Source organism: Myotis nattereri (assembly GCF_964212035.1).
Source record: "Myotis nattereri genome assembly, chromosome: 2".
Taxonomy (NCBI): domain Eukaryota; kingdom Metazoa; phylum Chordata; class Mammalia; order Chiroptera; family Vespertilionidae; genus Myotis; species Myotis nattereri.
Window position 1 is genome coordinate 178437896 of NC_138076.1, and position 144179 is coordinate 178582074.

General features: G+C 40.1%; 3 protein-coding genes and 1 long non-coding RNA gene across 7 annotated transcripts; 2 read left to right on the top strand and 2 right to left on the bottom strand.

Annotated features, from left to right (window-relative positions):
- The first annotated feature begins 9457 nt into the window (after positions 1-9457).
- On the top strand, positions 9458-47519 carry ERGIC2 (ERGIC and golgi 2). 3 transcript variants are annotated; one of them, XM_081083701.1, is made up of 14 exons: positions 9458-9578; positions 17092-17231; positions 19559-19667; positions 21529-21575; positions 23361-23431; positions 26734-26774; positions 28280-28378; positions 30441-30536; positions 33491-33546; positions 34399-34497; positions 39519-39616; positions 44872-45034; positions 46053-46135; positions 46300-47519. In XM_081083701.1, the coding sequence occupies exons 2-14, from the start codon at positions 17126-17128 to the stop codon at positions 46360-46362; spliced, it is 1131 nt and encodes a 376-aa protein (XP_080939827.1). In that variant the 5' UTR covers positions 9458-9578; positions 17092-17125; the 3' UTR covers positions 46363-47519. The 3 variants fall into 3 exon arrangements, with proteins under 3 accessions (XP_080939827.1, XP_080939829.1, XP_080939828.1); XM_081083703.1 differs by lacking the exon at positions 9458-9578 and adding an exon at positions 9645-10436; XM_081083702.1 differs by lacking the exon at positions 9458-9578 and adding an exon at positions 14671-15267.
- Positions 47520-51574: 4055 nt separating this feature from the next.
- On the top strand, positions 51575-65017 carry LOC308513570. 2 transcript variants are annotated; one of them, XR_013995558.1, is made up of 6 exons: positions 51575-51976; positions 54048-54169; positions 55879-56096; positions 62640-62694; positions 64371-64412; positions 64841-65016. It is a non-coding gene; the product is annotated as an uncharacterized lncRNA (long non-coding RNA). The 2 variants fall into 2 exon arrangements; XR_013995559.1 differs by lacking the exon at positions 51575-51976 and having other exon boundaries at positions 52207-54169; positions 64841-65017.
- FAR2 (fatty acyl-CoA reductase 2) lies at positions 51833-102071 on the bottom strand (the record flags this gene model as incomplete). The annotated part of the gene is made up of 11 exons (XM_081083704.1): positions 101846-102071; positions 83280-83455; positions 80346-80525; positions 66727-66904; positions 65201-65245; positions 63279-63397; positions 61828-61895; positions 59359-59530; positions 55815-55944; positions 52835-52962; positions 51833-51995 (listed from the first exon to the last, which is right to left on the bottom strand). Exons 1-11 carry the CDS (start codon positions 102032-102034, stop codon positions 51833-51835), a joined length of 1548 nt encoding a protein of 515 aa, XP_080939830.1. The 5' UTR covers positions 102035-102071.
- Positions 102072-131985: 29914 nt separating this feature from the next.
- On the bottom strand, positions 131986-133551 carry LOC308513952 (F-box only protein 31-like; the record flags this gene model as incomplete). The annotated part of the gene is made up of 1 exon (XM_081084003.1): positions 131986-133551. Exon 1 carries the CDS (start codon positions 133471-133473, stop codon positions 131986-131988), a length of 1488 nt encoding a protein of 495 aa, XP_080940129.1. The 5' UTR covers positions 133474-133551.
- Between the last annotated feature and the right edge of the window lie 10628 nt (positions 133552-144179).

A 144179-nucleotide genomic window follows, 5' to 3' on the forward strand; every position in this document is an offset into this window, starting at 1 on the left:
AAGGCCAACTGACAGCGGCACACTGTGCCTTTAGCTGTGTGCCTGTGTGGTGCAGGGGTGCTGGAGCTCTTGGAGGCCCTGCCGTGGGTGTACCTGCTCTCTTCCTGTCACAAGGAACTTTAAGCATCAAGTTCCCTCTTGCCAATGAATGGACATACTGTATAAGGCTGATGACTCTTTCTGGGCTTCCCTAATACATTTAGTACTAATAGCTTTTAATTTTAAAAGTCGGTTCCTGCTTCTAGGTCTAATTTAGTTAATAAACAACTAACAACACTTTCTTCTCTTTCCTCTATAAAATGGAGATAAGGATGTCTTAATATTTTCTCATCAGTCTTTTAAGCCCATACCGAGAGGATAAGGGTTGCACAAATGTGGATTTCTTTTTTTCAAGCTCTCTTGTTCAAAGTTGTCTGATCATTATACCCACTCCCCAAATAAATATCTAAAGTTTCAAAGAATTTTTTAAATGCCTTCTTTTTTTTCAGGTTTTAAACTAAAAAATAAATAAATAAAAGGCTTACCCATTTTTGCAACCTCAATCCTTGCCTCTGGCACCCACCAATCTGTTCTCTGTATCTGTTAAGTTTTTTGTTTTTGTTATATAATGTGTGTGTGTGTGTGTGTGTATTAGATTCTACATATAAGAAAGATTACTTGGTATTTGTTTTTCCCTGTCTGACTTATTTCACTTAGCATAATGTCCTCGAGGTCTATCCATGTTGTCACAAATGGCAAGATTTCATTCTTTGTTATGGCTGAATAATATTCTATTTTATATATACCATATTTTCTTTGTTCACTCATCTATTGACACTCAGGTTATTTCCTTATCTTGGCCGTTGTGCATACTGCAGTAAACATGGGGATGCAGATATTTTTTGGAATTAATGTTGTCTTTTTCCTGTGGATAATTACCCAGGGTCGGATTGCTGGATCATATGCTAGTTCCATTATTATTTAAAGAATGTCCTTTAAAAGAAACAGCCTTTTACTTTTATCTGAATCTTGGTCTCAGTGTGATGTGGAAATAGCTACAGACTTCTTCCTCAGAACTGTTAGCTTGATGCTTTTCATATGGTCTCCCAGAAGTGTTGATAGGTGACACCATCACAGTGTCCTATAGCTAAGTGAGTAGATGTAATGTCTTCTGTGTCTCTAAAATAGGCTTTATAATAAAAGTATCTGCTCAGATAACTTGAAGAGCAGGAACCTTCAACAAATCAAAAACTCATTTTCTTTACCACCCCCAACTCTTGCACTTAAGTCATAAGAAGGCATCCTTATTAAGGCAGATTTCAGACTTCCATCTGCTCAAAATTACCTGGGGAGTTTGCTATAAATGGAGTCTTAGAATCTTAATGCTGAATTTTTATTTCATGAGTTATGTCTGGGATTCTGCATTTTTTAAAAAATATATTTTTATTGGTTTCAGAGAGGAAAGGAGAGGGAGAAAGAGATAGGAATATCAATGATGAGAGAGAATCATTGATTGGCTGTCTCCTACATGCCCTGCACTGGGGATTGAGCCCACAACCCAGGCATGTGGCTTGACCAGGAATTGAATAATGACTTCTTGGTTCATAGGTTGATTCTCAACTACAGAGCCATGCAGGCTGGAATGGGATTCTGCATTTTAAATGCACATGCCATGGAAGGGCATTATGGTAGGTAATAAGACAGAAAAATACAAATATCATATGATTTCACTTATATGTGGAATCTAAAGAGCAAAATAAATGAACAAAGACAATAGAAACAGACTCAGGTACAGAGAAGAGACTGATGGTTTGCCAGAGGGAAGGGTATTGGGCGTTGGGTGAAAAAATTGAAGGGATTAAGAAGTACAGATTGGTAGTTACAAAATAGTCACAAGAATGTAAAAAACAGCATAGAAATTATAGTCAATAATATTGTAATACCTGCATGCAGTGCCAGATGGGTGATTGCAATAGTATATGATTATTTAACCATACAGTGAGGCCTTGACTTACGAGTTTAATTGGTTCCAAGACGGAGCTCGTTAAGGAGCTCATTAAGGATCTCGTTAACTCAAATTACTCTGTCAACTCAATGCAAAAAATCCCCCGAGAGACAGCTCATAAGTCAAGGCCCCACTGTATACTGTATACCTGAAACTAACAGAAAATGATATTGAATGTAAACTGTACGTGAAAAAAAACATTTTTAAAAAGAGGAATTGAGGGATAGAGGGTAAAGATAGTGGTAAAATGAGATAAAAGAACAGGGAAAATTTATAACAGCAAAGGCTTACAGGATCTTTAGGGTTTGTAGGAGTATTGGTATCTGGACACTATAGAAACTATGCTAGAAAGGATTATCTAGGTGGATATTAAAGTCACCAAGAATTATGACAGGAGTAATGAAGGAAATGGTGATAGTGAACCAGGAGCTAAACTCTCAGGGCCTGAGGACTGCATGTGGAGGGGTGGATGGTATGAAACTCAAAGCACAGGAGCAAGGAGAACCATCCCACCAGCAGACCTAGTTTTATGGGCTGCACTTACATTAACTTGTCTTTTCTGTAACTTATTAGTTCCCTAATCTAAATTCTGAAAATGTCTTTAGAAGGGTAAGGAAAATAACAGCAACTTTTATTTTATAAAAATTTAGTTGATGCTTCTGTGAAGTTTTATTGATAAAAAGAAACTGACTTTAACCTATCACTTTTTAGCTTTATATTCAACAGTATAGCCAACTGAGTTATACCTCAAAACTTTTAACATGTTATGGAAAGAAAACTGTGCTATATGTTCTCTTTTTATAATTTATATATGACTAGAGGCCCAGTGCACAAATTCGTGCCTGGGTGGGGTCCCTCAGGGTGGCCTGCGGGGATCGGGCCCCAGCTGGTGCCCCCAGCCTCACAGCCCCACAACCCCACCTGGCACTCCTCTGTGGCCTGGCACCTCCCCCTCACCTGCTCCACCATCCCACCTGCGGGGTGACCTAACACCCCCCTCCCCCCCCACCTGGCTCCCTCAGTGCCTGGGAGCTGAGCAGCGGCCCCACCCCCCACTGCTGCTGCTGGTCACTGTCTACAAGGCGATCAGTGGGGCAATTGGGGCCCCACTCGCACCTGCCTTGGCCTGGCATCATCCACTCTCTTGTTCCTCCATCCTGCTGTGGTCCCGCTCTCATTGGGGCCCATCAGTGCCGGCAGCGCCTCCATTGCTGACCATTGCCAGTGCCATGTCACTTATGCCCGCCATGTTCCACGCTGCCCCCTGGTGTTAGCACACATCATAGCGAGCGGTCGAACTCCTGGTTGAACTCCCAGTGGAACAATTTGCATATTAGGCTTTTATTATGTAGGATTGTTTATTTTGTGTTGGCATACACTACCAGAGATCATTTTTGTGTACTTACTGTGAACCTAATAAATTATTTGCCTAGTAAAGAGAAAAATAATGAATAAATAAATAATGTACATGCCAGATTAAATACATGTAGTCCTCAGATATTTCTTTAAGAAACATTGTACTAGGTAGTAGAGTAACTATAGCTTTCAGAATAGCTTTCTGTGACCATTAGATAGACATATAATATAATGTATAATATTATGATTATAATAATATGTAGAATTATTACCTTAAGGCATCATAAATCTTGATTGTCAAAGAAATACTACATCAAAGGCAAGAAAGTAGGTACTTAAATTTTTCTCTCAAGGATTTAATGAGAAATCCCTACTTTCTAAGAATTCAAGATAATAAAGATTTTAATGTAATTGGAAATTGCCTGGGGGAGAGTGCAGGTGGAGGAGGGTGTGGAGGGATAAATTGTGATGGACAGAGACTTTAATTGTGGTGGTGAACACACAATAGAGTGTACAGATGATGTGTTGTACAGCTGTGCACCTGAAACCAGTATACTTTTGTTAACCAGTGTCACCCCAATAAATTCATGAAAAAGGAAAAAAGGAGAAATGTTGAAGAATTTATTTTTAGTAATTTTGAAAAATTATGGCATCATTAAAGGTGGTATCTATTCTCCCACTCCTTTTCTTATGACAAGCACTGTCATGGACAACCTAATATTAGGAAGAAGTTACCTCTCAAACGTAGGAAATAGTGATTTGGTGCCAGTGAAAGCTGTATATACTCACTCTGGCTTCTCACAATTTCCTCCTAATGATGACCTATCCTTGTTGCGTCCGGAAAAGCCTCTTGAACTAGGTCAGTATGATTAATTCTTTCCCATATTTTAAAGTTTGCCATATAGTTTATGTCCTTCATCTTGTTTAAAAGTTCTGTATGTACTTCTGAAGTTAAATAATTTCAGAACTTTTTAATATTCAAATATATTTTTCTGTAGAAGCTGAAATGCCTACCTAAAACTTTTTTCTTTTATGCATTTTTAATTAATGGAAGTCTAGAGAAGATGTCAAAGCTATACATTTTTACTTTATTCTATTTAATCTTCTGAGACTGTTGTATATACTATGAGGTTAACCCAAAAACTGAGAACAGGAATTTGAACCATTAGATGTTCAATTTTCTGTCCCTTCATGACTTGCTAACATTTTGTCCTTTTAAAATGTTTATTTAAACCAAAGCTACCATAAAAGTGTTAACCTGGCCCTATGACCTAGTAGTCAGGCAGCCTTGGGCAGGTGATGTAATTGTTCTGAACCATGGCTTTATCATTCATAGAAAGGGAACAACAGTAAACCACAACATGGGCAACAAACCAGGAGCACTGCATTTGGTGTTCTGTGTATGTAGTGTATAACCACAGAGACACACATACAAATGCACAATATTTATGTGTACCCAAATTTCGTAAGAAAAAGAGGGAATGTTTAAACGTATAATGTATAAATATAGTTTGTAGCATGCCTTTATTAAATATAAAATTAAATATAACTACTTAACTATATATATAAAAGCCTAAGTGACCAGCTGACTGGCCGACCCTTCAACTGTCTGACCAGTAGCTATGACGTGCACTGACCAACAGGGGACAGATGCTCAACGTAGGAGCTGCTGAGCTGCGGTGACTTGGTAGCTGTGGTTCTCGGGTGTCAAGCCCGATTCCAGGGTGCATCACTGGAAAACCACCCACTCGTAATCTGGGACCCCTCGAGGAATATGGGAGAGCTGGTTTGGGCCCGATCCCCACAGGCCAGGCTGAGGGACCCCACCGGTGCATTAATCCGTGCACCAGGCCTTTAGTTAGCTATAAGATGCATAAAAGGTTTAAATGGCGACAAGTGTGGTTTTCCCCACTCCTGTTATATATTTGAAAAAAGAAGACAATTATATTCTCCTCCACTATCATCTCAAATTCAATCAGGTGATGTCCTGGAAGTACGTGGACAAAAAGGCAGGCAGATTTTTAAAAACTGTTGTGGATGAGAAACCAGGAGCCCCACATTCCAGTGTGGGGCATGTGTTTGTAGTGTCCGGGGAGGATGTGGAACTACCTGGAGCAAAGGAGTAACATGTCAACTGGGATGATGCCTTCTAGGTAATTAATAGATATCTTCTGGGAGGCTTATTAAATTACAGAGTTAAAAAGGGTACTGCAGATCAGAGTAGATATTTCTAGAATCATCACTGAAAAGCAAACAATGTTAACATCAATCCTATGGACTAAATGATATTTGCCTCTTTCTCATCTTTTTGATTAGGAGAGTTTGTTTCTCCAATCTGTTTGCCAGGAAAAGACAATAAAATAAATGTACTTTCCAAATGTGTGACTGCTGGATGGGGACTAACTGAACCACATTGTGAGTATATTCACCACCTCTTCCAACATTAGAATCCAAACAAATATATGCATAGTCTGAGTATATTGTCTATTCATTTTCAATTTTTCTGTATTTTTAATAAAAATGGTAGTAGAAAAAAGTCTTTTTCATAATGGATCTAAAGGTGACTGATTAGGTTTTAGGCCATCATATTTATTGATGTTAGTTCACTGATACTAGTTCATTGATACTTGTAAAAACTTGTGGTGGAGAATTTCTAGTGGTTTTATTACTTAATAAATATTTGTGTGTCTAATTTATATATAATTACTCTCTAATTGCACTGTGAACACACGCACTTACACACAGAATTGTTTTCATAACGATATACTACTACAATGCAACGCCATACTTGGAAAATACGAGCCTATTTCCAAAGATGTGAGACATTTTTCTGAAATGATAGTCTGATAAAATGGTAAATGGGTATAAAGATTATGTGACAATAACTAACCTGTGTAAAGATCAAACCCATAACTCTGGTCTCATTTCCACTGTATTCTGCAACTGAATTAACAAGTTACAAGTAAATATACGATGAACTAAAGACAAAGTCACAATGCAATTTAACTTGTCAGCTTCCAGATAGTCAGCACTTAAACATATTGTCCGTTAAACAAAATTCAGGTCAAAAGAATGAGAGAACCCTGAAAGCAATGGAAGAAAGTATGGATTTAACTTGAAAATATGAATTTTGTATTGTTTGTATTGTCAACAACTGATTTGGGTGTAAACTTTGTCTTTTTCCTTTTATAAAATGATATTTGTTTTCCTATCTTCTTAGGACTGTACTAAAGGCAAAAGACCCACATAAAATTTTTTGTTGTTATTTCTGTTGTAAAAGCCACTGTGGAGTAATAATATCAGTTTGCTTCTGTGTGTGTGTGTGTGTGTGTGTGTGTGTGTGTGTGTGTTTAAACAAATTATCTAACAGTATCATTACATTGCTGAAAGGAAAGAATAAGGGTCCTTAACCTTTGAAATATATATGGGCTATTTTTATTTATCACTTAAAAGCATTTATCTAGGTTGTTATATATGTTTTTATTCCTTTTCTACTAGAAGATGAATTTTCTAAAATTGTGCAGCTGACAGAGGTGCCATTGATCAGTAGTACATTTTATCGAAGCTACTGGGGACTGAACATTAAAAACACCAATATCTGTGGTGGGGCTGCAGGATCATCCTCATGGGTGGTAATTCAAGGATTGCATTGATGAGTGTAGGAGTTTTCTTCAGTGTATCTCATGAATGGGTGTTTGCTGACAATAAAGAGGTATAAAGTTATGGTAATTTTAAAATGAAAAGTGAAAAGAATAAGTACATTGCTAAATTGATGTGCTGTGATTATTAATTTAATACTTGAAGTTAATTCAATTCTCAGAAGGAATTATTCATTTGCTTAGTTGAACTATGTGAAGTTGGTAATATCCAACTGTTTTGAACCTTAAAAAAATAATAATTTCTTATGGTTTGATTTCATAGCTGAATTAGGTAGCTCAAAGTGCCTACTTCAAGTAGCACTAAAGATATAAAGAGGTTTTCATGTAATTCAAAACTATTATTTAGCCATTGTATTTAGTAGATGCTTGAAGTTTTCTGCACTGCACACTTTATTGTCAGTATTGAATTAATTTATACTCACTGTATCTTTTAGCCTCTCCTTGAAAATATGGATTTTGATATGATTCAGATATCTGTAACATCTGCCAACTACCCGAGTGGCTTTGGTTTTCTACGCTGTTGTGGGTAGAAATAAGAGATGCAAGAGTGATTTATGCCTTGTCTGATCATCCTGTGCATTCGGGATTAGCCTCAAGTATAGATCATGCAGCCAGGAGAACTTCTGTCTTTGCTGGTTGCAGGGAGAGTTTGGAGGACCACTGCAATGCGCCCAGGATGGGCAGTGCAAGCTCATCGGTACTGTGAGCTGGGGAAGTAGTAATTACCATCCTACTCCATCAAAGGTCTTCACCAGAATTTCTGCCTCCAGGGACTGGATCACATCTGTCACTGGAGGAGAAGCATGATCGCTGAGACAGCAGCGAGGTGGAACTGTATTATAACAGTATACTTGGAAAATAAGTCTCTTGTCGGTACTAAAAAACTCACCGTCACTTCTCCCAACCCTTATATTGAGGAACTTGGATTTGGTGTGTTTCATACATTCAGTAATAAACATCAGTCGCAGAAATTTAATGTTACTTCATGCCTCCTGAGAATTTAGTAGTATCTGCAATGTCATGAAGTTCTTATCTAGTGGATCATGTATATACCATAGTTGAATACTATAATATACACTTTTACTATTTTTTTCTAGTTTGGTAAATATTGGAAATGTTATTAAGCCCATAAAATTATTAATTTTATTCACACAGAACAATACCCTGCGCACAGTCAGATAGGAAAGGTCCCTGTAAGTTTCACAATTTCAATGAGGAATGGACATTGAAGAAATTATTTATCAGGCTTATCACTTGATTTTTAAATTTTTAGTTAAAATTTTAGGACATTTCAATTATTTACAAAACATTTAATTTACCTGTACCTCTTTCTCTAAGTTGTAGCCAAGAACTAGGGAGCAAGTAACTAAGTCTACGGTGTTAACCAGTACACTATGCTGCTTCTTAAAAAATGTGAGGGAAGTAGAAATAAAGCAACTTAAGGTTGATTTAACATTTTTGGACTAATCCTGACAGGAAAGTCTAGAAATGAAATGGCATCAGTGGAAACTATTTGTCCTTATATTCTAGGATAGTAAAATTTAGTATTTTAATAAATGTTAATTCACCAAATAAAAGGGTAGTCTAGTGTTGTGGTCATTATGTCCCTGCCTCTCCTAATTATCTGACTTTGGGTAAATCACTTAATGGCCACTTGAATCAATTTCCTGATTTATGAAACAGCTAAATAATAGTATAACCTTACACCGTTAAATGAAGATAAGTCAAGTAAAGCAACCAAGGCAGAACTCACTGGGAAAACAATGCTTAAGTATTAGTTGTCAATATGCCTTTGTAAGACTTTTCTGGTCAATCAATCAGAAAATTAAAACCTCAATATTTGATTGGAAAATATAACAGATGTGCTTACTCTCAAATAGTCCCCATTTAACCTTTCTTTCCAAAGTCCCTTCTATTACCTCTTCTACTGTGAAGTGTTAGGAAAAGATGAAGTACTTTCTCAAGAAATATTTGACTGCAAAATACGTATTGGCAACAAAAGGGTGAGAAAGATGTGCTTTCTTAAGGAGCATACTATCCGGAAGACAAAAACACTGAGCAAATAATTAAAAGCGTTACCTAAGCCTGGACAAGGAAGCTTAACTATTCCCAATGAGGGGAAATGAGGAGGCAAAGACAGGGAGCGTGGTGCAGAGATTGAGAAGTAATATGCATTAATTAGGATTGCAAATGATAAATCCTGCGCCCAAGCCTTTCATCAGAAATGCAGTACAGTAGCAGGAGCTGCGAGAGATTCTTTCTGTGGCCTCCAAGGGTCAGTCAGAAGGTAAACCTGCACCCTTCCTGGAGAAGCGGATTCCTTCTGGCCACGTGCTTACACCTAAAATAAGTTGCAACCTCCTTTCGGTTTAGTCACGCCCCTCTCATCCTGACCACGCCTCTCGATTCACAACACACTTCGTCAGCAAAGGACTTCTCGCGAGAACTCCACATTGTCTCCCTTCGCTGTTTCCAGCGGTGGGCGTCTCCTTGGCTCTCGCGATATTTCCGGGCAAACGGGAACCCAAGCGACCCGGGCTTCTGTGAAACATGGCGGTCGGCTGGGACCGACATACAAGGTAAAACGCCGAAACCCTGCCTGGTGCTGTTCTCGCGGTTGTTCCCGAGCGGTTCCGGGCGTGAATGTAGTTGAGGGGGTTGAGCGGCGGCCATGGAGTTGGCTTCCTGCCTTCCTCGCTCTCCTCTGGAGAGCGGGCCGGTCCGGGGAGCCGCTGCACTTCCCCCGGGGGCGTTACTGGCAGGACCCTGGGCAGCGCTACCCGGGCGCTCCCCTCTCCCCGGCTCGGTTTCCCTGCGCTGCCTTGCAACGGGAAGGAGTTCGGGTGCTGCCCCGATCGCGGCTGACGCGCACCCATTGCTTCGCGCGGTGCCCGGTGCTCCGGGGCACCTCCCGTCCGCGGGCGCGGAGGGTCCCGCCCGGTGAAGACCGTCGGGTCCTGCCCTGATCCCCTCGGCGGTCGGGCTCCCACCACGGTTCAGACAAATACCAGATGCTCGGCAGCAGGTTGCTCGCTCTTTTTAAGAAGCACTGCGGTCGCGGCCTCGCCTGGAAGGGGACTTTCGCACCTCGTGGGGGAGATGAGGAAGGGGCAGGGCCGGTGAGATGTCACAGGAGAGACAGGTCCCTGGTCCCTGCTTTTCTCAAACCCTTCTCGGATCGAGAAGCCCGTGGAAAGCAACTCGCCAGCTCGTGGTAGCGAATAAAGAGCCTTGGGTCAAAGGTGGTGCATAGAGTTGAAAGATCATCATTGGAGAAAATATCTTTTAAGTTAAAATATGTAGGACTTGGTGCCCTGGGGACTACGCAGAGTTACATATCTGTGAAAATGTTGCAAGACTGGCTTTCAGAAACCTTTAAAATACGGTTAAAAGCAGGATTTGTTGATGCGTTTGAAGTTGTACTTGAAGTACTCCAGGTGATTGCTTAGCCTGATACTTTGAACTCCAGCCATTATACAGCCATTATAAAGATAGAAATCACAAGCTCGGTCACTTCTTGAGGAATTCGGGATATATATGGGCTTACTGAACTTGTTTATTGAAATCTTTAAGTTGACGCAATTATTCCAGCTCTCTTAGAGGAAATACGAGAAAAAGAAATTCCATGATTTGGGGTTTAGGGGTGGGGTGGGGGGTGGGTAAGGAGTTTCTTTTAGAGAATAAAGTTTACTGAGTATTGGTAATGGCTGGAGGGTACAGATCATAAAATATATCAAGCTTGAAAGATCTCTCGAAGGAAAGCAGGCCTCCTCTGGAACAACAACAACAAAAGAATTAGGGGGAAAAACGAATTTATTTTCTTTGGGGGTTAGTGATTTAATTGGAAGAAATAGTGGTTTTATTTCTAATAGAGTTACTTTTAGGCAGTCTCTTCCTGCTACTAATCCTAGCTAACAGTTTTTCAGTGTTGTTATTGTCTCTTAAATGTCATGATAGGCAAAGTAAACTCTTTGTGCCTTAGTTTCCTTATCTGCAAAATGGGAATAAGTAATAACTCATGTGGTGATTGATGAGGATTAAATGAGTTAAAACATTCAAAGCACTTAGAACAGTGCCTGGCATACAGTAAACATAAAGTATTAGCTCTTGTTATTTTTAAATTTTTGTTTTCTAACTTCTGTGGTTACTCACAAAATGTTGCTTTGGTATTTAGTCAAAATACAGACTGAAGAAGACCTTTTTTTTAAAAAAAAAATTTTTTTTCTTAAATTTCTTACAGACCCCTAAATTGCTGAAGCACTCTTCATTTTATTTTTAAAATAGAAGTTAACTCATAAAATGTGTCTGACTACCTGGATGGAGAGACAAATAGAGTGGGAAGGGGAGCAATAGAACTGGATAACAGAGGAGTCCAAGAGATTGAAAACACAGGGAAAATGAAGACCAGATTCTGTCCTAGTCAGGCATTAAGGAGCTGGAAGGATAATTGGTTAGGCTTAGAGAGGAAAGTTAGTCTCTTGGATTTTAGAGGTAGAGCAGTTTAAAAATTAAGAGTAGCCAAAACATGGCCCTGCTTGTGTGAGGCTTTGAGTAGAATTAAGATGGGGGTTGCTGGAGGTTTGCATGGTAAAAGGGTTATAATTGTGAGCGACTACCGTAGGATGAGGGCCATCAGGTTGTGAGTTCCAAAGGATGGTGATGGAATGGGGAAGAAGAGAAGCAAATCAAGAGATCCAGATGCTGAAGTCATTAAGGAAATTTTTGTCTTTTTAAAAAAGTTTTTTTACTTTGAATATTGAATGTATTGGTTGACATTGGTTAATAACATTATATGTGTTTCAGGTGTGCAGCTCTATAATACATCATCTGTATATTTTATTATGTGTTCGCTACTCCAAGTCAAGTCTCCTTCTATCAACCTGCATCCCCCCTGAAAATTATAAATATATCCAGATGGAGAAAACAATAATAAGTATTAAAGTGAGAGTGTACACTATGTTTTGGAGCGTGAACTCTGGAGTCAGGCTGCTTGGGATCAAATCTAGGTTATTCCACCTGTTGAGTGGCCTTACAAAAATTACTTGACTTTTCTGTGCCTCAGTATCCTTATATATAAATGAGATAAAAGTAGTATCTACTTCATAGAGCCACTTAGAGGATTAAATTAATATATAAAGTCCTCATAATATCTAGCACATAATATGAAAATTAGGCCATAATTCTATGTAGTATATGAGTTTATTACTAGAAGATAGACTTGAAAAGGGAAGAGGCGGTTGAGAAATCATGATGAGACATGCTAATATTTTACCCTTTGAGACTCAGAAATAAAGTAAGGATTTAAAGGAATTACCACCAGTTGATTGATAAGTTTTCATATTGAGAGATGGTAGAAGGATTATTTTTAGTAAAATTAGGAGTTACGGATAACTTGTTCAGATCAGAAGAGTGGTGCCCTACCAGTGTGGTTCTGTGGTTGAGTGTCAACTCACGGTTTTTGCAGGGTCTATTCCCAGTAGGGGTGTGCAGGAGACAATGGATGATTCTCTCTTATCATTGATGTCTCTCTCTCTCCTCCTTCCTTTCTGAAATCAATTAAAAAAAAAAAAAAAAAGAACAGTGGCTCTGTAGAGTAGTGACAAGTACTGGAAATGCAGTGAGTTTCTTGGATGTAGGTTGGTGCTGAGTTAACAGGAATGGGGCAGGAGTAGCAGTAGAGTGACAAGGTACTCCATTCTAGAATAGTAATCATGGAAAATAGGAATGGAAGAAGCTAAAGACTGAGAAGCAGCCAATGGGATAGACTAGCTAGACTTTTAAGGGAGGAGAGCTGAATAGGCCATATGAATTGTTAGAGGCTTTGTAAAACTAACTTTTACATATCTTTGTATTACCTGTAATTTAAAGAAAGCATCTTTAAAGCTTGTAAAAGTATAGACAATTTAGGAACTAATATTTACAGTTTTATTTATTTGCCCAATAATGCTACCTGCTGTGTGCCAATCATTGTTCTAGGTACTTGTGATATACGGTAGTGAATAAAACAGAAAAGTCCTTCTCTTTGTGGATCATATGCACTGAGTGGCCAGATTATTATGACCACCCCATCAGTACTTCATTGACACTTACAAAAATACTGAATATTGAAAACTTCCTAAGCAAATACTCTCAAGGTTTTATTATTATTTGCATAACTAATTCACTTCATTGTACTGATGGGGTGATCATAATAATCTGGCTGGTCATAATAATCTGGCCACTGTGTGTGTGTATATATTTATCTTAAAATGATAACTTGTTTCTATTGGAAAGCTGTACAATCATGGGTGTTTCTGGGGGAATTTCCCACCTTCCTTATTTTTTCCCTTCTACAAATGTTTATCAAACACTTACTGTGCCAGGTATTGGAGATACAAAGATAGGTTGACATGATTCCTGCTGTAATATTATAATGGCAAAAACAGAAAATTAAACAGGCAATTAGAAACAGTGCTCTTGGAGTACTTACTATAACTAGTACTATGTATGAGGTCATAGGTTTCTTTCCCCTTCAAAAGAGAGATGTCTAGACTGAGACTTAAAGATAAGTGGGAGTTAGCCAAATATAGAGGTTTGGTAGAGGGAGAAAGGCTATGGCTGGCAGAAAGAACATGTTAAAGGACTAGAAAGTGATTTGGTTTGGCTAGAATTTAGACATTGATGGATTGGGTTTGAAGAGATAAGCAGGACCTGTTTTTTTTGTTGTTGTTTGTTTTAATATGTTTTTATTGATTTTAGAAAGAGGAAGGGAGAGGAGAGACATCTAAGTATCAATGAGAGAAACATCAGATGGAACTGCTGCCTCCTGCAGGCCTCCTGGTGGGGATGAGCCTGCAACCAGGGCATGTTCCCTGACCAGGAATTAAACTGGTGACCTCCTGTTGCATGGGTCAATACTCAACTACTGAGCCATACTGGCTGGGCAGGACCTGGTTTTTGAGGGCTTTTTAAACTTTGTTAGGATAGAATCCAAACTTTTCAAATGTAATAGGTATGAACCTCTACAAAGATTTTAAAAGAAAATGCATATACTCACTTTTATGTTTTAAAAAGATTATTGGTTGTAGTATGGAGAGTGAACTGAAAGATTGATGAGTAAACGTTTTTGAAGCAATGCAGCGATAGATTGTGGCCATTGGGACCAAGGTCCTAATAAGGAACTTCTCAGTGAGCCTGGAAAAGAGAAAACAGATTTGAAAGAAATTTAGGAAGAACTTAAGTTTAAGGATGTAACTCATGTTTCTACCTTGTGTTATTGCCTTGTGTTTTTGGGTACATGGTGTCATCATTAATTATGGTAGGGACACAGGAGAAACAAGTTTGGTAAAGTGAAGTTTTCATTTTTGGACTTCTTGAGTCTGAAATGTATTTGGAATGCCCCCATGAAAATGTAATAGAGGCAACAAGATAATGCATGTCTGCAGAGAGCTTTGGACTGGGACTAAAGATTTGAGAGGAATCATGTAGATGGGAAATGAAGGGATGGGAGATCACTTGGGGAAAGTGTGGAGGTTGGGAGGAAGGCCTAGTGTAGAATTGTGAGGCAGAAGAATCTGCAAAGTAAGCCAAAGAAGTCTTAGAGGTAGAATGAAAATCAGGAGTATACTATCACTTATGCCAAGGGAAGAGTGTTTCTAGAAGAAAAAGGAACGGTTGTGTATTTTCTTCTCATAGGCAAAATTAGGTAAAGACTGAACCTGTCCACTGGATTTAGTACGAAGGAAGTTGTTAGTGACCTTGCTGAGAGAAATTTACTTAAATGAACCTGTGCTGAGAAGTAGTCACAGTGGATGAATGGGGACAATTTACTCTCTTGTTTTGTTAATACTCTCCCAGGATATTTTTCCATTGATTTTTAGAGAGAGTGGGAGAGGGAAAGACAGAGAGAAATATCCATGTGAGAGAAACACATTGATTGGTTGCCTCCTGCACCCGCCCCAACTATCCCCAAACCAGGGAGGAGCCAGCAACCAAGGTACTTGTCCTTGACCGTAATTGAACCCTGGACCCTTTCGCCCACAGGTGGATACCCTATCCACTGAGCCAAATACTCTGTCTACTGAGCCAAACCGGCTAGGGTGACAACTTACTCTTTTAAGTTTGCCTATAGGTATGCAGACAGAGATCAGGAGCTGGACTTGAGCTTTAGTGGAGAGTTTTAAAGATAAGAAGATTGAACATATTTAATATGTAACTCCAGTAGGAGACAATGAATAGGAATTGAAAGATTGAAGGAAGATCGATTTTGGTGCAGTTACTACTAAGCAGGTACAGAAAATAAATTTGATTATTTTCTCAGTTGAACCATTTTAGGGAGCAGGAGTCTGCTTAATGCCTAACAAACACTCAGAAGCTTAATTTACAAATGAAAATACCAGTTTTATGACTTTCCTGGGAATTAGAAAATGTCATCTATTTTGTCTACATGTTCTTTTTTTCTTAGAAAAACCATATACATGAGAATCATAATTATAACCCGAAGGCCACTTTGTGAGCATGGAATCTGCGAGGGGAGTTAGTTGGATGTTTCCAATGGCAAATGAAATCAACCTATGCTAGTACATTCATCCAGCTTCACTCTAGGGCAGTAGCGCCCTCCTGGACCAATTAGTAGTGTCCCTAGTTAGGCCTGCTCTCGTTTGGACAATATTCATGATTGCTGCCACTTTTTATTTCTCTGACTCTCCTTTTCCTCTAAGAATGCCCTTTCTATGGCTTATTCTTTCTATATTAACCCCACCCATTAGATTTTAGACAAATCTTTCTGCTTTTTTTTCTAGAGACATTCTTTTCCTTTTAATGGCTTCTGCAACCATTTATTTATTCTCAGTTAAGTGTTTATTGTATTAATATAGCTCTGATTTCTGGTAGTGCTTTATAGTATCACCTATATTATTTCTATAAGTCAGTCATAAAAATTACATAAATATTTGAGAATTCAGTTATTTTATGGCTTTGTAACATACTGTATGTAGTTGGCATACTGATAAAAAGAATAGCAATCAATTTTCAAATATTTGGTAAGTCCAACATTTTGTAAATAAAATAATTAAAATCCTCCCATGATCTACTTTTAACATTTTGGTGTATACATATATTGGATACCACAAGTTTGTTTCTATCTTCAATATGAGAAATATCCCTATGACCCAAGTTTTGTGCATAACTCAGATTGTTGCCTTAAGATAAGTTTCTAAAAACGGAATTAGTCAAAAGGGGAATGGTATGTAGTTATAGTCTCATTAGCAATGTATGAGCATGCCTATTTTACTTCATTGTCATTTACTAGTGAGAATGTATTATTTTTTCTACACAGGACGTCCCCCCAAAATGTATACTCACTTTGAATGATTATAAAGCCAGTGTTTATTAACATACAGTTCATTTTCAAAATGTAAAGGAATTCACAAAATTGAATTTTTTTTTGTTTATTAATGCCTGTTTTCAAGCTGATGATTGCTCTGGTCCGGGCACTGCTGATAACTCGAAGCAATGGAATCACAATCATCTAGAATCATTTATTTCAGTATTTGTGTGCCCTCAATTTGGCCACTGTTGCCGGTTTTATGCCGTAAACTTTATCTTTTATGTATCACCATAAAAAAAAGTCTAGTGGCACTTTACGATAAATTTTCTTTGTTCAAAGACTAGTCTGGCTTCATCCCTTTTTTCAAATCAGTTGAACTTGGAAAGGAATGAAAATTAAAAAGGAATGAAAATTAAGTCAGTTATCAGCTGTTAAAGTGTGTATACATATTTTGGGGATAGCCTATATTTGTAAATTTAATAGAAATATGTATTTTGATTTGTATATTTAAATATTACAAATATGATTGACTACTTTTCAGACTACTTTTCACTATCCTTTTTTTTTTTTGCCCTACTTTATGTGTTTGTGTGTAGAAATTACCTTTCATTAGTATTTTTTGTCAGGGTGGGAATGGAAAAAAGGAAAGATGTGAATAAATGTTAAGTTTTTCTCAAGGAGGTTTGAAAATATTAAGTTCTTCCAAAGACATTTATCAGTTTTTTTAAAAAAGTAAACCTTTTTATCTTTTTCGAGGATACATTTATTCATTGTTTATTCCTTAGCATGACTATATGAAAGGAGAAGGTTTTCCTGAAGATGAGGCGGCTGAATCGAAAAAAAACCTTAAGTTTGGTGAAAGAGTTGGATGCCTTTCCAAAGGTTCCTGAGAGCTATGTAGAGACTTCAGCTAGTGGGGGGACAGGTGAGTATCAATTCAAATTAAAACTCCTACACTAAATGCAATTTCTGAGTGATCCAATTAACAACATACAGAAATAGAGTCATGAGGAAGAACTCATCAACATATAGTAACTTTGTAACTGGTCTGTCCTTATGTGATACTGTTTTGCTATAATTTTATTATACATATTAGAGGCCTGGTGCATGAAATTCGAGCACGGGGTGTGGAGGATGGGTCCCTCGGCCCGGCCTGCACCCTCTCGCAGTCCAGGACCCCTCAGGGGATGTCCGTATGCCAGTTTAGGCCCGATCCTGTAGGGATCCCTAAATCAGCAGTCAGACATCCCTCTTGCAATCCAGGACCACTGGCTCCTAACTGCTGGCCGGCCTGCCTGATCGCCCCTAACCACTCTGCTGCCTGCCTGATAGCCCCTAACCACTGACCTGCCTGCCTGATCACCCATAACCACTCTGCCTGCCTGTTTGTCCCTAACCACTCCCCTGCCTGCCTGATCGCCCCTAATCACTCTGCCTGCCTGCCTGATAGCCCGTAACCACTGGCCTGCCTGCCTGATCGCCCCTAACCACTCTGCATCCACCCCTCCACTGCCGCTTCGTCCTGAAGGATGTCCGGAAGGTCGTTTAGTTGTCCTGTCTAATTAGCATAATACGCTTTTATTATTATAGATATTCTCTTTGGCAACTAACTCAGTGTAGTCTGAGCATTTAGCAGTATTCATTAAAACATTATGGAATAAGTTAATCCAATTTTACTGCTTTATTGCTGGTGAGTTATGTATAATATTAATAGGATGATTATATACAAATATAATTTAACTTCAAAGAAGTTATTTAATGATGTGAAACTGCCTCAGTGCCTTTTTGGTTAAGAATAAATCAATTTATATGTGATAATAAAAATTCTTAAATTTCACTTTACTGGAGAGAGGCAGCATAGGGTAATAGTTAAGAGCTTAGACTTTAGAACCAGATTGTATAGATTTAAATCCCACTTCTTCCCTTTCCTAACTAAATGACTTTGAGGAAGTTAATCAAATGCCTCTGCTTTAGTTTCTTCATCCATGAAATGGGGATGATATCAGTATTTACGTAGTAGGGTTGCTGTAATGATTAAATAAGTTAATATTTATAAAATGCTTAGAATAGTACCTGGTACAGATAGAAGTATTTGTTAAGTAAAATAAATAAATAATGGAATATATAAGAAAAATATGGAACTATAGCAGTATTTACTATTATTTCTTTTCCTTTGAAGAGCTAATAAGATAATATGTTTCACATAAGATTGACATTTCATTTGGTAAATGTGTACTAAGTTGCTTGCTATTTCTAATCTTTTGTGATTAACTTTTGTTAACAAAAAATAGTGCAAGTTCTTGTGGCACAATAAATTTTAAATATGTTTTGTCATAGTATATGATAGTTCTTTCCTTTTTCTCACCTTTGAGTTGCTTTTATAAATGAAGTGGTTTGTTTAGGAGATTCCAAAGTACATGAGAGTGTTATGAGAGATTTGAGATATATGTTGTTTTTTTTAATTGGGCTGCAGGCATGGATCCATTTTTAATTATGAGGGGATTATTTTCAAATTTGTATTCTAAAATATTTGTTCATTATGTCTATGACTAGAGGCCTGGTGCACAAATTCGTGCACCGGTGGGGTCCCTTGGCCTGGCCTGTGGGGATCAGGCCAAAACCGGCTCTCTGACATCCCCTGAGGGATCCCAGAATGCGAGAGTGCACAGGTCAGGCTGAGGGACCCCACTGGTGCATGATGGGCCCGGGGAGGTACCGTGGGAGGGCTCCAGGGTGGGTCTGGCCCATTTCGCCCAGTCCTGATCGGCCAGACCCCAGCAGCCAGCTAACCTACCAGTCGGAACATCTGCCCCCTGGGTGTCAGTGCGTGTCGTTACAACTGGTCAAATGGTCGAAAGAATGGTCAGACACTTAGCATATTTGGCTTTTATTAATTAGGATGACACAAGAAAGTAAAAGTTTGATGTCTTGTAATATTGAAGCAATAAAACGCTTTCTCAATAATACAAATATTTGAATTAATTTTTGTGTTAAATATTTTTTGAGCTGTTTTAGAAAAAAAATCTATACTGGACATTGTAAGAAAAACTTTTTATTGTAATAATTCACATGACATGCAGTAAGGCATTCTGTGATATATTTAATTTCACTTAAAATAAAATTGTTTATTATTTTGTAATAAAATTAAAATTTTTATTAAAACATTTATTAAAATTTTGTAATAAATTAAAACAAAATTGTTTTACAAAACTGTTTTAATTCTCTTATTCTTTTTTTTGTTTGATTTCTCAGTTTCTCTAATAGCATTTACCACTATGGCTTTATTAACCATAATGGAATTTTCAGTATATCAGGATACATGGATGAAGTATGAATATGAAGTAGACAAGGATTTTTCTAGGTAACTTTTTTTTTCTTGAAATACCTTTAGATTCAAATTGTTTTAAAGATAACATACCTTTTTAAAAAATGCCTAACTTCTGTATTTGGCTTATTTTAGTTCTGAAGAAATAGTTCTGATAAATTCTCATAACTAATGCTTTAGAATCATTTTAGAATAATTTGAATACTGGATAAAGTGTAAAAGGGAGGTTCTCTGATTTAGTATGCACTGTATAAAAAGATTAGGAGAATATAATATGTTTTTATTTTAATGTGTTGAACTGGTAGCAATTATTTAATGTTTTAAAATTGTTTACTCTTTACAATTTAAAATAGATACTGATCTGTGTAATTTGGGAAATATATTGTTTAAATATACGTTATTTATGCTTGTAACTTGATTTTTATACATTACATCTAAATTAAACTTTAATGTAAATAACATCACTTAAAACTTTGAAAATATAGCACCTTAGTAAGGAGACAAAGTATACCTTATTTTATTTGTAGTGTTTGGATTTTAATTGATTGAAGATAACAGATTTATATTATTAAGATTGTACTAGGTAGGAGAGCCATTTACTTTTCAATTTCAATCCCAGCTCTGTATTTACTAGCTATGGAAGTTACTAAATCTGTATATGCATGTGCTTGAGTTTCTTTTTCTATTAAATGGGGATAATAATTATAGTACCTTCCTCATGACACTAGTGAGAAGTAGATTAACATTTATAAATTGCTGTGTAACCTTGGGTAAGTCACACAATTGACTTCTTTTGGGCCTCAGTTTCTTTATCTATATCTTGTGTATTATTCTTCATAACATAGGTTTTTAAGGGATTTGTTATTTTTCTTTGTTTGTTTTTAGCACCAATGAAGCACTTTATTTTTTCCAAGTGGAGTCTTATATAGCTCACCACAGAAGTGTAGTGGGTATGCCCAGAAGCTTTTCTAATTGGTCCTCTCCTCTGGTTCCTACAGTATCTCTTGTGCCTAAACCCCAGGGTTACTGGAGCACAGCTTGAATCTAGACAACTTGAAGACTGTGAAGCTCTAAAAATGTATTGAAAAATCTTTTGAAGCCCTAAAAATTTCTATTGAAACCAGATGCAAATTATTAGAGTAAAGAAAGTTTTGATAGCCCAGGGAAAATTGATATTGATGGTACTCATTCTGTTATTCATGGTGCTTAATTGATTCTAATATTTAAAAATTAATTCAATTTGAATTCATCATTTGGAAATAAAGCATTAGTTGAACCTTTTAGGAAGACCGTGCAAAACTTGAAGCATGAGAGGCTTTCTCTGGCAATTTGGTTGCATTTATCAAGTCACACAGACCTAGTTTTTGATATGCCATTTCAGTGGGTGTGTAATTTTAAGCCAGGCATTTGTACTGCCCTGAACACCATTGTCTTACCTACAGAACTGTGAAGCTACCCAATTTACATGTCCATGATAAAGAATAAAGGAGATAATACTTATAAGGATTCAGGCATAATGCCTGATGTATAGTATTTATTGGATAAATAGAGGAGAAAGACTTGCAATTCCTAACTCTTGATTTTAAAAGTTTTAAAGGAATATTCTACATAAGGTTTATGTAAACAAAGTTTAAAACTTATTTTTCTGAGTTTCTTGGAGTTATTTAATTGAGTAAAATTAAATTGCAGGGTACTATATTAAAAACGTGTGAAATCAGAAAGTCTTTTGGAATAATTGCAAAATAGAAACTTTTAAAGCAACTTTGCTTTGGCCATAAAAAATACCATCCAGGTTCTAATCGACATTTTTGAAATCCAAGTTTTTCATAAAATTGATTTATATTTCATGTTTTGTTGATTACTTGGTAGGTACTAATGTTTCCTTTTTGTTTTTTAGCAAATTGAGAATCAATATAGATATTACTGTTGCCATGAAGTGTCAGTGTAAGTATACCTTGAACTTGATGAATCCTTATATAGTTGTGGCTTAAACAATTGCTAGTAAAAAGTGAAAACCACTCATTGTGTTTTAACTTTATTTTTCTTTTATGATATCTTAACATGCTGTTGCAGTGCTATTTAATAATGTGTGTTGTTTTTCTCCCCAAATTATATTCTTTAAATTTCTTATCCAGAAAGAGAAGAGATTTAACTTTCACATTCATATAATTAAAAGAAATAGGTGGAAATTTTTGTGAATCCAAGTTTTAAAATATGTGTGTGTGTTTTTTTAATTAAGTTCAGAACAAGGAAGGGAGTGGGAGAGAGAGATCTGTCTGAATCAGAGTTTTAGTTTAGGTACATCCTTTATTTATTTTTTGTGTGGACTACCAGTTTTTATATGTTCCTCAAGAATATCCTGTTTCACTCTTTTTTTTAAAAAAAATATATTTTTATTGATTTTTTGCAGAGAGGAAGGGACAGGGATAGAGAGTTAGAAACATCGATGAGAGAGGAACATCGATCAGCTGCCTCCTGCACACCTCCTATTGGGGATGTGCCCACAACCAAGGTACATGCCCTTGACCAGAATTGAACCTGGGACCTTTCAGTCCGCAGGCCGACGCTCTATCCACTGAGCCAAACTGGTTAGGGCCTGTTTTACTCTTTTAACTTGCCACCCTTTACTTTTACTCTTGCATATTAAAATACAGATCCAAGTACTTTAAGTTAATAGTGATTTCTTTTCTGTTTTCTTCAGACTTTACTTGATTATACTGGTAGAAGTTAAAAAAAAAAAAGTTAATATGTATTTTAGATAATGTTTGAATCAGTAGTGCTCTTAAAAAATGAGGATGCTTTTGAATGAAAGTTGACTTTTAAATTACCACTTGAAAAGTAGAGACAAGAATTCAGTAGTTCAGATAAAATTTTTTAAAGTGTTAAATAGTATTACCCAATTAAGGAAATTAATTTTAGGGAGATTTTATCTCAGAACAGCCTTAAATTTCTTTTCCTTTCCCATTTATTTTTCCTTACATTGTGGTTTTAAGAGAAAAAGTTTGTATCCAAATTTTGAGCTAGTATTAATGCTGAATATATCATTTTACCTTATTTTAGGTATTTGAATACCATTAGAATTTTAGCCTTTTCAAGATAAACTTTCTATTGATATTTAAAAAGTCATCAGTAGCTTTGCCTTAAGATTTCTTTTAATTGTTAAAAATAATCCTTGTAATTAATAGTTTGTATAGCAGCCATTTAGTACTTATAATTAGGTTGCCAATTTTTGCAAAGCTCTTCAATAAAGTTTATATGTTCATATATATATATATATATATATGATTATTGATTTTTCACAGAGAGGAAAGGAGAGGGATAGAGAGTTAGAAACATCAATGAGAGAGAAACATTGATCAGCTTTTTCCTGCACACCTCCTACTGGGGATGTGCCCGCAACCAAGGTACATGCCCTTAGCTGGAATCGAATCTGGGACCTTTCAGTCCGCAGGCCGACGCTCTATCCACTGAGCCAAACCAGTTAGGGCAAATTTATATGTTTTACCATGAGATGCTGAGTCATTTTCTTTTTTTTTACTGTGTAAAAAGTAGAAAAAGCATTATTTTTTAAATTTCTATCAAATCTATATAATGCACTGTTTTAACTTTTAAATAAGCAGTATAGGAAAGTGAGTTTTCTGGTAGTCATCTTAATTTGTTTACTTTATATCAGATACAGTTTGACTCTTAGCATAGAATGTAAAACTTTTAATTTTTTTTTAAATGCAGATATTGGAGCAGATGTATTGGATTTAGCAGAAACAATGGTTGCATCTGCAGATGGTCTAGTTTATGAACCAGTAAGTTTGATTCATATATTTTTTAAAATAATATGCTTTTAGAAATTGCCAGTTAAAAATGGTTTTAATATTTTCTTTTGGTTTTGTTTCAGCTAGTTTTTAAAATATGTTTTCTTAATGCAAAAAGTAATCCATATTCTTTGTAAAAATTTAGGGGTGGAACGTTTTATCTAATACTAAAATCTTGAGATAACCATTGTTAGCATTTTTAATAAGCCTTTAATGTCTGTTTTATAACTTTATTCTTATTTTATATTTTTGTTAATGCTTTCTAATAGTTTTCTTTTCTCTTTTCTTAGAGTTCCTATGCTTTTTTTCCCTTTTACTTTTGAAATCAAATATTTATCCTTTATATCCAAGTGTGTATCTCCTTTAGTTTTTGTTTGTTTTGCTTGGAGATCTTAATTTTTAAGTGTTTTTGCTTGTTTGCTTTAATGATATTCAGAGCAATGCTTTTACCTCTGTTTCAAATGATCATATGATGTTGAATTTTGTGGAGTGGTTCTCAGTATCTTTATTAATTCTCACATTAAATACATATTTTGAACTTTGCCTCTGAGTTCTGGGAGATTATCTTGATCCAAAAGGACCAATCTTCTTTTCAGTGCCCTCATTATGTTTTAAAATTTAGTGATTATATTTTCTACCTTTAAGATTTTGCAGATCACTCCATTTTTTTCTGTCCCTACTCTAATTCACAAGGTAACTGGGGAGAAGTTGCATGGTGATTTTCAGATATTAGCATTATCCTTATGTGCAATGATGTGAAAAGAGTTGGGAATCATGCTGCAGACAAGTTCAGCAAGAGGAGAAATCAGAATAAATTTATTGAAATCAGAAAGATGGGACAATTTAACTTGGCGTACATGATTTATAGAGTTTAGAAAGAAATAAGGGTCAAAATTACAGAAGGATGTTCCAGGTTGGTATAATTAAATAACCAAAGGCACAGAAGCAGAACTGTTTGATAGAATGAGGGATTGTTCTACTTGTATTAAAAAGCAACTATTTGTAAAGAGAGAATAGTAGATTAGGGCCTGATTATGGAGGGGATAACTAATAATGTTAATAAATTAAAAAGTAGAATTAATATGCTTTATTATCAATTACCTTTATGAAAATCAAAAGTGGACTTTTTGTTGCAAATTAAATTGTAGATATTGTATTAAATCATGAGAAGCTTGCATATTTTACTCTATTTAAGTAGCCAAGTCTGATTTTGAATTGATGAAGGTAATGCCTGAATAAAATTTCTTGAATTATTCTTTAATGATTAACGCATTTAAGAATTAGAGTGCTCTTTTTTAGCTCATTTAAAAAAATGTTGATTTCATCATGGTATTATCCCAGCAAGAATATTGGCTTTGGAAGATTGAATATTACACTTAAGCTGTATGATTTTATTATGTTTTTCCTATTTAAATACTTAAAGTTTTATACTGGCATTATTTAAATGATTAATAACATTTCTTTACACTATTTTTAAATGAAAATTATTTAAATTTTTTAGGTTGACTTATAGAAGATTCAATATAAACATGAATACTTCTTTACAACACAATAAATTTGTTTCCTGTTCAAAGAACATTTTAAAAAATCTATACTAATAAAAGCCTATGTGGTCTTCACACCCTCACACCGTAACAATCCATCACCAGGAGGCAATCCATCAAGGAGCCCTGGATGGGTGGGTGGGGCCTACCTCTTTGGGGAGATAGATAGCGGGGCTCCCACGCTGTGAGAGGGCACAGGCCAGGCTGGGGAATCCCATCCCCCCAAATGTATGAATTTTGTGCACCTGGCTTCTAGTCTTATCTAATAAAAGAGAAACATGGTAATTGGCGTACGACCACTACCCTTCCCGTTGGCTATTCAGGGCAATATGCAATTTAACTGCCAGCCAAGATGGCGGCCGGCAGCCAGGCAGCTTGAAACTAACATGAGGCTTGCTTGCTTCAGTGACGGAGGACTCCAACGTTCCCTGCCTGCTGCTGCAGGCCTCTGAGCTGCAACTCTAAGCAACTATGTAACAAATATAGAAGGTAAACAAAACCCCAGGTCCCCCAGCAGGATCGCAACATTGTAAGCAAAGGCCAGAAACCTACTTTCAGCAGCGGAGGCCTAAGAGCTGGAGCCAAGCCTCAAAGCTAAAGCTGGCCCAGAATAAAAAAAAGAAAAAAGAAAAAAAGGAGCGGTTGGGAGCTTCAGTCACCCCCAGCCTGAAAACAGCCCTCAGCCCCTCACCCAGACTGGCCAGGCACCACAGTGAGGACCCCCATCCTGAAGGGTGTGTGACCAGCTGCAAACAGCCATCATCCCCTCACCCAGGCTGGCCAGGCACCCCAGTGGGGACCCCCACCCTGATCCAGGACACCCTTCAGGGCAAACCAGCCGGCACCCACCCGTGCACCAGGCCTCTACCCTATATAGTAAAAGGGTAATATGCCTCCCAGCACCGGGATCAGCGGAGCCGCGAGGCCTCCTGGCACTGGGATCAGCATGACAAGGGGCAGCACCCAAACCCCCTGATCGCCCTGGGGCTCTGTGTGTGACAGGGGGCGGGGCCACAACCTCCCTATCCACCCTGCTCTGTTCGTGACAGGGGAAGGTGCCCCAACCCCCTGATCAGCCCTGCTCTGTGCCTGATAGGGGGGAGCTCCCCAACCCCCTGATGGCCCTGCGGCTCTGTGTGTGACAGGGTGCGGCGCCCCACCCTCCCTGCCCCCACGGGTCCTGCTCTGTGTGTGACGGGGTAGAGCCATAACCTCCCCATCGGCCCTGCCCTGAGTGTGACAGTTGCAGCGCCCCAGCCCCTTAATGGGCCTTGCTCTGTGTGACAGGGTACGGAGCTCCAACCCCCCTGATGGGCCCTGCTCTGTGAGTGACAGGGGGCAGTGCCCTAACCCCCTGATTGGCCCTGCTCTGTGCGTGACAGGGTGGCGCCGCAACCTCCCCATCGACCCTGCCTTGAGTGTGACAGGGGACGGTGCCCCAACCCCCCAATCGGCCCTACCCTGAGCGTGACTGAGGGTGGCATCACAACCTCCCGATCGCCCTGCTCTGAGCCCGACCAGGGGTTGCACCTAGGGATTGGGCCTGCCCTCTGCCACCCAGGAGCAGGCCTAAGCCAGCAGGTAGTTATCTCCCGAGGGATCCCAGACTGCGAGAGGGCACAGGCCAGGCTGAGGGACCCCCCCCCCTTCCCCCCGAGTGCACAAATTTTTGTGCACCGGGCTTCTAGTTATTATATAAAAGCCAAGAGAAATTGACAATGTTGGTGATTATGTTTTTCTTTATTTTAGGTAATGTTTGATCTTTCTCCACAGCAAAAAGAGTGGCAGAGGTAATAAGTAAACAAAGTATTGTGGTCCAAAGAAATCTAGATCCCATTTTGTCTATTTTGTTTATTGTGACTTCATAGATTGGCATATTTGTCTAGGCATTTCTCTGGATGAAATATTAGCAGAATATAGTATATAATGTAATCTTTACACTTTCAAAAATTTTACCAGATCTTAAAGTCATGTTAATCCTATTTCTAATGTACTTTGGATCATAATATACTGTAGGTTTCATTTAAAATTTTATTAACTATTTAAAAATTTTTAAAAGCGATATTTGATCATTGTTTAACATTCACTTTGGACAGAAAAGATATAAAGTAAAAGTAAAAGCCTCCTCAGCATTCCATAAACCTAGTACTAATGACTAGCAGTAATAACCAGACTTCTTGTGTAGCCTTCTAGAAATTTTCTCTTCATATATAATGTTCTATATGTTTGCATATGTATGTTATTCATATAGGATCATTTCATGTCTGTTCATTAACTTGCTTTTTTTCATCAGTGGTATTTTGTACAACTTCCTATTTAAGTACATATAGTAGACTGTTTTATAAATAAACTATACCTATTCGGATCATTATTGATGGATAGATTGCTTGCAAGATTCTAATATTGAAACAGTGCTTAGTGAAAATTAAAGAAGGTAAAATAACTTTGAAGATACAAAGTTATTGCTGAAAATGGTAGGAGATAATATGGCCCAAAGGTAGAAATATTAGAGGAAAACTTTAATTTTTGGTTTTGTTGTTTGGAATAATTTCATAAGTTAGTGTGAACATACAAATTTTGTTCAAAAAATCTTTAAGCAACCAATTTATTCTTGGTGGCTAGATATATTTAAAAAGAAAATCTGCTCATGGGTTCTTGAATGTAACTTTGTTTTTTATAATCCACTGCCTTATATGTTGATATTCTTTGTAAAAGTTATAGGTAGAATATAATACTTTCCTTTGAATGGTCTTGGAATAGAATAAAGTTCAGGTTTCTTCAGAAAAGGAGATACCAGGTGATATTAAATGGCACAATGGCCTGGATTGAAATGAGAAATTGATACTTGTGTCTGGTTTATACTCCCACTTTAAGTATATCAGATCTATTGTGTGGCCTCTTATTTGTCTAATTTCTTTTGTATTTATAACAATTTATTTAATGCCTGACAAAAAGTAAGAATTTTGTAATTGCATGCATGCATGAATTGAGATATTCAGATGAGCAAAAACTACTTATTGGTGACTGAGACTGCATGTCCATTATTGATGAAATCAGACAGTTTTATTGTGGAGCCCAGTTATAAGACCTATAGCCACCCTACCTCACTCTTCCTGCTTTCAAGGAAAATGATCAAAGAAAACTTGGTACTTTATATTAGAATAAAGTCTTATAATAATAAATGTATGGCTTAGCTAAGTCATCTAATTATTATGATTATTTAAAAAGGGTTGGCTTCCTTTGTTCCTTTGTGTACCTTACTGTATTTATAAGCTATTGTTTGTGTTATATTTAGGATGCTGCAGCTAATTCAGAGTAGACTACAAGAAGAACATTCACTTCAAGATGTGCTATTTAAAAGTGCTATTAAAAGTCCAATTCCCCTTCCATCAAGGTGAGTTGTATACTCTCCAGGTCCACCCTATGATGTTACAAAAGGTCAGATTTCTTTTTTTTTTACCGCTGAGTAATTGGGTAGATGTAACACAGCTTTTTTATCCACTCATCTACTGATGGGCATTTGGGCTGCTTCCAAATGTTGGCTATTGTAAATAATGCTGCAGTATGTAGGGGTGCATATATTCTTTTGAATTAATGTTTTGGGGTTTTTTCAGATATATTCCCAGAAGTGGAATTGCTAGGTCATAAGGCAGTTCCATTTTTAATTTTTTGAGGTAACTCCTTTCTGCTTTCCACAATACCTGCACCAATTTGCATTCCCACCAACAGTACACTAAGGTTTCCTTTTCTCTACATCCTCACCAATACTCGTTAGTTGATTTATTGATTATAGCCATTCTGACAGGTGTGAGGTGATACCTCATTGTAGTTAATTTGCATCTCCCTGATGATTAGTGACATTGAGCATCCTTTCATATGTCTATTGGTCATCTGTATGTCTGTCCTCTTTGGAGAAGTGTCTATTCATGTTCTTTGCCCATTTCTCAATTGGATTGTGTTTTTGTTGTTATTGTTGAGTTTTATAAGTTCCTTATACATTTTGGATATTAAGCCCTTATCAGATGTATTGGTGAATATGTTCTTCCATTCAGTGGGTTGTCTTCATTTTGTTGATGCTTTTAATAGTTCAACAGCACTCCCACTAAGGTGAGGTGTATATTTTAAATGTGCAACTATTTATTAATGTACTTACTTTGACATCATTTTAGTATTGATTTAGTTCTCTGGATCTCATATTTCTCAGAGAAAATGTAATCATTCTGTATGATTAAGGTGTCCTTTTACTCTTAAAGTTATAGTCTGTGATACTGATCAGGATTATCACAAATATAGTTGATCCTTGAACTACATTGGTTTGAACTGCTCAGGTCCACTTACATACAAATTTATTTCAATAACTTACCTGTACTGTTTTCCATCCGTGGTTGGGACCCCACAGGTGTGGAGGGCCAACTGTATGCTTTGCCATTTTATACATGGGATTTGAGCTTTCCCGAATTTTGGTACCCTCGAGTCCTAGAACCAATGCCCTACAGATACTAAAGGACAACTGTGTTAAGTTTTGGTGGAATCAAAAGTTATATGTGAATTTCAGTAATCCTAACACTTGCGTTTTTAAGTGTTCACTGTATTTTAGTTTATTTAGTTTTTCTCTTTTATGTGTGTATGGTATACCTCTATATAAAATTGTTATGTTTTAAGAACAAATTAATTGTATTTCCTATTATGAGGATGTATGAATTTTGATTAGGAATTTTGTGTTTTTACTTTACTTACTTTTTTTTAGATTAGAATAACTGATAGTTGAAAATGTTATAATCATGAAATGATCATTTAAATCTAAAACTATTGAAGAGGTTTTACATTTGCTTAGAAAGAAAATGTCATTGTCTATTTGAACTTAGATGGCATGCCTTTCTCTTACCTCATTTATAGTCCCATCCTCCCCTATCCTCTTAAGCAGGGGTCCTCAAACTACGGCCCGCGGGCCACATGCAAATACAAATATTGTATTTGTTCCTGTTTTGTTTTTTTACTTCAAAATAAGATATGTGCAGTGTGCATAGGAATTTGTTCATAGTATTTTTTAAAACTATAGTCTGGCCCTCCAATGGTCTGAGGGACAGTGAACTGGCCCCCTGTTTAAAAAGTTTGAGGACCCCTGCTCTTAAGTAACAAAAATAGATGATGAAAGTATGTCTTTGTTGGGCTGATTCTTTACTTTTAATCTTTCTTCTATCATGGAACTTAATCCTTTGGTTAGATTTGAAGAACCATGGAATTTTAGATTTGTGTAAGTGTAATATGTAAATAATAATTATGTAATTTTTTTCTATTTCATAGCTATATGCTTTTTTATAAATGTTCAGACTTCCAAAAACTGCTTTTCTACTTTTGACATTTAGAACATTACCTGAAAATTGATCCTTACAGATCAGTATTGGTGATAATATTGTATGTGCTGTAAGTAATCCTAGCATGTCTTGTTATAATAGGGAAGATGATTTATCACAGCCTCCCGATGCTTGCAGAATTCATGGTCATCTATATGTCAATAAAGTAGCGGGGAATTTTCACATAACTGTGGGCAAGTATGTTCTTTTCACCTACTGAAAATACTTTAGACAAATTGCCAGTTTGTTAAAAATAAATTCTTTGCTAAAATAACAATATATGATTAACTACTAAAAGACAGCTTAAAATGTTTTGTATCTGTATTTGATGACTTGAGATTTGTCCGGGCTTTAATTTCAGGATAGAGAAGACTACTAACTTTAATACTACTTCAAAATAAAGTTAAACAGTCATGTCATATTTTATATGTTAAAGTAAATGAGCTGTAGGTACAATATGAATTAAAACCTACTTACCAAGTTTTAGTAGCCTGGAAGTTCTTACGTAGACATTTCATTAATTTGCTCATTTTGTTGGATGGTGTTGTTGTTTTCCTGTTTGGTGATTATCACCAAAATGTAAATCCTAACTAATTTGAGACAGGTATTTTGATATAGTTAGAAATTAGTAGTGTCTGGGGAAAAGTTAAATTAGATAACAGTTAAGGAAAAATATTAGCTCATCAGCCTTCATAAGCAGCACCCTGCACAGAAACTGTTATGCAATGAATAGTTGGTAAATTTCTGAATGGATTCTCTGATCCTCTCTCCCTTCCTTCCTCTCTTCATCGTGAGTTGCAGAACTGAACAATTCTTCATTGTAAAAGACATTTTTTGAGTACTTGTTATATGCAAAGTAACATGCTAGATACTAAGAATGAAACAGTGAAAAAAGGGAGTTTTTATCCTTTTGGTACTGACTGAGAGAATCCAAACTTTAAACAGTTAATTGAACTAATAACTATATAATTATAGTTGCATTGAACCTAAAAAGGAGAAGTATGATTGATAAGAAACTATATAACAAGGTTACCTGACTTACTTTGCTTGTCAGCAGAGGCTTTATTGAGGATAACTATAACTGTTCAAACTAGTGGATGATTAGCAGTTTTATAGATAAAGGAGAGAAAGGCATCTATGCTCAGGGAAAGGTTACAAAGCAGGAAAGAGAGTAGCAGAAGATTGTATATATATTGAGAGACAGCATGAGAATTTTATGCAAAATTATTTCAGTATTTATATAGTGATCAGATCAAACATTACTTTGTCTTTGTTGTCCAATTCTTTTTAACATTCTTTTTTAAAATATGTATTGATTTCATAGAGTAAGGGAGAAGAGAGATAGAAATATCTATGGTGAAAGAGAATCATTGATTAACTGCCTCCTGCACGCCCCCTCCTGGGGACCGAGGGCAACCCAGGCATGTGCCCTGACCTGCAATTGAACTGTGACCTCCTGGTTCACAGGTTGACACTCAACTACTGAGCCACATGGGCCAGGCTATATTTTTTGTTGTTTTATTACTGTTGTCACCACTCATTCTCTTCATTCCCAACCTATAGCTGGGAATCTTAGAATTTCTTGGTGTCGTACAGGCAAATACTAGTTGGCTCAGAGAAATATAGAAGGTTTTATTATATTTTTGGAAACAAACAATATCCTACTTCAAACCTAACAAACAGTATCCTGCTCCAGAGCTAACTGTGAAAGGGCAAAACTCTGTTAACAAATACTGTATGGGCATCCATAATTATAGTCTTCGTTCCTAGTTTCACCTATCTCTTCATGTGAAAACTTATTCCAGCAATAAGAGAGGCCAAATTGAAAAGCATCTGGTTTGCATCTTATCCTTATCATCTCTGAAGTATCCTATAAACCACTCCTAATTTTTTGATAATAGGTTTGTCAAATTCAATATTGATTTTTTTTTTTTTAAGAGCTCACATTACCTCTCAGGCACAGTATCATTTTCAACTGTATTATAAAGGAGAACTATTTCAATATGCAGATTGTTGAGCATGACTACATTAGATAAGGCAGTGAAGTAGGCAGATGTTTGCCACTTATATGTCTCATTACAACAGCTGCAAATGCAAACAGATGTGTTGGCCACTCAAATATCATGAATGGTATTTCTTTTCTTTTTTTAATATATTTTATTGATTTTTTACAGAGAGGAAGGGAGAGGGATAGAGAGTTAGAAACATCAATGAGAGAGAAACATTGATCAGCTGCCTCCTGCACACCCCCTACTGGGGGTGTGCCCGCAACCAAGGTACATGCCCTTGACCGGAATCGAACCTGGGACCCTTCAGTCCGCAGGCCGACGCTCCATCCACTGAGCCAAACCGGTTAGGGCATCATGAGTGGTATTTCTATTGTTGAACTGATACTCTGAAATAGTGAACAGCTTTTGTAATACTATGAACAAAACAAAAATAACATTATATCTGTTTCCTGGGAAATTTAGTATATATTGAAACTACAACAAAGTACTTTTTTTAGATAAATGGAGTTAAGTTCTAGACTCAGGTCATTATACATAGGTTTTTCACCTATGTAAATGCCTTTTAGAGTGTCATGCAAGATGTGGGACAGTTTTGCATGATGTGGGACAATTTTATTTTGTGTGAGACTGTCATTGCCTTGCAGGATGCCTTGCTTCCTTGGCCTCTGTCCACTAAATGCCAATAGAGCTTCTCCCCAATGACTGTGACAACTGAAAATGCCTCCCCCCAGTGCCCTCTGATTTTCAATAACCTTTCCTTCATGGAAATTTACATGGTAATATATCATAGCACATGAAAAACATATAAAATTCAAATTTCAGTATGCAAAAATAAAGTTTTACTGTAAAACGTTAGTCATGCTCATTTGAAGTTGAAAGTTTATTTATGTACCTAACTATATAATATCTTCAATTTTGTATCTTGGTCCACAAAGCTTAAAATATTTACTATCTGAATCTTTACAGAAAAAGTTTGCCAACCCTCAGTTTATTAAATTGTTGAGATGAGTAGACTAACAAATCATAGGCCAATGTTAAGAAAATTATATAACTTAGAAAAGATAAGATCCCTCTTCAGGTTTTAATTTAGTTATGTATTTAACTAATTATTTTAGTTTCTTTAATCTTTTTTCCTCCTTTCAGGGCAATTCCACATCCCCGAGGTCATGCACATTTGGCAGCACTAGTCAACCATGACTGTAAGCAGTTTCTGAAATACTTTTCCATGAAGAGGTCCTTGAAAGAAAAGTGTTTTATTTGTTTAGTTTAGTGCGGGTGCAAGATAGGGCTTTGAAAGTGGACTGTTTTGAAAACATATTTATAGGAGAAAATAAATGATTAAATTTACCGACTCTAATCCATATTCTTCTGTCCTTAAGCGCCTGTCTTCTGTTTAGTCATGGCTCAGAAGTTGCCCAGGTTAGGGAGGACAGCCTAGTGTGCTTTATATTACTTTGTGCACATTTCTGCTAATTTCTATAGATAATGAAGGAAACATATTTCAAGTTTATTTTAATATCTAAATATGGACATATATAGTATTCAAGTTAGTTCCTTGTAATGATTGTCATAAAACTTAGTTTTTAAAGTCTGCTTTAGAGAACAAAAGTAATAAAGTCCATAAAATCTGTTTGGTCCTATATAGCAGGGTATTAAAAATATACCTGACCAGTTAATTATTTGGATTCGTGGACATCATCCTAGTGGTTTCAACAACATAATCCTATTACTAGGTGGTGATTGGACCAGGAAAGACTTATTTTGGGGGTTATCAGGCTTAGATGTAATATTATTTCTCAGACATTGATTTATATATAATCATGAAATTTGAGATACAGCATTTTATCAGAATTTACTTACCTTTATGCATTTAATTCCCAGATATGTATATGCGTTTTTCTCAAAGTTAATATGGTTTTAAATACTATTTTATTACACCTGCATATTTTAGATGTTTTCATCTGAAAGTAGATAAAAATGTGAAGCCACCTGTAATATGTGTTTTGAATAATAATAATTCTCCACTTAATTGGTTTTATTTTTTGCCTTAGCATACAACTTTTCTCACAGAATAGATCATTTGTCTTTTGGAGAGCTTGTTCCAGGAATTATTAATCCTTTAGATGGAACGGAAAAAATTGCTATAGATTGTAAGTACTTAATACTTATTGTTGGAATTTGCATGTAGGCAATTTTTTTATATCTTTAATATTAATACATTTTTAATAATCCTCTTAACCCCCTTGTAACAGATAAGCATATAAATCTTTAAGTAGTTTAAGTGGTTAATAAACTTTAAGTGGAGATGTGTGTGGAAAGACTTTGTCCTACCAGGGGATAATATTTAAAATGTTAAAAAAACGAACCAGAGAGCAGAGTAAAAAATTAGAATTTAATGTAGGCTGGAGGAGTAGAACTTAAAAACTCTCTAAATGTATGAAAGATTAATGTGTTAATAGGGCATAACTGCTTCCCTATAGTCACTAAAAAAAGAATGAGAACAGAAGGAAGTTTCAACATTCTAAGAAGAATTTTCTTTTTGGTATAGGTTCATAGTTCTAAAATGCATATTTACCACTATGGAAACCTCTGCAGAATTTTGCAGACATCAGAAACCTACAGTTATTCTAGAATGGTTTGGTTATCAACACAGATAGAATTTGTACATCAAGCATATCAAATTGAAAAGCTAATATGAGCCAAATAAACAAGATTTAAGTTTATGTGGGTCGCAAAAAAACAAATGCTTCAATTTTCATAGAAACGTAGGTTTATTTCAATAGAGACATGCTGAATACAAAGGGCTGAAATGAATGAGTAATCGTTAACATAAAATAATAGACCATTTTAATAAAAATGTTTTTTCTTGAACATTAATTTACCAGACACTGAATAACTGCACAAATTAATAAGTGTAATGCAAATAAGCCTATTTTTCTTGCTCTCTGAAAGCGAAATATTTCCTGTTGCGCTCACCAAACAAGTTAGTCCAAGACTAATGACGTGGCAATTGGCTGCTAAAATATTTGCTGCTAGTTTTAGTGGAGAGAAATGGTGTATCTGCATGTAAGGCGCGTAAGGGAAATGAATGCAACATGTTTATAGTAATTATTAGCAAACATAGTTCATTATTAATAGTATAACAGGATCTTGTAAAAATTAAGTTACGAAATTTTTATTAAAACATTTCTTACATACCATTATATAGGCTGGGCCGCCTGTGGGCCGCAAGTTTGACATGCTTGTTGTACATTATAACACAGATACCTTTTGTTTCTGTTTTAACCTTCTATTCCACTTAAAATTTAAGTTTATTTAGATATGGGTGGATTATTACTATGTTTTTAACTCTTGTAGCAAGTAATCTCTTGAGCTTCCTGATGGTTTTGGTTCCCTTTCCTCTTCTTAAATAGTCATATTGTATGACATGTCCCACTTTTAGGACCTTTTAAGGACATCTAAAGCTTCCTATACTAGCGGGGATTCAAATCTTTACAAAACTGAAATTAAGGATTTCATTTTTTAATTAAAAGAGCTTTATTAATATTGTTTTCAGTATCTTATTCTTTTAGTATCCTAATATATAAAAAGCCAGGGGCCATCATGACCAAAACAACTGGACAGACGACCGAACAGCAGGTTGCATGGGGCGACAAGGCTGGCAGGGGTGTTAGTGAGGGGTGACCAAACGACTGAACAGCAGGCCGCGTGGGGTGACCAGGCCAGCAGGGGTGTTAGTGAGGGACGACCAATCGACTGAACAGCAGGCTGCATGGGGTGAACAGGCCGGCAGGGGGGGGAAATTGGGGGCGACCAGGCCGGTGGGGGGGCAATTGGGGGCAACCAGATCAGCAAGGGGGCAGTTGGGGGCAACCAGGCCAGCGGGGGAGTAGTTGGGGGTGACCAGGTCAGCAGGGGGGGCAGTTGGGGGCGACCAGGCCAGCAGAGGGGCAGTTGGGGGCGACTAGGCCAGCATGGGGGGCAGTGAGGGGCAACCAGGCCAGCATTGGGGGGCAGTTATGGGTGACCAGGCCAGCAGAGGGGGGGAAGTAAGGGGCGACCAGGCCAGCGGCGGGGGGTGGGGGTAGTTAGGGCAATCAGGCAGGCAGGCAGTCAGGTGAGCAGTTAGGAGCCAACGGTCCCAGATAGTGAGAGGGATTTCCCGGATTGGAGAGGATGCAGTCTGGGCTGAGGGGACCCCCTCCCCCTGTGCACAAATTTCATGCACTGGGCCTCTAGTATAGTGTTATAATCAGATACATTAAAGATGTTTTACTTAAAATACTGTCTTACCTTCAGACTATTTTGTGTTTGTATGAGAATGTTTTCACTTAAGGACACTTGAGTGTACTGAATTTAGAAATGTCTGAGTAGAAATTATAAATTCTTATAATCTAATTTTTAATCTAAGTATATGTTCATTGTATACCAAAATGCATTAAATATTACTTTAGAAATGTTCATTTGAAAACAAGTTGGCTAATACTATGTTTCATGATGCTAAAATGAACTATTAATTTCTGTACAGAAGTGGTTCTAAATATAAATATTAATTTTCAAAAGGCTTTTTAAAAGTCTACTTGTTCCTAAATTCAAAAGACTAGTAGGTATTTAGAGTTACGTTATAAAATGCCACTAGATGAATGTCAGTAAGTTATTCAAAGCTTTAAAGCAGATACACTCCTCTCCTCCTAACATACGTTCTCTTGGGCCTCTTTTCAAAAAGGATAAAAAGTTAGCATTAGAAATCTACTGTGTTCAGGTAACCACCTTCTCCTTAATGTTCTCCAGAAATTTTGAGGGGATTACTTAACAGACACACCTTTAAAACTATGCAGATTTGAACGTATCTAAAACCTTTGGAACAATTTGTAGCTTGCAGCAACATTTCATTCACCTGCACCCCATCTGCCTCCCACCCCCCAGACTGGCAATTAAGTTATTTAACAAACATGTAGCCCTTTCTTGAATTAACATTAGACAAATAGATCTTCAGTAGTTGGCTGGACACAGGTTAAAAGGATTCTAGTTTTTCCTGTCATATTTCTTTGACCATGATTTGTTATTTATTACATTGAAACTTCACTCCAGCTTGTGGAGAGATTCCTTTTGTCCTTCATTTTTACCCACAAGTCTAATTATCTCACCTATATGTGAGTGAGATATTTGGTTATTGCCTCACCACTCTCAGTTTCAACTTTTGTCTTAAATACTTAAAGCCTAAACACCTTTTCTCCTATCACTTTCAGCTTGCTCTCTCTATGACATGATAGAGCAGTGATGGCGAACCTATGAACTCATTTTTTTGGTCGATTTTTCTTTGTTAAATGGCATTTAAATATATAAAATAAATATCAAAAATATAAATCTTTGTTTTACTATGGTTGCACATATCAAAAAATTTCTATATGTGACACAGCACCAGAGTTAAGTTAGGGTTTTTCAAAATGCTCACATGCTGAGCTCAAAAGGTTCGCCATCACTGTGATAGAGTTTATTTGTAAAACACCTAAATCTAAGCACAGAATGAGCAACTCACCTTACATCAAAGAACAAGCTAAGGGATGAAACTGAAGACCACCCACAATTGATATGCTATGTACTGGTGGTAGACAAAGTTGACACCCTTTCACCCTAATATTGTCTATGATAATATTTAGGATATTAAGTTGAAATTAATAATGGGAGAATTGGTAAAAAACTTTATTTTTTAAAGTTAGTGTGGTACAAGTAGTAAGAGAAATAAGTGATGATATTGAAACAAGCTTTGATTTATTATGTTAGAAACTTGTTTAATGCTATTGTGTGAAGAAACCATTATACATACCTCTCTGCCTCATGTCTACAGTTTCACCCTTCCTTCCCTATTCAAAACCCTTCCCTCTCCTATTCAGAATTAGACTGAGATAGGAGACAGACATTGGATTGGTAGAAATAAAAATTCATTTATGCTAAGCAAAGAAAACAACTAGACACACAAAAGTATATACTGTTTACTTCCATTTATATGAAATTCTAGAATAGGCAAAACTAATCCATGAATTTCATAAAATACTAGAGGCTTGATGCACGAAACTCGTGCAAGAGTAGGCCTTCCTTCCCTTGGCTGCCGGCACCAGCTTCCCTCTGGCACCTGGGACCCAAGCTTCCCTCCAGCAGGCACCCAGTACCTGGGCTGGCTTCCCTCTGGCTGCTGGCAGGGACCCGGGACCCGGGACCTGGGCTTCCCTCGTATCCCTGGCTTTGTCCGGAAGGTCATTCGGCTGTCTGGTCTAATTAGCATATTACGCTTTTATTATATAGGATAGACCTAGAGAATTAATGTTTTGTATTATGTAAACTGTTAATTATTCAGAATCAAAAATTAGTAATATAATGGTATTTATGACTTGTTCTAAACCTAGACATGCCTAATTTTTATATATAAAAGCCTGAATAACCGAACGACTGGTCACTATGATGCACGCTGACCACCAGGGCACAGATGCTTAACACAGGAGCTGCCCCCTGGTGGTCATTGTGCTCCCACAGCCAACCTCCCAGGGCCCCTCCCCCTGGCTGGCCAACCTCCCGCAGCCCAATCGCCAGCCAGGCCGAGGGACCCCACCCGTGGACAAATTCGTGCACTGAGCCTCTAGTGACTATAAATATGATCCTTTTGATTACACAATAACCCAAGCCATCATTGAATAGTTTCTTTAGTTAGTTTCTGCTGTGGTATCAATTTCCTTACATTTAACCAAAGGGTGGCTAATTCAGTGTTGGTTTACTTACATATTTTAAGATATTAGTAGAAACTGAAAATATGTCCTGTGATGGTTAGAGTATTGTAACTTTTCTCTTATTAGTTTTTGTACTGTAAAGGAATGCTACTTTTATTTTCCATATTTGATATAAGGATGGTAATGATTACAAAGATATCTAAGTGACTAGTTCATCCTTTTAAATATCTTATAAAAGATACGTATATAACTATTTGAAATATGCTTACTGAGAAATTATTTTATCAAGTATTATATTGATTTCATTTAGTCTTTTAAAATTACTTTTTGTTAGATGTTTAGTCACAAGCATTACATTTCTATTAGTGTATTTAATAGAAGGAGGATATGTTTGGCAGTAGTTTTGTTGCTATTGGATTGATGGAAAACACAATTTGTTTTTATTCTAGACAACCAGATGTTCCAATATTTTATTACAGTTGTGCCAACAAAACTGCATACATACAAAATTTCAGCAGACACCCATCAGTTTTCTGTGACAGAAAGGGTAAGTTAAATCCAATTAATAAAATGATTTTTTTTAGCATTTTATATTCCTCCTGCAACACAATAAGGGTGTATTTTCAGTTGGTGCCCTCCCCCATTTAATTTGTTGAAAAATTGAAATGCATTAATATTTTAAGACAATAAAATACCAGAAATGGGTCTTAATATGTTCTAGTGAAAGAAAAGAAGTAGAGAAATGGGTGTTAATATGTTCTAGTGAAAGAAAAGAAGTAGTATATATGTATATTTTTTTTAATCTGGAAGGTTTTGTATTCAATTAACTCAAAGTTATTAAATTGATGGCATTAATTATTTTAGTCTTAATATCTTAATTTTGTAATGTTTTCTCCTGTATTGGTATAAACAGTTTTCTTATTTGCTGGCAGATTCTCTGATTGCTATGTTACTTCTTATTTAATTAACTAGGGGCCCGGTGCACGAAATTCATGCACTGTGTGTGGGGGGGGGGGGGGAGTGTCCCTCAGCCCAGCCTGCCACCTCTCACATACTGGGAGCCCTCAGGCATTGACCCCCATCACCCTCCGATCGCCTGATCGGCCCCTTGCCCAGGCCTGACGCCTCCGCCAGAGGTGTCAGGCTTGGACAGGGGACTCCCATCTCCCCCTGATCACTGGCTCTGGCCCCCGCCTAGGCCTGAGGCCTCTGGCCCAGAAATCATGCCTGGGCAGGGGACCCCCATCTCCCTCTGATCGCTTGCTCCACCCCCCGCCCAAGCCTGACGCCTCTGACCCAGGCTTCAGGCCTGGGCAAGGGGACCATCATATCCCCCCAATCCGCGGCTCCGCCCCCCGCCCAGGCCTGATGCCTCAGCCAGAGGAGTTGACCCTCATCACCCACCGATCACCAATCACCGGATCGGCCCCTTGACCAGGCCTGAGGCCTCCGGCAGAGGTGTCAGGCCTGGGCAGGGGACCCCCAGCTCCCCGCGGTTGCAGGCTCCGCCCCTTCCCAGGCCTAACGCCTCTGGCCTGGGCGTCCTGCCCGGGCAGCGGGGACCTGCAGCTGCAGCGGCCCTGCGATCGTGGGCTCCGCTTTAGGCCCAGGCAAGGGACCCCTAGCTTCCGGGACTGCCAGCTTCGACCGTGCCCAGCTCCCATCGCTGGCTCCACCCCTACTTCCTGCTATCACTGGCCAGAGCAGCAAAGGTGCCTGATTCTCCGATCATGGCTGGGGGGCAGGGCAAAGGCGGCCCCAGGGCCGCCTTTGCCCTGCCCCCCAGCTCTTAGCTCCCCCCTGGGTTTCTGATCACTGTCAGTGGCAGGGGGCTTCTTCCTGCTGTCCCTTTCGCCTCCCTGCGTTGTGCCTACATATGCAAATTAACCGCCATCTTGTTGGCAGTTAACTGCCAATCTTAGTTGGCAGTTAATTTGCATATAGCCCTGATTAGCCAATGAAAAGGGTATCGTCGTACGCCAATTACCATTTTTCTCTTTTATTAGTGTAGATGTATCTAACCTTGGTCATGCATGCTTATTGTGGCTCAGATAACAGATTTTGAGGGTTTGTCTTCTGACTTGTGCTTTGTCTACTTAAGAGGACAAGTGTTTTGCAACCTTAGGGTGCATTGGCCTTATAAATAAATACTAGAGGCCCGGTGCACAAAAATTTGTGCACTCGGGGGGGGAGGGAGGGTCCCTCAGCCCGGCCTGTGCCCTCTCACAGTCTGGGACCCCTCGGGAGATAACAACCTGCTGGCTTAGGCCTGCTCCCGGGTGGCAGAGGGCAGGCCCAATCCCTAGGTGCAGCCCCTGGTTGGGCTCAGAGCAGGGCCAATTGGGGAGTTGGGGCACCACCCCGTCATGCACAGAGCAGGGCAGATTGGGAGGTTGTGATGCCACCCTCAGTCACGCTCAGGGTAGGGCCAATTGGGGGGTTGGGGCACCGTCCCCTGTCACACTCAAGGCAGGGTCGATGGGGAGGTTGCGGCGGCACTCCCTGTCATGCACAGAGCAGGGCCAATCAGGGGGTTGGGGTGCTGCCCCGTCACACACAGAGCAGGGCCCATCAGGGGGTTGGGGCACCGCCCTCTATCACCCACAGAGCAGGGCCGATCAGGGGGTTGGGGCGCCACCACTCTCACACTCAGGGCAGGGCCGATGGGGAGGTTATGGCTCTACCCCATCACACACAGAGCAGGGCCCATTGGGGGGGGGTTGGGGAGCTCCCCCCCCTATCAGGCACAGAGCAGGGCTGCTCAGGGGGTTGGGGCCCCGCCCCCTGTCACACACAGAGCCACAGGGCGATCAGGGGGTTTGGGCGCTGCCCCCTGTCACACTGATCCCGGTGCCGGGAGGCATATTACCCTTTTACTGTATAGGTTAGAGGTCTGGTGCATGGGTGGGGCCGGCTGGTTTGCCCTGAAGGGTGTCCTGGATCAGGGTGGGGGTCCCCACTGGGGTGCCTGGCCAGTCTGGGTGAGGGGCTGAGGGCTGTTTTCAGGCTGGGAGTGACTGAAGTTCCCAACCGCTCCTTTTTTTCTTTTTTTTTTTATTCTGGGCCAGCTTTACCTTGAGGCTTGGCTCCAGCTCTTAGGCCTCCGCGGCTGAAAGTAGGTTTCTGGCCTTTGCTTACAATGTTGCGAATCTGCTGGCTGAAGTCCGGTGGTATTTGTTACAATGTTTCTTAAACTGCCCGCTCAGAGGCCTGCAGTCGCAGGCGGGGAACGTTGGCTTCCTCCAAGGATCCTCCGTCACTGAGGCAAGCAAGCCTCATGTTAGTTTCAAGCTGCCTGGCTGCCGGCCGCCATCTTGGCTGACAGTTAATTTGCATATCTCGCTGATTAGCCAATGAAAAGGGTAGCGGTCGTACGCTAATTACCATGTTTCTCTTTTATTAGTGTAGATGACAGGATCAGAATGCTGGAATTGGACAGTTTAATATTTCTCATCTATTCTGGGTTCATGTTTTCTTACTGTGTTTAAGAATGGTAAATATTCAAATAGTAGTGTTCAGAAGAATTCTAAGGCAAATTTAAGTATTTAAAAATTTGCTTGAGATGGAGTTTTCTTTTAATAGTCTTATACTTTGTGATGGCTTTGTCCTTAATGCCTATAGAATTTTCCTTATTCTTAGATTAAATACTAAATATTTTAGGGGTGAAGTGTCATGTGTTTAAAACTTTTCACATGGCTCAGCAGGGGAATCAAGTATACTGGTATAATAACTCTGTGTGTGTGTGTGTATCTAGGTAAAGTGTACACACGTATATATGGTGCTTTTCTGCATTTCTGTATGGGTAGGGAGACACCATTTCTCACTAAGATTGGCACCACCTGATGTCGGTCTACATAGTGGCCAAGCTTTGGGGAAAACAGGCACACATCATTGCTATGGCAATGCAAAACAGCATAGTCTCAAAGGAAGGGAATCTAGCAGTATCTATACAATGACTCAGTAATCCCAGTTCTAGGAGTTGAATACAAGGATAAAAGTAGAGAAAATATCACAGTGATGTGTGTATGAGGGTATTCTTTGTGTTATTTATAGAATACTAGAAACAACTTAAGTGGTACATCCACAATTGAGGAACATGCAACTTCAAAAAAAAGAGAGAAAATATATAACTGTATACCAATATGAAATTATCTTCATGATATATCCTATATAATAAAACCCTAATATGCAAATCAACCAAATGGCACAACGACTGGTCGCTATGACATGCACTGACCACCAGGGGTCAGACGCTCAATGCAGGAGCTGCCCCCGGTGGTCAGTGCGTTCCCATAGGGGGAGTGCCGCTCAAGCAGAAGCTGGGCTCATGGCTGGAGAGCGCAGGGCAGTGGCAGGAGCCTCTCCCACCTCTTCTGCAGGCGGGCGGTAAGGAGTGAGCTGTCCTGGACTGCAAAAGGGATGTCCACCTACCGGCTTAGGCCCACTTAAGCCGGCAGGCAGATATCCCCCAAGGAGTCTTGGACTGCGAGCGGGCACAGGCCGGGCAGAGGGACACACACACACACACACACACACACACACACACACACACACCAGTGCATGAAATTTTGTGCACCAGGCCTCTATTTTAAAGAATTAAATAAAATAAAAAATAGAATCCCAGAGCATTTGACCATTGCAGAGTATTTTGTGCCAATAAGGTGACTAAAACAGTTGTGTTTCACTTAAGAAACAAAAAACACAAAAGGAGTACCTGGAGTTGGTAAAGTGGAAGATGAGGGGGATAGAAATTGGGAGGACTGGCCTTCATTGGTCCTGCAACCCAAAGGGGATCATTATTAGTCTTTTGTTCCATGGATATTCTGATTGATCCCTGAAATATCTTTCATCCATAGAGGTGGTGAGAGCATATTTTGGCATGGCTGAACTTATCAGGGCTTTAAGATGAAGTCACTTTATTGGAAACTTGAACAATGGCTTTATAAGGCTCTATTGTGTTAATAGGGGGATGGGTTTTATAATGTCCAAATAAAATTGTTTTAACTTACCTTGTTATTTGTATTCTAAAGCTTGCAGTTCAGTTGTAGCTGAGTCAAAATAGGTAGGGCCTGACAATAGAAGTCACAACAAAGCATTGTGATAGTATAGTTGTTTTGAGCTATAATAGAAATGTTTTAGAAAGTTTGCAAACTTGATTTTGAAGTGTAAACAGAAGGAATGAAGTAGAATATTTTCTTAGTGTGCAGTGTGGTAGGTTTATAATTTTAGTTTCATTTCTTTCAAGAAAACAAATTTTTAAACACTGAACCAGTTTAAACCAAATATTGATATCTTTAAAATTAATGCACTATTTTTTTCCTGTACTATATCTCATGTTTAAAATGAACAGCAGAGAGTGAAATTGTTTGTTTTTAAATCTGATCATTTAAATAACAGGAAGTAAATGATTAATTTGTAAGTGCTTAGCAAAGAAATATAAAAAATATGTCAAAATAAGAATTTAGTTTTCATTGATTTGGTCAATGAAGAATGTCCCACATAGTTAGTTATAAGCTCTTGAGCTCAATAGGAAATGTGTATGTTAAGTGACCTTTAAGAGAAAATCAGAAAGAATAATTTTCTCCTTTAGATTGCTTCTAAAGCTAACCACTCAAAGAACACAGAACAATTTGATTGTCTCTTAAGACCCTAGACTAGTGGGGCAATTCGTGCAGAGGTTTGGATGTCCCTCTCCCACAGTAAGGGTGTAGGGCTTCATAGTGACTGTATGTAAGTAACCAGCTGACATAAGTCCTGTTTTGCTTCTCCTCCTCTCTCTCCCCTTCCTCTGCCTTCCTTTAGGAACGTGTCATTAACCATGCTGCAGGCAGCCATGGATTCTCTGGGATATTTATGAAATATGATCTCAGTTCTCTTATGGTGACAGTTACTGAAGAACATATGCCATTCTGGCAGTTTTTTGTAAGACTCTGTGGTATCATTGGAGGAATCTTTTCAACAACAGGTTAAGATTCATTCCTTTTTTGTCTAATTTCTAAAACTGTTGCTGACACTGAAATTAAGATGTTTGTACTTAAAAGGGGCAAAAAATATACACACTTTTTCATGTTTTGATATTTAAAGAACTTTTTCTTTTAAGACTTCATTCCAAATCTCCAAAATTAATGGATTAAGCATACCTAAACTCACTGCATTCAGTGATTTAAGGGAGATTACTTAGTGAGCTAGACAGATCCTGGAAGTGAATCCAAGTTCTCCCATTTACATAGTGATAGCTTTGTATAAATCGCCTACCTTTTCTGAAATTGTTTTCTCATCTATAAAAAAGGGAATAATGGTTCCTAACTTGCAAGTGTGTTGTAGAATTAGATGAGAAAATGCCTAGAAATATTATACACTTGAATGTAAATTTTCTATTTGTTTTAAAGTATTTTTAATTGTATGATATGTAAAATAATATCTAATGGTACTTGGAACTATGTGATAGTTCAGTCAGTGTTTTTATGATTTTGACCTTTTTGCCCTGATATTATGGGGTTCTCTCAAAGATAATTACTTTCAGAATTGTAAGAGTTAACTAAGTACAATAAATAGAGAAAGGAAATAGTTCGTTCTTTATCCCCAACCCATATTGAGTATTACATGGATTGAGTAGTTTATATACTTTGAATTATATTTTTTAGATAAATGACTAGCTTTTCTTATAAAAGTCTTTGTCATTGTTTCATTTAAATGCATTTAAATTTGTGGTGCTGGTATTTATTTTTTAAAATTATGTGGGTGGAAGATGTATTAAGCACTCTTGAAAAGATTACTTTGTCAAGTTCAGGAATCATTGGATCTTATGATTTTGAAAATAAATTCATTTGTTTTAAAATTTAACTGTCATTACTTTTAACTGTGGGGGTAAAGCTGACTGTTTTCTTTCCTTCCTTAATCTATACCATTATAGTTCAGTTTTATATTATTTAGGAAATAATTACATTATAGCATAATTTAATTAAAACATTTTTTTATTACAGGCATGTTACATGGAATTGGAAAATTTATAGTTGAAATAATTTGCTGTCGTTTCAGACTTGGATCCTATAAACCCGTCAATTCTGTAAGTGGTATAGTATAAATGGTACTGATCTCTAACTCGTAGTACTATTGTTAAATCTAAACAGTATCTTTTGGTGCCCAGAAAAAAATTGTCCCAATAAAGCCTTGTGTTTAGAGGAACTAGTGTAATGAGTAAAACTGATGCTCTGGTCTTTTTCTCCCTAGGTTCCCTTTGCGGATGGCCACACAGACAACCACTTACCTCTTTTAGAAAATAGTACACATTAGCACCTCCTAGGTGAAGGAGAAAAACTTTTTGCCTGAGACATCAAACCTTTTTTAATAATAAAATATTGTGCAATATATTCAAAAGAACAAAAAAACATGAATGGAAAGCAGGAATCATACCTAGAAAAAAAAGAAAAAACCCAAACTGAAATCCTATATATGTTGTGTCTGTTACAAATGTCTTAGAAGAAATTATGCAGCTAATCAGTGAATAAGTCCAACTGGAATATTGCTTCGAAGATGACCCCTTCTGATATTTTCACAGCAAATGGGCAGTGTCGAAATCGGACCTTGAAGAGGCTGAAGGAAAGAGGTCAAACCACATCTAAAGAAAAAGGCATTAATAGTGCTAATGTCTGCGTCCTTTTGTTTTTAAAATATGATGTCAGAATAAAATATGGAAAACTAGTCTAAACTTTAAAAAGTTGTGATCAGGTCACCTTGTTAATAAAGGTAAACAGGGATGGGTTCACATGCCATAGCCATATTAATGTTAAGCCATAATGAAAAGACCATTTATCCCATAGTTTGGTCTTTTGAAGGTAACTGCTTTTCTTTAACCTCTGGCTATTGACTTTGTTAACTATTGAAGGCAGGTGAATTCAAAGACTAAGGTGAATTCTTACAGGGGCAGATACATAGGTGCTATAATATGTAACAGGAATCATTCACAAATTGGATGGTGGGCACTTATACAGGGAAAAGAAAGCACATGTTTTTAAAAGATGCTAAATTTTCTAATCTGATCATATTGTTGGTATACTGTGGGAGCAGGGGGTGAGTAATAAAAAGATACACTACTGATAATGAAAATTATCAGTTTGTAAAATATTAAGAAAAGTAGAATATTTTATACACGCTGTGGTGAGTAGGCGACAGGGTAACTTTAAATAAAATAAAAGTGAGGCAGCTATTTAAGTAAAACAAGATGTCATATCTGAGAGGTTATCATTAAATGATTTCCGTTAAACTATCAAACTGGATGAAAGAGGTATTTGCATTCAGAATGTTCTGAATGTGGTTGATTCTGTATTAGATTGTGATGTTCTTCTTACTATTTAAGACTTGATTTAAAATTTTCAGACTATAAAAAGATTAAAAATGAGAGGGAGATATCATTCAGGTACCATTAAAAACTTATTTGGAATATGTGTGCTAACATCAGTTTCCTTTTGTAATACTTAATGTTAGTAGAAGAATCTTCAACCAGTCCCCATGGTGTAAATCACTTAGGGAAATAGGGAAACAAAAATTCCGGGTAAGTACCAAGGCCAAGGCTAAAAAGCTAGATTTAAAAATCATGGTTTTTAGAGGATAGGCTGTCACAAGTTGTAGTTTTTCAAATGGATTTTTTTAAAAAGTAAAATGGTTTCTTGAAAACAGTTTGGACAGTAATGTAATGGAGAGGAGAAATACTGAAAAAACTTTGCAGTAAAGCTTATGTTGAATGGTATTTTGCAGAAAATAACAAGCATCAATGTTTAAAATGCATTTTATCATTAAAAGCCACAAAGTTAACTGATTAATACAGGTGACATAACAGGCTTTGAAACATATTTGAATCCAGAAAATTCCAAATAATGAATATGTTTTTTATTTCTTCAGATATTTCCAATGAAAGACTAGAAACTAATAGAAACTAAACTATTCCATCTCTCAAAAGGAATTTTAACTGGAGAGAATTAGAATTTTAGCTATTTTTATTAGACTGTTGGTTCTATGAGTCTGCTTGTCAGAGAATTCCATCAAATTTCAGGGGTTTTGTTTTTTAATGGGAGGAAAGACAATAACCATTTAGAATTATTTTCTTTCTTATAGGATTATAGCAGTTAACTATCTCTTAAAATTTTTAAATCTTCATTGTTGGAAGTATTACACATGTTCCCTTTTCTCCCCCAATAACCCCTTCTAGCCTGCCCCTCTGCACCAGGCCTTCACCACCCTATTGTCTGTGACCATGGGTTATACATCTATATATGCATATAAGTTTTTGGATGATCACTTCCCACCCATCCACCTTCCCCTGCCTTCCCTCTGAGGTTCTGCAGTCTGTTCTATGCTTCTATGTACCTGGATCTATTTGTTCATCAGTTTATTTTGTTCATTAGATTCCACATAATTGTGATATTTGTATTTCTCTGACTGGCTTATTTTGCTTAGTATAATACTTTCCACGTCCCTCCATGCCATCTCAAAGGGTAAGTGATCTTCCTTTTTACTGCTGCATAGTATTTCATGTTATAAATGTACCACAGCTTTTTTATCCTCTCATCTACTGATGGGCACTTGGGCTGTTTCTTGATCTTAGCTATTGTAAATTGTGTTGCTGTGAACATAGGGGCGCATATATACTTTAAGAAGAATTTTAAAAATTATTTAGGTACTTATATGATTTTTAATTGTTTTCATGTTTTTCAAATACCATATTGAAATGTTAATGGAATTATTTTTTCCCATTAAAACTATAAAAGGAATTTCTTCAAAGCAAAATCTTGCTTTGCTATTGATTTTCATTTTAAAAATTAAGAAAGATTTCCAGCTGAAATTCCTTGAATAGCAAGATCAGATTTTTTGGCAATCAAAACATAAGATTCTTGTCAGCCCTTTGGATGATGGATGATGAAGTATTTCTGTATATTAAGATTTGTTAGGTGTTCTGATTTCACCAAATGTTGCTTTGAACACTGTATGTAGTGACCTATTCGGCTTATGCCTGGGGATGCCTTCAGTAGGATACCTAAATTTATTAACTCAATCCTTTTTATTAGGCTGTTCATAATATCTACACATATATTTCAGCCTAAATATTTTGAAGTTGAGACCTTGAATTATATGAAATGTTTTTTTTTAATTATTTGCATACCTTGGCCTATAAGAAGAGATGAAATATTTAGGTGAATAATTCTCTGCTACAGTATTTGTACACTTCAGACTACCTCTTGGAAAAGCTTAACTCAGAATTACAAAATTCTATTTTCAACTCAGATAATTTAATATGCTTTTCTCATGCATTTTATGATACAAAGCACTGAATTTTTAAAAAATTTATGAATGCAAACAAAATTTACAATCTTTAATACAAACTTAATTCATAAAGGACTGACTAAGATGTCTTAATTTTTTAATGGCGTAAGGGGAGGGCTAAATTACATACATTCTGTTTTCATGTCTGAGGTTAGTAATTCAAGTACTAACTTACATATGTAAAGTAATCTAGCACTGAGCATTTTTCCATACTTCTGTGTGGACATATGGAGTAACCATTACATTTTAGTATAGGTAGTTGCTTATGTTTCCAGAACATTAGATTTGCAGTTTTAGAAAAATAGCCACGTGGAAATTTGCATGTAACTCCTGTGAACTTTGCAGATTATTGATGTTTTTGGAAATTTTAGGCTGACCTACGTTAACTATTAAGTTTATTGTGAGAGAACACATTATTTGGGTGTTAGTCCCTTGGGTCAGTCTATTTACCTTGAGATTCTAAATCAGTTATTTTAAAGTGATAAGTGGAGATAATGATGTTAGGTTAGTATAAAATTGTGAGAAATATTTTTTCTGAGTTCTGTGTCCATCTGTCCTAACTTTCTCTAATATTAATTGCCTTGCATGGTGACTGTCTTCAACTCAGTAGTATTTATTACTGTATCGGGTATTTAGTGAGTGCAGAATATAGGGGTTACCAAAACTTTTCAAATATAAATACCTTTTCTTTCTACTTACCATCCCCTTCCCCCCAAAATAGGAGGGTTTTTTCCCCCTCATTGCACTGTATATCTTAGGCACTCAAATAATTGTTAGTCTTGATTTAAAATCACTTCTTTCATACAGATACCTATCTGCTTTCACTGCTTACAAGAGAACTATGTCATGTCTCTAATATGACAGGTAGAAAACACTGCAGCATATAAATGCTACCCTATTAATGGTCAGCAAAAGTGGAGCATTATGTACTTATATGTTAATTTGTATTGAACCTGGTAGGTTCTTGGGATGATTACATTTTTTATCAGGGAGGGTTAAAGACACAATACTGAAAAAGAAAAACAATCTTAATTCAAATTTCCATGTAATCAAAAGTCAAAATGACTACTTGATCAGTGGAATTTATTGAATTGGTAAAACAATCAAAAGATAGTAAATTCTTAGAACTATTATGTTTTATCCAGTCTCATTGAATTATATATATTTCATTTTTACTGTATCTGTAGTTATCAGTGTAACTCAAAAATATTGTGTAGACATCTTAAGCTAAAGATCACCAGCTGTTTTTTTCAGAGCTGGGTTGTGTGCCCTGGAAAGTAATTCCCAGAACTTAGATGAGATTGGGGTGGATATTGTCCAGAAGAGTTACCCCAAAATGCCTTTTATGCATTCAGAAAAATCTCAAGTAATCCTAGAAGCTGCCCTCAGTTACTTCAATGTGCCATTTTGAGTACCAATTATTCCAGCTAGTGAGCATAAACATGTTAACATTCTATGTTCATGTAATTGTCTAGTAGTTGTGATTATTTTTAATTGGGCCCCAGTTATTAAACTTGAATAATAACCCGTGTTTTTAGCATGAGATAACTGCAATCAGTATGCACTGATATCTCAAATAAGATGAAAGTTAGGGTAATAGTTATATAGAAATTTAGGAATAAATAGTTTTTAGTAATTCATTTTTATTATACATAAAATATTTTTAAACAAAACACCTATTCTCTAAATGTAGTCACTTAATGAAGTCTGTCCTTTTCTGCTGTACATTGTACAATTAGCAATGTGCAACTGGAATGATCGAGACACTAGACACACTAGTGATCTGGTGCTCACTAGAGTACTCTTCCCCACTTTATAGAAAAAGACTGAGACTAGCATTTAAATTTGTGTTTAAAGTTTTGTTTTTCCTCAATGCCAAGATCAAGAGACTGGGTTTTTATATGATTCCAGCCTAGGAGCTTCCTCTCCATTTCATCACTCCTATTGAGGCCTGAGTAAAATAAGCTTAAGTAGAAGGTTACAGCATCTGTGAGGATGTTGAAACCATTCTTCCACTTCGATTGATTTTAAACCTTTATACTGGGTACCCCAGACTGGTCTCAAGGCTAGAACTGCCTTTCTTGAGCATGTTTCCACTTCTGGGTGTTCTGTGTTTAATGAGTTGCAGTTAGTCCTCTCAATGAGAAGAACGCTAAATATGGAAAGAGGGTTGTACTTTGGTGTTTTATATTCAAGGACATAGAGTGTTAGGAAGCAATCTGGAAATTATTTTTTCCTAAAATATGCTTGGCTATGACTTTCCTTCTCTCGCATTAAAAGAAAAAAAAAAAGATATAGAAATAGGAAATAGGGGTAAATACATGACAGGACATTTGACAGGTGATGAGGTCGGGCATAGTCTGCCACTTCGTAGTCTTGAGGACCACAGTTTGCTGTTACAGATGTATCTGAGAGGTACCGGATAAATGAAGACTGCCAACTGTTCTTAGACCTTGAGCATGCTGGGCGCCCTAAAGTAGGAGAGAAACTTATAACAGAAGCTCACGATGAAGAACCAGACGTTCCGAGCCATCTGAGATCTTGCCATAAGAAGGCGCCAGGCGATGAGGAAGAGGGCAGTATTAAAGAGGTAGTGAATATTTCGGAGCCTGGGGAATGGACATATAGTCAAAGTTAAAACAGTGCCAAATACCCAACTATTATCTGAAACATAAATGTGTTTCTTTCTGGCTATCACAAGCAAATAATTAAATGCTTACAGGTATGACCTGATAAGCCTTTGAGTTTCATCTTTCATTTCCACAACATTCTCAATAATCAGATTTCCATAAGATTGCCTTGACTAGTTTCTATTTATCATACTTCTTTCTACTGTAACCTATCTTGCAGACATGGCTAACAGTCTTTCTTAAAGGTACTTTGATCATATTACCATATCACAAATTTTTACTGGTTCCTGTTCACTAGAGGGTAAGTCCTGAAGTTCTCAACCTACTGTTCAAGGTTCCACTCTGTTTTCAGTTTACGTTTTCATCCTTACTCTCTCTATTAACCCTTTGCTTCTGCCAGAATTATACCAGGCTGTTGTGAGTCTTTGTCCTTGAAGGGATTAATGACAAATTTAAGGCAGCTGAAGGACCTGAAGTGTGGTTAGGCCCATTTTACATAGTCTGATCAGTCTCCTGCCTACTGGGTATTCTTTCTCTATATCACATGGTAGGGTGTGGTAGAAGAATCAAAGACACGGGTTCATGTGTGACTATGAACAAATTACCATTGTTATTGATAAAAATGGGATAACAGAAAGAATGCCTCATAGGGGTGTGGTGAAGGTAAATGAAACAGTGTATCACAGGGCATAGTATAAAGGGAAGGACCTATTATTTAGTAAAAGCTGAAAAAATGTTAATTCCTCCTTTCCTTGGCTCAGATTTCATGTCTGGTGTAAAATCGGATACACAAATATTAACTGACCGACTATGCTTACCTTTTTAAGTGTTGCTTTGCTTCTGGGACCCCAGCCATATCCTCTTTCAATAAGTACTTCTTGACTCCTAAAACGTAATTTTCAATGTATTCCAACCAGTTCAACTGGCGTACATCAAAGTTGAATACCTGAAAGGCAAAAAGATAAAAGGATTGCCAGAATTGCACGGCTGGACAATCACTTCGTTCACTTAATTTTCTTTTACATAAATAAGCAACAGTCAGTTTAGAAGACTTAGCTGGATCCCTCCAAATAAGTTTATTTGAGCAGCTATTTCGAAGGCCCTGATAATATAGATTACCATTTCCTTGCAATATTTAAACATGGATCAAGCACAAACACTTTATCTTCAGGAAGTCTTGTGAGGGAAATTTAAGGAACTGTTATTAGTCTGGTAAAAGCTAATTTCATTTCATGTAAAGATGGATTAATTTTTAAAAGTGATGGAATAATATGTTAGGGACCAAAACAAATTATAAATCATTTTCTTTCCATTTCTCTTAAATGTTCATGGTATCTCTTGGCCTACCTACTTTTCCTACAATATCAGCACTTATGCAGATTAAAGCAAACTTTGGAAAGCAAAGCCTTAAGGAGTAGCTTAGCAGAATTTATATTTTGTATTTGCTTTAGAGATATCCATTATGTCTCTCAGTGTGCCATTAAATGAAGCCATTCAAAACAGTTCTTTTAGTGTTAAGTGGTAAGGAAAGCTTTACTTCTCTTGAAACACTAGTATGTTTTCTCCTGGACAAAGAATGCCATGAAACTATTTTCCCTTTTCCTTTCCCACCAAAAAGCTCACCAAAAAAATTCACTGCTTCAACGGGAATGACTTAGGTAGGATCTTGTATACTATGGATAGACATTATATTTTTTCATTTTTATCCTTGACTTCATATTCTAATTCAATTTATTTCTATTTTGTTTACATATGTGTTTATTGTAAGATATATCAAATCTTTGAGATGATTTTGAGTATTATCAAAGAGAGCAGATGAGATTAACAAGTTACAAAGAGCTTCATAGATTTGTCCAAAGCTGAGTTGCTTTCCAAAAGTAATTCTGTATCATTTTGTTTGGATATGTTTGTTTTCCACAGTATCACTATTACGTACTCATGGATATAAACAACGGCCTTTTCTTTTATTCTATTACGTACTCATGGATATAAACAACGGCCTTTTCTTTTATTCTATTTCACTTTTCTAAGGGAGATTTCAATGAAGCCCTGGTTAGGAAACCTGATTCTGTGGGGCAAATCAAACTGGAAGCCGAGCCATCCCAGAGTTTGGCAATTAAATCCAAGTATTCAGGACTATTATCTTTGCTAAGGTATTTTGAAATTGTATGTTAAATCCACTACAGATTTGATTTTTTTCATGACATTTTTAGTGATTTTAGCTTAAAATAGTAAAATGTAAAAAATGAAACTCTAAGCTCATTTACCTTTTGCATTATTTAGATGGTTAAATTCTGTGGAGAAATGCAATAAAGATAAGCCTACATAAAATTTGAAGCTAATTTTTAAAATACTGTACAATAGCTTGAGGTTTTTTTTTTAAATAAGCTGGTTTGATCAATCAGCCATGCATTTCAAACAGGTGTTTAGAAGAATTTTGTACAAGGTATGTAAACATTTCTGAAAATAGGTCTACTTCATGTTAATTATAGAGGTACTCAGTGATGATTTCAATTAAAATATCCTTCTAGATCTCATCTGGTTTATCAGCCTAACATTTATAGCGTTAGATTGTCCAAGTAACCGTTTGGTTCCGTGGCATAAATTCTAGGATTGGATTTGAATCATGTTCTATGAGGCTGGTATGTTAGGAGTAAAATCCTTAGCCTCCAAGCTAGGCTAGCTACCCACTTAATGTTTACTTCTCAATATGACTTGGTTTCTTGTACATGCTGTCAAGAATGAGTTAAATCAAGAAATGCTTTTTTCTTTAAAAAGAAATTTCAGTGGAAAAGTGTCAATCGAGAGTGAAAATTTTAAAGTTAAATTGCAAACTAATGACATGATCAGGGAACTCTTGACTCCTTAAGGAAGGCTAGAAGCATGTACAAAGCACAAAATATTTCTATATTTGTGAATTTCAGAATATGCAAAGATTTCAGGGCTTATTGTTTGTTACCAAAGCTAATATAAAGAAATAAATGGCGCTGATGCTAAGCAATTAAAGTGAAGGCATGTTTTGAGAAATAAAAGGCTGAGTTGATTAAATCATTATAGGGAGAAAGATTGACAATGCTGGGGAGAGGGCAATACTGATGGAGGGAGGTCTTTTATGGGATAGGATAAATAGGAGTTGAGGTTAGCTTTAAAAAGATAAACTATTTTAGAGATGCCAAATGATTTTGATTTGATAAGAACAGTGGAGGAGAGAGTGTACAAGCAGAAAATTAGAAATTTTTATCGAAATCATATGCTATGGCTATTAGGGGAAAGATAGAGGTACCCAGGATTTGTTGAGAACACAACAACTGGGAGAGTGAACAAAGAATTAAAGATAACTATATGAAGACCCCAGAACAATAGTGAGGATCTAACAGAAGACCAAGACCCTTGATTTCTTACCTACATTGAGCTTGTTTCCTGCAACTGTGTTGATAGCATTGACTGATTTTCTTAGAGAAAAAAAATTCTGTGTATAGCCCAGCTGGTGTGGCTCAGTGGTTGAGCATTGATCTATGAACCACAAGGTCACCATTCAATTCCCAGTCAGGGCACATGCCTGGGTTTTGGGCTTGACCCCCAATAGGGGGCATACAGGAGGCAGCCAATCAATGATTCTTTCTCATCATTGATGTTTTATTTTTCCCTCTCCCCTCCTCTCTGAAATCAATAAAAATATGTATATTTTTAAATTCTGTGTATATAAATAGAACTTTATTCATCAGCTTCTCAGGTCAAATACTTCCAAATTCCAAGTGAGTAAGATTTTCCTATTGGCTAAGTCAGTGCTGTACTTACTCTCTGGTCTTCAGGACTCAGCTTGGACATCAGCATTTCTGTGTTGCTTGTGCTCCATTCCCAGCTCCGGTTGACGAAATACTCCAGCATGGAAACAGTTCTTAAAAGCCGATTCATGAGCTTTGTCATCCTGAGTTAAAGATCAGATAGGAGCCAATATCATCAGCATAGCACAGATGGCTGCTTCCCTGTTACTCAAGGAATACGTGCGAAATTGTCTTTGAGAAAGAAAAATTATCCCTCCACCAGTCTTCATCTCCACTAATTCTCATAGCATCCCAGGTAGGTAGGTATAAATCTGCACTTGTATGAATGCAGTAAAGTGAATTTAAGATAAAGTGGCCACAATAATAGGTGTGGAAGCCAAAATTCCAACCAGCTTTGACCTCAAGAAGCCTCTGCTTCTGTAATCTCGCCATCCTGTGTCCCATTACTTAAAGTGGACCATGTCTTCCAATCCTGTAATCAGGACTTGGACCAGCTCGGCTTTGTGGACTTGCCAACTTAACAACTTACAAAAACTTCCATATACAGTCTAATTGCTCTTCACAGTATTACTCTGAAGTAGTTGAGATCTGTATTATCTTCATTTTACAGAAGAATTATTAATAGGTTTGTGGTTACATGGCTAATGCTTAAACCTAGGACTTACGGGTACAAGTCACCTTTGGCCTATAGAACAATTGATTTTCACCTTAATCAGGCAGATCGTGATAGTAGTAACTCAGCAATGATTATGCTGTTTTGGGAATTTGGTTTTATTTATGGTCAATCTTAATGCCCACATACTTAATGACTCCTGAGGTTCTCTCATTGTATCATGGGAAATTCTTTGGCAGGAGATAAAATAATGCATCAGAACAGGGTTCTATTTAGCTGTTATTATCTAACATCTTTGCTGCAGACTAAATATTTGTGTTCCCCTGAAATTCATCTTGAAACTTACATCCCCATAGCATGATGGTCTTTAAAGGAGGAGACTGGGAGTTGGTTAGTGCCCTTATAAAAGCTCATTCGCAGCATTGGAGGGCACAGAAAGATGACTGTCTAGGAACCAGGTTGCAGGTACTCAACATACCTAGTCTACCAGCTTCTGGATTTTAGATGTCCCAGTCTCCAGAACTGTGGGAAATAATCTATATTGTTTATAAGCCCTCTATTCTGTTGTAGCAGCCCAAATGAAATAAGACATTCTTCATGCATTCTATAACTCTGATGTAACTGATGCAATTTCAATAGATTTGTTTTAATTCTTAATCATCGTGCAATGATATTATATGTACAGGACTTTATCAGCACAATAGTATTTTTTTTATAAAGAAAAAATACAGTTCTTATTCTCATAAAATACATAAAATGCAAAAGCCAAAATGTGATTCATTTTATCACATAAAAATTTAGAACTTCTTTTAGTAATAATAGTGTTACTGTATTCTACACGCTCTTATTCAAAACCATATAAAGTAGCTATTATATCTTTTTTTTTTTTTTTTTTTTTTTTTTACAGGTGAGAAAGTTAGGCTTCAGGCAGGTTAAGTAATTTAGGGCTCATGTGGCAAAACTGGTGAAGTCAGAATTCAGACTCCAAACTTACATGTAGCTCCCCTTGTATTATAAAAATTTCATTTTCAAAGCTATAAGGAACAGACTTAGAGGAAATACGTCAAATATAGTTGTGTACACATACACACACATGAGTTTCCAGAAATTATTAAGGCCAACCCAATAGAAAAATAGATGAGAAATAGCAACTCAGAGTAGAGAAAATTTGAATGTCTAATAATGTCTAATGAACAACTGATGGAGGAGAAAACTTGAATGTCTAATGAACAAAACTTGAATATTTGATGAACACAAGGGAGTGCTAAGGACTTGGGGCTCAAATAAAAGTAACAAAGAGATGCCATTTGTTGTTTTTATTTTGACAATTGCAAATGGACAGAACCTTTGTCCATTGAGGGCAACCAAATATACTCCAATCCAGCAAAACCACCCCTCAGCATCTTCACCAAACCAGTGGCACATTCTATAAAAAAATTCATGTGCACTGGTATTTGTTTACCTCAAAGCAAACCTATATGTATTTCCATATGTGGTTGTAAATGCATAGATCAAATACACGAGGTGAGGGAAGGTTCTAGAAGGACTCTAGCATTTTCTGCCATAAAGATTATTATTAAAATGTCTATCAAAAACAAACCTACCAATTTTCCACAAATATTACAATTTAATTAATCAAGAACAAAATTCATAAAGGTTTGTATTGGGTCCCTTCTTTGTCTTTTCTACTTATTAAATTTGCTCTTTATATAGGTCTTCCATCCTTGATATATTTTATAAAGTCTTTAGCATTTCTGCTTACAATGTTGTTTTCTTTTCCCATTTTATGTAATAAGCCCCATACAAATATTTTCCTCATAGCCACAGTGTCCCCTTTTCACTTTGTTCAAGGAGAAATTGACAGTTACCGAGTGATGAGCTCTTAATAAGGTCTGTGCAAAATTTAAATAAACTCTACAGTGCCTATGCTTTAGTCACTTGCTCCACTAATAAGGATGGAAATGAAACATGCTGAGAAAAACTTCCTCCTTTATAAAGAAGCTAGCACCAAAGGCAAGACTATTCATATTTCTGATTCTTGGTTGCAGAAGTTGCCTTTGGTAATGACATGATGGCTCCTCAGACACATGTAATATTCAAGTGAGACAGAGATAAAACAGTATGTCCTGTGTCAAACAGCAACATGGTGACAGCATCTAAGCTCTGCATACTGTTTACCCTGTTCCCTCTAAGCAGTGGGTCTGAACCTTCCTAATGCTGTGACCCTTTAATACAGTTCCTCATGTTGTGGTGACCCCCAATTTCCTTGTTACAAATTGAACATAATTAAAGCATAGTGATTAATCACAAAAACAGTATGTAATTATATATGTTTTCTGATGGTCTTAGGCGAACCCTTTGAAAGGGTCCTTCAACCCCCAAAGGGGTGGCGACCTACAGGTTGAGAACCGCTGCTAAAGTCTTTACTCACCTCCAGGTGGCAGTAAATCTAGCCCAGAGTTCTCCAGATCTTTCCTCCATCACTTCCTTTGAGACTATTTGCAATTTTCCCCTTAGCTTCTGTTTCCTCATTTGTGAAATTGGGATGATGAGCATGTCCTCTTTGGGCATTGTGAGAATGAAAATGCATCTTCCCATGTGTGTGTAATTGAGGCTGGTATCATTATTGTACATTTGAAGATTACCTAACAATTTAGAAAACCCCAGACACAAGGGTCTCAGATGTTTTTCTTTTTTAGTGGATGAGTACTTGCTAAATTCATCAAGCAAGTTCCTTAACATTTAACTTCCTTTATTATCATGGAGGATTTTAAAGGTATGGGGCTTGTCACTACTGTTGCTTTGGTTATCCCAAAAGTTGTATGTTCGTGTGTGTGAGATTCAGTTTTCACCTCTGATCCCCAGCTGAAGGGAGGACTAAGGACTGTGAGGCCCTAATCTTCCATGCAGCCACACTCTCACAGCTGTTGACCCAGCTTCTCACCTGGGCTTCCTTCCTGTGAGTCGTAGATAGAAGTCGTAGATGATGGCAGGGGCCCAGTGGCTGACGGCATTCCAGTACTGGGTTGTGATGGTGTTGGTTGTAAGGTCAGCATATGGCCTCCTAAAAGCTCTCTCAAATGGAATTTTTTCAAAGGTTGCCAAGACTTGGAATCCTGGGTGAGGTGGGGGGGAGCAGGGGATGAAATAAGGAGTAAGTCTGGAGCACATAAACCCATTGTGGTGGATGGCATTTGCAATGGGTCAAAACAGTAAAGAATAAGTATTTGCTTTGTAGAGTCAAAACTCAATTTCTGAGAACATTACTAAGATTTTTATCCTGGCAAATAATCACCTGCAAATTTTAAGCAGGTGACCCAATTTTAAGAATTGGGTCATTTTCATGAAATCTTTAGTCTAAAACAACTTCTACAAGAAATAGTTTTAATCAATATAGTGAATGTTATTCAGAAAAACTTAAATCCATCATTCAATTTCAGGGTTATTTAGCCTGTTCTAAAAGTCCCAAGACGGAGTCTAAGGGCCATATTTCCTTGTTTGGATCACTACTTTAGGAACCAACAGGAAAGTTTCGTAACATTTTACTTAAACCTTATAAAGGGCTCCTTAAACCTTAAACCTCAGGGCTTCAGGGGAAAGAGAGACGGTAAAGGCAGGACTCCTCTGTGCAGGTTCACTTTAAAGACCACAGTCTTTTACTTCTTTGGGATTTCTTCTCTGGGAATACATCAGACTCAATTATCTACTCTTATCTCCAGAGGTTTTTTTCATAATATATTTTTTCTTTACATATTTTTACTTAGGAAAAGCCACGTTAAAATTTTTAATGTACATTTGCAAAGTCAATAATTTTCAATATTCATTTGTATTCCATTTTCATTTTATCTATGTAGAATGTTCAAAGAATATGCATAAATGCATTATTCAATTATGATGAAGACAGCAGTTATTATGGTAATAAGATTATTGCTTTAAAAGATACTTAGAAATCTACATGAAAAAATATATACCCTATACAGAACAGATTCTCAAGAAACATCTGAACCAGAAACCTGGACTGTTTTCCTCCCAGAGGAATTCATATTTACTTTTAAGAATCACTAGTGGAGTGGTTACTACACATTCAAGGGAGGCCAGAGACCTGTCTTCAATCTCAGGCACCAGCTCCCCATATGAATTTGAATAAATCATTTAGTCTCGGTCTCATATGTAAAATAAAGCAAACTCCCCAGATTATTTTTAAGGTCACTTTCAACTATGAGATTCTATAATTCCATAAAACAGATATTAAGAATTATTGGCATGGAAGAAGACTATTTTGAATCTCAGCAATAGAATTTACATGTAACATCTTTTTATTTAAGAGCTTGAAATATCTTGTTTGTGGCTACTAATGCCTCTTTTTATGAATGATATTTTAATTCTGTTATTGTGGTAGAGATATATTTTTTATATTTTTATTTCCATATGTTTTCAGAATTATTTAGATAATCTAAATAACTGGATATATGCTTTAAAGAATTTTACTGCTAGAGAATTTCACTTAATTTTCATTGAAGTGATAACTTTGCAGATAGCAATTAAGTGTTCTGAATTAGAAATCAGATTCTAAAATATTAAGTACATTTGATTTTTTTCTACATCTAGTACTTAAAAATAGCTAGGTGATCTAAAATTTCAGATTTTGACAAGAAAATCAACTCCTAAATTGACAAAGGAGTTCAAGATTGGTTAGCTAATTTTCTGTTCTATGCCGGATTCATTCATTCAACCAGATACCTTCAAGGTTCCTCTTTTTTAAAGGAAATATTTTTATTGATTTTGAGAGAGAGAGGAAGGGAGAGGGAAAGAGAGAAAAACATTAATGTGAGGGCAAAACATCAATCGGCTACCTTCTGCAACTCGGTCATGCCCCCTTGCCTGGGAATCAAACCAGCAACCTTTTGGTGCACAGGAGTGCACCCAACCAACTGAGCCACACCAGCCAGGGCTCAACTTGACTCTTATGGCTAACTGCTAATTAGTGAAGAGTATCCCTGACTCAATAACAGTTTATATTGTTGGACTTTTCTAAATCTACTTTATCGTTTCACATTGTTAGGGATGTAGCAATGCAGCGAACAGTGGCTGCAGCAGGAACAGTGGCCCCCACAGGAGCAGTGTTTGATCACTGACATTGCTTATTGCTGACGTCTACTTGGTTTTACTTATTTTTAAAAATCTTTATAACTAATGGACTGCTTATTTCTTATAGTCATGCAGATGTTCCCACTGACCCTTCTTTGGTATATTATACTTACCTCTTACACATACACAGTTGTAATTATTTTAGCTCTTATTTTTGTGTGTGTGTGTTTTTCCCCATTAGATTCTAAGCTTCGTGACACAATTGGTCTAATTTTTCCCGTGGCAGACATAGTAGTGATGTAGTTACATTGCTATGGGCACTTACCCATTTTGCCCCAGTAACAGGGATTCAAGTTACCAGAAGTACAGTGGTAGATTAGCGTTGACTTAGGTCTGGAAAATAGAAGAAAATTTAGGTAAATAAAACAAAATGGAGAACTCATCAAAGAAAGATAAGGGAAAATAATATTTTAAAAAGGATGTTTCAATAATTCTAATGAGTAAGGTAACCTAGGCAACCTTCCTTCTTTTGGTTAAGCAAAATGGAAGAAGTGGAGGAAAAGTGTGTGTGTGTGTGTGTGTGTGTGTGTGTGTGTGTAAGGGATTGAAGAGATTGGAAATAGGCTGACATATTTGTGGAGCAAATGGAGGTGTCATGATGAGGCGTTAGAAGAGACTAGGCAGTTAAAAGCAGAAACCCTGAAGTTTAAAATGTATGGATATTGCTAGAGCAGAATTTTTCAGACCAACCAATGGGAAGTTAGCAGGGCACATATTAACTCCTAGACAAAGAAGCTTTGGTGGTAACCCATTTGGGGACCCCTCTCTGCTGCAGGGAGCTTTATTACTTTACTATCTCTAATAAATTTTGCTTTTGTCCATGAACGCATTCTTCGGTTTTGCAAGATAACAAACTTAGACCCAAACAGAAATTTTGGCATCAATGATGATGAGAATGATCATATTTCTAAATTATGGACATGTTTATTGGGCAAGAATACAGGCTAGGTTTTTTCCTAAATCCAACTAAGTCCTGCTGGTTTGGAAAGTCTGACTCAAAAAAACATTTAATTCTATTTGTCATTTACTACCAGAGCCAAATATGCAAACAACCTTTTTTTTTTTTCTTTGTTTCAGTAAATAACCCATACATGGTGGTCTGAACTTTAGGCATTTATCAGGAACTGAGCAGGTCAGTGAAACATAAAATATGCTCTCATTTTATCCCCTTTTTTCTCCTTTGTCTTTAAAACAGGAAGCTCTATTTTAGGTTACTAACTAAAAAGAAAAGCTTTTTTGTTATCAAGAATTATATGATTCACCTAATCGGTGTGGTTCAGTGGCTGAGCTTTGACCCATGAACCAAGAGGTCACTGGTTCGATTCCAATTCAATTCCCAGTCAGGGCACAGGCCGGGCTTGCAGGCTCGATCCCTAGTAGGGGCCGTGCAGGAGGCGGCTGATCAGTGTTTCTCTCTCATCCATGTTTCTATCCCTCTCCCTTCCGCTCTCTCTACAAAGTCAATAAAAACATTTTTAAAAAAGAATTATATGGTTTAATAATTTAAAGGGTGTTACTTTATGATCAATGAAGTATTAAGTAGTACTTATAAAACAACTCAATGCATATATTTGGAACTATGTAAAATATTGAAACATATACCCTGTCACATTTGGGGTCTTCTACAGTACAATGCATATATTTTGAAAATAGGCCTAATATATTCACCCTCCTTATCATTAAATATTTGAAAGAAAACCAACTTAGCATCCTCACCTGTGAACTGCTGTGTACCATCCCACAGCCAAGGTGAGATTGACGACTGTATCAACGGGAATCACATCTGCCACAGCCATTGGAGTAGCTCTCAGGGCCCGGAGAAACCCTTTTCCTGTCTGCACAGGAAGAAGGACATAAAATATTAAGCCAGGTCTCAAGTAACAGCTGGAGAGAATACTGATGCTGTTAGTAATGACAGCTACCATTGACCCACTGCTTACGAGACTACTATACCACGGCTGATGTCACAGCCTGTCCAGTCTTCCAGCCACATTCATCTCAAATGCCAACACTTCTATGAACCACTCACTAGTGAGTGGTCCTGGGTTCCTTTAGGGAGTGGAAGTCCTCAAATTTGGGAGAGGTAATATATTTAGTTAATTAACAAACACCAAGAATAGTTTTTCACATCTTAAAAATTAATTCATAAGCATTGTTTTCCCCAATTTCCCACTTATACTGTATTAGTTTACCATTTCCTAATGATGCTTTCTGCTAGTGCTTACTAATTTACAAGCAAGAGCAGACACTAAAAGTTTAAGAAATATTTATTTTTAAAAATTAATAAAAATCTACCTTTTAACAATTTTGTTATTGGGAAACTTTTCCTTTGGTATCAGTTCACCTCACAGATCACTGATGTTATACAGATGTAAGAATTGGGAATTATTCATGTTAATAAGTCAGTTAATAACTAAAAAGTTGTGTTTATTTTATGAATTAAATATTTATACCCTACATATTTCCAACATCCTTTTTCAGTGGTTGTTAGCACTTTCTTATGTTCCTAATTTGTTGTAACTGATTCCCCTTCCTTTGGACATAAGAAATTAGTTTGGAAAATTTTAGATAACTGAGTAAATGTGCAGTTTTGTAAACAATGTAATAAGACACACTCTGGGGTCATGTGAAAATAATTAATTATATTCTACGTTACCAAATGTCCACCCATAGCTAAACCTTAAAGAAGAGGAAGGCAGGTAGAGAACAAAAAGAGAGGAGCTGCTAGAGCAAAAAAGAAATCAGAAGGGTCATTCTCACTGTCTTTGACAAGTGATCATAATTCACTGTCTTATATTTGAATTTTAGTTCCTGTTGGACCTCGCTCTGAGAACACAGGCAGTGTCTGAGGTATGAGGTTTGTAAACTCAGAGAATTGAATTGCGGTTCATTGTCCTAAAGAGTGGAGTTGTGGTTCTGGTCCTAAAATGCTTCAATATGAACTGTGACCACCCCCCCCCCGCCCCGCCCACCAGCTCAGGCTGAACCAGTCTTCACGGCAGGGGACACGTACACAGGGCTGTTGGCCCAGAGGAACCAGTAACGTTTCTCCTGGTCTGTGAGAGGTGTGCTGAAAAGTGTTTCCTCTATCCGTCCATTTTTAATTTGAAATCTTTGCCCGAGTTGGTGATTCTCTTTCTTGTATCTATTAAGAACTGGTTACTGATATATTTTATGCATTTATATAATTTATATCCACACACAGAGAAACTCTTGTATGTGTTTTATAATCAAGAATTTAATAATCTTTGTGAATATGGTTTTTATTGCATCCCCAGTTCGCTGCATTCAAGCTATTAATGGTCAGCGCAAAGGAGGAAACACCCCCATCTTGTGGTAATGAGAGAGAACTACAGGCATGGTCCTCAATGCTCAAAGGCTTTCCAAAAAGAAAACTCCTAAATGGTCGTTGATATTACAGTACATCTGTTTTTCTGATAATAAAATTTACAAGTAAAAATAATTTTATTCTGCCTCTATTTTCCAATCACCATAACTGAGATAAGGTACTTCAATTGTAGTTAGTAAAGTAACATTTATGGTTTTGGATCAATGAAGTTAAGCCAACACTAAGCATGTTGTTAGTTACTATCTCTCCACTACATTTCAAGGAGTTATTTCCACGTTAGTATACATACCGCAATAATGAGCCCACTAGGTCCATTTACGTTATCAACCCAACCCTAAAATAAAGAAGAAGATCTCTATTGATTACACATGTCAGAAAAGTGTAATACCTTTGGAACATTTGCAATCTAATCTTGATACATTTCAAACAGGAGCACTGAGACCCCAGCTAATATAATTGCCTAATCCAGTAGGTCTCACATCACACACAAAGGTCAATGGCAAAGCACTGTATATTTCTGCACTTCATTTGTGCAAGAATTAAAATTCTGCCAGGAGGAGCCATGGGTAGTTTCAAGCTGTTATAATGACATCCTGGGGGCTAAATTGGACCTGCTAACCAATTCATCAATCATCATTTTCCTCCAGCTCGGGCCTGATTTTTATCTCCCTGGGGGAACACTTCAAACATGATTTCTAGGAATTATCCATTTCTGGAGAATTTATGAATCATACCATCCACGCTCTCTCTCTCTGTATTATATTAGCTTGCTTAGAGATGTTAGAGGAGAGATTATGCTTAGGAGCCGTAGGAGGAAAATGTCTTTTTGAGTTTGTCTCCTCAGCCCTAAGCAAGTCAGTGGACCATATTATGTGTTTCTTCATCTGTAAGAGTCAAAATGCACGAGGGAGAGGAGAGAGGAGAAGATGCAGGGGTTATTCGCCGAGCCGTTTACTCGGGACCGGGTACTGCGGAGCACTCCCCTCACACTGTCTCAGTCTCTGCACAGTGGGGAGCAACAGCCCAGTTTTACAAGTGAGACAGCTCAGAAGTCTGCATTGTCAGTAAGTAGTGGAGCTCAATTTTATCTGCCCTAAAACTTCACAGAAGGACAGAGCAGTACCCAGATGTCAACAGTGACTATTCCCAAGCTGAGAAGCTTTTGTGAGCTTTGTGATTCTGATTTACCCTGGCAGTGGTGATGCCACCGATTTTGCCATTAAGAACAGTCTGCTAAATTTATTTTTTTTATTTTTTAAATGTTTATTGTTTTTTAGGGAGAGAGGAAGGGAGAGATAGAAGCATCAATGATGAAAGAGAATCATTGATAGGCTGCCTCCTGCACACCCCACCCTGGGGATCGAGTCTGCAACCCGGGCATGTGGCCTTGACCAGAATCGAACTCGGGACCCTTCAGTCCATAGGCTGACGCTCTATCCACTGAGCCAAATGGCTAGGGCCAGTCTGCTATATTTAAACTGTAGTGGAAAAGGCAAGAAATGAAATTACCTCCTATGGAAATTTTAAGACTAGAGTTAATGAAAAGCTAATTTAAGATCTCCAGCCAACTCCAGATCAGTAAGTCCCAGAGGAGTTTCAGGCTAAATAATTCCTGAACCAAATGTGGAATTTTGCCCTAATATAGCGGTTCAGCTATACATCTGGGGGGGGGGGGGGGGGGGATGGAGAGAGAGAGAGAGAGAGAGAGAGAGAGGAGAGAGAGAGAGAGAGAGAAAGATCAGAAAGTGACTGGGCTAGAAGGACGCTGGCCTGGAGGCAGAGCAAGGAGTCCTGTGGAGGGGTGAAGGGACTTACTGGGAAAGGCTCCTGCCAGGTTGCTCCCACGATGGAGGGCCTCACGATGGCAATGTTTAGGTTGCCGCCCTCCTGGTGCACCACCATCTCTCCCAAGGCCTTGGTGTAGGTGTACGTATTGGGCCGATCGCCAATCAGCTTGGGCGTGATCTCGTCAATAATAGCATCATCTAACCACCTAAAGTTAGTCCAAGGAAAAAAGAATTCCAGCAACAATTGTTACACAATAGACTCAAAAACACTGTGAGCCACAGACAATCAAATAAAACACCCATGTTCTAGCTTGAGTTCTGGAATTGAGAACAGTCACTGGAAAGTGAGGCTGAATGGGAACCTGTCCAAATCATATACAATGGCTGAGCCCAATCTCACCAGGTGAATCCTACCTCCTCCCACCTAGATGGACAGGTTTAACAGCTATGCAATCTACTACATTATTGCAAACTACAGGTCTGGTACATGAAATTCGTGCCCAGGGGTGTGTGTGTGTGGGGGGGGGGGGGGGTCCTTAGCCCGGCCTGCACCCTCTCCCAATCCAGGACCGCTGGCTCTTAACTGCTGGCCTGCCTGCCTGCCTGATCACCCCTAATTACTCTGACTGCCTGCCTGATCACCCCTAACCACCTCTGCCTGCCTGACCACCCCTAACTGCTCCCCTGCCTGCCTAATCACCCCTAACTGCCTCTGCCTGCCTGCCTGATGCCCCTAACCGCCTCTGCCTGCCTGATTGCCCCTAACCACTCCCCTGCCTGCCTGACCACCCCTAACTGCTCCCCTGCCTGCCTAATCACCCCTAACTGCCTCTGCCTGGGCCCCCACCACAGCGGCTTAGTCTGCAAGGACGTCCAGAATGACGTCTGGAAGGTCATTTGGCTGTCTGGTCTAATTAGCATATTACACTTTTATTAGTATAGATAATCTCTATCTTCAATGACTTTCTCTCCAACAGGGTCAGAGGTATATGTTCATGGAACACGTTTGTGAATGCCAGTCATGAGCCCAGGAGCATGCTGGGTGCATTCATGGCTTTTAAAGGCTCTCTTGTCTAAGATGCTTCTGTGGCCACCCACTCAGTCATTGCCATCCAGTTAAAACCCAATGCACCAACCAATCTTGCAAATTTTAGCTTCTAATTTTTAAAATTCCATTCAATGCCTCAACAAATGAAAGCAACTACCAGTACTTTCAGCAGACTTATAATCTATTTTAGCAAATCTATGAAAATATTTTGAAGCTCTGTTTGGAGCAGTGGTTCTCAACCTTGGCTGCACATTAGAATCACCTGGGAATCTTTTTAAAATCCTGATTTCTGGGCCTCATCCTCCAGAAATTCTGTTTCTTTGTTACTAATGTTGTGGCCCCACCCCATAACAAAGAAACAGAATTTCCAGAGGATGAGGCCCAGAAATCAGGATTTTAAAAAGATTCCCAGGTGATTCTAATGTGCAGCCAAGGTTGAGAACCACTGGTATAGTCTATGTTAATAACTTGGTAATTATTTCCAGAGATATCCAATGAATTCTGAAAGGCCTTAATAACTACTAATAGTCTACCATGTGGAGTGGTTACAGTACTCTGAAGCAGTGGTAATAGTGATTATGGAACACTTCTACTTACAACAAGACATGTATCATAAACAACTGAGTTACCATGGCATCATCTCAATCCTTTCTTTAAAGGTGTCAGAACCATTTTTGATAATCTTAGAGTCTACTGCAGTTCTTGAAAGAGCAATACAATTATTGTCAATTAAATACTTAATGTTTCTCTTTGCTGGCAGACCTATTTGCTCAAACTTTTGGTATCATATAATTTTTAAAAATTAGATTTCTTTTTTTTAAAATTAAATCTTTATTGTTCAGATTATTACATTTGTTCCTCTTTCCCCCCCCCCCCATAACTCCCCTCCTCCCAGTTCCCACCCCACCCTCCACCCTCACTCCCCACCCACTGTCCTCATCCATAGGTGCACGATATTTGTCCAGTCTCTTCCCGCATCCCCCAAACCCCTTTCCCCGCCAAGAATAGCCAGTCCATTCCCCCTCTATGTCCCTGATTCCATTATAATCACCAGTTCATTCTGTTCATCAGATGATTTATTCATTTGATTCTTAGATTCACTTGTTGATAGATGCGTATTTGTTGTTCATAATTTGTATCTTTACCTTTTTCTTCTTCTTCCTCTTCTTAAAGGATACCTTTCAGCATTTCATATAATACTGGTTTGGTGGTGATGAACTCCCTTAGTTTTTCCTTATCTGTGAAGCTCTTTATCTGACCTTCAGTTCTGAATGATAGCTTTGCTGGATAAAGTAATCTTGGTTGTAGGTTCTTGGTATTCATCACTTTGAATATTTCTTGCCACTCCCTTCTGGCCTGCAAAGTTTCTGTTGAGAAATCAGCTGACAGTCGTATGGGTACGCCCTTGTAGGTAACTGAGTTTCTTTCTCTTGCTGCTTTTAAGATTCTCTCTTTGTCTTTTGCTCTTGGCATTTTAATTATGATGTGTTTTGGTGTGGTCCTCTTTGGATTCCTTTTGTTTGGGATTCTCTGCGCTTCGTGGACTTGTAAGTCTATTTCTTTCACCAGGTAGGGGAAGTTTTCTGTCATTATTTCTTCAAATAGGTTTTCAATATCTTGCTCTCTCTCATCTTCTGGCACCCCTATAATTCGGATGTTGGTATGCTTGAAGCTGTCCCGGAAGGTCCTTACACTATCTTCGTATTTTCGGATTCTTTTTTCATTTTGCTTTTCCGGTTGGGTGTTTTTTGCTTCTTCGCATTTCAAATCTTTGACTTGATTCTTGGGCTCCTCTGGTCTGCTGGTGGGAGTCTGTATAATATTCTTTATTTCAGTCAGTGTATGCTTCATTTCTAGTTGGTCCTTTATCACAACATCGAGGGTCTCAGTAGATTTCTTGAGGATCTCACTATATTTATCGGCGGTCTCACCAGTCTTTTCGAGGGCCTTACTAAATTTATCGGCGGCTTCTAGACAGTTCTTGAGAGACCTTAAAAGTGTGGTTTTGAACTCTATATCCAGCATTTTGCTTTCCTCCATTTCTGTCATTTGTCTCCTATTTCTTTGTCTCCGCATTTTTTATGCTTTCTTGGTGCACCCCCTAGTGGTCTTTGTGCACAGTCTTGTTGTAGTTAAGCCTTGATTGTTGTAGGTAACACTGGGGGGGATTTGACCTCCAGGCCAACTGGCTGTGAGAATCAGCTGTGTCTGCAGTGGGAGGACTTCTGCCCTCTACGGAGGTGCTAATCTAGCCTTTGCCTGAGGCTATTCAGCAAATGCCTCTGTACAGGGCTTGGGCAGGGTGGGTCGCAGGGGATCCACGGGGCGGGCGGAGCGAGCAGTTATGGCTGCTCTCAGTCCCGTCCCCAGGTCTCCAGATGCTCTACCTCTCAGTGTCCCAGCAACCGCTGCAAGTACCTCGGAGAGAAAGCTGCCCTTGAGTTCCTACTGATGCCAGACAGTCCCGCTTCTCCTGTTTGAGTCTGGGTCCCCAGAGACTTGCCTGTAACTGGAGCCCAGAGCCTGAGACTCCCTCCCGATTGAAACAGACAACCGCACCCTCAGCCGCCAGCCCGCTCCACACACACCACCGCACCTTTGTATTTTACTTCCGCAACTCCTCTGAGTCTCGGTATGCTTTCCTCTTTCCTTCTAGTTGTAGAATTTCCCCTCAGCCAGCCTTCCTGTGGTTCTGGGTGATGTTCGTTCCATCTTCTAGTTGTATTTTTGAAGTGGTTGTGCAAGGCAGCAATCTCTGGTGTTTACCTATGCCCCCATCTTGGTTTTTTCCAAAAATTAGATTTCTTAACTGTGTTAGTATGATTTGATACATTTATTCCTGTGTTATAAAACTGAGCTCAGTTATACTCTTTTGATTGTAGAAAAATCTTAGCTGTTACCACTTTGTTCCCATTGCATACTGGTGAGTAGTGAAGATGTATTTATGCCAGGACTTGTTCAGAAACTCCACTCTCCATTTAACACCTCTCCCTTGATGTTGGAGTGGAATATGAGCATTGTCTATGATGTTTGGTTTTTCTCTTTGCTGCTATTTATTAGTGCTGAATGCTTTCTAGATACTCACATGCGTTTTGTTTAAATCGAATAGGGAAAGTTTGAGAAGTTCCTAGAATTAAAAAGCTGTGGTAAACTTACTAGTATACTATGGAATATTATGCAGCTATAAAAAAAACTATATCTTACCTTTTGAGACAGCATGGAGGGACCTGGAGAGTATTACACTAAGTGAAATAAGCCAGTCAGAGAAGACAAGTATCACATGATCTTATTTATATGTGGAATCTAATGAAAAAAATAAACTGATGAACAAAATAGATCCAGAGACATTGAAGCATGGAACAGACTGATGAAACTCAGAGGGAAGGGGGGTGGAGGTGGGCAGGAAGAGATTAACTAAAGAACTTACATGCATATATGCATAACTCATGGATAGATGATAGAGCAGTGAAAGCATGGTGAGGGTAAGTTGGAGGGGGCCAATGGGGGGGGGGAAAGGGCTGTGAAGAAAAGCCATTCTAAGAAAACTGCAGACCCAACCACACACTAGGAGTGTATGTCACGCGCTGGCACCAGCTGCTGTCCTGACGTTGATCTGCACTGAAAGGGCACTCTTAGAGGCTTTATCAAGTTGGGTGAGCTAGCTTCTTAGAAAATGTTGGTTTCATAGGTTTCTAAGAACACAAACACAAGAGAAGGTGTAGTGTTCTGTAGATGGTCTCCCTCTACCATTCGTAGCTCCACCTGTATTTTGTCATATTATCTTCTCATTTCCCCCATTTTTACTTGTAAAAATGGCAATGATTACATCTACTCTAAATGTTTAGGTTATGATGAGGACCAACAGAAATAGTCACAACTGCACTTAAAGCTTTTTGATAAAACAAAATGAGCCTGTCAACCTAAGGCATTCTTAATTTTGGTGAAGCAACCAAGGAGCATAAATCTACAGAGGCAGTCGCTGGTTTCAAATTCATCTTTTCTAACGCAGCCAAACAGGCCATTGTTTCCCCCAGCCACTTCCTTCACAGAGAGGAGTGTAACAAGTACGTACATCCCTGATGAGTGTACAATCAGTTCATGCTCTTCTTTACCCAACTTTGATTTGCTGCTGTGGTTTGTTCTCCATTTGTTTTCAAAACAGCATATAAGTTAGCATGGAAACCAAAAGGTATTTCTGAAATTAACCCAATGTCCTTTGGCACACTCAAGAAGGCATTTTGAACCCACTGGTCCCAAATTCTAAATTACTTAAATTGATTAGAAAGAATCAAAAAGTTATTAAAGATTTCAGAAAACAATGTGTGTGTGTGTGTGTGTGTGTGTGTACATGCCCACAATTTCCTCTAAATATTACTTACCTTTCTGGTTTAAAACTTATTGAATCAACCTCTTAATATCATTCATCTATACTAATAAAAGCCTAGGTGATCCTTGCACCCTCTCACAATGCCCTCATGTCATCACAAGATGGCCACCACAAGATGGCCGACAGGGGAGGGCAGTTGTGGGTGACCACGCTGTCAGGGGAAGGTAGTTGGGGGCAACCAGGCCTGCAGGGGAGGGCAATTGGGGGTGACCAGGCCTGCAGGGAAGGACAGTTGGGGGCACAGGCCAGCAAGATAGGGCAGTTGGGGGTGACCAGGCTGGCAGGGGAGGGCAGCTGTGGGGGACCAGGCCTGCAGGGGAGGACAGCTGGGGGCGACCAGGCCTGCCAGGGAGGGCAGCTGGGGGTGTCCATGCCTGCAGGGGAGGGCAGTTGGGGAGGACCAGGCCTACAGGGGAGGACAGTTGGGTGCAACCAGGTCGCAGGGTAGGGCAGTTGGGGGTGATCAGGCCAGCAGGAGTAGGCATCAATCAGGCTGGCAGGGGAGCGGTTAGGGGGTGGTCAGGCTGACAGGCAGATGAGCAGTTAGGAGCCAGCAGTCCATTTAACAAAGAAAAATCAACCAAAAAAATGAGTTCGCGTGTCACCTCTGACACGCGTGTCATAGGTTCGCCATCACTGTTATACAGTACACAGAATTTTCAATTTTGTGTCAGCTACTCAGATGCCATCTTAAGATAATACATTCTAGAAACAAAAAGATCCAGAAACACTTCTTTTTTTTTTCGTATGGCAAATTAGCTGTGGCTTTGGGTGACCTGGTAGCTTCAAAAGTGTGATTTTTAGTAGGTACAAATCTATTGGGGACTTTTTATTGAATTAGAGCATTGAGAAATTAAAGGACACCAGAAGGTGAGGGGTGTGGGAAAAAGAGGCTACACTGGTTACTGGAACAGGAGTGAACTCCACTGCTGATGCAAACTGCTCAATGAGAAAGCACTTTAACACACTGTTTCCCAGATATGCCAGCTCATAAAAAACTCACGTGAGGCCTCGGATAAACTTCCAGATTCCCTGGGTGGTCCTAAGGTACCACTGTGGAACCACTAATTCCATTTTTAGGGCTGATAACCTAATAATTTGGTGATTCTTATGGCCAGGCAAATTGGGGAATCACTAATTTAAAAGAACTCCACTTCACAAATTTAAGTCATTACAACTTAAATTGGGATTAGCTCTCAGAAAGGCATTGCTTCTTTGAGTAAAAAAATTCAATACAATGAAGCTTTAAAAGAATTAAATTCCTGGTAATAGAAATGCAAGCTGTGACAATATGCATATTCTAATCTGGTAGCTAATTAAATATGTGTAAGGCCCATATGCAAAGCATTACCATGTCTTATAGTATTTCTTTTCCAAATTCACATAGGTGTTGTTTTTTTTATCTGTTGCCACGCCCATTCTAGTTCTCTCCACCACTGGATCTCTGGTAATGGGTCTGCCTCTGGCTACTCCCCAAGCCAATCTATGTAAAATCCTTCCCTTCCATGACCATATTACCTAGCTCACTTTCATCCAAGTCTTTCCTTAATTAAAGCAAATAAAACAACTGACTAAAGCCTTTGCCATCTCACACACACACACACACACACACACACACACACACACACACAGTCCTCCTTCAATGGATCCCCACTGCCTACAGCGCTAAGTGCAGACTTCTGCACGATATTCACAATCTTCTCTGGGGCTATTCACAGTCTCCACAGCAGGGCCCCAGCCTATCTCCAGCTTGATCACTAATGGATTCCCTGCACAGGGAAGGTATGCTACCAAAGTGGACTGACATCTATATCCCAAATGTGCCCCAGGTTTGCTGGTTCCAGGTGCTCTGTCTAGCATGCACCCCAATCCACCTGTTCTTCCAAGTTTATCCCCTATGCCTGTCTTAATAGTCTTTCCACTCCCTCCAATTCCATCGACTTAATATGTCCCATCTTCTCCACCACTCCCCGAGTACAATTCTTCCCTGCTCTGTTTGCGTTTGATTGTGAGCTCCTTGAGAGCACAATCTATCTATATGTTAAGAAAGTACCTTTTAACCTCTGGCTCTGCCAAGTCTGTGGGTAGACTGGGAAGACGAAAGCCACGTGGCCAGAACCACATGGCTATGGAGGAAGTTCTCTCTGTGACTTACTGGATGAGAGCCTTTTGAAGAGTTATTCAGCCTCTCTCAGCATTTGTGCCTTTCTTAGTACAGCAGTGATAATATCAACCCTACAATATTATGTTAATGAATTATCTGAAAGTGTCTTTGCTGACAACAGTTGCTCCACAATGATTCACAGCCATCCTTCCCTTCTTAGTGCTTATTTACTGAATTGACCTAAGTATGTCAAATAAAGCAGTAAATATGTATGGATCCATGTTTCTACTTACTAGTTGTTTCAGGTTTTCTTAAAGGTGCAAAAGCCCTTTTCTCCATCATTAGCTCCATTAAGAGAAGTTTCCTTGGCTTGAAAGATATGGACAGCAGCAGCCCCAAAGCCCTATCTTTTCTGGTCAGTTATATGCATTAAAGAAAATAATAACTGCACTGAAAAAAGTGAAATTTCACTGCTAATCCCTGGTCCACGTACGCACATGAGTTCCTAAAGGTGAATATCACCAACTATGTAGAAGCTGGAAATATAAAGGCAGAGGTGAGTCAGTATGGTGGCACATATCATGATAAAATGTCTGTGATGGTTGTGACGAAGGGCAGAAGACAAGGCAGGTATAAGAGCCAAGAAAATCAGTTGCTTCACACTGATTAATGGCCATGCTTGTCATGCCAATTAAAAGCATTAACTCTTAATTGAAGTTTTAATTTTAAATGTGTTTATGCTGAAGTTTTTATACTGCTACAATCAAATGTTATCTTTTGGGAATGGTTCAGGACCATCAGGATTCTGGAAGCCTCAGATGTGGGCTGAAGGAAGGGGGTGAAGAAAGGGGGCTGTGGGAGGGACAGAAAATGGGGTGAGCTGGGAAGGATGGGGCAGGGATGGTACGTGTCATATTGAGACTCACAGTCCCATTCCCTTTATTAACAACACTGAGCAGGATCACTTGGGCTTAGGCAACTAGGAAAGTTTTTAGAAAAAAGTACAAATCATCTTTTATTTCCCAGACTGGAATTCCCATTAAACTGGCTTTCTGGGAAAAGAAATTCATTTTAGTTTGTCATTGGTGATTCTCTTTTTTTATTATTCTATTTTTCAGCTTTACTAAGGTATAATTGACAAATAAAATTGTAAAGTATCTGAAGTGTACATTGTAATGATTTTATATATGTACTAGAGCAGTGATGGCGAACCTTTTGAGCTCGGCGTGTCAGCATTTTGAAAAAGCCTAACTTAACTCTGGTGCCGTGTCACATATAGAAATGTTTTGATATTTGCAACCACAGTAAAACAAGGACTTATATTTTTGATATTTATTTTATATATTTAAATGCCATTTAACAAAGAAAAATCAACCAAAAAAATGAGTTCGCATGTCAGAGGTGTCATAGGTTCATCATCACTGTACTAGAGGCCCAATGCACGAATTCATGCACAGGGGTCTGGCTGGCCTGGCCCCAAACAGGGTGGATCAGAGGCAGGCCTGTCAGGAGGAGACAGCGGAAGGTTGGCTGGCGGGGCCTGCCCCAATCAGGGCCCAATCAGGGCTGTGCTGGCTAGGGGAGGATCCAAGGGTGATTGGCCAGTGGGCCCTGCCCCTGATTGGGAGCGGGGCCAGCCATGGGGAGGGGCTGTGGGTAGTGGGCCAGCCAGGCTTGCCCCCGAATGGGGTTGTGGGAGGGCCTGTCTGGGGTCAGCGGCTGGGGGAGGGGCCGTGGGCCAATCAGCGTGGCGGGGGCTGATTGGGGGTGAGGCCAGCCATGGGGAGGGGCTGTGGGCAGTGGGCTGGCCGGCCCCATCCCTAAATGGGATGGGGGGGCCAATTGGGGCCAGCAGCCTGGGGTAGGGGCCATGGATGGTTGGCCAGCTGGCTCTGCCCCTGATTGGGGTCTGGGGGCCAATCGGGGGTGGAGCTGATTGGGGGGAGGGGCCATGGGCTGATTGAGGTGGTGGGAGCCCATTGGGAGCGGAGGGGCTGCAGGTGGTTGGCTGGCCAGCCCTGCCACCTATTGGGGTAAGGGGAGCTGGACGGGGGGAGGGGTTGCGGGCTGATCGGGGTGGGGTGGGCCAATAGGGGGCGGGGCCAGCCATTGGGAAGGGCCACGGGGGTAGTTGGCCAGCTGCCTTGCCGTCGATTGGTGTGGGGGAGGCTGATCAGGAGCAGGCCAGCTGAGGGGAGGGGCCATGGGAGATTGGCCCACTGGCCCCACTCCTGATTCGGGCGGTTTGCTGGCTGCAGTGGGTGTCATAGCAACTGGTCATTCTGGTTGTTACAGCATTCCGGTCACTGGCTTTTTGTGTATATAGATACCTTGTGAAAATATTCCATCTAGTTAATTAACACATTTACATGGGTGATTGTTTTGAGATCATAAAGCCCAGAATACAGCTTTAAGATCTTCTTGTCTAATTCCTGGTTCCTTTTTTTTTTTTTAATGAGCTGGATTACTAAGAACAAGGACAGTTGTTAAACCCTGTGGGGTTATTGTTAATAACAATTTTCAAGGAATTAGAAACCTAAAAGTCTTGGAAATAATTTTATTTTAACCTTAGGCCCATTAAAATACAGAGAAGGCTGAGAATAAATACATTAATCAACAAAGTAACTAAGCCTAGATTAAGGTGAATTAATATTTATTCAGAATAACTTTAATGATATTTGTTGTTATTGAACTTCAAGAAATTCCATCTGATATAGGAGTCCTTGCAACAGTCATAGACAATGATGTAGTTGGTGATGGGTTGCTGGGCATTGCGCAAAGTGTTATTGAAAACTTTTAACACTTAGGTTTTATTTGAAGTTTAAGAAGAAAAAAGGGCAATCAGAAACAGGGGTAATATACGAGCTTATAGTTATTTTACACATAGGACTTCACATCCCAAAATATCAACTTGCTATGAAATTCTGTCATCTATTCTTGCTTTTGTCAAAACAAACAAACATCAACCCATTCCACCCCGTCACCACAAGCCAGAGCAGTATGATCATCATCTAGTGACACCAAAAAGTTTTCATTCATGCCCTAGCCAGTGCAGCTCAGTTGGTTGAGATCATCCCATGCACCAAAAGGTTGCCAGTTTGATTCCCGGTCAGGACACATACCTAGGTTACAGGTTCTGTCCCTGATTGGGGTACGTACAGGAGGCAACCACTTCATGTTTCTCTCTCATGTCGATGTCTCTCTCTCTCTCAAATTAATAAAAACATATTTTAAAAAGTTTTCATTCATTCAGCAAATATTTGCGTCTCTACTGTGTTGGCACTGGAGAGCAAAAAAGAGCCAGACACCTGCCCTGCTGGAGGCAAGGACCAAAAAGTGGTTAGCATGTAGATGCGAGGAGTCTGTGAGAAGGCTGATGGACTCTGATATTCAGCAGGGCTGAAAATCTGCATATTATTACCTGTTGCTGGCTGAATAATCCTTTTATTGTTTACCGAACTTTACATTGAAATGTCTGTTTGCTTTGCTAAAGGGTAAATGTGTATTCCAGTAAATAAAAAGCTGATGGGTCTGGAGATTCAGCGAGCTTCGCCACTAGACTGAAGCCTCCGCCTGGCTTTCCCCCATGCCTTCTAAATTTATATTTCTTGTCTAGTGTATCCATTTATGTGTGGCCCCTTCTCCAGATTCTGAATCCTTGCTGCAAAAGGTTGTGGCACTGTCCTTCCCTGTCTAATGGAAAATACAGATTAGCAACCAGTGTTGAGAATGAATATGGGGTACTATGGTTCCACTGAAGCCTGAGGGACTCTAGGGGAGAGTTTTGCTGTCTGAAGCAGAAGTGAAGTCCTCTTTAGGAATAGCGCTTAGTAAGGAAAGGCAGGTGGTATGCGAGAGAAGCGATTACTTCTTTATTTATTGTCTAAAGTTTTACATATGTCTCCTTTTTCCCCACTTGACACCGCCTCCCCCCTCCCCCCAAGCCATTACCTGGGCAAGCCCCCACTGCCCCAGTGTCTGTGTCCATTGGTTAGAGGAGCGATTACTTCTGTGTGACTGGCACAAATGGAAGGGGAGGGCCAAGAGGTGCAGTTGAACAGGTGGTCCCAAATATAAAGTTTTGAATTAATAAATGGTAGTTATGACTTTTTTCCTGTTTTAAAAAATACCTAAACTCCTTAATTGCATTCAAAATATATTCTGCTGAGGTAAAATATAATTTCATTCGTAGTTCTGTTTGGCTGCCTATTTATTTAAATAATTATTCTCCTTGGAAAGCAGCAAATGACAGAAACATAAATTTTGTGCAAGTGTCAATGAGAGTCTGATCACAAATCATGTAGCAATCAACTGCCTTTATGGGCTGACATATAGTGGGGGAGTGGGGGAAAGGCTGAACACCTGAGATAAATCAAGGTATTCTCTGCTTTGAAATCTAGGGGTGTTGAGTTTCTGGACACAGTTTGGGAGGCAGGGAAGTACCTGGAGAAATCTCTCGCTGTGGTTGAGCGGAGTATTTGCTGCCTCCCTCTTTTTCTGGGGGACTCTCAGAGACTACCGTGTGCCTCAGACTGTGCTGTAACCTTAGGTGTCAGAGGGGTCATCAGCGAACTGAGTGTGGACTCTCAGTGCCGGGGTCTGGAACCAAAGGTCTGTCCCCTTCCTGGCATATCCATATGTAAGCACCATATGCACCAAGAGACAGCACTTTCAGGAGGCAGCTCACTGACCACTCAATTCCACCCTGAAAATGCCCGAGGCTTTAGCCTTCCCTGCACTGACCTAGGGCATCAGTGTGTCTTTTCTCTATCTATCCCGACAAACTCCCCACTCTGACAGCTTTCTTTTCACCAATTAAGCAAAACATGATCTATTAGCAACTGTAAGTCACCTCCAGGTCCTTTAAAGGACTTTCATTCTTCTTTGTCCTGGATATTTTTGATGACAGGTAAAAATATCTATCCTCAGAGCTACACGAGATAAAAATGTTGGCCCTGAAGGGAATGAACTCTCGATTTAGCTAATGCTTTCTTTTGAAGAGTATATCTTAAATGGAAATACAGTAGTATATAACATTAAAATCTGACAAATTCACTGTGAAATAGTCTATTTTCTCTGCTCTGATACTTTTTATGCAGAATAAAAAAAAAAGGCGGGGTGGTGGTGGGGGGAACAAGGCAAACTTAGTAAATAGAGCAGAAGAACAAAGAAGCAGAAAACAGAAGCATACTTATTCTGAGACTGCGGTCATGTCCTAAGAATAAAGTGGTTCCTGTTAGTTGGCAAGAAGGGGAAATGCTGCATATTATTTCTCCTGCACAATAGGAAAGTAAGGAAAGTGTATCTTGGCCAAACAGGTCAAGAGACTGACTCCTACCAGATCTGGAGGAATCCTTTTCTCTTTCCATTTTTCTTTACTAACCTTTTGATTACTGCTATTGAACACCCCTTAACACTACAATGATTGCTTGTGTTTATCAGTTTATCACCACAACTATAAGATGGGCACTATTATTAGCCTCATTTTACAATGAAGGAACTGAAACTCAGAGAGGCCAAGGAACTTGCTTGGCATCACATAGCCAGTAAATTGCAAAGCCTCAAGTTGAATCCTTGTCAAGCTCCAAAACCTGTCGTCTGAGCTTTCATAGGCTAATATGCAAAGTGTCCCCTTGGGAGTTCGACTGGGAGACCTGGAGTTTGATCGCTCTCTATGACATGTGCTGACCAGTAGGGAGCTGTGTGGAATGGAGAAAGGCCCTGGCTGGCAGCCAGAAGGCCCTGATCAGCCCTGATCGTCAGTCAGACCGAGGGACCCTACCCATGCACAAATTTTGTGCACCGGACCTCTAATATACTATATTTTCTTTAGTGACAATACTGAGTTTATTAAGAAGTGAGAAACCACTTCTATGTAAAGTATCCCCAAGTACCTCTTTCAATCCTAAATGATATAACAAGACTAAGCTATTTAACAAGACCTGGGGATGGAGGGACTAGCAGGGGCAGGGTAGCTAAAGCTAGCACCATTTCAAAGCACATTGTTTCAAGGGTATTCCCCTTTGCTATCTCATAAGTGAAAGACAACAAAGAATCAAAGACAAACATAATCTGCTCACTCCTGTCCCCTCACTTAAGCCAACTTACTCCATAGAGTCGATGATTTTTTTTGGCTCCACAGGACATGGATATATGACTTCATCAATGTGCTTCAGGTTACAGTTGGAAAAGGCAGTAGAGATATGTATGAAGGCTTCGAGCTTTGGCATCTGACTGGCCATGAGCAGGAGCTTCTGGGTGGCAGTAACGTTGAGCTGCACGGCATGTCTAGAGAGAATTAAGCAGAAGAAAACACAGCTGGCCTGTATCATGCTTCTTGGTGAAAAGAGGGTCAAGTATACCTACAATCCCTACTCTTACTTAGCACTGCTCTGAAGTTCCAGCCTTGTAATTAGGAAAAAAAATTCACAGATATAAATATTAACAGATGTAAAGCTGTCACAAACCCAATGTCAGATTACATCATTGTATATCCGGAAAGCAAACAGAAACAGCTAAAAAATGTTGGATGGACAATAAGATGACCGAGTAAGGACAGAAACAACAATTAGAGAATACAATGGAAGAAAGGCACAGATTCAAAATCCAATATTTAGATATATATCACATCCTATATAATAAAGAGGTAATATGCAAATTAACTCTCACATCCTCACAAGATGGCTGCCTACGACCAGGCCAGCAGGGGGGTTTAGTGAGAAATGACCAAATGACTGAACAGCAGGCTGCATGGGGTGACCAGGCTGGTAGGGGGGCTGTGAGGGGCAACCAGGTTGGCGGGGGGCAGGGCAGTTGGGGGCAACCAGGCCAGCAGGGGGGGCAGTTGGGGGCAACCAGGCCAGCAGCAGGGGGCAATTAGGGGCAACCAGGCCAGCAGAGGGGGGCAATTGGGAGTGACCAGGCCGGCGGGGGGGGGGGGGCAGTAAGAGGTGACCAGGCTGGTGGTGTGGGGGAGTAGTTAAAGGCAACCAGGCTGGCAGAGGGTGGTGCAGTTGGGGGTGACCAGGCCAGCAGTGGGGGGCAGTTAGGGGTGATCAGGCTGGCATGCAGAGGCAGTGAGGGGTGACCAGGCTGGCATGCAGAGGCAGTGAGGGGCGATCAGGCTGGCATGCAGAGGCAGTGAGGGGTGACCAGGCAGGCAGGCAGGTGAATGATTAGGAGCCAGCGGTACAGGATTGTGAGCGGGTGCAGGCTGGGCTGAGGGGACCTCCCCTCCCCCACCCCATGCACAAATTTCATGCACTGGGCCTCTAGTTAATAATAAACAAATAGACTCTATTAAAAATGATAACACTTCATTAAGGGTCATGACAAAAAATTTGAATAAATAGAAATATATTGTTCCTGGATAGAAAGAACCAATCTCATTTTCTAAATGAATCTACATATTCAGGTAATCCCAATAAAATTTCCAACCCTTTTAAAAACCTGGAAAATTATTGTAAGTTTAATCACGAAGTATAGCAGGTGATAATAGTCAAGAAAATCCTATTGAAAAATGATGTGTGTATACTTGCCTAATAAAATAAAAATTATAATAATTAAAATACTATGATGTTGAAAGAGAAAGCTGAATGAAACCAAAAATGAGAATTTAATGTTACAAGTTTCCTTTTCAAATAAAGTAAAAATAAATCATTTAATAAATGTTTTAGAAGTAACCGTGTTAGAAATAATAAAAAAAGGTTACTCTACATTCACACCTACCTCACTCTTCTTTTTACAGAACTTTCCTGACTTCTCATTCCCCCTTAAAGCTAAAGAAATGTTAAATGGGTCAAAATTGAAATGTGAAAATGAAACTAAAAATACTAGAAGAAATTTCAAATAACTGCATACATAATAAAAACAAAGTTGAGGACAAATGATAAACTGTTAAAATATTTGAAGCCTTTTAAAAAACAAAGAATTGTTAAATCTTTCAAGAAATCTTAATATTTATAAGAAAAAAATGCTTCAAATGAAAAATAGGCAAAAACCATGGATAGGTATTTGAACAAAAGAATAAAATACCAATCAGCATTTAAACATCTTCAACCTTTCTAATTATCAAAGAAATAAAAGTCAAACCTCACTATGCCATTTCCATGATCATACTAACAATGTTAAAAAGAATTAAAGAATTATAATAGAGTATTGTTGTGGGCGTTGAAATGGGGAATCGTGTGCATAGTGATGGTGTAAATTGATGATACCACATTTTGAAGAACAATTTAGCATTCTATAACAAATTATAATCTGTTTCTAATCTGGGCACATTTGATACATACCTAACAATTCCACTTCTTGGTATGTACCCAAAGGGAAGCACCCAAAGGTATATAAAAAACATTTAGGTACAGAGGTGTTCATTGCAGAGTTGTTTACAATAGTAAAAAATTAGAACAATCCACCAATATAGAACTGGTTGAATATATTACATATGTGTACAAAGAAATATCATGTAGTCATTACAAATTATAATAGAGCACTCACTGACAATGAAAGATAAAAAAAATAAATGAGCAGTTTGCAAAAATGTTCTCAATATGATGACTTTTTTGTAGATTTGAACATAAATCTATTTTACTATGGATGCATAAAGAAAAACTGGCATGGCTTAGTGGTTGAGTCTCAACCTATGAACCAGGAGATCAAGGTTCGATTCCCAGTGGGGGGCACATGCCTGGGTTGCAGGCTCGATCCCCAGTGAGGGGGGTGGGGGGGTGTGTGCAGGAGGCAGCCGATCAGTGATTCTCTCTTATCATTGATGTTTCTCTCTCTCTCTCCCTCCCCCTTCCTCTCTGAAATCAATAAAAATATATTTTTTTTTTAAAAAGGGGAAACTGGAATGAATGTTCTCCACAATATTAAGTGGTTAGCTCTCGCATGTGAGATTTTGGAGAAGTTTTACATCTTTGTACTTTTTTCATTGGGACTATCTTTTATAAAAAAATCAACAACAGAAACCAGAGAGAGACTTACACACGTGTATGCACACACACATATCCATACAAGCCTCGAGAGGGGAACAGGAAGTACCTCAGGTGGTCGTCGAAGCGCACGGTGGCGGCACAGTGGAAGACGATGTTGGTGCAGGACAGCAGCTCCTGCATGTCCCCCTTGCTGATGGCCAGGTCCTTCTGGTTGAGGTCCGCGTAAACCGCTCTGATCTTCTCCTGCACGTTGGGACAGACCTCTTTGACTTTTTCAAACAGCTGAAACATAAATATAAATCAACATACAAAGATCACCAGCACCAGCATCTTGTTCTCACTGACTTGTTTCACTGTAATTCTCAAAAATGGGTTTTAGTTGTAACGTCACTTAAAGAAGGCATCCCAAGAGCATTTGCTTAATGTCATGCAATTCAAAGTCCGTTTGGGGTCATTCCTGCTGGTCATAATTTGATAAACATTTGAAAAAGTCAGTTCTAATAACCAGGAAAAAGTGTGTTTTGAACTTTCCTGCAGAGTGGAGGAGTAAGAGTAAATTAAATATACCCGGCTCCATCCCCTCCTCCTCTATGAGGCATCTCTGTGTTTATACACGTTGGTGGTTCCATTTTGTGCTGGAAAATACTGTTTTCAGTGCAAAATTACCAGCCTATATAAATTTTCAGGCTTTACAAAGTCTCATGAGGATAAATTCAAAACAACATGTTTAACTGGCCAGATTAACAAGATGTCCTAGTAACACAAACATAATTGGAAACAAATTAAGCACATTTATAATGGTTAAAACAAATACAAATTTTATATCGTCTCTTTCTAGTATAAATGGCAGTTATTGCCTAGTAAGATAATTACATGAGCTCATGAACCTTTTATGGGATTATAATTGATTTTTTAAAATACTCTAATTTATAAAGGGCCAAGGGAGGAGCAGTGGCAGCTTCAGCTTTCGTTACAATTATTCACTTGGCTCAAGGTCTCTACTTTCGCCTCCACACAGAAGTTCTCAAATTAAGTTGGTGTTTTCCATCTTGTCAGGAAATATGATTTTAATAAAATGATCTTGGTCCCAACCTATTTTGGTAAAATGGAAATTTACTGTAATATTGGTATGATATGTTAACAGCGGGGGGAAAGAAATGTAAGGCTGAATGTTTAGAAAGGTTAAGGGCAGAGAAAATTCACCTGTGGTTTTAATCATAATAGAGTAGCAGAGACAGTCCTCTTCTACCCTTGAACCACCAAAGACCGTTTTCATCTATTCCTTGATCCTTAGAAGCAGGCTTCTTCTCTCTGTTAGAGACCTACCCCAGGCTTTTCTTTGGGTAATAAGTAGTTGGTCTCAGGTAGTCAGAGGAATCATGCCTCATTTGTGTTAGGCAAGACCATATTCAGAGGCCATGATGGGAGTTTTATGAAGCTGATCAGAGAAGGAAATTAAATCCACATATTGCTTGGCAAGTTCATATATTCTATCTCTAAGCTACTATTTTTCTGCAAAGGGTCAGTCTTTTCCATGGGGTGTTACTTCAATTCTAAAGATAACTAAATTTGTAGAAGGCTCTTGTTTTGAATCTGCTTGATAGATTTTATTCACAAAAATTTATTTAAGGTTCTGTGGCATCTTTGACTTTGGTCTGTAATGATTTTTGGCCACTTGACAGTAAGAAGGGGAAGGTGATTTCAGTGTCCACCCTTCAAGCAATGGGGTTCCTCATGTCTGATGTAAGCTGCTATACACAGATTTTCTTTTTCCTTTATTTATTTATTTATTTATTTATTTTTGTGATTCTAAAAGGCAGAGGATGCTTCACACCATATTGTACTTTTAGACAATCAATGCAATGTTGAACAGCACCCAAATACTAATTTACAGCATTACTGTTATAGGAGATAATTATTATTTCAAGAAATAATGTCTCAATCTATATTCTATATATTGACTTATTATTTCAAATGAGAGGACATATTTGAATGAAATGGTCTACTTAAAAAAGTCTGAGTTTTCTGATCTAAGTAATAAATGATTATGGTGAGTCAAAATAAATCAATGAATTAGCTGCATTATATGACATGCCTTGTCTGAATCTCATCATATTGCTATAATTTCTAATAAAACAACACTCTGTAAATACTGCTACATCCTACAGAGAATGCTAGATGTTACAGCCAACTGCCATTCACCAGGTCAGTACTTTTCAAGGTGTTATCCTCCAATCAACTGCATGAGGATCACTAGCAAGTATGCCTATTAAAAATGTATATTCCTGGGCTCCATGAAAGAAACTGAAGAAGACACAAATAAGTAAAAAAAAAATGCAATGGATTGAAAGAATCAATAGTGTTAAAATGTCCATCCTATGTAAAGCAATCTATAAATCCAATGCAATCTCTTTCAAAATATCAATCACATTTTTCAAAGAAATAGAACAAATAATCCTAAAATTTTTATGTAGCCACACAAAACCCTGGATAGCCAAAGCAATCTCAAGAAAGAACAAAGTTTGAGGCATCACACTCCCTTATTTCAAAAAATAATACAAAATGGTAGTAATTAAAACAGTATGGTATTGGCATAAAGACAGACACATAGATCAGTGGAACAGAATAGAGAGCCCAGAAATAAATCCATTCATGTATGATCAATTAATTTACAACTAAGGAGCCAAGAATATATAAAGGGGAAAGGACAGTCTCTTTAATAAATGGTGTTGGGAAAATTGGACAGCTACATGCAAAAGAATGAAACTGGAACACTATCTGATACTATGCCCCCAAATTAGGTCAAAATAGATTAAAGACTTGAATGTAATACCTGAAATCATAAAGCTCCTAGAAGAAAATATGGTGGTAATCTCCTTGATAGGTCTTGGCAATTATTTTTTAATCAAAGTCAAAAGCAACAAAGGAAAAAAAATAAATAAGTGGGACTACATTATAGTAAAAAAAACTTCTGCACAGCAAAAGAAACCAGTAACACAAATGAAAAGGCAACTTACTGAATGGGAGAATATATATGCAATCATATATCTGAAAATGGGCTAATATTAAAAATATGTAAAACCAAAACAAAACCTATACAACTCAATAGCAAAAAATATCCAATTGAAAATTGAGCAGAAGATCTCAATAGACATTTCCAAAGATGACATAGAGAGAGCCAATAGACACATGAAAAGATGTTCAATATCATTGATCATCAGAGAAATGCAAATCAAAACCACAAGATATGGCCTTGTACCTGTTAGCATGCCTATCATAAAAAAGACAAGAAATACCAAATATTGGAGAGGATGTGGAAAAAAGGGAACCCTTATGCACTGTTGGTGAGATTGTAAATTGGTGTAGCCACTATGGAAAACAGTACATAGATGTCTCAAGAAATTAAAAACAAAATTATCATATGACCCAGCAATTCCACTTCTGGGTATTTATCCTAAGAAAACAAAAATACTAACTCGAAAAGATATATGCATTGTCATGTTCATTGCAGCATTATTTACAGTAGCCATGATATGAAAACAACCTAGGTGTCCACTGACGGATGAATGGATAAAGAAATTGTATATAGATAATGGAATATATATTTATATATACTAGTGGCCTGTTGCACGAAGATTTGTGCAATAGGCCTTCCTTCCCCTGGCTGCTGGCATCAGTTTTCCTCCGGCACCCGGGACCCAGGCCTTTGGTCTGGCCGCAGCAGTGAGGCTAGGCTTCTCCACTCTGGCTGCTCCCAGCCACTCCTTTTTTTTTTTCTTTCCAGCTCCTCGAACGGAGGCCAGGGCGGGCTGGAAGCCTGGGTCTCCCCCGGTGACCCAGGCCCCCAGCCCCTCCTTGAGCGGAGCCCATGCCCCCAGCCACTCCTTGAGCGGTGTCCAGGGCCGGTGGGAAGCTTGGCTTCCTCCATCACCGGGTGCAACCCAAGCTGCCTACTCACTCCAGCTCCTTGGCCGCCACCATCTTCAGTTGTCTTCAGTCTTCACTCTGTGGCTGTGTATGCAAATTAACCGCCATCTTTGTTGGGTTAATTTGCATAGTCACTCTCATTGGCTGGTTGGTGTAGCGGAGTGGCAGAGTGACAGAGTGATGGTTAATTTGCATGTTTCTCTTTTATTATATAGGATAATGGAATATCCTATATAATAAAGGGCTAATATGCAAATTGTCCCCTTGATCGGGAATTCAACCAGGGGGGCGGGGCCAGCCAGCCAACCTCCCGTGTCCCCTCTCCCCAGCTGAATTGGGGCAGGACGGCTGGACCCCACCAGTGCACGAATTCATGCATAGGGCATCTAGTATATATATATAATGGAACGTTATTTTGCCATAAAAAATAATGAAATGTTGCCATTTGTGACAACATGGGTGGACCTCAAAGACATTATGCTAATAAAATAAGTCAGACAGAAAAGCAAATACCATATGATCTCTTTGATATGTAAAATCTTAAAAAACAAAGCAAAATAAAAAACAACAAGCTTGCCAAAACCGGTTTGGCTCAGTGGATAGAGCGTCGGCCTGCGGACTGAAAGGTCCCAGGTTCGATTCTGGTCAAGGGCATGTACCTGGGTTGCGGGCACATCCCCAGTGGGAGATGTGCAGGAGGCAGCTGATCGATGTTTCTCTCTCATCGATGTTTCTAACTCTCTATCTCTCTCCCTTCCTCTCTGTAAAAAATCAATAAAATATATTTAAAAAAAACAAAACAAACAAAAAAAAACAACAAGCTCATAATACAAAGAACATATTGGTGATTGTTGCCAGAGGCAGGGGCTGGAGGTTGGGAGAAATGGAAGTGTGGGTATATATTTATTTAAAATCAATGAATCGCCGAAACCGGTTTGGCTCAGTGGATAGAGCGTCGGCCTGTGGACAGAAAGGTCCCAGGTTCGATTCCGGTCAAGGGCATGTACCTGGGTTGCGGGCACATCCCCAGTAGGAGATGTGCAGGAGGCAGCTGATCGATGTTTCTCTTTCATCGATGTTTCTAACTCTCTATCTCTCTCCCTTCCTCTCTGTAAAAAATCAATAAAATATATTAAATAAATAAATAAATAAATAAATAAATAAATAAATAAATAAAATAAATAAAATCAATGAATCGAACTACTAATCTTGTGTGGTAAATGTTATTATTTTCATTTTAAGGTTTAAATAGCCCAGCCATACAGAATGTAGGTTCTTGCACAAGCTCTTATTACTCAATTTATCCTGAGGTGTTTGCATCCCCAAACCTATGTTTTTTAACCTCAGCATGTACACACATACACAGTATATTCCTGGGCCCACTAAATAAAAAATTACTGGGACATAATCAGGACTTTGCATTTTACATGAAGTTTTCTAGTTGATTTTTACTGATCCCAAGATGAGAACTTCTTATTTGGAATGATAACACAGATAATTACTGATGAACAAATATCATTTCCCTTTATAACTGCCCAGGGCAGTTACAGGATATCGGTGGTTTTCAAGCAATAGGCATAAGAATAATCTGGGGACTGAATACAAATGATTCCCATACTCCACCCTCAGAGACCTGGGCATGGTAGGTTTGGTATGTCACCCAGGAAGTTATACTTCTTAACAGGCTCCACTGATAGGTCTGACATACTTGGAGAAACACTGACTGAAAAACTCATGTCCATTTGTAAAGCCCGGGCTTACATTTCGCCCCCCGACCCTGGTTTGTAAACTCGTTGATTCTTGTCCATCTATACTTGGCAGCTCTCAGTTCATTGAAAGGATTCAAATTTTGTTTATTAACTTAAATTAATTACTGTGAGAATACTAATGGAATCATAAATGGGAGCTGGATTCCTGAAATTGCTTGGCTCCCAGCTCTTTCATGGTGGGAGGATGAAAGGTGGCAAATCACTACTCCTAAAAAAAGACACCCTGGGCCCTCTGTGCAAACTGCTAATGGCAGCTGGAAATTCTCAGAGCAGAGCAGACCCTTTTCCTTTGTAATAATGACAAGCCCAAAGGACAGACGAAATGATGCACATGGATCCTCAATAGATATCAGCTCTTCTGAACATTTCTTTTGCTAATGAAAGGATTTTAGAGACAGGAGAGGCAGTTAGGGAAAAGGCAGTTTTAGGGTAAGGGTCCATGGGAGAGGAATGCATACTTGATGGGCGGGAGATAGATGGCTCCAACCCACCCGATTGTTTACAAGAATGTTACAAGGTAAGGGGAAGAAGAGGAGGGCGGCACTGGGTGAGCTGTGAACCTTGGAAACTGATACCATGCAGGGAAAAGGGGGAAAGAGGCCAAGTAGGAAAACATGGGGACATAAAATAAGGAAGGGTCCAATTAGAAAGGAGGATGAACAGACAAAGAAGCTTCGAGCATTTATAAACCCGTAGACAAAGAGACTCACTGGACTGGTTTTTTCCCATCTTAGAGAGCGAGCAGGGGTCTTCATTTTGGGGACCTGTCCCAGGGGGAATTTGTATACACTTGCAATAAACTTCCACACTTTTGCTTACAATCTTTCAGTCTGCAAATTTATTCTTCAAACTTCATAGGACAAGAACCTGTGAGAAGAGTCCCAGCTCGCCATTCGGGGTATCACTAATGTGAGACATGGTCGAAAGGCAAGAAAAAGTAGACGGAATAAAAATGAGTGAAAAATATAATTTCAAAAATTTCACTGAAGCCCCACCAATGAAGAACTTAATATAATTATTTTAAATTTTAAGTGCTGATCTTATTCCTTCTCATATATTCTTTTTTTAAATTATATTTTATTGATATTTTACAAAGAGGAAGGGAGAGGGATAGAGAGTTAGAAACATCGATGAGAGAGAAACATCGATCAGCTGCCTCCTGCACACTTCCCACTGGGGATGTGCCTGCAACCAAGGTACATGCCCTTGTCCAGAATCGCACCTGGGACCCTTCAGTCCCCAGGCCGACGCTCTATCCACTGAGCCAAACCGGCTAGGGCCTCATATATTCTTTACTTAGTGGTATAAAACTGAGACGGTAAAGAAGGAACAACTACTCGCCATTTAGGAAAACTCAAGCCGAGGGGCTGCTGCTTCTCCACATATGAAACCGTGTGGCAGGAGCAGGCACATTTCTGTGGTCCCTGCAAGATAACAGCTGGGCTGTGAGCCAAGCATTTCAAACTGATAACAAAGCTATATGTTGTTTTTTTCTTGGAAAGTTCAGGAGTGTTTCCTTGATTTAACACTACACTGGCGAGTATTTCTCTCTACTAATTTGTTTTTAAATATGAGTGACTATCTTATTTATGGCAATAGTAACTTATCACCCAGAGGCAAGAGAGAAACTTCGCAAATTCTAAGTAAGAAAATTCAGCAGAATGCGGAAACCAGAAAGAGAAATTATTTTGGAACCAATAAACTCCTTAGGTACAACTCACCTTGGGTAGCCAGACACTAAGATTGCATTTTTCTTAGAAGCAGGACATTTATATCGTGCTTTTGAAGCAATGTAGATGTCCTGAACTTGAACCCCCACCATCCACATGACCTCATGTTGGAGGTATGCACAAAGAGGTTCGGTCACTGTTTCCTGGGCACCGTTGGTGTAATCAAATCTTTTATGATCATGAGAGTCTTTAATCCTTATTCAGTTTACTGAGTCCCTCTCTTCAAATATAACTAACTATATTATTTAGTCCCAAGAACCCACTAAAATGCGCTTAATATTAAAAAAAAAAAAAAGGTAAGCTCCCTTCAACTAAAGAGCAATCTTTGTGAAACATCTGGTATTCTAAAGCAAAAGAGAACCTGTAACATCTGTCAGAGAAATTTTAGAGTGTGGAGGAAAAGCGAACCAATGGGTCGTGCCAGTTAGCTCTCAAACAAGAAAGACTTGTTAAGAAAGGATATAATGTAAGTTGAGAACAATTAAGCACAAATAAGTACATGAAAATTAAGAAAAATAAAACCATCATACCCAATGTAAAGATTCAAAAATTTAAAAAATGTTGGGATTTGGCTAGCTCATCAATGAACTCCCATAAGATATAAAAAACTGACCTAGAAGTTTTTACTGCTTAGTGAGGACCATTTCTTCAGGAATAATGCAGTGTTGTGTGGTTGTGTGGTTATCAAACTTTGGCACAGAGCAGGGTTGCTTGGGAAGTTGTTTATAAAACCAAACACCAAAACCCCAGATGTCCTCACTGTGGAGAGCATGACTCCACAGTTCTGAGTGGAAGCTTGGGCCCCTGTGCTTTGTGCAAGTCTCTAATGAGTCTGATACACAGGGAAGAGGAGAGCCATCAATGATGTATCAGAAAGATCAGTCAGGTTCTTGGAATCAGGAAGGCCAGGGTTTGCATCCTAGTTCTATCATTTATTATCTGTGTGACTGGGGCAAATGACTCACCTCTTAGGTGAATGCCTTCTGGTGCCCATCCTATCTAATAAAAAAGAAACATGGTAATTAGCCGTACGTCCACTACCCTTCCCATTGGCTAATCAGGGTGATATGCAAATTAACTGCCAGCCAAGATGGTGGCCGGCAGCCAGGCAGCTTGAAACTAACATGAGGCTTGCTTGCTTCAGTGACGGAGGAATCCAACGTTCCCCGCCTGCCACTGCCGGCCTCTGAGCTTGCAGTTTGAAACATTGTTACAAATATAGAAGCTAAACAAAACCCCAGAAACCTGCTTTCAGTGAGCCGGGATCTCAGAGCTGGAGTTGATACAGAGTTTCGATTATAGAAAACAAACAAACCAGATACCTGCTTTCAGCAGCAGAGGCCTCAGAGCTTGAGCCAGAGCTAAAGCTGGCCCAGAATAAAAAAAGAAAAAAAAAGAAAAAAAGGAGCAGTTGGGAGCTTCAGTCACCCGCCAGCCTGAAAACAGTCCTCAGCCCCTCACCCAGACTGGCCAGGCACCCCAGTGGGGAACCCACCCTGAAGGGTGTGTGACCAGCTGCAAACAGCCATCACCCCCTCATCCAGGCTGGCCAGGCACCCAAGCGGGACCCATACCCTGATCCAGGACACCCTTCAGGGCAAACCAGCAGGCCTCCACCCGTGCACCGGGCCTCTATCCTATATAGTAAAAGGGTAATATGCCTCCCAGCACCGGGATCAGTGGAGCTGAGAGGCCTCCCGGCACCGGGATCAGCGTGACAGGGGGCAGCGCCAAAAACCCCTGATCGCCCTGCGGCTCTGTGTGTGACAGGGAGCGAGACCACAACCTCTGTATCCGCCCTGCTCTGTTCGTGACAGGGGAAGGCACCCCAATCCCTTGATCAGCCCTGCTCTGTGCCTGATAGGGGGGAGCTCCCCAACCCCCTGATCGCCCTGTGGCTCTGTGTGTGACAGGGTACGGCGCCCCCCCTCCCCCATGGGCCCTGCTCTGTGTGTGATGGGGTAGAGCCATAACCTCCCCATTGGCCCTGCCCTGAGTGTGACACGGTGCGGCGCCCCAACCCCCTGATCCGCCCTGCTCTGTGTGTGACAGGGGGCGGTGCCCCAACTCCCCTATTGGCCCTACTCTGTGAGTGACAGGGGGGAGCTCCCCAACCCCCTGATGGGCTCTGCTCTGTGTGTGACAGGGGGTGGTGCCGCAACCTCTCCGTCGACCCTGCCTTGAGTGTGATGGGGGCGGTGCCCCAACCCCAATCGGCCCTACGCTGAGTGTGACTGACGGTGGCATCGCAACCTCCCCATCTGCCCTGCTCTGTGCATGACAGGGGGTGGCACCCCAACTTGCCTATCGGCCCTGCTCTGAGCCCGACCAGGGGCTGCACCTAGGGATTGGGCCTGCCCTTGGCCACCCAGGAGCAGGCCTAAGCCAGTAGGTCGTTATCTCCCGAGGGGTCCCAGACTGTGAGAGGGCACAGGCCGGGCTGAGGGCACCCCCACCCCCCGAGTGCACAAATTTTTGTGCACCAGGCCTCTAGTCCTATATAATAAGAGCCTAATATTCAAATCAATTGAACGGCGAACTTACTGGTGGAAGGAACAGTTGCTATGATGCACACTGACCACCAGGGGAAGATGCTCAATGCAGGAGCTGCCTCAAGCCCACAGGCCCCAGGCCAGCCAAGATGGGTGCCAACAGGGCCCCCCAATTGCCCTGCCAGTTACCCTGCAGAAGGAGATGACCGACCAGCAGCAGTGGGGGGGCATGGGGCCGGCTGACAAGCAGGCGGCAGCGGGGGGCGGGGCTGGCGCTACCCCCCAGTCACCCTGCCGGTTGCCTCCCACAGATAGAGGCTACTGGTGGTGGCAGTGGGATGACCAAGGGGGGGGCGGGGCCACCTGGTGAGCAGGCGGCACCACTCCTCGATCGCCCTGCTGGTCACCTCCAAGGTAGACACCATCAGGGTCCCCCCAATTGACCCACCTGTCACCCCACAGATCGCCCCTGATCACTGGCCAGGCCTAGGGAACCTACCCGTGCATGAATTTCGTGCACTGGGCCTCTAGTTTATCTACAATGCTAATCACCAGACGATCTTATTAGATGACCTGGAGAACTAATGATTCAGCAGACACTCTACTATTCTTAAAAACAATTTTGCATTCAACAAGATTTTAATTTAGTTTACATAAGTGCTAGAGGCCACACAATGTTCAGTCCATCACTTTGGGAATGCCTTGTTCCCACACCCAAGGCCAGTTTCACAGAGTTCTTCTGGAGAATCAATTACCTGGTTAGAAGCAGCAACATCCTAGGGGAGGCAATGCAATGCAGCGGGGAAAGCATGGGTGTTTTAGAGAAGAAAGAACTGAACTGAATTCCTGCTTTGTCGCCCAGTGGGTGTGGTTCAGTGAGCATCAAACCATGAACCAGGAGGTCAGGGTTCGATTCCCAGTCAGGGCACACGTCCAGCTTGCAGGCTCAACTGGGGGTGTGAAGGAGGCAGCCAATTGATGTTTCTCTCTCTCTCTCTTCCTCTCCCTTCCTCTCTCTGAAATCAATAAAAACATATTAAAGGGAAAAAAAGAGAAATTCTGCTGTCATTCCTTGGACAGATGTCAACTTTTTTGGATTAATTTCTCATCTGCAGAGGTTGCAATACGGCATACCACAGTTCTGTGAAGATTAAATAGGGTAATGAAAGTCAGATGTCTAGGGTAGTGCCTGCCACTTAATAGGTTCCTAATAATAGAAAAACTCCCTTTCTGCTTCCACAATAGTCCATTTTCCAAAGGTCCTAATCTGACAGCTGCGCATGTATGTGTGAGTATTTGTGTGTGTGGGGTCATCTCAAGGTTTCTGGTTAGACCATGTGATCCAGATACCTCTGAAAACTGAATGTGTTCCAGAGTCATGTTGAATCTTGTGGCTTAGTGACTGTTTGTGTGAAATTAGTACAGGCATTTGGAAGTTTTAAAAAAAAAAGGCTTGGCGTGATTGGAAACAATTTAAAAAGAAGGGATGGAGATGGACACCTGAAATCATGTCAGTGATCGAGGTAACTAGTGAATGGTTATTGAAAAAGAAAATGAGGAATCGAGAGAATAAATTGCTTCTGTTCCTGTGATCTTTAGTATTTCCACAGGACTAAATCAATCTCTTTTTTTTTTCTTTTTCTCTTGAAAGAAAGGAAATGGCCCACAGGGGAGAGGCTTAACATGCTTCAGCTAATCTCAGCTGAGTAACTGTCAAACTGAAAACCAGTTACAGGCTTTTAAAAGTGTGTGTTTGTTAGTCATGGGAAATTTAAATGCCTGGCAAGATTATAGTCCCTCTAGTTGTCCCAAGTTTATAGAGGCCTCTTGATTTTTGTGGGATAATTGGTTTCTTAGGAAAAAATATAGTAATGGAACAAAACTGGCTTTGGGGATTTATAATATAAACTTGTTTTCAGTTGCCTTTACCTTATATAGAGATATAAAAGAAATATTCAAGTCAATTAGGAATTCATTTTTGGAAGTAGGGATAAGCAGCTTTTACAAAACAGGAAGATTTTTTTGTTTTGTTTTGTTTCTTTAAACAAAGGGTCTTTAAAAATTAACTGCCGGAAGCCGGTCCATCCTTGCTGCTTGACACAGTTGCTGCAGGAAAGAAACATCTGCACAGCATATGTTTCAAGGGACCTGGCGTATATAGCATACTGTTCTTAATATGTTTGCTCCCCTTAGCGCTGTGTGTTTTAACCAAGGTCACCTCTCCGAGAAAGGTTGTTTCCCTAGGTAGGAATTTTTCCCTGAAGTCAGGGAGGGGATGCCTCTCCTAGAAGGGTTGTTTCCCCAGGTAGGAATTTTTCCCTGAAGTCAGGGAGGGGATGAAACTCCTTAACTAAGTGCCAGGCGGGTAGTTAATCACTACAAACAATCATGCTGAAGCTACATAATCTTTACTCCCTGGAATGGAGATAAGAAACGCCCTAACCTTTGTAATAGAAATTGACAGGATTAAAATCAACTGGGATAAATACGGATGTAACAAGACAATAAACAGCAGAACCTCTCTGGAGATGGAGACCAGAACTTGGCTGGAGATCCTGGCTAGGCTGCTGATCAACTGAACGCTGTCTCCGTGTCTTTCCTTCTTCGCCGACTCTGTCCACACCTTTGGGGACCCCTGGACCTGCTGGGGTTGGACCCTGGCAATTAACAAGGAACTTTACAAAAAATGAAATTAACATTTCAGTTGGGTGTTTCTTAATACTCAACAAGTTCAGCTTGTTGGCCTTTTCTTTGCAGATGTTATTTGGTTCAGTGTTAATGTTTTTAGTTCGAAGTTGTTGGCTTTTTATTATTACTTCAAAGTTAATTTCGTTTTTTAATATATTTTATTGATTTTTTACAGAGAGAAGGGAGAGGGATAGAGAGCTAGAAACATTGATGGGAGAGAAACATCAGTCAGCTGCCTCCTGCACACCTCCTACTGGGGATGTGCCTGCAACCAAAGTATATGCCCTTGACTGGAATCGAACCTGGGACCTTTCAGTCCGCAGGTCGACGCTCTATCCACTGAGCCAAACCAGTTAGGGCCAAAGTTAATGTCTTTAAATGCATTATTTTTCCTCTTAAGGATTAATTTACATAATGTTGTCTAGAAAACGACCAAACAGTGATAGTCTTGCAAAAGGCTCAATTAACTGTTTCATTAACTTTTCCCATCTTCTATTGTCTGAAACACAATTAATCAGTTCTGTGAACTGAGGGCCCGATGTGTGACCCTGCATGATTCATTACAGAAAGCTCCCCAGGGTATTTCAAAGTTGATTTATTTCAGGGCCAACTGAGGGCTTATTGAATAATTCATATTTTCCAGAGAAGTTGACTTGAATTATACAGTGCAACCTGCCAAGCTCTCCTTTGTTTATAAATCCACTTTCTGGTTACATCATGCAGGATGGGCCCTTCCTGGAAACCTTGACTTGTGCCTGGTCTTCTCTGATGCTGCGTTCCAAACCCAGCATAATCTCTCTGTGACCCTTCCCTTGTCTGATTACCATAACTTGCTAGGAAAAGACAGACTCATTGTTGGCACCATATTTTTCTGTGTATAAGACACCCCCATGTACAAGACCACCCCCCCTTTCCCAATCCAAAATTAAGAAATCAATATTTTAAACATTTTTCTGGTTTTCCTCTTAAGGCCTTCTTTTTTGGCATCTTAAGGAGTTGTTCTTCCTGTTTTATCCACTGTTTGATCATACATTCAGTGGGAGGAGGTCCAAATTGTCTCTCTGCAGCTCTATTTCCATGCTCTTTTGCATAGCTGATTACATTCAGTTTGAATTTTGCAGAGTAAGATAATCACTTATCGGTATTTATCTTTTTATTTTTTAAAAATTGTATGGGCTCAGAATGCTCCAGTCCCTGTTGCATCTCTGCACTCTCCACCTTCACCTCCACCTCCAATTACGGCATCAGCTGACATCAGTAACAATAAGGCTCATGATTGGAGGAAGTCTGTTTGACAAGGTATGGGCAGCTACACACGGTGCCGTTTCCTCCTTGGCTGACTTCCATGTATAAGACACCCCTCAATTTTTAGTCTAACGATTTTAGAAAAAAATAGTGTCTTATACACAGAAAAATATGGTATCTTCTCAATGAAACTTTGCTTAGATGCTGGCCTTGTGATCACTCTTAATTAACTACCTCGGTCTTAATGTAATTTCAACTATTTGGGGTTTATTTTTCAGGTATGGATTTTGTCTTGATGTTTTCTTAGCAAGTTATTCAGAGTAGATTATAGCCAGTTTAAGATCCTAAGTAGACATACATGGAATGTGGTTGTTGTGGAAAACAAAACAAAACACACCAAACAACCCACATCTTTATGGCACTAATAAACCTCAAAATACTCTCAATATTTCTTGGAATTTCACAACTGTAAGATTTATTTCCAACTACTTATCTGTTATAGCAGGGGACATCATATTTTGTTATAGATAGCAAAATAGAGAAAATATCAATTTCTGTATCTGAAATTGGTTTGGTTAAGATGGAAAGCTGATTAGTTCATAATTAAACGAGCACATTTTTCATAAGTAAGAGACTAAGCAGCTGGCTTAGGAAACCTCAGCACCCACAAGTTGAAAAGCATGGGGTGTGGTGAGCATGTTCATATTGCAACACATGAAACATGGCTTATTTTCCTTAGAAGCTTCCCAGATGTGAAAGAAACAAAAATATTTTTTTTAAAAGACAATGTTGAACAGTTGGAGTTCGAGGGGGATAGGGGAGGGAGAGAGGAGTAAAGGGGATATAAATGGTGATGGAAGGAGACTTGACTTGGTGTGGTGAACACATAATACAATATACAGATTATATGCTATAGAATTGTACACCTGAGACATTTAATTTTATTAACCAACGCCATCCCAATAAATTCAATAAAATTAAATTTAAATTTAAAAAATACATGTTCCCTTGGAATCCCCTCAATCTCCTGACGGGCAACCACTGTGCTGGACAATATCGCAGTAGGCGGCTACCTGGCTGGGTTATATTGCAGCAGGCAGCTATCCAGCTGGACACTATCGCAACAGGCAGCTCCTATTGCCAGAGGCAGCTTCCCAGCTGGGCATTATCTCAAGAAGCAGTTACTATCAGTGAGGAAGTCACTCATGAGAGGAAGTCACTATTTCCTCTTGGGGTTGACCAGGCCGGGTGGCGGGGGGGGGGGGGGGGGGGGGGGTGGCGGAGTGGCGGGGGCTTTGCTATCCTGAGAGGGAGAGGCTGTCACTATGGCAACAGGCAGCTACCACAGGGCAGGGCACTATCCAGCACTATAGCAAGAAGCAGGTACTATCACCAGAGGCAACAACCTGGCCAAGAACTATCAGGAGAGGCAGCTACAGGGACAAGACTATGTTGCAACAGGCATCTACATGGCCATTTCTGTGATATCTACACTAATAAAAGACAAAGAAGCTAATTGATTGTACCTTTGCTATGACCTAAGCCATGTCCACCAGCCAATCAGAGCGACTATATGCAAATTAACGCAACCAAGATGGCGGCAGGCAGCCACAGAGCTGGAGCAAGCAGGAGGCTTGGTTGCCTGAGCGATGGAGGAAGCCAAGCTTCCCACCAGCCCTGAGCCAGCTGTGGCCTCCGCTAAAGGCAACAAAGTTTCAATTATAGATGATAAACAAATCCCAGATACCTGCTTCCAGCCAGCCTCCACTGGGAGCTTGGGTGGCTGGGGGTTGTGGCCAGCTTGCAAACAGCCATCAGCCCCTAACCCAGGATGGCCACACCTTCATGGGTTGAGGGTCCCTGCTGGGGGGCTTTGCCAGCCTTAAAACAGCCCTCGACCCCTCACCCAGACTGGCCAGTCACCCCAGCAGGATGCCCTACCCTGAAGGGGCTGTGATCAGCTTGCAAACGGCCCTCAGCCCCTCACCCAGGCTGGCAAGGCACCCCAGTGGGGACCCCCACCCTGAAGGGGCTGTGGCCAGCCTGCAAACGGCCCTCAGCCCCTCACCCAGGCTGGCCAGGCACTCCCGCCTCCTCAGCAGCGCTTAGGATGTCCGACTGCAGCTTAGTCCTGCTCCCCGCTGGCAAGTGGACATCCCCTGAGGGCTCCCAGGCTGCCAGAGGGATGTCTGACTGCCAGCTTAGGCCCGATCCCCCACGGAGCGGGCCTAAGCCAGTAGGTGGTCATCCCCCGAGGGGTCCCAGACTGTGAGAGGGCACAGGCCGGGTTGAGGGAGCCCCCCGAGTTTTGTGCACCGGGTCTCTAGTGAAATAATAATAAGGGAAAAAATACAATATGGTCTTGAATGGAGAAAAACAAACAAAGAACCCTTCCTTAGATTGTTGTTGTGAGGACTATAAAAGCATCTGTCCTTTAGCTGACACTCATTAAGTAAGTAGTTGTTATGATTATTATAATATCATTGATGCTAGTTTTGCAGGACTTGACTTTTGTGTACTTCTTTGAAAACTGGAGGATTCCATGCTTATTACATTTCTGGAACTGCCAGAGAGCTGCAGGTTATTCCTCAGGTTATTCCTGACCCTCCCATGTCAGATTTCCTTTCCTCTCACAAGCCCCTAAGTCCCTAACATGCCCACCTCAAACTGAACCACAAGTGATCCAATTTTTTAGAACTTACCTGGGTCCTCCCTTAAACAAAACCCCTCTGGATTAAGTCATTGTAAGCTTTCACCCGGCCTTCTTTTCCTTTCTATCGCTCCAAGCTTTCTGGATTTCTGAGGGATCAGTGAAATGTCAAAAGGAAGATAAAAATAAACTAGAGACAATTATGTTAATAATCTTGGTCTTTACTAAACTTGGTTTTCACAAACTAACAAACCCTGGTGCTTTCTCCAGACTGAAGACTGCTTTCAGTTTTGTTTATAGTTTTTAACATAATCAGTGTTCCAAAGTACAACTTCTTGAGGTCGTACAGTTCAAGAACTCATCAAAGAAGGTATGCAAGATGCCCAGCTTCTTTTCAAACAACTATTTTAGAAAATATCTCATAAGTGATAAAATCAAAATATCAAGCCCAAACCAAAAATATAAGCCCTACCCAGCCGAATCCCTTTTCCACTAAGGAAAGACTATGAACTTCTGAATTATAGACAATCTGAAGCCCACAATCACAACTAGCCCCCTTGTTGTGAATCCTTTGCAAAATTGCCAGCCTGCACTGCAACGATCTACACCCTACACCCGTGGTTGGCAAACTGCGGCTCATGAGCCACATGCGGCTCTTTGGCCCCTTGAGTGTGGCTCTTCCACAAGATACCACGTGAGGGCGTGCACATACAGTGTGATTGAAACTTTGTGGCCCATGTGCAGAAGTCTGTATTTTGTGGAAGAGCCAGTATTTTGTGGAAGAGTCACACTCAAGGGGCCAAAGAGCCACATGTGGCTCGTGAGCGGTGGTTTGCCAAGCCACAGTTTGCCAACCGCTGATCTATACTAATAATAGAGGCATATACAAATTGTCCGGGACGCCGTCACAGTAACAGTAATGACCAAACAGCAGGTTGCATGGGGTGACTAGGCCGACAGGGGGGTTAGTGAGGGATGACCAAATGACTGAACAGCAGGCTGTGTGGGGTGACCATACTGGCGGGGGGGCAGTTGGGGGCAACCAGGCCAGTGGGGGGGGGCAGTTAGGGGCGACCAGGATGGCAGAGAGGGACAATTGGGGGTGACCAGGCCCGCAGGAGGGGGCAGTTGAGGGCGACCAGGCTAGCAGGGTGGGAAGTAAGGGGCAAGCAGGCCAGTGGGGGGGGGGGGGCAGTTAGGGGCAATCAGGGAGGCAGGCAGAAGCGGTTAGGGGTTATCAGACTGGCAGGGGGGGGCAGTTAGGGGCAATCAGGAAGGCAGGCAGGTGAGCAGTTAGGAGCCAGCAGTCCCGAATTTTGAGAGGGATGTCCGACTGCTGGTTTAGGCCCAATCCCTGGAATTGGCCCTAACCGGCAGTAGGACATCCCCTGAGAGGTCCAGATTGGAGAGGGTGCAGGCTGGGATGAGGGGACCCCGCCCCCCATGCAGGAATTTTGTGCACCGGGCCTCTAGTCTCATAATAAATAGATAACACCTACTTTGAAGAAGTCTTCTAATTACTAAAAATAAAACCCCCAAGTACCTGCACATGACAAATGTTCTACAGGCTGGAGGAAAGCTCCCTCGGCAATCCATGCCGTTCTCTCCTGGTTCATATTAATCCTTTCTGCTGGGGTCAGAAGAGCTAGTTCTCCTTTTACATTAACCTATATTTCTTTTTCATTAATTCTTCCCTTAGTGTTTGTCACAAAGGTGACTCCTTGAAGCTGATATAACATCTTGACTCCCGAATGAATCCTGAGGCTTGACTCCCCCTGGCTTGTGGAATGTACAAGAGAGCTCTGGGCTAATTACCAATTCCCATTAGTTCTGCCTCCAGGGCAAGCTGCCCTCAATGTTATCCATGTCTTTCTTAACAGGCCCTGGATCTGGAGCCTCGCAGCACCTGGTCCCTTTGCTCCCCAAACATTCCTTTCCCACATGGAGGTTCCCTGCTCACTTGCCCGGGACAGAGCCTAAGCACTCTCTTTTCTCTTATGGGAAAGCACGACACATTCCCAGGAGCAGTTGGTTGGTATCTTGTTGGTATCCTCTCCTCCCTCTGCCCCCATATCCTGGCCTTCACCTGCCATTTGAGGCCACATAAGACACTGTAAGGAGTCGCTTTGTAGAGAGTCGCCTTGCCCAAAGTGTCTTCCCAGGAGACATACCTTACTATTTAAGATCTGGATGACCCTCTGCTGCAGTGTCTGGCCGGCCTTGGGCCTCACAAGGATATAAATGACTTTCAGGTCCGGACTGGTGCGAAATAGCTTTTCCATCAAGACTTTCCCCAGGAAGCCTGTGGCCCCGGTGATGAGAATGGACTTGCCACCATAGAAAGCTGCAATCGAGGACATGATTCTTCCCTTTGTCTCTCACGGCTCCAGAAAGAGGTTCCTGAAAAGGAAGAGAAATAACAGAAGATTACATTCCTGAAAATTCTAAATTGCGGTCGTTTAAACTGTTTTTGGGGCTCTCAGAATTTTGAATGCGGAGAAAGGTTAGAGTGATAGCATCATGGCTTATTGACAACATGACTCACGGTAATCAATATTTTTTCAGCTCACTGTACACGCCAGACTTTATGCTGGGAACTGTGGGCAAGAAATGAGTAAAACATGGTTCCTGCTCTCAAGGAATTGCTCACAGATGAATGCAGGGGACAGACACATAGAGATTGTTATGCAGTATCTAGCATGGTAAGTGCTGAAACAAGGGGACACAGTGGAGGGGTGCACAGCAGGACCTGGAAATTTCAGGAAGGCGACACCTGAGGTGAAACTGGAAGACAGAGGAGGGCTGTGGCAAGCGTGTTCCAAGCCAGATACAGAGCGAGACAGGACAAAGGTCCAGGGTGTGGTGTAGCATGCTGTCCGGGGGAATAAAAGGGGGTCAGGATGGCAAAATGCAAATAATAAGGCGAGGAGTGGCTCTATAACCTGTTAACCCAAAACTCAGAACAGCTAGAGAACTTTTAAAATTATGATGCCATTATTATTTCATTGCAGTTTTTTTTTTTAAATCCTCACCCAAGGATATGTTTTTCATTGATTCTAGAAGGAGAGAGAAACACTGCCGCGAGAGAGAAGCATCGGTTGGCTGCCTCTTGGGCATGCCCAACTAGGAATCGAACCTGAAGCCTGGGTATGTATCCTGACCAGAAATCGAACTTTCGACCCTTTGGTGCATGGGGTGATGCTCTAACCACTTAGCAACACCAGCCAGAGCCCATTGCAGTTTATTTAGAGACATTATCGGAACAAATAACTTTTGGTTTCACTTGAGCTAACTGGCTCTGTCCTACCCAGTCATTTCTGAATTGTTATGTTCTCTTCCTTGAGCTGAAAATGGGTCTAGTGCAGCGGTGGGCAAACTTTTTGACTCGAGGGCCACAATGGGTTCTTATAAACTGGACCGGAGGGCCGGAACAAAAGCATGGATGGAGTGTTTGTGTGAACTAATATAAATTCAAAGTAAACATCATTACATAAAAGGGTACAGTCTTTTTTTTTTTTTTTTTTTTTAGTTTTATTCATTTCAAACAGGCCGTAGTTTGCCCACGGCTGGTCTAGTGCCATCCTTTCCTTCATATGCTGCTCACAGCATTGAAACACTGCAAACGAGAAAGGGCAGAGAAGGTTGCACAGGGAGGCCACAGACCAGAGGCTGGTTAAGCCCTGAAATAGCACCGGTGCAGCCGAGCGCTAGGTAAATCCATTGAAGGCCCTGTTTCCACAGCCTGGGGAGAGGGTGGTGGGAGCCAGCTGCAGCACTTGGTTGCTGGGACTCCTGACCCACAGTCCCCATGCAGGAGGAATGCAGCATGAAGTGCTTGTCTATAAGCCCAGCTAAAAGACTGTTGACTGGAAGCAGCATCTGAGTTTTGAGTGAAGGCAGTGCTGGCTCTAGGGGAGCAGACTTCCTTTCCGTCCACTGGCTTTTCCGGCTACAGCAAATCCTCGGCTGTCTGCTTGGACGGGGCTGGTGTGGATCTTGCATAACAACAGCTCAAGGGACTGGCCTTGGCATCGGGGTTATAAAGAAGAATATGCAACAAGTCCAAGAGTCCACACCCAGCCTCTTCAGCTTCGGTCAAGGTCACTCTGCCAGTAACTCCTCAGGAACAATGAATGACTTTTCATAGTTACAATGTACACGTTATAATTTATAGTCATGATTTATACTTTGAGGATCTTGTGGCTATTCTCTTAAGCAGAACTCTTTGCCTTTAGAAGATTCATTCATTCATGAAATTATGCAACAAATGGTTTTGGGTACCTGCCATGTTGTCACTCCAGCAGAGGAGGCCCGGGATACAGAGATAAGCACATACATAAACAAGACTGTTACAAATGTAGATAAAACTGGGATGGATGACAGAAATCACACCCCATCATCAATACTCTTCACTTTAGGAAATCTGGGTTTCAGATCTAACATTTGTTAGACCGACTGAACTGCTATTTAAACCCATTTTATTGAGGGTTGATGTGAGAAATATTATTTTGAGGAACACATTTGGACCTTGTGCAAAACATCAATTAATGATATTTTTGTCATATTATATAATGTTATTCATATCACAAGCTACCCAACCATTTTCTCAAGAACTGAGCACTTTGGAAAAATACAGACTCGTCTTGCCTGGCCTGCCTTGAAGCTCAGAAAAGTGGTGTCACGTGTTTAGATAACATCCTAGGTTAGGACACAGGTTCTAAGGGAGACTGCCCGAAATCAAATCCCAGTCTATCACTTATTAGCTGTGTGACCCCAGGCAAATTATTAATCTCTATGCTGCAATAAACTGGGGACAACAAAAGTATCCCCTTAATAGTGCTGTGGTGAGAATTCTATGAGTGAAGACATGTAAAACTCTTAAAAATATGTCACAGAGAGTACATTAAGTATATACTATTATTATCAGCTATCAATACAGTCACTAGTTCCACATTTTCCCTCTTAATTGTTCTTGCTTTTCCTTTTGACATTTGCTTTAAATGTTCTGTCTGAAGCATTTTCTATACCCTCTTTTGGAAATAGGAGGAGACAATTGGTAACTCAATTCATTGTCAAGCCAAATATGGTGTTATCATCAAACACAACTCCACTAGATGATGAATCTTGCCAATTCTTTTCTATATGAAAATGTTTTGGCACCATACTCCTCCACTCTAATATTTGGCACAAGTGAGCATGGCTTGGGGCAGAAAAATTAAGGAAGGGAAACCGAGTTTGGATAGAGTGACTTCCCAACCTCATTTCTTCTGATAATATCATTGTTTTGTAATCTCATATGCTTTAGTGGAGTTATATTTTCTAGAAATGCAAATATACTGTTAAGACATTTTGGTTCCAGACAGTTTTGCAACCTGTGATGAAGAATTTTAGAGAGCAGGAAACATACCTCTCCCAAGCTTATTTCTCATGAGACAAAGGAAGGCTTGATATGTCCTCAAAGAATGGAATTTGCCTGCTCTGTCCACAGCCCAAATACTTCTCAAACACAACAGAAACCATAGCAGGGTACACCGAGTGCCCCGAGAGGAAAACAAAACATACACCAGTGTCTCCCGGAACTGATCTCCTGGTCGTCAAGACCAGGTGACCACGGTGACCGTGACTCCAATCAAGGCAACCGATTCTGAAAAATGTCAAAGAGAATGTCCATCCTCAGCTCAAAGCTGCTTCAGGGATGTTTCCTCTGTTTCTTGCTTCTACTCTCAGACTATGGCTTGGTTGCTGGCCCCAGAAACTCCTATATAAAAATGGGCTCCCTGAAACTTTTTCCATATGGCATAGCTTTGCAAGGTCCAGGAATTGTTAACTCCTAATGTAATTAATTCATTAAAAGACTTACTTTAAACATTAAAATAATTTTAGAGTCATTTGTGAAGGATATGCCACTCTAGAAGGAGAAATATGTTTCGAACTGCTGACCAGGCCACGGCTTGCCTTTTGTTGTTGTTGTTGTTGTTGTTATTGTGTGTGTGTTTTTTAAATATTTTATTGATTTTTTACAGAGAGGAAGGGAGAGGGATAGAGAGTTAGAAACATCGATCAGCTGCCTCCTGCACACCCCCCATTAGGGATGTGCCTGCAGCCAAGGTACATGCCCTTGACCAGAATCGAACCTGGGACCCTTGAGTCTGCAGGCCGACGCTCTGTCCACTGAGCCAAACTGGTTAGGGCTGTTGTTGTTGTTTTTTTTAAAAAAAATTTTTATTGATTTCAGAGAGGAAGGGAGATGAGAGAATCATTGGTCAGCTGATCCTGCATGCCTCACACTGGGGATCGAGCTCACAACCCAGGCATGTGCCCTTGACCGGAATCGAACCCTGGACCCCTCAGTCTGCAGGCCGATGCTCTACCCATTGAGCCAAACCAACCAGGGCAGGGCTTGCCTTTTATATAATCTCAGATCATAGGTGCAGACAGCACAGGACAGGTTCCTATCCTTTAAGCCCATGATATCGTTTGTGAAAAGCCCACGTCACTTTGCAAACTCCAGACTCATCTCGTACAATGCAGGATATCAGATGCTTGAATGAAAAAAATAAGGAGATTATGAGAGTCACCCAGTGTATTTTTTAAATATATTTTTATTGATTTCAGAAGAAGAGAGAGGGAGAGAGAGATAGAGACATCAATGATGAGAATCATTGATTGGCTGCCTCCTACAGGCCCCGCACTGGGTATCGATCCCGCACCCGGGCATGTGCCCTGGCTGGGAATCGAACCGTGAACTCCTGGTTCATAGGTCAATACTCAACCACTGAGCTATGCCGGCTGGGCCAGTGTCTTTTTACTAAATGTCCACTCTGAGCCAGGCACTACTCTGCGATGGTAGTAAACCAGCTGTATGCAGCTTAGAGTCTTCCTTTTATTCTGGAGCATTTTCTCCTTAGGATCACCAGTTTCCCCATGATCATTAATGAAAATAGTTTTTACTCTCCTTTTGATAGTAAAATGAGGCTGTTCTCACTTCTAGTGAACAGATTTTAAAATAATTGTAATAGTTGTGCCAAGTTATATATTTTTTTTGCACAGCATATGGGAACTTTAATTATTCTGTGAGTAGTTCTGGAAAAAGAAAAAAATTAAGATTCAAATATTTAAGGGAGACAAGTTTATCCAAATTTCTTGGTTGTCCTTTAGATAAAGGCACTTTTATAAAAGAAACTTTGCCTCTGAGGAAACTTACTCGTACTTATTTATTTTTTAATATATTTCTTTACTGATTTCAGAGAGGAAGGGAGAAGGAAAGAGAGATAGAAACATCAATGAGAGAGAATCACTGATTGGCTGCCTCCTGCACACCCCCTACTGGTCAAGCCCGCAACCCAGGCATGTGCCCTTGGCCGGAATCGAACCTGGGACCCTTCAGTCCGCAGGCTGATGCTCTATCTACTGAGCCAAGCTGGCTAGGGCAGGAATCTTACTCTTGATGAAGGTTTCCGGGCCTTGGCTCTATTAACCTTCTGGGACAGATGCATTTTGTTGTGGGGCTGCTCAGTGCAATGCAGGGTGTGAACTTTGTTAAATGTGCTCTAGCCACCACCCACCTCCCCAGAGAACCATTGCTCTAGGGCCTTCTTTAATTCTCATTTTATAATATTCAGCACATCCTATTAAAAAGTCAAGATTCAAGGATGAAACTTCTGCTTGTAAAGCTATGTATAAATATGACCCCTTGCCACACCCTATTTTGTCTATATTGGATCATTCGTAACTAATGACAGTTACCCAAGCAAATTATATGTGTGGCAAACTGGATAGTCTTCAAAGTGGAGATGAAGGAAGATTTTTCCAGAGAAAGATTTCCCACTTTTTATTTAACAAAATTTCTTTCTGTCTCATAAATTAGATTACTAACCTCACTTTTCATTTAGATTGACTCTCAGTTTTATGAATCTAAACCTATAATGGGCTAACTTAAGAAAGAATGACAAGGACCAGCATGAGATCAGCCGAGAAAAAGACCATTTAGTATTGGTTGCCGTATATTAATAATTCTGTAGATAACCAAGTCAATCTCATCTATAAGTAATTCTGTTGCCTTTTCTTGGAAGCTACCAAGTATGCTGTGTGTCAAGTGATATCTCACATAGACAATGGGGTTTTGGTTGGCAATGTGCCCAGTAATATGGGTCAGACTATTGAAAAACAATCAATGCTGTTTATTTCAAATTCAGTAAATTGAAGTTGTTCATCTCCATCAAAAGTAAGTACTGTAAACCTTTCAATAAGTATGTTGAATTAAGGAAATACACTTAAAATAATATTCAAAGAAAAAGAGGAGAACACTAATTTGTAGAATATCATTACGCCCATTACAAATCCCCACGGAATAGCCTGGAGGGGAATGAAATAGAAGACAGTAGTTGTATAATAGTGTGATGAGATTAAAGGGAAAGAGTGTTGTTTCATGGCGGCAATTGCTTTCCATGATTTTAAAAGGTAATTTAATAAACACATACTTAAAAAAAAATGTTCTTAGAAAGTAATAACAACCAGTGCTGTGGGCAAAACTTCCTAAGTTTAAGATGCATTTAAATTATTTTTAAAAGTGTGGCTCAGCAGACATTGCACACTGTTTTTCAACTAAATTGTGTCCCCTTCAAATTCATATGTTGAAACCGTAACCCCAAATGTGAAGGTATTTGGAGATAAGGCCTTTGGAAATAGATTCAGGTTAAATGAGGTCATAAGGGTGAGGCCCTCATCTGATAAGACCAGTGTCTAATAAGAAGATGAAGAAATGCGAGGGAATACTTTCTCCTTCAACAAACACCAAGAGCAGGCCACATGAGGCCACAGTGGGGAGGCAGTTGTCTACAAGCCAAGAGAGCTCTCACCAGAAACTGAATTTTCTGGCACCTTGATCATGGACTTCTGGCCTCCAGAAATGAGAAATAAATGTCTGTTGTTTAAGCCAGCCAGTCTATGGTATTTGTTATGACAACTCTAGCAAACGAATACATGCACAAACACACTAGAACAAAAACATGTGCATTTTTGGATAAGTGAGTAAAATAACTCTTGACAATACTATATATCAACCTTTCCAATTCTGATGTAACCCTTTATTATGTAGCAAATGTATCTGTCTCATATTCTCATCTTTGTGGCATAAAGGTATGATATCAGTGCTTGGTTTTCACAGATTTGTGAAAATATGTGCAGGTCTTCTTTGATAAACTACAGAAACCTTATTAACCTAAGCCTTAAAAACCTGTATTTATGTCATATGTCTGTGTGAAAGGCCTAGTGATAAAAAAGTTTTCATCAGAGAGATCTTCCATTTTCTTGCTTTGGTTTCCTGCATATATCCCAAATTATACAACTTGGCAATGAAATCAGGTACTTTTTACTGTGGGCTTCTTATGTAAAGTTTTTCTGAGAGAACTTTTACTAGGATGTTCTTGATGGAAGAATATTAACTCCCAGAGGTACTGTGGGCAGCTGTTGGGCATAGGCCTCACTAATTGGATAAGCAATGCTCCATTGTCAAGAAAAACAAAGTCGGAAACAGTCCCAGATGGAGAGGGATAGTTCAGGCTGGCTTTAAGAACACAAAATTTAGCAATCACCCCAACTCATTCTTCTAAGTTAGCTTCTGCTTAACTTATTATTAAGTCTTTTTTTAAAGTCAGGATATGACCTAAATTCATAATTTCATAGTAATTGATTAAATAGGTGAACTTGGTGCCTACTGTGTACTAACTACCGTATTAGGTGTGGATAATTACTATGCAAACATTCTTCCTAAATGGTGAAGCATTTAAAAATGCATGGTTTCATTATCATTGTTTATAGGTAAGTCAAACATCAGTCGGCATGGGAAGAATCTAAAATATTAAGAGAATCACAATAAAATACAAACCACGAAGTTCCCTATTTCCTCTTGGTGAATTATAAATTGGTCAGATTATAAATAAAAGAATGGTTGGTCAACACAATGACCACCAAGAAACCCTACTGAATGAATGGTAAACCATGTTCATGTTCTCCTTGGAATTAAATACTTTTTATTTTGGAGATGACATGACAGCTCTCTCTCTCTCTAGAAAGAGAGGGAAAGAGAGAATGGGAAACAGAGAGGGAGGGAGGGAGGGAGGGAGGGAGGGAGAGAGAGAGAGAGAGAGAGAGAGAGAGAGAGAGAGAGAGAGAGAGAGAATTTTAAATTGTGGAGGTTTGGTAAATCCAGAATATCCAGAACAGGTGTCTGTTCCAGTAAGAACAACACACTGACCCTTCCCTGATGGAAGTGGTCCAATGTAGTCAGTCTGCCATTGGGCAGCTGGTGGGTCACCCAGAGGAATGGTGCCATGTCAGGGACTCAATGCTGGAACTTGCTGCTGGCAGACTGGACCCTCAGCAGTGGTTACAGCCAAGGTGGCTTTGGTGAGCAGAGGCCCATGTTCCTGAGCCTGTGCATAGCCTCCATTGTGTCTCTATGGCCCCTTTGTTCACGAGCTCATTGAGTGATGACAGGGTGGCTGGGGAAAGAGGCCGACTGGTAATTACAGAATAGGTCACCCTATCTACTTGATTATTAAATTCTCCCTTTGTTGAGTTCACTCTTTGGTGAGCATTTGTATAGGACACAAGTATCTCCATGTTTTTGCTCATTCTACACACATCTTTCCCAGACTTCCTTGTCATCAATTTTCCAATAATGTCCCAAGACCCTGACCACCCAGCCAAACCATTGGCCACAGGCCATGAATCAGTATATAACCCACATCTGACCAGGTGCACTGCTCAAAGATCTGCTCACTGGGATGATTTTCCTTCACCATGGTCCTTCAGGAATGGTCCAGAAAGGGGCTGTACTGCTGCAGATATCCACTTTGTGTGGTACCCACATATCATGCAGAACCATCTGTAAACCAGGCCTGAGAATTCTCTCCTCTGTCAACTGAGTGGTGGGAATTCCCCATAAGGTCATAGGTGTAGCCTGGGGGAGAGAAGGCAGTGTAACCAAAGTGGGGACCATGGGCATTTGGGTCACTTCTTCACGTGACTTGTGTCTTCGGGGCATGCTCGGGCCTGATCAGATACATACAACTTTCAGTCAATGGAGTGCTGCTGAGCAAGCACAACTTTATGGCTGGGTGGGTCAGACAACAGCCACTTCCGATGGACAGCTCAGGTTTCATGGTACGTTGGTGGCCCATGGTTATGTGTTCAGTCTCTACTAAGGCCCAGTATCTGGCCCAGAGCTGATTCTTAAAAGGAGACTAGTTGTCCATAGAGAATGGAAGGGCTTTGCTTTAAAATCTAAGAGCCTGTGCTGTGATAGAGTCTTGCTGAAAGCCCAAACAGCATCCCTATCTGCCACTGGCACTGCAAGTACTATTAGGTCTGCCGGGTTGTAAGGCCCACATGGCAGAGTAGCTGGCACAGCATCTTGGACCTGTTGCAGATTCTCCTCCTGTTCTGGGCCCTGTTCGAAACTGGCAGCTGTTTGGGTTACTCACTAAGCAGGCCAGAGTAACACCCCCACATGAGGAACGTGTTACCTCCAAAACCCAAAGAGGCTCACTAGGCATTGTGCTTTTTTGCTTATATGTACATATATTTATTTACGGTTGTGGGAAAGGCCAGATGCAATGACTTAGCTTTTACTTTAGAAAGGATATCTCAGCACACCCCACACCACTGGACCCATAAAATCTCACTGAGATTAAAGGCCCCTGAAATGTTGTTGGATTTATTTACCACTCTCTGATACTCAAATGTCTTACAGATAAGTCTAGAGTGGTGACGACTCTAGACCATCAGGTCCAATCAGCGTAATATCACCAATGTAATGGACCAGTATGATATCTTGTAGGAAAGAAAGGCGATCAAGATTCCTGCAAACCAAACTATGACATAGGGCTAGAGAGTCAAGGGGCAGTGAAGGTATTGCTGGCCTTGCTAGCTGAAAGCAAACTGTTTATAGTGTTTCTTTCCTTCTCTCTCTCTCTCTCTCTCTCTCTCTCTCTCTCTCTCTCAAATAAGATTACCAATATTTTATGTAATTTTTTTCCAGTATGTGGAGATATTATTGGTATACATCACTATATGAGTTTCAGATGTACAGCATAAAGGTTTGAGTTACATATATTGTTAAGTGATTACCACAATAAGTTTAGTTAACATCTATCATCTCATATAAATACACGAAAAAGAAATTAAAAAATAATTCTCCTTGTAATGACAACTCTTAGGATTTACTCTCTTAACTAAGTTTTACAGCAGTGGTAACTACAGTCATCATATTTAAATTACATACATAGCACTTATAACTGGAAGTTTGTACCTTTTGACCACCTTTCTTAAATTCCCCCTCCCCAAACCCTCCTCCTCTGGTAACCACAGATCTGATCTATTTTTTCTACAAGCTTCTGTTGTTGTTGTTGTTTCAGATTCCACATATAAGATCATACAGTATTTGTCTTTCTTGTTTGAATGGCTTCACTTAGCATAAAGCCTTCAAGGTCCATCCATGTTTCTGCAAATGGCAGGATTTCCTTTTTTATGGCTAAATAATGTTCCATTATATATTATATATTATACTAGTGGCCCGGTGCACAAAATTCGTGTGTGTGTGTGTGTGGGGGGGGGGGGTTCCCCTCAGCCTAGCCTGCATCCTCTCCAATTGGGGGCCCCTTGGGGGATGTCCAACTGTGGGATTGGGCCTAAACTGGCAGTCGGACATCCCTCTCGCAATCTGGGACCACTGGCTCCTAACTGCTCACCTGCCTGCCTGCCTGATCGCCTCTAACTGCCTCTGCCTGCCTTCCTGATTGCCCCTAACCCCTCTGCCTGACTGCCTGATCGCCCCTAACTGCTTCTGCCTGCCTGCCTGATCGCTCCTAACTGCCTCTGCCTGCCTGATCTTGCCACCAACTGCCCTCCCCTGCTGGCTTGGTTGCTCCCACAGCAACCCAGCACTGACTGCAGGACTGACTTCCGGTTGGTCAAGTCTTCGGTTGTTTCGGACATTACGGACCCTGGGTTTTTATATATTTGGATATTTTTTATCCATTCATCTTACAGAGGAGACTTAGGTTATTTCCATGTCTTGGCTATTATAAAAAATGCTGCTATGAACATGGGGGTGCAGATATATTTTTGAGTTAGTGTTTTTGTTTCCTTTAGATATATCCCCAGAAGTAGAATTATTGGATCATATTAGGATTTCCTTATTACTTTTTTGAAGATCCTACATACTTTTTTTCCATAATGGCTGTACTAACTTATAATCTTTGGGTGTTTTTTTTAATTTGTTCTTTTTTAACAGAGATTGAGAAGAAAGCTTCTGCCAAATAACAGGAATGATGGGATATGTTAATTTTCTCAGGCAATAAAACCACATCCGGTACAGTTTCTGTAACTCAGCAGCTCTCAACTTGTGGGTCGCTACCCCTTTGGCAGTTGAACGACCCTTTCACAGGGGTCGCCTAAGACCATCCTGCATATCAGATGTTTATATTACGATTCATAACAGTAGCAACATTACAGTTATGAAGTAGCAACGAAAATAATTTTATGGTTGGGTCACGACATGAGGAGCTGTATTTAAAGGGCCAGAAGGTTGAGAACCACTGCTAACTGAAGTCACAACAAAGTTAATGTTTATATCTAAAAGCATACAGTTCTTTTGCAGCTATGTGGGTTACCAGAATTTGTTACTGTCAATAATTAGACACAATATTTATAAGCTATATCCATCCAAGGAAAAAGCACAGTGTTAGTCATGTGGTGTAGTGAGATTCCAGCACCTTCGTCATGGCCACTTACCAAGTAATTATTCTTGGACCATGTCGGCAACGACATATTTTTAAAGGTTAATACAAAGGTTAGTTAATTATACCTAAATCCATATAATATGGTAAATTAGAAATCCTTATTTCCTAATGGAAGTTATTGATCAGAATCTGTGCCAATATATTGAAAGCCTTTCAAGAAAAACCTGAATAAATGTAAATACAGTTGACCCTTGAAAAACATGGATTTGAACTGTGCAGGTGTGCCTAAATAAGGCAGATGTGGGTTTGACTTTCAGCTCTACTATTTACTAGCTATGATCTTAGGCAAGGGACTTAGCCTTCACCAGGTGGTTTCTCTGTTTGTGAAAGGGGAACAATATTATTGGGAAGATTTAATAATAAAAAAAAAAAGGCTGACAGAACCTGGCACCTTTTACAGTTGGGGCAACAAGGCTGGAAGGGAGGAGATGGGTGGTAGGAACATTGGAAGGACATTTTGCTTTACTCTTACCATGTTCTATCTTATATGTTTGTGTACAGAGTTTTCTGCTGTACACAAGTTGAGGTTACTTAAGGGCAGAGACCTTAGTGGTCATCATCATGTGCTCCAGACATTATAAGTGAATGAATAAATTCTGTCCTATCCTGTTCAGCATTGATTTTATATCAGACCCTTGAGCTCTTACAGGGCAGGGGCCGTAGGTTCATGTTTAATACCTAATGCTTGGTAAACTCGAGGGGCCCGATCAGTGTTATGCAAGTGAAATGAATGGATGAACAGACAATGGATAAATGGATGTGTGTGGGATCATGTGCATCCTAGTTCTGGCTGGATGCTAAGCCAGGTCTCTTGTCTTTGAAATCCTGGTCTCCTGCAAGAGGTTCTGCTCGTCACATGGAAATGTGCAGTCTCCGACAGGCTGCGTGAGCCAACTGGCTTGGGAAATGTTCCTGTGAAATTATTTGACTAAGTTTAGCATTTAAAGTTCAAATTCTGCACCACTTTCCATGGACTCCAATAAGATAAGCTACTTCAAGTCATTTTTCCTTTCTGTTCATTGAACAGGGCTTCAAAATTCCATTTTGTGTGTGCATTGATACTTTCCAGAATTTAGTATTTTGTGGGGGAAGAAGTGACCAAGATATCAACTGCTGATTAAATGTATACTATGTTCCAGGCATTGTGCTAGGTGCTGGGAATACAGCAATAAACAAGACACTTACCTGTTCAGGATAAAGTGCTTTGTCTCTCATCATGTGAGTTCTTATTACAGAACTTTGAACAACTGTAAGTGGCTTTAAGCTCATTGGTATCCCCAGAATACATCCTAAACTCAGGATGAACTGAGAGACCTGTTAGGACCCTGCAGTTTCTTCTGGGCTTGGACAGTTCCTAAAAGTGACATTAATGGGATGGGCGATTTCAGACTCTCCCAAGGAATTCACAGGTGTTTTTCTTACAACTGATGTACCATTCCAACTCTGACATAATTCCACAGAAAAGGACCTAGTTATACCAACATAATCTGGCTTTCCTGAGTCTACCCAGTTCTGAAACAAACTCCAGCACGGACATCAAGAAAAAGGTGCCAGAGAGCAGTGGTTTCAAACACTTGCTGAGACTGTACTTTATTTATTGAGCACCCGCCAAATGATAGCGCTGTGATGGATGCTTTCCATGGGTGCTCCTGAGAGACTGCACGTGAACAATGGCCAGACCTTGTAGAAAAGGAGAGCTTTGACCTACAACCTGCAGCAATCTGCTCAGGAACCCAACCTCTTCTCTACAATACACAACCCAGGAAGCCAGCCAGCCGTAAATCTGATTGTCTGGAAGTCAAATTGCTACCTCTAATGGCAATCCAAACAACCTATAGCTGCTGCAACAGTCAGCCCAAAGCAGCCAGGACTTGATTAACAATTGACAGCTTCCCTAGTTTTTGTCCCTATTTTCAATTTAGCACCAATTAGAGAGAGCCACATATACACCACTACCCGATCACACAGGGCGCCCCACTGGTAGTTAACCTGCCTACTTGTAGCTTCTCCGCGACAATCATCTCCAACAGGGCAGCCCTGAAGCCTCCCCTTTCTTCCCCAGGAAGCTTTCTAGCTCCTTTGCTTTGGCGTCTGTGCCAAAACACAAGCGAGGGTGACAATCTCGTACTTGTTCCCAACTTGGTTGGTCTTCCTGTATTTCCACACAGCTCTTACGCTCATTTTACAGTTAAGGGGAATTGTAGAGGTTAACTTGCGAATGGGGCCACACAAGTGGCAGAGCAAGGCTTTCAACTTGATCTCACTAATTCCAACGTTATTCCAGGAACCCTTATCCACGTGCAGAAAAATAAAAGAGGCTTTTTCTCCACTGTCCTCTGCTAACCCTAATTTTTACTGTTGGAGTACTTTTATCTTTCCTTAAAAGTTAGTGACTCCAAGGATAATGCTACTAATCCATATGCCTATTGGTGTAGCAGTTAAATTCAATTCAGATGCACTATTGAGAGTTTAAGAGGATTTCTGGGGTTATAGCAGTAACTCTAATTCCACATTTCTTTATCGTGAATAGAATATATGAGCAGATCTAGAGCACGGTAGGTGGTAAGACCTGAGTTGCTTGTGGGGAAATGGGACTACAGTGCTGCCCACTTCAGCTGCATCCCAATGACTGAATCAGGGCACGTGGGCATTGAATGTGAGCCTCAATGTAATTTAAAGGATTTAAAAATAGCATGCGCCTGTCAGGACGCAGACTTTTCGCATGTGGATAGTCACTAATTTAGAAAAGGGGCAAACTCGCCAGGGTTCACAAAGGGGAGTTGATTTAAAGGAAGGAAGCTCTTTGTCTTATTACTACATTTTGTCATTTTGGGTTACCAGTTCTAAATGGAGTCAAGCTGTCAAGACAAAGACCTCAAACTTACATCCATGTTCCTATCCAGGACACAGAAACCCTGCAGTTCTGTGTCAAAACCCTTGTGGATCATTTGTGTGTAACATGAAATGCTGTGTATTGAAATGGACTTATAAAAACACCCCGAGGCCAGGTAGCATGTTCAGCGTTCAGACTCAGTTCTCCAAAACCCTCACGTGTGACTCTGTCACTGTCACTGGGTGTGCTGACGAGTGGTTTCTCCACAGAGACCCTAGAGAGGCGGGGGTGCTCCTCACCACTTAGACATACGCCGTAGGGTCATGGGCCACACTCTTCCCAACTCTCCCAGGAACCAACCACTCCCTGGGGCGGAGGTGCCTCCTCAGGAATGAAAGGCAGGCAAGACAGGGAGCAACACAGGTCTGGCTGTTTAATATGCAACAAGAAAAACAAGACTCTTTGCTCTTCATTTCAAACATTAACACGGAAAGGAAGGAAAGGAAGGATTTTACATTTTATACATATTTTTTTGAAAGGAGTACAAAATACAACATCAAAGGAAATATTGGGAGCATTGTCACATCACAATGAAGTCTGCAAAACACTGTAGTCTGTGAAATTAAAAAAAAAGAGAGAGAGAGAGAGAGAGGGAGAAAGAAAGAAAGAAGTTGAGCTAGAGAGACCAGAGAAGGGAGGGAGCAACATTTTTTTTTTTTCCTGAGAAGGGAAGGAAACAGTCATGAATATGCACAAAAACAGAAATCACAATTTGGAGAATATCTAGACAAAATTAATCTAAACTTTACAGAAAATCCTCCTTCATTTTCTAGAGAAAGTTTTTCTTAAAATTTCTTTCAAATGTAAAGTCACAGAAATACTAGAGGAAGACAGTTAAGTGCATTTGTTTACATCCATACATAAACATCCATACATTATATCGTATCCACACATATATGCCCACTTTATCTATGTAGCATATGCATAGCTTACTCTTTCTCTAGTACAAATTCAGAACGCATTTTCAAAACTGGCCTTTAAATATAGAGTATAATTCCTAGCATTAAAAAAAACAAGCTCCTAAACCACCTTTCCTCAACCTACTCCTCTTATAATCTTCCCCATCTCAGTAAAGAAAAATTCTATTCCTTGTGTTGATCAGTGCAAAGACAATGAGGCCACCTCGACTCTTTTTCTCACATTATCCAATCTTTGGCAAATCCCATCAGCCCTAACTACAAAGTGTATTCAGGATCTGACCACTTCTCATCACCTTTGCTCATGACAAACTGGTCCAAACCATTACCGTAAAAGCCTCTAAGTCAGTGGTTCTCAACCTTCTGGCCCTTTAAATACAGTTCCTCATGTTGTGACCCAATCATAAAATTATTTTCATTGCTACTTCATAATTGTAATGTTGCTACTGTTATGAATCGTAATGTAAATATCTGATATGCAGGATGGTCTTAGGCGACCCCTGTGAAAGGGTCGTTCGACCACCAAAGGGGTCGCGACCCACAGGTTGAGAACCGCTGCTCTAAGTGGTTCCTTTTGCCCTTACCCTTGCTCCACCAACAGGCCATTCTCTATACATTAGCTCAAGTGATCCTTCTCAGAGGCAAGTCAGGTCTACCAGTCCTATGCTTAAACTCTCCAATGGTTGCCTTTTGTTTGCATTCCTCCTTCCTCAGAGATTTCCCACCAGTTCCCTCAGGTTTGCTCTGTCCTCTGGAATCCCTCCTGCCTCTCCTCTGCCCCTCTTTCTTCTTCCCGATTCCCATCCCAATCCCGGCCTTAGAGGGGGTGAGAGGGAGTGGTTCTTAGGACTAAAGGTGCCCATATTTACTTTCCTGAACAAAAATAGAAATGATCTCCCTAGGAGGATTTCTGAGTTGCATTTCTCTATGTGCAATGTCATCATGTTACACTTTATTAGCATTATCTTTTTCTCCTTGTAAGCCTTTATTGAGAAGGGACTATAGCTGTTAAAAATGTTTCCAAGAACATCTAGGTCAACACCAATTCCAAATACAGTGGCCTTTCTCACTCACATAAAAGGCGCTGAGTGACTTGGCCCCATTACCTCTAGTAGATGATGGCATCTACTACCACTGCCTCCCTCCTTCCTCCACCTCCCCACCCCCGACTCAGACCCAGTCCCTTCTGCTCAAGAGAAGCTCAACTCCAGGCTTCAGTTCCCATCCTTCTCCCTGCCCAGGGAGGATCCCCACCCACAGCTCTTCTCTTTCAGGTCTCAGTTCAAAGGCCGCTTGTTAGGGAGACCTTCTCCCAAGTGTCCCCCCTAACACATCCACCTCATCTCCACACCCTGTACTCCCTATTCAGTTTATCATTTCTTCTTCACAGTACTTATAACCACCTGGCATCATTTATATTTATTGGGTTATTTGTTTATAGTCTGTTTCCTCCACCAACTAAAACATAAGCCCCAGCCCTACCCGGTCTGGCTCAGTGAATAGAGTGTTGGCCTGTGGACTGAAGGGTCCTGGGTTCAATTACAGTCAAGGGCACATGCCCTGGTTGTGGGCTCGATCCCCAGTAGGGGGTGTGGAGAAGGCAGCCAATCAATGATTTCCTCTCATCATTGATGTTTCTATCTCTCTCTCCCTCTCCCTTCCTCTCTGAAATTAATTAAAAAAAAATACTAAAATATAAACCCCAGGTGGGCAGGGAGTTTGTTTTGTTCACCACTGTCTGCTCAGCGCCAGCTGGACACATTGACTACATGATGTTCCCTTTATCGGAATGTTCTCAAGTCCTTATTTGTCTTGTCATCATCCAGTCAGCCTTCAGATATCAGTTTGTCCCTTCCACTGAGAAGCTGTCCCTGATCTTTCAGTCTAATCTGTAATTTAAACTCTTTCATACACCTTTCTCTGTCAGCACTTACCACCATTCTAATTTGACATTTATCTGTATGATGCCCTGATTAAAAGTGCTCCCTAGCTAGACTTTAAACTCGCTGAGGGAGGAACACATCTGCCTATGCTCATCACTATCCTCGGGACTTAGGGGAGAGCCCAGCAGTTGGTAGGCACTCAATTGTGATTTTTTTCAATACATGGATGAATAAATCAGAGAACAAATAAATATAATCTTTTTAAAAGGTTTCTGGCTTTACTTCGCCAACCAATTCTCTTTGTTGTTCAGGACTACTTTGTTTTTTTGTTGCATTTTCTTTAAATTGAGAGATGAAACTGTCAGCAGGTACATCGTAAATTAAAAGTGAGATTGCTAGAACAGCGATGCCCATAGGGACTACCTGTAGAGCTTGTTTAAAAATCAGGCATCCAAGATTTTCATATGGATCTATTGAAACATATCAGAGGCTTTTCAGGATCCTCACACTTTATCTTACTTTGTTTCTTCATCATTAGAATAGTTAAAAACAGACAACTTCAAACTATATCAATCCTGATAGCACAGGTGAACCGCAATCGGAAGCTCAGCATGCCGTACTCAGTGGGGAATATGGGCTTTAGAAGATCCTCTATCATGGGTGGAATTGCTTTTGAAAACAACCTTTGTTGACCTGGCTGCAAAGAATGTCACAACTGAGTAACTACAGAAAGAACTTTGCTGAGTTTCTGCAAATGAAGAAAAACAAAACCCTTAGTAGTCCCTGTTTTTCTTCTGCCTCAGACAAAGACAGTCTTCATGAGTTTCACCCTGACTCTGTAGATGTCAGTCGGGGCGTCTACACTTCAGGAAGTTTAAGATTTTCTGCTAGAATATGATGGGGGAAAATGAAATAAATCACCACAAAAATAATTTTATAGCAAGTTCCTCAAATGAATTTTTATAGTACAATACTTATAAATAATAACTTGTTTAAAATTTAAACCTTTAAAATAAATGTAATCTTAAGAAAGAGGGTGTCATTTTTTTCAGAAGGAAACACGGAGACCTTACCCCAGTATTTTTAAAATGAGAAGTCCTGACTATATTTTTGTTTCATTTGGAAACAACATATATGCAAGGTTGAAATACAGGACTATTAAAATATTTAATGAGGGCCATGTATATTAGGTTAGTACCTGTAATGAGGTTTGAAAAACCTACTCTTTATTAAAAACAAAATGAAAGCCAATTGTATTGACCTTAGCAAAGTATACCAATGAAATATACATCATTTGTGGCTATTCTGTCCAAGTGTCAAATCTAGAACGGGGCAGAGGTTAATTGCCCTGGAAAATTAAATGTGACATAAAAATTCTTCAAAAAAAAATTTTTTTTCCTACAGTCAAGAAAATGCTGCTTTTTCAGATGTTTCCTTGGCTGACACTAAAATTTCTTATTTTATAGTGTTCTTGAAGAAAATCGATTGTTTAATAAAGCAATCTGCCTGGATAAAACTTCCTGGAAACAATCCATTGTTATACCCTTTTGTAAAGGCAAAATGACAACATAATCATGTTGAAAGTCTTGGGGCAAATATCAGAAATACACAGAGTACCTAATCAATAGAGAAGAAAAGTGACCTACTTCTTACCTGTAAGTTAACATTACCCATACAGTGTGCATTGACCCTAAGAAAGATGGAGGGGAGAATTCATGTTAATGGTCAGAAATTAAATAGATAAGAAGAAACCACGGTGTCAGGGATAGTGGATTAACCTTTCATACATTACCCATATACACTGAGAAGCATCAATGATGCGAATCATTGATTGGCTGCCTCCTGCACACCTCATACTGGGGATGAAACCCAAAAACCAGGCTTGTGCTCTGACCGGGAATCAAACTGTGACCTCCTGGTTCATAGGTCATTGCTCAACCACTGAGCCACGCTGGCTGGGCCTTGGTTATTTTCTACAGGGTGTGTTGTTGGTGGATAACCTTTTAATTTAGTCTTCAAGTTACAGGATGGCAAAAGCAAGTTGCATTGAACTGGAAGAGGAATGGACATGAGAGATGGATAGTGATGGACAGGACTCTGGGAAGAAGGTGAAGCGCCTTGATTGCATGAAGGGATAGTTGTTGCGTCACATTAGGTAAAAGCATGATGTCGTTTGGAAGTTTAAACCTAGCAGGAAGGGTGTGAGCGAGTGCCCAGTACCAAAAGGCGTGGACTAGGCGGGGTGTTGCCTGTGGATGCTCCGGACTAGACCTGCCTTCTCAGCTCTCTCTATTGTAGGAAGTTGGAGGCCACCCTTCCTTGACTCTCTTGCTAGATGGGTTTTACTCGCAATTGACCAATGAGAGAGGTCCATGTACTATTTGAAAAACAAAAGAGAACAGAGGCCGCTATTGTTCCTTGGGCCTCAGAGGGCAGGTGTGAGGGCTTGTTCTGATGGCATACGTGAGCTTTTTTTTTCAAATGAACTCTTAAAAAATTTTAAATATGCATCATTTTTTTCAACACTTCTTAGTGCAAATATCATCCAACGAAAGAAATGGAAAGGATTACTAGCATTGATTGAGCACTTCCTATGTTACAGACAAATGTTCCATGTACCATGTAATTATTTTCTCAGATAATTCTTGCAATAATTTCAAGAGGTAACAAATGAGGGCTCTCAGCCCAGGGAGTTTAAATAACTTGTGCAAGTCTAATAATAGAAGAGCAGGGATTTGAACCCAGAAACTCTGTCTCCAGTGACTCTTTTCTTCTATATGAAACTAATAAGATGCCTTTATCTGAGCATTCTCCAGGGTAAAGAGCATGCCCCTTTATATCCTCACCTTGTAATTCAGTTTGGAAATAACTTACGGGAGCTGCAATCCTTTTAAAAACCGAAACCAGGTGAGGCTTCAGGGTGTCTGAAGATACACTAATGTACGACTATTAGGCAACTCCACTCTAGGGAGAATATGATTGTTTTCATTAAATTTTCCTGTTTATCTTACAATTTCCACATCTGCATTTGTCCTATAGTCTTATTGGATAGCTGCCCTGTAACTGTAAACTTGGACCAACAATATTAACAATAACAATAGCTTAGATTATTTGCCCCAGGCCTTCCCCTAAGGGTTCACATGTGTTAACCCATTTAATCCTTATAGCAATCCTATGAAGCTGGCATGATTATGTCAGATGAGAAAAGGGAGGCTTAAAGAGAGTAAGCAACTTGCCCAACAGGTGTGGTAAAGAAAGAAAGTTTATTCAGTACAAAACAGCTCAATTGTGATACAGCACAGCTGTGAGGCCCGAAAGTTTCTCATTTACAAAGTTAACTAATTACTTGTTATTTGATGTTATTTTTGTATCCCTTAGTTTCAGAAAAGGACATGAGGCAATGAAGGGCTCACTTGGGACCCATCAGGTAGTCCACAAAATCACACATCTTTCATATCATTGCACTTTCATATATTCACAATTTAAATATCTTATAAATATCTTTTAAAGATATTGCTTAAGTCTAATAAATCACTAATTTGGTATGTATAGAGTTTGAGCATGACCCATGGAGAATCCAGTTGAAGAAAAAAGAGGTGAAACATTTATGGAATGAAGGCCCATTCCAATTACACCCCACCCAACAGAACAGAACAATCAGCCTTTTGAGCACTTTAGAGTTGATTATTTAAAGAACACACACACACACACACACACACACACACACACACACCTATTGTCAGACATGAGCTGGAATAAATAACCTCTGATTTGAGTATGAAAATTAAATTCTTTTTTAAATCAATTTTTCCAGGCAAATTCAATAAAATGATCAAACGCAATTGAAATATTATATTCTTCCCTGGAGCTCTCAAGTTCCCTGCTATTATGATCTGTGTTTGACTCCCATAGCAAAATCCTTGGATTATAAATCTGTACCAGATGTGCCCAAATGACACTTGCTAATGCACATACTCCAGGCAAAATTGAATTTCAGAGACTGGCAACAACTATCTCACCCCCCCCTCACCCCCCACCCAATACCCCACCACCACTAAAAGTTCAGCATTTCATATAATGCAGTCATAGTGCAAAGCAATTTTTCTCCATTCAAACATTTAAATCACTTGCAACAATTATTAGGCTTGTGCTTCACAGCACAAGTTGAACTGAGCCCTTATTTCTAAGCAATGTAAACCACTACAGATTTATGGATTTTACCTCACAGGAAATTAGTCATGGGTTTCTTAGGATAAATGAGTTCTGATGAGCTATGGTGAAGACCAAGGAAAAGGGAAAATGAGTAAGAAAGACAAGTCTCTCCCCCCAAGACTCATGCAGCTTGTCACTCCTACCAATAGCTTTAGCAACATCTGAGACTTCATTGCTTGCTTGCTTTTCTTTTACCTTTTTGTCTTCTCTCTCTGGCTTCAGGTTTCTCTAGGACCAGAAGGTTTGAATATGAAGGGTTGAGCAGGAAACGTGGCAGAAGAACCTAACTCAACTCTAAAGAGCTGTAGGAGTTCTCACAGAATCCCACAACCAGCAGCCTTTCGTTAGGGGAGCTTTGCCTAGGGAAGAAAGGTTCGTCTCACTATTATATCTCTGTGCCTGGGGTCCAGTTCACCTCAAGCTGACATTGGGAGACTCTATAGGCTGGGTTCCCAAGGACAACTGCAATCACCTATGTATTGTGAAATGCAGACAATGCCTTCTGGGTTCTAAAATGTTGCCATTGCAGTGCCTGGCACACACAGTTTGAAAATATAACTTGAATCTTAGCATTTTATTGTACAATTTATCTATCGTGGATGGAAGGCCCTCTCCTCATCTACTCTTGGAGCAGTGGCACCACTCTCTAAATGAGCAAAGCAGGAGATCACTGTTTTAGCCAAAGTCACATGGGCAAGACAAGATTCAGACTAGGTGCCCGGGTCTTCCTGCCTGGGCACTTTCCTGGCATGTCCTAAACTGACTAAGAGTCCAGGTCCCATGTCTGGGGAGCTGTCCTCACCTCCCTCAACTCCTGCTCTTTCTGTTCACCCTGGGCTACTGTCCTTTCATAGACATAGTTCTCACTTTTCCATTGATCCATATTCCACTCTGCCTTGGAAACCTTCACTTCTTGCTGCTCATTGAAGCTTCATTAGGAGGCCTGTTCTGCAGATGAGGCCTGTTGCAACAGGCCAGTCGCATGCTGACCCCAGAGGTCAAAGAAGGGATAACATGAGAAATGAGCCTTCTTACATCATTGTTGGGGATGAGGAACTGTATCTGATTTGGTATGTTCTTTAAGAGCCTATAAGCTATTCACCTGAAATAATGGGGGTTTAGAGTAGCAGTTAAAAATAGTTAACTATTCTTTAAAATATATTTTTATTGATTTCAGGGAGGAAGGGAGAGGGAGAGAGATAGAAACATCAATGAGAGAATCATTGATTGGCTGCCTCCTGCATACCCTACACTGGGGATCGAGCCCATAACCAGTGATGTGCCCTGGCCAGGAATCAAACCCTGATCTTCTGGTTCATGGGTCAATGCTCAACCACTGAGCCACACCAGTCAGGCAAGAATAGTTAGCTATTCTTTAGAATAGACTTAAGAATAGTTAGTTTTTTTCCTTTCCATCTCTTTGGTTTTATTTAAAAATTGCTCTTTTTTTTGTTAATCCTCATCTGAGGATATTTTTTCCATTGATTTTTAGAGAGAGTAGAAGAGAGGAAGGAAGAAAGAGAGAGGAAAGGAGGGAAGGGGAGAGAGAAACATCAGTGTGAGAAAGACACATTGATTGGTTGCCTCCCACATGTGTCTGGACCAGGGCCAGGGTTTGAACCTGTAACCCAGATATGTGCCTGTGAGCAAGAGTTGAACCTGTGACCCTTTGGTCCACGGGCCTATGCTCTACCACTGAATCACACCAGAGGGGCTGGGGGAGGGGTGGGCAGGAAGGGGTTGTCTTATGTTTTCTTAAGCGATGTGACAAAAAGTCCTTTTACATTCTTGAAAGCATTGCAAAACTGCTTAACTGTAAATAACTTAATAAAAGTCTGTCTACATAAGAAAAAAAAAGAAAAATATAACTTGATTATCTTGTTGGTGATCAGGAACTGGTATCACCTTGTAATTCATTCAATCGTTTATTTATACAAGAACAAAAATTATTCATGACCTGTTATGTATTAAACACTGTGCTAGGTAGTAAAGATAAAGAGCTTGGAAAGTAAAAAGAAAAAAAGCACCAAAATACATGTACTTCCAAAGATATCTTTCCACTTCAGCTTACTAGTAATCAGTTCCATGTGTTCGCTTGGGGAAAGAGAAGAAAAAAGATTTTATAAATGCAGAAATGCACAATGGTTAAGAGCACCATCTCAAAAATCAGGTAGTTTAGGCTACAACTGTAATCCTGACATAGTCTAATTAAGTAACTTTGAATAAGTTTGTAACTGCTATGTGCTTCATGCTCTCTGTCTATCACCCTGGGATGAGGTTAATAATAGTACTTCCCTCACAAGATTATAGGGAGGATTAAAAGAAGGAATTTACAGAAATTAGGACAATACCTGACAAATAGCACATTATATTACACATATTTTCATCACCTCTGAAGTTGATCATATTTTCTAGATTTCATTATAACAAAATGTCAGTGTGTGGGCAGTTCTGCTAAGGGTTTTGTTCTGATAAGACAGTTGATATTACTCATCCACGGATGAGCATTATGACAGAGCTTATTGTCTGGAGCTATAAAACAACTAGTACAGTACCACTAGCATTCTAAATTGGGTCTAAAATTCCAACTTAGAAAGGTTATGGTGACAAAACTTGTTAATTAACCAAGTTCCTCTCCCCATACCATTTGCTTTAGGCATTTTTTTTTTCTAAGAGAGATTGTAGCAATTTATAAACCCAACTGCCATGTGGATTTTATTTTGTGTAACAAACAGTTCTTTAGAATTATGGGCCAACTACTCTTCTATGGACCAGATTTATAATAATGACCCACTTAATCCTCATATGAGCCATAAGAGGTAGATAATAGTAGTACCTACCTTGGATATAGAATTCTAACTGGGCAGATTTTCATTGTCAGCATTTTAAAGATATCATTCCATTATCTTCTGATTTTCACTGTTTCTGAGAAGAAGTTAGTCATCATTCTTACTGTGGTATTCCTGAATGTAATCTTTCCCCCGCTCCAGTTGCTGTTAAGATTTTTCTCCTTATCTTTATTTTACAGCAATTTCCTAGGTGTTATATTCTTTGTGCTCATCCTTCTTGGGGATCTGGAAACAGGTGAGGGCTGGACACAAATCTATATATGGAATAGAATATAAATGAATAACTTTGCCAAATGATAGTGGAAGAAGACCTAAGAGCAGGGGGTTAAATATAGCATCCTGAGTAACCTTACATATTAAAAAATATTAAAAATGGTCAGAGGAAGAGCAGCTAGAATAGAATCCAAAGGTGGAGGTCACAAATCACAAAATGGAACTACCAAGGATATAGTGACCAGTGGGAAATGAATGAAGCAGTTCAGCAAGAATAAAGACTGGAAATGGAGCTTTAGACCTAGCAATTTTTTTTTCTCTCAAGAGAACACATTTGTTTTGTTTTTAGAGCAGAGGCAGAAGTGGAATCCAGATTTTTAAGAATTTGCCTTATATTATTTCAGGTTCAGATTCATATACTTTTATTGGTTGTATCTTGATGAGCATGTATTTATTCTCAATAAATAGAATAAAAGATTTCTAAACATGCTTTGGGAATTTCTAATTACTATACTTTTAAAAGTGACTAACTAAAATGTCATTAATGGAAGCAGAGAATATGTCAACCACAGATTGTAGTTAAAATCTATTTTCTACTCAGATCAAATAAAGTCCTATACAGATCCTCCAGGTTTCTGTTGGGCACCTTCCCAACAAACAGAAGGATGGTTCTGGGAAGCACTGCAGACACATACGTCTTCGACAGGCACCTTCCCTTCCTGAGTATTGTTATACGTCTAAGGCTTCCTCCAATAACATTCAGCCTTTTTATTTTTTCTTGATTTCTCAAGACGTATGAAGACCGGTCCTATTCTCTATAATTTTCTATTATCCCTAGTAAAATTTATCATTGTTCATTACTGCATTTCTTATAACCAAGTGTGTGTGTGTGTGTGTGTGTGTGTGTGTGTGTGTGTCGGGGGGGGGGGGTCTGAAAACAAATATCTGACAATAAGAGAATAAAGAAATTAGTTTAGTCATGGAGTTAACACAATGAGGTTATTTTAAAAAATGGCTGGGCATAATTAATAATATGGAAAAGTATCACTATATTAAGTGAAAAAGTATGTCTGACCTATATTCTGGTTCATAGAATAGGAAGATTCTTACAGAAATAATAAAATTTTTGAAATTGGATTTGCCTGAAAATAACATATGGCCCTAAGCACCATGTTAAATAGTTTGGGGCAAGGAGTCCCACAGTTATTATTATTTCCAAAATAATACAACCAGGTAAGCATGTGCTGTAGTTATGGGCTACCTTACGGCTGTATGTGAGTCACTTTTCAATTATATGTCCTTTGAGTGATTTTCAGAGAATGTCATATCTCAACACAAAGTTTGGATTTTTCATTAGAAGATTAAAAAAATCACTCTGACATCTTTCTTACACCAGTAAAGTTCAGTAGCTCTTCTAACAAAGAAACAATGGAAATCCATGAAACAGTGTTCCTTATCATTATATGAGCTGTACTCTTGATTAATGTGGTTTCCGTACCTGCCACTAAATCAAAACTTCTGGACCATCTGTTCCTATATTTTGCTTTAGAATTTTTGATTGGCATTGAAACGGAAAACTGAGTATTTACTCATGTTTTGTTTAAAAAGAGAAAAACTAACACAAAACATTTCCTCATTAAAATGACTCAAGTTAATTTGACAATAAGTCAACCAAGAGACCCAAAGCATGTCAAATAGAGATTCCAAGCTATTCAAAATTTTCTTGTGACAACTACTTATTTACAAAAGAATCTGAAACATTGATTTTTCTTGGTATACTGAGTATTCATGTTTCCATCAAGACACTGTCAAAGTGAGTTTTCCTCTAATTCACATAGTGCATATATATATATATATATATATATATCCCATCAGTCCTTTAATATCCCTGTGAGTCAAGGAGAAACATTTTCTTCATTTGATATACAGAAAATCTAGCGCAAGAGATCAACTCAATTATTTTAGAAGAATGAATAATTCATTGGGAAAAATATGTGGTAGGATAGTTAACTGGCTAGAAGAATAAACACTATTCTCTGGCTGAGTTTAACAAAAGAAGTAAAAATAAGTAATGTTCTTTCATTGGAATTAAAAAAAACCAACACCCTGCAAATTCAGGGAGGATACATGGTTTACTATTAGTACGTATATTCATTCATTCATTCATGACCTGTCAGCTCCTATTATGTGCCAAGCTACTTCTGGTACTTGATGATCAAGCCAGAGCTTACCATGCAACTTATTTAATAGGAAAACAAAGGTATTTCAGTGCAATATTATGGATCACCGTAATGTCCCCCCAAAGCTAATGTAATCTTAGGATGCATTTATTGAAAGATAGTATCTAGAATAATAGTATATTTAATTCCATCCTAGTCTGCACTATTGTGACCATAACCACTCTAAAGTAGATATAATAAACTGATTTCTATGTTCCACTCTAAAATAGATACAATACACCAAAACACATATAATGGAGCTGGCCATGGAGGTTAAAAAACTAAAACTTATGTCATATGAGTAATCGTTGAAAGAACTCAAGAGCTAGTTAAGAGAACAAATAACTTAGGAAGGTCATGACAGCTCTCAAACACTGAAAGGACTAACACGTAAAAAGGGAATTAAATGTGTTCTTTCTAACTTTAAGAAACGGAACTGTAATAAATGGGTGAAAGATAGAAATAGATATAGTTCAGTTTAATATAATAAATCATATTTTGATCATTAGAGCTGATAGAGTGTATTGCCTGAGGAGTTAGCAGATGTATATCCAAGCAGAGGATGAAAAACCACTTTGCTGGTACACTGCTGAAGATACTCAACTATCCAACGGATGGCTGAGCTAGATGACCTTTTTATTCCTTCAGAACATGAAAGTCAATTCATCTACGACGCAAGTTAGAGAGCTACAGGACAACACTGAATTTCTTTATCTTTTCAAAAGTGTTTGATTCTATCAAAAGATTTACTTTCTGAATGACTTTGATCAACAGGGATGTTCAGGGCAAGATCTTACGTTTATTTTGTGTTATAATCCAGTTTATATTATCTTGTTGCCCTCACTGCTCTAGGACTCACTGTTTCAGTTTCCCGGGCTGCTGTAACACAGTACTCCAGGCTCAGAACAACGGAAACTGAGCATCTCACAGTGCTGGAGGCTAGAAGTGCAAAATGAAGGTGCTGGCAAAGCCATGCCTCCCCTGGTCCAGGCTTCTGGTAATTCCCTGACTTGTGACAGCAGAGTCCCCATCTTCACATGATGTTCTCCCTGTGTGTGTGTGTCTCTGTGTTCAAATTTCTTTTTTTACAAGGACACCAGTTATTTTGGATTAGGGGCTCACTTACTTCAATATGACTTCATCTTGACCAATGACCCTATTTCCAAATAGTCACACTCTAGGCCATTGGATGTTAGGATTTCAACATACACATTTTGGGAGGACAGAAACCAGTGGCAAAGAGGCAGGCCTACACAATTCATTTCTACCCAGCCGGCCTAGCAAAACTAACTTCCAGTTTTCTACTGCGAGGTCTGGAAGCTCAGCAGCAGAGTCAGAAGGAGTAAAATCACTGCTCCCACTATGGATTCAATGAGGCCTTCGTAAATTATTAAAAGGTATTGATCCCAAAGGAATGCACCCCTTTCTGAACTGTATAAGCTTGACCTGGAACCCATGCTGGCCTAATGTCAACATAAATACATGGATGATCAACCTAACCCACTTCACGTACTGGAAAAAAGAAAAAGATTCGGCCCGAACCAATATGCTCAATTAATATTTGACAAAGGAGGCAAGAACACACAATGGAGCCAAGATAGTCTCTTCAATAAATGGTGTTGGGAAAATTGGACAGATATATGCAAGAAAATGAAACTAGACCACCAACTTACACCATACACAAAAATAAACTCAAAATGGATAAAGGACTTAAATGTACGACAGGAAACCATAAAAATTCTAGAAGAATCCAAAGGCAACAAAATCTCAGACATATGCCGAAGCAATTTCTTCACTGATACAGCTCCTAGAGCACTTGAAACTAAAGAGAAAATGAACAAATGGGACTACATCAAAATATAAAGCTTCTGCACAGCAAAAGAAACCATCAACAAAACAACGAGAAAACCCACTGTGTGGGAAAACATATTTGCCAATGTCATATCTGATAAGGGCCTAATCTCCAAAATTTATAGGGAACTCATACAACTTAACAAAAGGAAGATAAACAATCCAATCAAAAAATGGGCAAAGGACCTAAGTAGACACCTTTCAAAAGAGGACATTCAGAAAGCCAAGAGACATATGAAAACATGCTCAAAGTCACTAATCATCCGAGAGATGCAAATCAAAACAACAGTGAGGTACCATCTCACACCTGTCAGACTGGCTATCATCAACAAATCAACAAACGACAAGTGCTGGAGAGGATGTGGAGAAAAAGAAACACTTGTGCACTGCTGGTGGGAATGCAGACTGGTGCAGCCACTATGGAAGACAGTATGGAGTTTCCTCAAAAAACTGAAAATGGAACTCCCATTTGACCCTGTGATCCCACTTCTAGGAATATATCCCAAGAAAACAGAAACACCAATCAGAAAGGATATATGCACCCTATGTTCATAGCAGCACAATTCACCATAGCTAAGATCTGGAAACAGCCTAAGTGTCCATCAGTAGATGAATGGATTAGAAAACTGTGGTACATCTACACGATGGAATACTATGCTGCTCTAAAAAGAAACTCTTACCATTTGCAACGGCATGGATGGAGCATTATGCTAAGTGAAATAAGCCAGTCAATGAAGGAAAAATACCACATGATCTCACTCATTCATGGGTAATAGAAACCATTATAAACTTTTGAACAATAATAGATACAGAGGCAGAGCTGCCTCAAACAGATTGTCAAACTGCAGTGGGAAGGCCGGGGAGGGTTGGGGGGCAGGAGGTAGGGGGGTAAGAGATCAACCAAAGGACTTGTATGCATGCATATAAGCATAACCAATGGACATAAGACATTGGGGGATAGGGGAGGCTAGGGGACTGTCTAGGGCGGGGGGGAAAAATGGACACATAGGTAATACCCTTTGTAATACTTTAAGCAATAAAAAAAAGTATTAATTTTTTAAATTTTGAAAATGAACTGTATGTTAATAAACACTGATTTTATAATCAAAAAAATAAAATAATAAAATAAAAATATTTTCCAATTTGTTGGTGCAAAAAAAAAAGAAAAAAGAAAAAGACAGAAGACTTTATAGGACTACACTTGTAAAGTCAAAAGCATTTCTAAAGACGAAAATGATATCAGAGGGAAAATTATTGTTATTCATTAAATTCTGATCTCTACTGTTTCTTTTTATTTTTTTAATCAACAGTAGTTTATTTATATAATAAGTTAATTATACTTCAATACAGCTGTTTGAAAAGATTTTGTTTCAATTTTATAAGCAATGGGAAACCACTTAAGATTTATAAATGAAGAAAAACTATTGAAAAAATTGCCAGTAAAGAATTATTCAGATTAAAATATAAAACTAGACAATGTCCTTGAGCATCTCCAGGAAGGCCTGCGGGGATGGCGCCTCCACATTCGGGAAGGTGTCGTGGACTCTGCCGTACCAGAAGAAGTATCTCTCCTCCAACCAGATGAACCCGAAGTGGTCCTCATCGAACAGGATGAAGACTCCAGGGCAGCAGTGCCTGGGGTAGGCGAAGGGATCAACGTCCATGCCATAGAAACACATCCTGCAGGTTTGGGGGTAGTTCTGGTCACTTGAGCGCACGCCCACAGGCAGCACAAATGGGACAGGCTGCTCCTCCGAAGCTGCGGCCCCGGACTCCCCGGCGCTGGGCTGGGCAGCGCTCTGCCAGCCATGGCCCTGGCTTTCCTCAGTCCCGTCTTCTCGCTGCTGCTGCTGCTCCCGGGTCACCTGCTCGTCCATCTCCCGGACCACGCGGGAGAGCTCGTTGAAGTCGCGGAAGATCTCGCCATCTCGCAGCTGGATGCGGCGCAGGAGGTGGATCTCTAGCGCCTTCGTGCCGATCCCCATGAGCCTGGTGACCCTGGCGTACTTCCCGTGGAAGCTGAGCATGACGGTCGTCGGGCCGAAGGCGTTGTATTTGCGGTGGAAGAGGCCTGGCCTGATGAGGTCGTCCGGGCGGCGCAGCGGGAGGTAGAGGCGGCGGTAGGTCGGGCAGTCATACTGCTGTCTGTCCTCCTGCACCCGCCCCGGCCCCCGTTCTCCCCTGAGCCGCGTTGGTGAACCCGTTCGGTGGTCGGTCCTCCTGCACTGGATGGTGAGCCTGTCCTCCTGGATCTGCATGTGGCCGTGGTGGGGCCTGCCGAGGCCGGCCATGCACTCCACCGCGGCTGATTTCCGCTCCGTCAGGCGAATTCTGAACGAGGGCTTGAAATGTCTTGGGCCCCGCACACGGGGCTTAAGGGAAGGCCTGTACATCCCGCCAGTAATGCATAAGCCGTCCACCGCGACATTCAGCAGTGTTCTGCAGCTAAAATTTAGCTGCCACAACCCCAAAATGTGTCTGTATGGGAACAGCTTCGCATAGAATTCTCGGTAAGACATACCCATCATCTCCGGGTTCTGCAGGTTTTCACGAACGCCAAACTCCTCGCGGCAGCGCCGTCTCCAGATGCTGTCGATGTGCAGGATGTGGTGGAATCTGGTGCAGGCCTGGGCCAGGCTGGGCAGGTCGGTGCCGGGGAGCAAGGCAAAGATCTCCACCAGCATCTCCACCGGCAGGTCCTGCAGCGAGCAGTGCGGGGGCGGCGGGGGCGGGGGCGGCATGGGGCTCGCGATTCCTCCACTCCCCGCGTCCACCTCCACGTGCTTTTCTGCCGGGGACGGCTTGCTGTGGGCCGCTGTCGTCTCAGCTGGGCGCTGGCACTCCTGAGGACGCCGTTTGCCGCCGGCCACTGCCGTTTCAACTGGGGGCTGGCGCTTCTGATGACACCGATGTCCCCGCGAAGAGCCCACGCCGCAGAGGCCAGCGCACTCCTCCATGCCGCCACGTGTAACCGCCACCACAGCCGGGGCCTCTGCTCCTCAGCCGGGTTTAAACTGGCTCGATCCGCCCTGGAGTCCAGCCACGCCCCCAGAGTCTAGCCACGCCCCCTCAGAGAGGCGCCAATTGTAGGACTTTTTTTTTTTTTAATTAAATCTTTACTGTTCAGATTATTACATTTGTTCCTTTTTCTCCCCCCATAACTCCCCTCCTCCCAGTTCCCACCCCACCCTCCGCCCTCACTCCCCACCCACTGTCCTCATCCATAGGTGCATGATTTTTGTCCAGTCTCTTCCCGCATCCCCCACGCCCCTTTCCCCCCAAGAATAGTCAGTCCTTGCCGAAACCGGTTTGGATCAGTGGATAGAGTGTCGGCCTGCGGACTGAAAGGTCCCGGGTTCGATTCCGGTCATCTCCAGTAGGAGATGTGCAGGAGGCAGCTGATTGATGTTTCTCTCTCATTGATGTTTCTAAGCTCTCTATCTCTCTCCCTTCCTCTCTGTAATAAATCAATAAAATATATTTTTTTTAAAAAAGAATAGCCAGTCCATTCCCTTTCTATGTCCCTGATTCCATTATAATCACCAGTTCATTCTGTTCATCAGATGATTTATTCACTTGATTCTTAGATTCACTTGTTGATAGATGCATATTTGTTGTTCATAATTTGTATCTTTACCTTTTTCTTCTTCTTCCTCTTCTTAAAGGATACCTTTCAGCATTTCATAATAATACTGGTTTGGTGGTGATGAACTCCCTTAGCTTTTCTTTATCTGTCAAGCTCTTTATCTGACCTTCAATTCTGAATGATAGCTTTGCTGGATAAAGTAATCTTGGTTGTAGGTTCTTGGTATTCATCACTTTGAATATTTCTTGCCACTCTCTTCTGGCCTGCAAAGTTTCTGTTGAGAAATCAGCTGACAGTCGTATGGGTACTCCCTTGTAGGTAACTGAGTTTCTTTCTCTTGCTGCTTTTAAGATTCTCTCTTTGTCTTTTGCTCTTGGCATTTTAATTATGATGTGTTTTGGTGTGGTCCTCTTTGGATTCCTTTTGTTTGGGATTCTCTGCACCACCTGGTCTTGTAAGTCTATTTCTTTCACCAGGTAGGGGAAGTTTTCTGTCATTATTTCTTCAAATAGGTTTTCAATATCTTGCTCTCTCTCATCTTCTGGCACCCCTATAATTCGGATGTTGGTATGCTTGAAGCTGTCCCGGAAGGACCTTACACTATCTTCGTATTTTCGAATTCTTTTTTTTCATTTTGCTTTTTTGGTTGGGCATTTTTTGCTTCTTCGCATTTCAAATCTTTGACTTGATTCTTGTGTTCCTCTGGTCTGCTGTTGGGAGTCTGTATAATATTCTTTATTTCAGTCAGTGTATGCTTAATTTCTAGTTGGTCCTTTATCACAACATCGAGAGTCTCAGTAGATTTCTTGAGGATCTCACTATATTTATCAGCGGTCTCACCAGTCTTTTCGAGGGCCTTACTAAATTTATCGGCGGCTTCTAGACAGTTCTTGAAAGACCTTAAAAGTGTGGTTTTGAACTCTATATCCAGCAGTTTGCTTTCCTCCATTTCTGTCATTTGTCTCCTATTTCTTTGTCTCTGCATTTTTTTTATGCTTTCTTGGTGCACCCTCTAGTGGTCTTTGTGCGCAGTCTTGTTATAGTTAAGCCTTGATTGTTGTAGGTAACACTGGGGGGGATTTGACCTCCAGGCCAACTGGCTGTGAGAATCAGCTGTGTCTGCAGTGGGAGGACTTCTGTCCTCTAGGGAGGTGCTAAGCTAGCCTTTGCCTGAGGCTATCCAGCAAATGCCTCTGTGCAGGGCTTGGGCAGGGTGGGTCGCAGGGGATCAACGGGGTGGGCGGAGCGAGCAGTTATGGCTGCTCTCAGTCCCGTCCCCAGGTCCCCAGAGGCTCTACCTCTCAGTGTCCCAGAAACCGCTGCAAGTACCTTGGAGAGAAAGCTGCCCTTGAGTTCCGACCGATGCCAGACAGTTTCGCTTCTCCCATTTGAGTCTGGTCCCCAGAGACTCGCCTGTAACTGGAGCCCAGAGCCTGAGACTCCCTCCCGATTGAAACAGACAACTGCGCCCTCAGCCGCCAGCCCGCTCCACACACAGCACTGAACCTTTGTATTTTACTTCTGCATCTCCTCTGAGTCTTGGTATGCTTTCCTCTTTCCTTCTAGTTGTAGAATTTCCACTCAGTCAGCCTTCCTGTGGTTCTGGATGATGTACGTTCCGTCTTTTAGTTGTATTTTCGAAGTGGTTTTGCGAGGCAGCAATCTCCGGTGTTTGTTTACCTATGCCGCCATCTTCTACTGTTTCTTTTTAATTAGAAACATTATATGACCTTTGGACACTTCCATTAAAATTCCTCTTGGATCCTCTTTCTCTTGTGCTTAGTTCAGGTCTAAATTACCCCCTGCCTACATTTCTGTAACAGCCTCCTTGCCCACATTCTAGCTAGCCTCTTCGGGGTGTCTAATCTTCTATAGACTAACCCCCCTAAAGCATATTGCTTTCCCCATATTGGTTTCTGTTTTGTCACACCAAGTTTGCATTTTGCCATTGGACATTCTCCCATGATTTGCTCATTGGAGGATTCTCCCATGATTTTGTTCATTCTCTCTCCCACCCCCACTCCCCCGCTACTCAGAAATAAAACGCTACTCATTAGTCAAATCCCAAGTTTCAGATAAACACTACAGTGATCTTACGAAAATCATTCAGTGATCTTACGAAAATCATTTCATTTTCAGAACGTGTACTGCAGCTGTTGTATCTCTCACTTTAGTACCCATTTATTCTCTGATTAGCTCATATTTTATAATTTTGTCTCCAGACTTAGCCTGGCCGAGACAGGCTCTTTTATTTTTATTTATTTATTTATTTATTTATTTTTGTCTAAAGTTTTACATATGTCTCCTTTTTTCCCACCAGGCTCTTTTTCTTTCTCCTCTCTAGCACTTAGCTTGAGACCCGAGTTGTCTGAGTTCTCAGTAAATACTTCCCACTGCCTGAATAACAGACAATCACATTTCTCCTCAGGAAATGGACCATAGGGAACCTTCTAGTTAATCTGATAGTAGAAATGTAAGTGAAGAGTAAACAAGATAACAATTCTGATACTTGCATAGTTTCAAGCCAAGGAAGGCTACACACACACAAGTCAGAGGAAACATTCTTTGATGTCTGGCTTCTGATAAGCCTGTTTCTCACTTTTCAAGGGACTGAGCAGCAGGCTCTAGTTTCCTCATCCCTGAAGTTTGGGCAGAACTGGCTAGTCTGCAGCTGTTCAGTGATGAGTACAGGTGTGAGAATAGATGGCAGAAACCAAAGCATTTTCTGGAGGTCCCAGAAGTGCCCACAGCCTTTAAATTTCAATTCAGGGTACAAGCACCTGGAACAGAATTTCAGTAGCTTTCAGAACGTGTGTTGTTGTTGTTTTCTTACACAGGGGTTGTGCGCAAAGCTCTTGTCCAGTCAGGAAACGCTAAGCTTCTAGTCCAGTGATGGCGAACCTATGGCACGCGTGTCAGAGGTGACACACGAACTCATTTTTTTGGTTGATTTTTCTTTGTTAAATGGAATTTAAATATATAAAATAAATATCAAAAATATAAGTCTTTGTTTTACTATGGTTGCAAAGATCAAAAAATTTCTATATGTGACATGGCACCAGAGTTAAGTTAGGGTTTTTCAAAATGCTGACACGCCGGGCTCAAAAGGTTCGCCATCACTGTTCTAGTCAGTTGTGCATTTAATACTGAAATACACACTTACTTGAAATAGTCTTTTAAGTTATTATGTGAATAAGCAGAGAATCATGTCCAGGTTCCTGAATTTGTGAAAAATTTATCTCCTTTCAAGGTGTGAAATTTATCTCTTTTCAAGATCTAACAGAATTCTTTTTCCAAAGAATCCTAGGAAAAGCTAGCTATAAACAACATTTCCATCTAGTTAGATGACCTTCTTTCATAAAATCAATCTATCTATCTATCTATCTATCTATCTATCTATCTCTCTCTCTATCTATTCACCCACCCATCATCCATCCATCCATCCATCCATCCATCCACCCATTTAACTTGTGTCAGCCCAATATTAGCCATAAAATGAATGAATCTTTACCCAGGCCTGCCCTTCAAACAAGGAAAATGAGAAAGACGCAAGGACACCAAAACAAATCAGCTTACAAACCAACGTGTAATTCAGGAGGTGGAAAGTGCAGGGTACCCTCATTATAGGTAACAATGAGGCCTGGTTATGCTGTGGGAAACACTGGCTTTGCTGCCTTAGTGGCGCCCCCTTCTGGCTATTCCTCAGGGGGGATTTTATACAGTAGTACTTCTGTCTGAATCACCACATCCACATAGTAACGGGCAAGATCCTGTATCTGAGAGGGTGAGGGACTAGTGAAGTATTAGAATGTGTCTACACTTAATTCCTGTCTAACTTAAGCTTCCAAGGAGCAGGTGGAAACGGGAAGCAAGGAGTTATGTGATACAGAGGGATTCTAATATATGTCTCCAGCTGTGACAGTCAGATGTAACTAAATGTACCCCGCTATCCTGGGCCAAATGTTTCCAAAATGCCTGGGCCTGACAGACATGGCTATTTACAAATCAGTTGAAATGTGACTTTTCTGCCCTACCTGGTTTGGCTCAGTGGATAGAGCGTCAGCCTGTGGACTGAAGAGTCCCAGGTTCGATTCTGGTCAAGGGCACATGCCTGGGTTGTGGGCTCAATCCCCAGTAGTGGGTGTGCAGGAGGAAGCCAATCGATGATTCTCTCTCATCATTGATGTTTCAATCTCTCTCTCCCCCTCTTCCTTCCTTTCTGAAATCAATAAAAAATATATTAAAAAAAAGAAATCTAACTTTTCTGCCTTCTTTCTTTTTCTCCTCCTACACTAACGCTGTACCTGACCAAAAAAGCTTCATTTCTTTAAACTTTTTTCCTTCTCATCGAACCCCAACTTTTCCGCCTGTCCAGGGTATCTGACTTGGAATTCTTTGAAACCTCCCAAGTTGGCCCATCCAAGGCCCAGATCAAACCCTGCTTCATCCATGATACTTGCCTGGGCTACTCTGGGACTCAGCCATGCCTCCCCCTTCCACCAGTCCCAGGGCAGTTCCAGCTGTCAGGCCATGGCACACATCATGGATTGCCCTACGACATTTTAAAAATATATATTTTTATTGATTACAGAGAGGAAGGGAGAGGGAGAGAGAGATAGAAATATCAATGAGAGAGAAACATTGATCAACTGCCTCCTTCCTTCACACCTCCTACTGGGGATTGGCCCGCAACCGGGGCATGTTCACTGACCGGGAATCAAACCGTGACCTCCTGGTTCATAGGCCAACACTCAACCACTGAGCCATGTCAGCTGGGCTTCCCTACGTCATTTTATGTTATGATCTTCTTTTATTCTTACTTAGCACTTTCAGTGTTCTTTTCCTTCCTTAAATGCCTGTAAGACTTAATCCCTGATTAGAGGTAGAAACAATGAGAGTTGACTTCCACTGTGCCTTCCACTTAGTTAGGGGTCAGTAAGTATTTTTGATTGCCTGAAAAGGGACAAAGGCGCCAAACTGTTATTTTATCCATGGAAGCCAAAAAGGAGCTTTGTGGGAAAGCTGTGTGCTCTGTAGTGCTGTGGGTGAGACTTTCAGGGTATGGGTCCTTGTGCCAGGTTGGCTATAAGCCATAGTTTAGGAAACTCAACACCGTGTCTCAATCAGTCTTAGTTCAGATGAAGCAAGGATTTGTGTTAGGTAAACCTAGATGATTCTTTGCGATATGGTATCTTAATTGTTGAGTATCAAACCTTGCAGGAACATTGCAACAGTCTGTCAAAGTTCAAGAAAGCTATAAATGTCATTGTGATAAATGACACAATGAGAAATAAGCACTCGGTCCAAATCTGCACATGGGGGAGCGTTGCTGGGTCCTTTGGTGATTCTTGCCCAGTTCTTGGGGGAAAAGGCAGGTAAACAGGTGGTGCAGGGCCATTCTCTCTGGGTGAGGATGCTTTCTCATGGAATGCGCTTCTCCGTGATGACACATATTGGAGAGTAAATTTAAGGAAAGCACCATTTACTAGTAAGAAACTGCATCTTTACTATGGAAGATACTATCATTAAGACATAGTCCCTAGGTTCTAATCAAAGTAAGGGGAATTGATATTGATTTTTTTAAAAAACAACAACACGGACTTATAATGAGTATCTGGTAGCCACAAGTCAGAAAAATAAAAAACAGTTTTTTAAAAGACAAGTGAAATTAAGAATCAATAAACTCTGGATCTCTACCTCCCTGCTGACAGCCTCCTTTAACATCCACTGAGGTGAGACAGCCTAGACACTGAGCCTTCTGAGAAGTTCAGGGTCTCTGAGACCCTTTCAAGTTTTAAGGATGCCTGGTAATCGCCCTCTATCTGAGACCCTTTGAGGTTGGCTAGTACCATTATTTCATTCAGAATTAAAGGATCATATGGTGTTTCTTCTTCATTTCACTGGTATCCTTATCTTCAGAGCCTGGATTGTAGCTTTTGGTGCCACATGGCTGTCCTTTCACTACATGTTCACCAAAACAGCAAGTACTTTACACGTGGCACAGATGTTAGTATCCACATTTACTTACTTACTCTCCCACTTAGTCATTCAGCAATACTATCGAGTGGAAATATTGTGCCTTCAGATCAGCAGAACAGGTCAGGTAAGAGAGCAAAGGTTTGTATAACATGTAAGTACACTGACAATTACCAGGCCTCTTCTTCCCTGAGACCAGAGAAAATGTTTTATTCCTAGTTGACAGCTCTCTCTCTCCACAACCCCCGAACATCTCTATGATAATTCAAGTCTGGCAGGGGGCCAACAAGCAACATTTCCTGAACATAGTAAAATGCACACACTTTTACTGCCATACCCAATCACAGGTGCATGGGCGATTTTCATAGACGGAAAAGAATGAATATTTCCAAGTGGTAGTTTTCACTGTAAAATAATAATGCCATGGAGAATCCAATTTCTCCACAAAAGCAACAATATAACAAATATTTGCAATTATTATATTATTTGAAAGGAATCATCGGTCTGATTCTGTCAAGAGAAAAAGACCTGTAAGAGTGTGTGGCAGCTGTGTAGGTACAGAGTCTCACGGCTGGGACTTTGTCCAGGCTGCATCCTCTGTAGAGAACTCATTGACTCCACAGAGCTCATTTGTTGCCACGCCCAAGAAACAAGTGGCTATGGATTGACGGCTGTTGGTCAAGTCTGTTATTACAACATCATGCGAGGTCTTAGCACACTGGGTCTTACTGAAAGATGACATTTTACTTCTGAGATACTATCTATCTAACTCAAAATATTCTGCAATTTGTAAGCTGCCGGTAGTAATGGATGTCCCACCCCGTTACAACCTTTATTTCTGCCCTGACACACACAGTTTTCATGCAGGTCAAACCATGTTGTGGGAAATGAAATGGCTTTAGTAACCTCAGAGGTCATACCATTGCCATGACTTAGAGATTTTCTTGGGGTTCAAGGATACGCACGTCAACTCTTCCCACTAACTATGATTTACACTAGGAGCTTCACTCTTGGGTGAGTCTCCCATGGGAACCCAAGAACCAAGAAAACCTCTCACCAAGGCAGTAATTCTTTGCAAAGAAAGGTAGATATGCAGCATGAACTGTTTTCCTGCAAAAACGATAAAGGCAAAAACAACTACACTGTGGTGGGAGAGCTACTATTTTTCCATTTATTTTTCTATGGTTTAAGGAGGAGATTTTTGGCTTATTAGAACGCCACATAAACCAAGACCATGGTTTTAGAGCCAAAACTTCAGCAAAATCAAATTTTGTAAAGCATTTCTCCTTTTTGTAGTATACTAAGAATCAGGTATTAGTTCTTTCTTCAAAAGTCATCTTTAAAATAAATTATAACATTATTTGTACTATCTTATCTTAATTCTTTAGCGCTCATGTACAATTTAATTAAAACAGCATCCATCTTCTGGGGAAATATTACTGAGATTTATTTCATCTATAATTCTTGGATTTTCCATGAAAATATATTTAGAATAGGTTTGGAATCATTGTTTCACTAGAATGTTACTGATTACTCCTGTCAGAATTTGTTTTTTTGATGGTAAGAAAATAAATGAGCCCTAGCTGGTTTGGCTCAATGAACAAAGTGACTGCCTGCGGACTGAAGGGTCCCAGGTTCAATTCCAGTCAAGGGCACATGCCCAGGTTGCGGGCTAGATCGTGCAGGGGATAGCCGATCAATGATTCTCCCTCATCATTGATGTTTCTATCTATATCTTCTCCCTTCCCCTCTCTGAAATCAATAAAAATATTTAAAAAAAGAAAATAAATGAATCTCTCAGTTAGTTCTTAAAAGAGTCAGTACATAACTACCAACATGTTCATCAGTCAAAGAAAACACTGTTCACCTGAGAAAACAAATATTTCCTTGAAGAGTCAGAAGGTCCTGCCATTGTCTCTGTACACCCCAATGTCCAGCCTTATTTTACTCCAAGGAAAGGAAATGTAACCATGTGGTAATTTTTGTAAGGCATCAAAGAGTAGGCTTTGGACCAGATCAATGTGACTTTGGATTTTAATCCTGCCACTTGCCTACTCTTAACCATATTTCCCCTCATTTGTCAAATGATGATGGAGATGCATGGAGATAATGAGTATAAAATACTTGGAACACTAAAGATGCTAATTAGAAGTAAGTTTTTCTCTTTCTTAAAAGATGAACTTAGATAATGAGTATAAAATACTTGGAAATCTAAAGATGCTGACTGGAAGTAAGTTTTTCTTTTTCTTAAATTAGTATTGCTGGCCACTAGACATGCTTAGGGGAGTTTGCCCTGCTCAGCTCCAGTGCCCATTCACCTTGTACACGTCATAGATTTGAAAATTCATTATGACCACTTTCTGGCTGATGGCAGTCAAGGTGCCCTCTAGTTCACACCAAGGTACCATAAGGCCTGTAAGTCCTCCAATTTGGCTCCTAGGAAGACAATACTTCCCTTAGGGGTACCCTTCGCCCTTCATTGTTTTCATTTTAAATGTAGTTAGTGGTTACCTCATTCCTACTTATGGCTTTCACCACCACCTACGTGACTCTTTTGTTGGGTTATCCACAGCCCAGATTTTTCTCCTCAGCTCTAGACTTACATCTAATTGAGTTCTACACAGTTGTATTCAGAAGTCTTAGTGATACTACAAACACAACATATTAAAAAAGTGAATTGATCCTTAATGCTGATTAACACCACAATTCACTTGGCAACTCAAGCCGGAATGTGAGAATTACCTCCATCTCACTCAATCCGCACATAAGATCAATGGAGGAAGCCAGGAGCTTCTGCCTCAGTTAACCTCTTCCCTGCATGTCCCTGCTGCATTCTTACTGCAGCTGCTCAGGGCCTCCCAGTGCTCCTAGCAGCTTGCCAGCTCTTCTGACCATCTGATCCACGCGGCCTCCACCGGTTTCAGCTGGAATCTTGCTAAAATGCATATATGATCCTGTCACCTCTGCTGAAGCTTTTTCCATGTTTAGGCCTTGTTAATGTGATTCTGATAAAGTTTAAATTCTCAGTGTGGCATAAAGCAAGGAACAGGTGAGCTGGACTCTGCATGCGTCTTCCTTTACAACGGCTACCACCTCTAACATAACCCTACACTTAGTCATACACATTACATATGGCTCCCTTAACAGGCCCAGCTCAACCCCTCCTGCCTAGAACTCCAGCAGTACCCAGCCAGGGCCATTGCAATTCTTTCCAAATCTATCTTTCCCTTGAGACTTTAAGTGCCTTGAGAAGATAAATGTGATTTTTATCTTTGTATCTCTAGCACCTACCCAGCTACTCAATGTATCTTTGTCAACTAGGTGGATGAATGGAAAGGTCAAAGAGAAAAGAAAGGGGGAACTTCAAATGCCTCTGGAAGCTCAGGAAAGGTAGGAAGTTTGAGAAGATGAAGTAGGACAAAAATAGTGACTGTGATGCAGAAAGTACCTTTAGATTTAAAAATCCCTCTGCTTTTGCTTCCCTCGCAGGTGGAAGGTAGGGTTGATTGCATGAGTCTCCCAGAGACCTAACATTTTTTTTGCCTCCATGTGTTTTTTAATCTACAAGAGGGCAAGTGATACTTGAAAGCATTAATGCTCCAAAGCCTGTGTCCTCTATGACAAAGTGATGGATATTGGTGGTGAACCTTAAAGGAAAGGTACTGATATTTAAATGTAAAATAATAATGGGAAAGGATATAAACTGCCTTTGAACAAAGCTGTTTTAAAACATTAGGCATAAACAGAGACCCTCCAAGCATATTTTCTTTTTTATTCTTTTCCCTGTCACATCTGTTTGGAGTGCATTTAATGTCACCATTAAGCTGTATCAATCATTTCATATGTGGTGCCAACAAGGAAGGTGGTTTTCTTGGTTCACAAAAATTGTCAAGTCTGAAGTTTTGTTTGGTCTTGAGTTCACATACCTTGGGGTATATGTTTGTTTGGTTGCCACCATCAACAGAGCCTGTGATGGGATACATTTTTTTTAAATGAGCACACATACAGTTTTAGAAGTCAACTCTCCATATCATTAGTTTGGTGTAAAGTTTAAACCATAATGCTGGAAACTGCATTTCATAATTTCAAACACAGGTATTT

What these genes read in the sequence shown, in the direction of transcription:
- ERGIC2 (XM_081083701.1), top strand. Translation starts at nt 17,126, where the DNA reads ATGAGGCGGCTGAATCGAAAAAAAACCTTAAGTTTGGTGAAAGAGTTG. An exon ending in TTCAGCTAGTGGGGGGACAG is followed by an intron (nt 17,232 to 19,558) that starts GTGAGTATCAAT and finishes TTGATTTCTCAG; the next exon opens with TTTCTCTAATAGCATTTACC. An exon ending in TGTTGCCATGAAGTGTCAGT is followed by an intron (nt 21,576 to 23,360) that starts GTAAGTATACCT and finishes TTTTAAATGCAG; the next exon opens with ATATTGGAGCAGATGTATTG.